Source organism: Nomascus leucogenys, chromosome 10 (genome assembly GCF_006542625.1).
Source record: "Nomascus leucogenys isolate Asia chromosome 10, Asia_NLE_v1, whole genome shotgun sequence".
NCBI classification, from domain to species: Eukaryota; Metazoa; Chordata; class Mammalia; order Primates; family Hylobatidae; genus Nomascus; species Nomascus leucogenys.
The window spans coordinates 527,175-638,787 of record NC_044390.1 but is presented as its reverse complement, the minus strand read 5'-3'; the positions used below and the strand labels follow the sequence as shown (position 1 = coordinate 638,787).

Below are 111,613 nucleotides of genomic sequence, written 5' to 3'. Positions count from 1 at the left end.
TGAGCCTCGGTGCCTGGCCTAGAAATTTTTTCAAGATAATAATCTTAGTAATAAGGTTATAAGTTACCAGGATGCTTGTGGAATATTGCATATGACTTATGAAATCCTTTGGAATCTCTAAATCAGGTAATTTGGATTCACTCTGGCTATTAGAATACAATATCCACATCCTACTGGTAGTGTGATTCTGGATACCTTATGCTGCTTTCTCTAAGCTGAGATAATACTGCTAACTTCATTCTCTCCAAGTGCCTTTGCACAAATCATGTTAAAAAAAAAATCCATCAATAACTAACTTGCCCCTGCCACATTTATCAGGTGACCGCTAATGTGTCAGGCCTTGAAAGGACTGCAATCAAATGCTACACACCTAAGTGAGCCCAAGCTAGAAGAGTCAGAAGGTGAAAACAGCAGCCTCCCCATGACATCACTAGGCCATCATTTCTCAACCACTGGGAAGCCATGGGCCCTTTAAAAATTAGATGAGCTTTATGAGCCCGAGTTCCACTCAATACCCTTGAAGCCTATCCAGGAAGGATCCTTGGCCCCCAGTTTTAGAAATACTGATGAACTGGAGAGAAGCCACCCAAGTCTTCTTATCCATCTTTCCCCTTTTCCCCTGTGAACACTGAGACTTCATTACTCTAGGTGGACTGGCTAGCTCTCTTCCCTTCTGAATCCTGCTCCTTCAAGGAAGCCTTTCATCTGCAGAAGATTTCAAAAAAATAAAACACTGAATTCAAGGTAAACCTTGGGAAATGGTGCTCTGAAGTGCAGTGGTGTCTGGTTATGGAATGGAACAAACACCCTTGCCCTCTGCTCTGTAAGTGGCATTCTAAACCCACCAAGGGACTTGCCCAGTCTTCCAGCAAGTCCTCCAGGTCCTGCTGCCCTGTTATCCTTGGGGTTGCAGGCAGCAAAGTTCTAGGGAACTCAGGTCCCAGAAAATGCAGTGATTCTGAATGTCCAACACAAACTTCATATTCCAAAGGGATATTAGTTCTTATGTTACTATAAATCCTTCAAGACAGAGAAACCAGGTAACTTTATTTCTCATTGTTTAGGATTTTCTTTTTATTATCAAATCTCTGCTATAGCAACACTGAAGAAAATGGGGAAAAAAATCACTGGAGAGGCAGCATAAAATGGTGGCTGAAAACAAGAACTCTGAAGCCAAACAATCTCAGCTCTACTCCCTTACTAGTTGTGCCCCTTAGGTAGGATCCTTCAACATCTCTGCTTCAGCTTAGCCATTTGTAAAACTGGGATAACAGTACCTATTTCAGAGTTAAGGGGACTAAACAAGTTAACACTTGGAAAGCATTTAAAATAAAGCCCAGCACATAAGTGTTACATGTATTTGTAAAACTTTTTAAAAATCTCAAATTAACTGGGTTAATTTTTCCATGGATCTTTCAGGTCCTTATCCATATACATTTTCTTAGATCTGTTACAGTAAGTATGTATATACAATTCTGTATCCTTTTTATTCCTTCATGTTATGTATACTGATGCAGTGTCCATAATTATAATTTATAGTGATTGCCTAAAACAAATTACAAACTAATTGCCCAACAATGCAGTGATGAGTTACAATGGACGCTGACACACTGGGCTAAGGATCACTTTCTGTCCAGCAACATCAGTCTCACACTCCTAGGCAATAACTTTTCTACCATTAGTCATCTCATTCGTTAATTTTCTCTAAGGAGGTTAATCAACAGTAAATACCCCATTCAATACTATTATTTTTCTTACATTCAGATTTAGCATTTCATATTCTCCTCCTGGGCTCCCAGACCCTCCCCTTGTAACAACAAAATCTGTATTTCTACAATTATGCACAAAATGTTATTGTAGAGTTTTCCATCCAGTACTCCAGCTTGATGCAAAACAGTGTATTTCCAGTCAAAAACTTTTCTCTGCATAAGGTTTTTCCCTTAGCAATTCACACCAATCTACAAGTAGGCGAGAGCTCTTGCTAAAAGATGCCTCATTCTCCACAGTCATGGTCCTCAAGTATGAATTACTGGTAGACCATAGGGGAGTTTAGAATTTTCTTCATTGTTAATTATCTGATTTTGAGTAAGGGCTACATAACTGCTGAAAGCTTTTCCCTATTCTTTTCCTTCACAGGGTTTCTTCTAAGACGATATTTTCTAGTAAATAATGCAGGAGAAGTCTTACTGAACTCTTAATGAAAAATGTCCCCTCTTGATTATGTTTATAGGGTTTTCCTCAATGTCTTGTCAAATGTACAAGAAACGAAAAACTCGCATAAATTCAATTCAGTTTCTCTTCACTGTGATTTCTCTGGTGTTGAAGTAGGGCTGAGTGACCACTAAAGGCTTTTCCACATTCACTGCATATAAAGCGTTTCTCTCCACTATGCATTCTCTGATGAATAATAAGGGAAGAATTCTTACAAAATGCTTTCTCACAATGATTACATTTGTAGGGCTTTTCTCCAGTATGGTTTCTTAGGTGTACAATAAGGGATGAACTCTCATTAAATGCTTTCCCACATTCGTTACACCTGTATGGTTTCTCTCCAGTATGAGTTCTCCGGTGTGCAATGAGGTGAGAACTACAGTTAAAGGATCTTTCACACTGATTACATTTATAGGGTTTCTCACCAGTGTGAATTCTCCGATGAGCAACAAGGTGACAGCTCTGACTGAAAGATTTTCCACATTTATTGCATTCATAGGGTTTTTCTCCAGTATGAGTCCTTTGATGTCTAACAAGGTGAGCCATCTGGCTACAGGATTTTCCACATTTATTACATTCATAGGGCTTAATTCCAGAATGAATTATCTCATGTTTAGTGAGGGCTGAGCGTTCTCTGAATGCTTTGCCACATTCCTGACAGTTATACGGTTTCTCTCCCGTGTGAGTTCTCTGATGGGCAATAAGATGGGAGCTCCAGCTGAAGGATTTTCCACATTCAGTACATTTATATGGTTTTGCTCCAGAATGAGTTCTTTCATGTTTACTAAGGGCTGAGTAGTCCCTAAAAGCTTTTTCACATTCATCACATTTAAAGGGCTTCTCTCCAGTATGCATTCTCATATGGGCAATAAGATGGGAGCTCCAGCTGAATGATTTCCCACATTCAGTACATTCAAAAGGTTTCTCTCCTGTATGAGTCCTCTGATGTCCAATAAGATGAGAGTTCCAGTTGAAAGATTTCCCACACTCATTACAAACATAAGGTTTTTCTCCTGTATGAATTCTCTTATGTACAATAAGATGAGAATTCCAGCTGAAGGCTTTTCCACATTTATTACATTCATAGGGTTTTATTCCAGTGTGAGTCCGTTCATGTTTCGTAAGGGCTGAACGATTCCTAAAAACTTTTCCACATTTATCACATTCATAGGGTTTTTCTCCAGTATGAGTTTTCTTATGTTGAATAAGGTAAGAGCTCCAGATGAAAGACGTCCCACATTCATTGTAGTCATAGGGTTTCTCTGCAGTGTAAGTGCTTGTATGTTGAGTAAGGAATGAGTCATACCCAAAGACTTTCTCCCATTCATTGTATTTATACGCTTTATCTACAGTACCAATTTTTTGATGTTCCATAAAGGATGAGAAATAAAAGATATTCTCATATTCTTTGTAATTATACTGGTTTTCTCCAACATGAAGCCTTGAGTGTTCATTAAATGATGGGCTCTGGTTAAAGATTTGATGGCATTCCTTATATTCATAGAGTTTTTCTCCTGTGTGAATTCCTTTATGATCACCAAAATGTATTATATGATTGAAAGATTTAACAGCATCAGTACATCTAAAAAGATTATCTCCAGTTTGTATTCTTGCAGGGTAAATAGGATGAATGGACTGATAAACAGTTTTGTCATAATCATTATTATTTTCACAGGTAACCTTATCTGCATACATTATGGCTGAGTCACATCTCCAACTTTCAGCACGTGTATCAGGCTTATAGAAATGTTCTATCTGAGAAACTCTCTGAGATGGAACAAAGTTTAAGTTCTGGCTAAACTCTGCCCCAAGTTCACAGAATTCAGAGCTTCTCTGGGATAGTACTTGCTTTTGCATGAAGACCATTTGCCTCATAGCTGTACTCTGGTTCATGTGGTACATTTCTAATTGGTCTTTACATCCCAAAACTTCTAACCTGGAGAACCAAGGATCATCCCATATATATCTTTCCAACTTCATGCCATGGGATTGTTCTTCCTCAAAAATGCTCTGGGCTTGGATCAGTGCTTTGCTTTCAAGATTTCTCACCCATTCTGAAACAGACAGAAAAAAAGCTATGAGAGCATAGAGAAAGACATTAGAATAAAGTGGGAATGGTGAGATTTACTGTCTATATTATCAAAAAGACTAGTATAAATTTGTTTTCAAGTCCAGACTTAGAACTCAGAGAAAGATCATAATAGGGAAAAGAATAGTGAAAAGTAAACAACAGTTAACCAGAATACAAAATGTATACTAAAAACTAATGGAACCATTTAAAAGTACTTTCCATGAAAAAGAAGACGAGGATAAGAATGTGCAAGAAAGAGGCCGGATGCGGTGGCTCACGCCTATAATCCTAGCACTTTGGGAGGCTGAGGCGGGCAGATCACGAGGTCAGGAGATCGAGACCATCCTGGCTAACACAGTAAAACCCTGTCTCTACTAAAAATACAAAAAATTAGCCAGGCATGGTGGCGAGTGCCTGTAGTCCCAGCTGCTCAGGAGGCTGAGGCAGGAGAATGGCGTGAACCCGGGAGGCGGAGCTTGCAGTGAGCCAAGATCATGCCACTGCACTTCGGCCTGCGTGACAAAGCAATATTCCGTCTCAAAAAAAAAAAAAAAAAAAAGAATGTGCAAGAGTTAACTCTGCAGGCCTGACATGCTCAAACCTTGCAAAGGTAGCCTGTTTCCTAACTGGCCCTTAGCCAACTCCTAGGAATTAAGACCTTGGAATGTTCTAACTAGTAAGAGTGTTTTGCATGTTCAAGGTATTGAAGCACATTTACCAACTTATTTAGATATGTGTGCAAACAGTGTCATTCATAGTGATCACCTGCTTTCCCTCAGGGTGGTCTGGAGTTTCAGCGATTGCAGTGAGTCACGTAGGCACTGTGTGCCTGGATGAGCAACCTCTCAATAAACACACTGGACTCCTAGACTCACGCAAGTTTCCTAGTAGACATTTCACACGTGTTGTCACAACTCCTTGCTGGAGGAATTATGTGTGCCCCATGTACGCTACTGGAAGCTTGCACCTGGTCTAACCTCATGCACCTTTTTCCTTTGCTGATGTTGCTTTGTATCCTTTCACTGTAATAAACCATAATCCTGAGTATAATGACTTTTGAGTCCTATAAGTCCTCATAGTGAATCAGTGAACCTGGGGGTGGTCTTGAAGACCCCTGACAAAAGGACTCAGTGAATGTTATGAAGGTTAAAAAAGAAAAAAAAAGAATAAAGCCTTTCATCTTAACAAAAGGTAGCTAGATGAGCACACAAGACCTTTACCAAGTAATGTTTACATTATGCGTGCTCTAACTCACTTTTGTATTATAATGTCCTTCTACTCCCATATCTTGACAAATGCAGAAAAAAGGAGGAGAGGGGTGTTTAGAGAGTATCACCACGCGAGGTCAAGCCAGGATGTTATCTATGACAAAATGCTTTGTTTCCTATGTCATAGAATCCAGTCAATCACACAAGATCCACCAACCCAAAGGGCAAACATCACCAGAGTTTATGGATACCCCTAAAGTTACACTTCTATCCACCACAGAATATTTTTAGAGCAATGATAGATGGACTAGGAAGGCAGCATAGTGTGAAAAAACAGACACAGGAGTTACAGTCTGCTAATCTATATTTGAACAATGGCCCTGCTGCTATCCTTCAGAGAACTTTTCTGATGACTAATGAGACTCAGAATCCAGCCAAACTCCTGGCAAGTTTAATACACAGAAGCTGCCTATTATCACTGCTGAAGCATCAGTCCTCTAACAACCAAAGGAGGCTATATTAGTTTCTTTCTGCTATTGTAACAAATTACCACACATTTAGTGACTTAAGGTAATACAAATTTATGATCTTACCGTTCTGGAAGTCAGAAGTCCAGAACGGCTTTCACTGGGCTAAAATGGAGCTATTGGCTGGGTTCTGCTCCCTCCAGAAGCTCTAAGGAATCCATCATATCCTTGCCCTTTCCATCTTCTAGAAGCTGCCCCAATGCCGTGGCTCACAGCTCCTTCCTCCATCTGCAAAGCTCATCACTCCAACCTCTGCTTCTGTCATCACATCCTCCCCGGGTCTCTGACCCTCCCACCACAATCTTATAAAAGGACCCTTGTGAGTACATTTAGAATCCACTCAGACAATCCAGGATAATCTCCCCACAGCAAGATCCTTAATTTACTCTCATCTGAAGGTCCCTTTTGCCATACAAGGTGCCCCATTCACAAATTCTGGAGATTAGGATGCAGATATCTTTGTGGGGGAAGTCATTATCCAGATTGCCACAGGGTCTAAAGCCCCAGGCAGGTCCCAACAAGAACTAGACCATGCCCTCTCTCTGCTTCTTTTTTTCTCTTTACTGTATGTAATTTCCCCCCTTTTACCACCCAAGTCCATTATTTTTTGTTTAATTTTTTTGAGACAGGGTCTCACTCAGGCAGGAGTGCAGTGGTACCGTCATAGCTCACTGTAATCTCAAATTACTGGGCTCAGGCAATCCTCCCACCTCAGCCTTCCAAGTAATAGGACTACAGGCATGAATCCTGTACAAACCATGCCTAGCTAAATGTTTTTAAATTTTTTATAGTGACAGGGTCCCGCCATGTTGCCCAGGATGGTCTCAAATTCCTGGGCTCAAATAATCCTCCCACCTTGGCCTCCCAAAGCACTGGGATTACAAATGTGAGCCCCCATCCCTGGCCCCCACGACCATTATAACAGAGGTTCTACTCTGCACAACAACTGGCATTTATCATCAATTTCAAGCTCAGCTCTTAAAAGTTACTGAATTATCTTCATATAGATTTTTAAATCCTTCCAGTAAAAGCTTTTACAAATGGAAGCTGACCAATTCCCTGATCAAATGAAAGACCAACTGAAAGACCAAATGAACAGTTCTTGTCCAACTTTATACTCACTCAGTACTTGTAGTCTACTGAGTTTCCAGCACCAGAGACAAGGCAAGAAAGTACGGTCTCCGTGGAAGTCAGAATCTATGTGAAGACAGATCCTACCAAACAGTGATGAATATACATGAAATATCACTCTGAGGCTGGGCGCGGTAGCTCACGCCTGTAATCCCAGCACTTTGGGAAGCTGAGGCGGGTGGATTACCCGAGGTCAGGAGTTCAGGACCAGCCTGGCCAGCATGGTAAAACCCTGTCTCTACTAAAAAAATACAAAAAAATTAGCCGGGCGTGGTGGCAGGTGCTTGTAATCCCAGCTACTCGGGAGGCTGAGACAGGAGAATTGCTTGAACCCGGGAGGTGGAGGTTGCAGTGAGCCAAGATCACACCACTGCACTCCTGCCTGGGCAACAAGGGTGAAACTCCGTCTCAAAAAAAAAAAAAAGAAAAGAAAAAGAAATATCACTCTGAGATGGTGGGGTTATAAAACAGATGCTAAGTGGGTGGGAGACCAAAAAACGAGATCAGCACTAACTGAAGTGATCAAGGATGGTTCACACAAGAGAAACAACATGAGCTCAGCCTTGAAGCACGACCTGGGTACAGACTGACTAGTCACTCAGCATAAGCAAAGGCATGCATGGCATGACCAGTGTGTGAGGAGGAAGATAAGGATACCTGCTGAATAAACTCCAGGAGCTATTCAGGAAATGAGAGAAACAATAGGAAAATTAGAAGGTTTTGAAATCCAGTTGTTTTGTTACAAGGCAATTAGAATCACTGTAGGTTTACTGACAGGGATCTTGTAATGAAAGATTTCAGGGATATAAATCTAGAAATAATACCTGAGGTGGCTAATAACAAGTGAGAATTTCCTCATCAACTTGGGCTGGAATTTTATGAGAAAGGGGCCGGACTGTGAGAGTGATGATGGAAGCTGAATGACATAACTAACATTTCAGAGGAAGAAAATCTTGGGAGTTAGAAGAGAGATTACTTCTTGGAGAGGAAAGAGCTCGAAGTCAAGACGACTTCTCAATCTCCAGCTTAGGGGACATGCAGAAATACACCTCAGAAGATGGGAGAACATCTAGAAAGCAGAGACAAGATTCCTGGTTCTATCGGCTGTGATCAAGGAGACAGCTGAGATGCTTTGTAAAACGGGAGAAGTGTCAGGACAGAGGTGCTGGAATTGCAGGGCTCTGGATGGTAACTAAGAATGGGCAGCACTGAAGGTAGAAGAATTAAAGCTCCTGGAATTCATGAGCTCTTAGGTGAAAGTTTCCAATCTGAATAGAAAACAACTGGCGAGATTCTCCACAAAAGTCCCCTCCATTAGAGTGGGTGGAAGATAATCCAACTTCAGGACTCAAGAAGAGGCTGTGGCACATTGCCAAAAATAATAAGATAATGTGTATAATATCCTACTGTTGAAAACGTGAAAAATAACTACAAATTCCTACGTGCTTGTAGTTGCATAAAGAAACTCTGTTATGCATGTAACAGAAATTACTAAAAGTGATTACCTGGGGCAGAATGTCAGTGAAAATGGCCAAGTAAAGACATCTAAAATTTCACCACTCTGTAAAACCAACTAAAAAACTGGCAAAACTGTCAGAAGGCAATTTTTCAAAATTATGTAAATTAACTAAAGCCTAGGGCGGGCGCAGTGGCTCACTCCTATAATCCCAACACTTTGGGATTTGAGGCAGGCGGATCACGAGGTCAGGAAATCGAGACCATCCTGGCTAACACGGTGAAACCCCGACTCAACTAAAAATACAAGAAAATTAGCCAGGCGTGGTGTCGGGTGCCAGTAGTCCCAGCTACATGGGAGGCTGAGGCAGGAGAATGGCGTGAACCTGGGAGGAGGAGCTTGCAGTGAACTGAGATCACACCACTGCACTCCAGCCTGGGCGACAGAGTGAGTCCATCTCAAAACAAAAACAAAAACAACAACAAAAAAAACACAAAAAAACAAAATTAACAAAAGCCTTGGCCGGGCGCGGTGGCTCACGCTTGTAATCCCAGCACTTTGGGAGGCCGAGGCGGGTAGATCACGAGGTCAGGAGATCGAGACCACGGTGAAACCCCATCTCTACTAAAAATACAAAAAATTAGCCGGGCGTGGTGGTGGGCGCCTGTAGTCCCAGCTACTTGGAGAGGCTGAGGCAGGAGAATGGCGTGAACCCGGGAGGCGGAGCTTGCAGTGAGCCGAGATTGCGCCACTGCACTCCAGCCTGGGCGACAGAGCGAGACTCCATCTCAAAAAAAAAAAAAAAAAGCCTTGCAGCAACCAGGAAACATTTATTCTAGAAAAGTAAATTTTAATAAGAACAGTGAACTATGTGGCGTTTTAACTTACCCTGGTCCCATCTCTGGCTCAGTAACAGCCTTGGAAAATGACAGCCCCCACTTCTGGTACTTCAGTGAGCAGAACAAAGCTGGAGCTTTTTCAAAGCCTCATTCCCAAAGAACAGTCATTACTAGACCTGCCTAGTGGCTCCCTGGAAGACTCCACTGGAAAAGCTGGTCTTTATTTTGCCTGACAGAGAACTCTCACAGTGTTAAAAAGCCTCTAGGGAGGAGGTACTTTCCTAACATTTACAGGCAGTGTTTTAAAGTCACCATTGCCTGAGGTGGTGGCAAACAGGTGGGACCCAAAACACAAAAGATAGAATGAAAGAGCTGAGGAATGAGATGTCTATAGGGACTTTGAGAAGCTCCAACCTAGAAGACTATATGCATACCCATAATAATTAAACTAGGGCCGTGGCGGTGGCTCACACCTATAATCCCAGCACTTTGGGAGGCCGAGGTGGGCGGATCACGAGGTCAAGAGATCGAGACCATCCTGGCTAACACGGTGAAACCCTGCCTCTACTAAAAATACAAAAAAAAACAAAAAAACAAAAAAATTAACTGGGCATGGTGGCACGCGCCTGTAGTGCCAGCTACTCGGGAGGCTGAGGCAAGAGAATCGCTTGAACCTGGGAGGCAGAGGTTGCAGTGAGCCAAGATTGCGCCACTGCACTCCAGCCTGGGTGACAGAGCAAGACTCCGTCTCAATAAATAAATAAATAAAATAAAATAAAAGCCAAAGAGAGAATCCTGAAAGCAGAAAGAGAGAAGAAACTCATCACATACAAGGGATCTTCAATAAGATTAACAGCTTGTTTTTCAGAAACGATTCAGGCCAGAAAGAAAGACAAAAAAACACGACAATCAAGAATTCTACACCCAGTAAAATTATCCTTCAAAAATGAAGGAGAAATTAAGAGATTTCCAGATAAACAAAACGCCACAGTTCGCTGTTAGCAAGCCTGTCCTATAGGAAATGCTGGCTGGGGATAGTGACTCATGCCTGTAATCCCAGCACTTTGAGAGGCTGAGGCGGGGGCATCACTTGAGATCAGGAGTTCAAGACCAGCCTAGGCAACATAGTGAGGTGTGGTTGTGTGCACCTATAGTCCCAGCTACTCAGGAGGCTGAGATGGGAGGATCACTCGAGCCTAAAAGGTTGAGACTACAGTGAGCCATGATCATGCCACTGCACTCCAGCCTGGGCAACCGAGTGTCTTTTCTATCTCAAAAATTAAAATGGAAATGCTAAAGTGAGTCCCTCAGGCTGAAATGAAAGAACATTCAACAGTAACTCAAATTAAAAACAGCAATAAAGATAGCTACATAAGTATAAAAAGACAATATAAGCACAATTCTTGTTTCTAGCTCCTTTTTTTCAGTCTGTTAAAAGACAACTGCACAAAGCAATAATTATAAATCTATATTCATGAACACACAATGTATAAAGATGTAATTTGTGACAAAACAGCATAAAAGAAAGAGGGCAGAGCTATACACAAAGTTTTGGTATACTATTAATATTAAACTAGTATTAATCCAAACTACATTGTCATAAATTAAGATGTTAATTGTAGGGCTGGGTGTGGTGGCTCACACCTATAATCTCAGCACTTTGGGAGGCCAAGGCAGGAGGATTACTTGTGCACAGGAGTTCAAGACTAGCCTGGGCAATATGGTGAGATGTCTACAAAAAAAAAAATTTTTTTTTTTTTTTTTTAATTAACTGAGCATGACGATGCATGGCTGTAGTCCCAGCTACCTGGGAGGCTGAGGTGGGAGGACTGCCTAAGCTTGCGATGCAGAGGTTGCATCGCAAGTCAAGATTGTGCTATTGCGCTCCAGCCTGGGCAGAACAGCAAGACCTTGTCTCAAAAGATGTTAATTGTAATCCCCAGGGCAACTACCAAGAAAATAACTCTAGATTTTATAGTAAAAGAAAAGTTGTTACCTGTGTGTATGCCTCTGTGTATCTGTGTTTTGGGGGAATAACAGTAATGTGAGTAAGAGCAGGGAGTATAAATGAGTTATTTTTGGTGTTGTTTTTTTTAGACAGGGTCTTGCTCTGTCACTCAGGCTGGAGTGCAGTGGTGAAATCACAGCTCACTACACTCTCAACATCCCAGGCTGAAGCAATCCTCCCCTCAGCCCCCTGAGTAGCCAGGACCACAGACATGCACCATAAAGCCCAGATAATTTTTTTAATAAAGGAGATTTTTTTTTTTAGCTTACACATTTTAAGTAGCTTTCAGATATTTGAACATTACACATATTTTAAAAATCTATTTTGTTTGGTATCCAAGAAAATCTAAGTAAGAAAGAACAAAAGCCCAAGCCAGGAACGGTGGCTCATGCCTGTAATCCCAGCACTTTGGGAGCCCGAGGTGGGCGGATCACTTGAGGTCAGGAGTTCGAGACCAGCCCGGCCAACATGGTGAAACCCCGTCTCTACTAAAAACACAAAAACTAGCCGGGCGTGGTGACGGGTGCCTGTAATCCCAGCTACTCAGGAGGCTGAGGTGGGAGAATTGCTTGAACCCGGGAGACAGAGGTTGCAGTGAGCCGAGATCCAGCCTGGGTGACAGAGCGAGACTCTGTCTCAAAACAAACCACAAAGCCCAAAAAACCTATTTTTTTGAAATAAGTGTCTATAGCTATAGGTTACAAGTTTGGCAATAGAGGAAATAAGGAAAACATTTTAAGTAGCTACGTGGATAAGAGGTGACCTTAGAGGAAGGGACCGCAGAAAACAGAAGCCATCAAGAGAGCCAACAGCGAGGGAGGGAAACTGCAGCACATGAAAATGGCTACCTTATTAGGATGGTGGTGCTTCTTTGCTCTAAATCAAAAGCAGCAAGAGAAGAAAGCTCCACAGAGGGAATTCTAAATGTATCTGAGGAAGGTAATTCTTCATGGCCTTATCCCATTTCTTAACAAAGAGGGCTTGGGGGGAAGTTCCTTGTTCAGCCTGGGGTCTGCCCTCACCTGGACCAGTGCGTTGAGGACATGCCTGTTCCACTGACCACGGCTCTTCTCCTTGCTCCAACAGGGAGATGACCTCAGGCTTGGCAATCTGATTTCCTATGCGTGGGAGGAAAAGCATGGAACTCATGTCATGAGGCTTCAGGACAGCCAAAGAAAGCTTCTCTTGCCTATTCCTCCCTGTGACTTCTCAACCTGGGCAGAATATGCAAGGTCCTTCCCACTCCATGCTCTGTAAGCATTAGGAGTTTCGTTCCTGAACCTCAAGGCCCAAGATCATCTCAGCTCTTCTGAGCCACCACCCTCGCCCCTGCAATGAGCTTCTAAACATGGAGCAGCTGAAGGCCTTACCACGGGAACAGCTTCATTTACTTGGGCAGCACCTGCCTTACCCACAGAGAGCAGGTGACCATAGGTCTCCAGCATCACATCACGGTACAGGGTCCTCTGAACAAGGTCCAGCTGCCCCCACTCTTCTTGGGTGAAGTCCACAGCCACGTCCTTGAAGGTCACTGGTTCCTAAAAGAACACAAATGTTCCTTCTCAGCCTGTGACCACCCCCCCTCCAATATTTCCAGGGATGGGGTGAGGCTGACAGCCCTGGGGAGAGAAGACAGGATGTAGAGCAACTGTCGTGGTTATTCAAGAGTCTGACTAATGTGAGTCAGGTCTCATTGAGAACCACTCAAGACCCCATATTTGGTATATACTCTTAAGGAATTAGGTACCTGGGTCCACAATAACCACAGCAAAGCTGAGCAGGTCTCTTCGAAGATTCGTGCCAAATTCCAGGGCACTGGCTATGTCCCCCACCTTGGCAATGCCCCTTTTCTGGAAAGGCAGTCATGTCATAAGGCCTGGACCAGTGCAGCAACAGGCTATGAGCACTGGCTGCAAGCCAGAGACCTTGAGGATGGAGTCTTTGCTCCAACACCCAGATCAAGGACCTGAAAGGGTGATCTGTACATTCACAAGTTGTCTTTCTGGCCATGGTGGGGAGGTTTCCATTCTCAGTTCATCTCTGTCCCAAGGACTGAAGCTAAGGGTGAGCAGGACGCCCCAGAGCAGCCCAGGCCAAGGAGAATCGGTTACAGCTGCCATCAAAAGCACTTTAGTTACAAGCAATCTAAACTGATTTTTTTTTTTTTTTTTAATGAAAGCAAGAAAACTAACTGGAAAGTGAGAAGGAAAAAGCAAAGGTAATCTAAGTCTGATTTTTCCAATGAATACATCCCTCAAGTCCTTTTATTATTATTTTTAAATTATTTTATCGAGACAGAGTCTCACTCTGTCGCCCAGGCTGGAATGCCATGGTGTGATCTCAACTCACTACAACCTCTGCCTCCTAGGTTCAAGTGATGCTCCTGCCTCAGCCTCCTGAGTAGCTGGGACAATAGGCATAAACCACCTTGCCTGGCTAATTTTTGTATTTTTAGTAGAGACAGGGTTTTGCCATGTTGGCCAGGCTGGTCTCGAACTCCTGATCTCAACTGATCCATCCACCTTGGCCTCCCAAAGTGCTGGGAGTACAGGCATGAGCCACTACACCCAGCCTCGAGTCCTTTTAACAAACCAACTCACCGGGCACAGTGGCTCACACACCTGTAATCCCAGCCCTTTGAGAGTCCTAGGCGGGTGGATCACGAGCTCAGGAGATGAGACCATCCTGGCCAACATGGTGAAACCCCGTCTGTACTAAAAATACAAAAATTAGCTGGGCGTGGTGGCACACGCCTGTAATCCCAGCTACTTGGGAGGCTGAGGCAGGAGAATCGCTTGAACCAGGGAGGCGGAGCTTGCAGTGAGCCAAGATCGCGCCACTGCACTCCAGCCTGGACGACACAGCGAGACTCCGTCTCAAAAAAAAAAAAAGAGCCGGGCGCAGTGGCTCGGGCCGGTAATCCCAGCACTTTGGGAGGCCAAGGCGGGTGGATCACAAGGTCAGAAGATCGAGACCATCCTGGCCAACACACAGTGAAACCTCATCTCTACTAAAAATACAAAAAAAATTAGCCAGGCATAGTGGCAGGCACTTGTTGTCCCAGCTACTCAGGAGGCTGTGGCAGGAGAATGGCGTGAACCCAGGAGGCGGAGCTGGCAGTGAGCCGAGATCACACCACTGCAATCCAGCCTGGGCGACAGTGCAAGACTCCGTCTCAAAAAGAAAAAAGAAATCAACTCAGGCCAAGTGTGGTGGTGCACACCTGTAGTCCCAGCTACTTGAAAAGCTGAAAAAAGTGGGAGGACAGCTTGGGCCCAGGAGGTGGAGGCTGCAGGGAGCTGAGATCGTAGCACTGCACTCCAACCTGGGCAGTAGAGCAAAACCCAATCTCAAGAAAAAAAAAAAAAAAATCAACCCCAAGACACCCGCTGAACAGACACGCGTGCAGTATACCGCTCCCACTCCAAGGGTCCTCTGGACCTGTGCCCCTCCTCTTCACAGCTACATCATATCACTTCTACCCAAATACAGCATTTCCTGTGGCCCTCTTAGTCACAGCTTATCAACTGAGTTTGCTGTCTCTGATCTGGGCCAGCCCTCCCTGCTGAATTTTCAGTGTGTCCATTTTTACTCTGTCTCAATTGCTTCCCCTCTACCTTCACATGATGGGCTTAAAACAAAGAACTGCTTGTGCTCCAATAAATATCATACCCTGAAAAGCCAACTCCTACTCAAGACCCCCCAGGCTCAGCCTTACTGTGCCCCATGACAAGGACTGTCCATCCTCTTTTCCACGGCTAAACCTCATCTCTGTGTCCCACATCCTCGGAGGCACAGAATCATCCCTCCTGCAGCCTCACACCCCCTGTAGAGACATCTCCTGCACCCTCGTCCCACTGCTTCTGGCAGTCAACCTCCTCCTGCAAGGTACAGTGCACCCCCACCTTCTCTCCTTCCTTGTCTTCCAGCCTTACCCCAGTGCAGTTCCTTCTCTGCCTTTATTATCCGTTTTCCTGTTCCTTGGTATTGGAATTTTTTTCTTTATATTTATCATTTTTGCTGATCTATATTGAAGGATTTTGGAGCAACAATTACATGATTCTTATTTTTACCAAGCTCTCACCAAGATCTCCCCAATGTCTTGTGATTGCCAAGTCCAAAGTTTGATTTCTGCCTTTACCTTCTTGGCCTATGCAGCATTTGGAAGTGCTGGCCACAACCTCCCTCTATGAAATCCTCTCTAACCCCCATGGTCAATGACAACTTCCTGGTTTTCCTCTTACAGACTGCCCAGACCTCCGTATGCTTGACGACTACTGTTTCTACATTTTATGGTAATGTTAGGTTTTTTTATTTAAATGTAACATGGAGTTGGGAGTGGTGGCTCATGCCTGTAATCCCAACACTTTGGAAGGCCAAGGTGGGTGGATCATTTGAGGTCAGGAGTTCGATACCAGCCCGGCCAAGATGATGAAAACCCGTCTCTACTAAAAGTACAAAAATTAGCTGGGCATGGTGGTGCACGCCTGTAATCCCAGCTACTCGGGAGGCTGAGGAACGAGAATCTCTTGAACCCGGGAGGCAAAGGTTGCAGTGAGCCAAGATCGCACTACTGCACTCCAGCCTGGGCGACAGAGTGAAACTCTGTCCCGAAAAATAAATAAATAAATAAATGTAATATGGACAGAGAAGTGCACAAAATCTATGCTTGATGCACTTTCACAGACCAATGGCACCTGGGGAAACAGCTAGGCAGCTGTGCTAATGGCCCAGGGTGCCTCTGACCTTGTGCTTGTCTTACACATCCTAACCTCCCTGAGGTGGCACCTTCCTAGATGGCTTCAGTGTTCACCTACACTTAACAAGGTGCAAACCCACATCCTAATGGCTGACCAGCTGGTAGACTAAGCCACAAATTCACTTCCCACCCCTCCCAAGACCCCAATGGAATCATTTTATGTTTAAAAATAGAGGAATTACATCTAATAAACACGAGAGGAATGAAACCATTAGAGCGGTTCTGCAGTCCCTAATAAAACAGTGGACAGTGGCAATGACCATCAGTGACTGCTCAGCTGCAGGTAAAAGGCAGACAGGGAGCTTTATAATGGAGGGGTCAGTCTGACAATACCTGCACCCACTAACCCATCATACCTGAAGACAGGACAACCAGACACCATGTGCCCACTGATGCAATGCAGTATGAAGAACCCAGCACCACTTAGGAAAGTATTATAAAAAATACTAAATGAATCTACTCAGACCTCTAGTCCAAAAACTAGCTAACAGGAGACGAGGGGATGGAGGAACTTATTAAATGACATCATGAAGGCAAAAATCAGGCAAACCAACAAGACCAGTGACCTAGTTTCTTCAGCATATGAAGCATGTGCAGTGTGTGGGCCTTGTTTGGATCCTGATTTGAACAAACCAACAACTGTAAAAAGATATTTTAGAGACACGTAGAGAAAACAATATGAACTGGGTATCAGGTGACATTGAGGAATTATTGGTAATTTGCTGAGTATGATAAAGGTAGTGTGGTTTCTTTCTTAAGGGTACGTATCTCTTAGATAGATACACAGAAACACTCACAGGTGAAATGATACAATTCTGAGATTTGCTTTCAAATCCTCCAGTTTAAAAAAGGTTGTGCTGGAACAGATGAAAAGAAATGCAGAAAGTGGAAAGCTGACAGCTGCTGAAGCTGGTCAACATGGGTGCTTGCAGCAGGCTGAATAACACCCCCCAAAAGATGCCCATGTCCTAATCCTAGAACCTGTGACTGTTATCTGAATGATAAAAGGAACTTTACAGACATAATTAAGAATCTTTAGAGGGATTACCCTGGACTATCCAGGTGGCCCAATGTAATCACCAAAGTCCTTATCAGTGAGAGAGGGAGGCAGGAGTCAGAGCCACAGGAGATATGACGCAAGCAGGGGTCAGAGTGATGTACTTTGCAGATGGAGGACAGGGCATGAGCCAGGAAGCAGGCTCCCCTTGAGCCTCCAGAAGAAACACAGCCCTGCAGACCCATTTTAGACTTCTGAGCTGCAGAACGGTAGAATAAATTCATGTGGTTCTAAGCCATAAAAGTCTGTGGTAGTCTATTACAATAGCAACATAAAACTAAGACATAAAACTAAACTAATACAGGGTTCATCTCCTACTTTGGGGTTCAAAAATCTCCTGAATAAAAAGTTGGTTTTTTTTTTTTTAAAGAAAGTTAAAGAAATAACCCAGCCAGTGAAAAAAAATGGGGGCGTCAGCACCCTGAATTCCACTCATTCCTCCAAGAGGCAGAAGAGATAGATGAAGGTGAGGCTGACCAACCAGACTAGAGGCGATTCCAGCCCCACACTAGGAGGCACCACGGTGAAGGAGGTGCTTCCTGCAAGAGGACACTAGGAGAGGCAGGAGTGAGTCAGGCTGAAAACAGAGCAGGTGAAAGTCTGCACTGGAATAGCTTTGCAAGTGCCCCACCTCGTGGGTGGTAACGCCAGCAGCCACGTACTTATACCCGGGCAAAAGTCCCAGGAGCCTCCTCAGACTTGAGACTGCGGCTAGGTTCTCAGGCTGCCCAGGTGAGTGGAGACCTCTTCAGTCCCACCAGGTGGGGAAGAGAAGGGAGTCTATGGCCTCACAGCTCTGTATCTATGAAACTGGAAGCACAGCTGACCAGCTGACCCTGGCCCACGCAGGCCCATGAAACCCAGGGCATGCCTCACCAGGAGCACAGAGGGGAGTGGAAGGCACCAATCAGGAATCAGATCTACGCAGCTGCAGTAGAACAAGACTTCCAGCCTCACAGCCCTGCCCTGAGAAACACAGACGGACCAGACGACTGCTGGACATGAGAAACACCTGATGCACAGATAAAGAGACTGAACTAAGTAGCCACGAGGTCAGAGAATCCAGACAACAGCCACATTCAACTTTCAAAGACCTGTTAATTCCTATTCTCAGATTCTCAGACCAGAGTGATTTCAGTATAAAGTGGGACAGGATGCTACAAGAGAGGCTGAGAGAATAGGAAAGCCTTCACAGACTAAGAACAGAACAGAAGACACAGCAACTAGTTCAGGAGGCCCTAGAGAGTTCTGTTGTGGTCATCAGGCCCCCAGCCCGCACCAAAAAAAGGACATGGAATATAAAGAGATCAGAGACACGACAATTTGTTCAGGAGGTCCACCACCTAACAGAAGAGCCCAGAAAGAGAACATAAAGGAAAAGAACAAGAGGGAATTACTACTTTTTAAATAACACAAGACTTCTTAAAATAAGACACACAAAAACACTAGCCATAAACAAAGATAGACACATTTGACAAAAACATACCAACATTCAAACATCTGACTGATAAGACACCACCAGTTAAGACAAGCTACAGACTGGGAGGAGTTAGTTGATATGTGATAAAGAATTAGGATTCAGAATGCGTGTGAAATAGCTACATTAAAGTCAGTCTCTAGAAATCTAGGGATGGGGGAAGAGAAACAGAGAGAAGGAAATACAGATGGCCAATAAAGACATCAAAAGGTGCTTAAGCTCACTAGCAGTCAAGAAGATGCACATTAAAGGAATGCAATATACCTTTCTGGTCCTGAGGTAGGCAAATATTTAAAAGACCTGATAATGTCAAGTGTTGACAAACATACAGGAAAATGGCTATTTTCTCCCAGAGCAGGGAGACTGAGAAGTAGCTTCGCCCCCTTGTAGAGGTATGGGGCAGCACCAGTAACACTGAAAGTACATACCTAGCCGGGCATGATGGCTCATGCCTGTAATCTCAGCACTTTGGGAGGCCGAGGCAGGTGAATCGTGAGGTCAAGAGATGGAGACCATCCTGGCCAACATGGTGAAACCTGCCTCTATTAAAAATACAAAAATTAGCTGGGTGTGGTGGCATGCACCTGTACTCCCAGCTACTCGGGAAGCTGAGGCAGGAGAATCGCTTGAACCCAGGAGGTGGAGGTTGCAGTGAGCTGAGATCGCACCACTGCACTGCAGCCTGGGCAAGAGTGAGACTCCGACTCAAAAAAAAAAAAAAAAACTAGTACATACCTAAAACCAGGTACAATTCTGCTTCTAGAGGTATGCCTAGATAAAAACTACATAAACATTTGCACAAAGTGAAGTTACAGGAATGTTCACACAGCTTTCGCTGGAGCAGCAAAAACAATGGGGGAAACAGGAACTTATAAACCTGTCCATAAAAGAAACTATGAACACAGAGGTGCACTTCTCTAATGGATACACTTGGCAGTGCAAAAGGAACAAGCCTGACTTCTCTGTATCTATCAGCATGGATGGACCTCAAAGTTCAAAAAAAGAAAACTATAGGAAAACTACACATAGAAAAAAATCATTGGGGAAACAAATAGATTGTTGGGCCGGGTGCAGTGGCTCACACCTATAATCCCAGCACTTTGGGAAGCTGAGGCAGGCAGATCACTGAGGCCAGGAGTTCAAGACCAGCCTGCCCAATATGACAAAACCCCACCTCTACTAAAAATACAAAAATTAGCCAGATATGGTGGCACATGCCTGCAATCCTAGCTACTTGGGAGGCTGAAGCACAAGAATCCTTTGAAATCGGGAGGCGGAGACTGCAGTGAGCTGAGATCACGCCACTGCACTCCAGTATGGGCAATGCAGTGAGACTGCCTCAAAAAAAGAAAAAGACTGGCTGGGCGCGGTGGCTCATGCCTGTAATCCCAGCACTTTAGGAGGCTGAGATGGGCGGATCACAAGGTCAGGAGATCGAGACCATCCTGGCTAACACCGTGAAACCCCGTCTCTACTAAAAATACAAAAAATTAGCCGGGCTTGGTGGCGGGTGCCTGTAGTCCCAGCTACTCGGGAGGCTGAGGCAGGAGAATGGCATGAACCTGGGAGGCGGAGCTTGCAGTGAGCCGAGATCGCGCCACTGCACTCTAGCCTGAGCAACGGAACGAGATTCTGTCTCAAAAAAGAAAAAAAAAAAAAAGAAAAAGACCGTCTATGTCCATATAGTTTATCATCTATGTATGCATATGAAAATGAATTAGCTGTGTACAAACTGAATCCATGAGTGGTTGCCTGAGAAATGGTGGAAAGACAGAGTACTATGTAAAAGAAGAAAAACGTAACAAATATGATGAAACAGTAATAATTGTTCACTGACGGTGAACATTTGCTTCCTTTTTATACTTCTCCGTAATTATGAAATTTGTCAAAATTAAAACTAAAATAAATTTCAAAAAATTTAGAAATGAAAAAGGGGACATTTTCAAACTGTAAGCCCCATGGGCTAAAAAGCAGGAAGAAAAAAAGGAGCTGCCCCCAGCTGAATATGTAACCATGTTTGGGCCCACAAATCATGGAGGCCTCATCTCAAGGATGGTAAGGGGACCGGGCACAATGGCTCATGTCTGCAATCCCAGCGTTTTGAGAGGGCAAGGCAGGCAAATCACCTGAGGTCAGAAGTTTGAGGCCAGCCTGACCAACACGGTGAAACCCTGTCTTGATTAAAAATACAAAAATTAGCCAGTGTGGTGGTACACACCTGTAATCTCAGCTACTCGGGAGGTTGAGGCATGAGAATCCCTTGAACCCGGGAGGGGAGGGTGCATCAAGCCGAGATCGTGCCACTGCACTCCAGTATGGATAACGCAATGAGACTCTGCCTCAAAAATAAAAATAAATGGATGGTAAGGGGACACAGTAAACACCTTCAGCCTAGAATTGCAAAGGAAAATGCAAAACCAAAAGGCCAGAAGGAAGAGATGGTGGAAGACAGGAACCTAGTCTCGAGGGCTGTGGAGATGAGAGGGACCCTTCAAGGGTAGGAGAGGAAATGCAGGTTTCACTGTTGCCTGATGCTGAGGGGAAAGGGTGCTAAAGAGAGAAGAGTCCTGCTAGAGGGAGGAGCAAACCCTTCTGGTCCACAGGTCACCCTCATGAGCTGCATTTGCATTTTCCAATTACATCCTAGGATGACTTGCAAAAGTGTTTCACCCAAATTCTCATAAACATTCTTGCACACATCACTTTGTACACACATATAAGCATTTATCTAGGCATTCTAAGCACTTTATGGAATCTGCTAACAAACCAGCCACACATTTAAACCCTTTGAGAGTCTGAAGGAGAGAAGACCAAGGGTGCTGAGCTGGGTCTCAGATGTTTGCTGACAGATCTTGCCCAACTGCTCCCCTTCAAGGAACCTGGGGCAATTCAGATGGCTTCTATGCTAGATTTCATTGCAGAGAAGGAAAACATAACTAGACTGCACATCCTCAAGTCTGACCAAGATGGGTGCAGATTATTGGTGTTTTATGTACATAATGTTTGTTATGCAGATATCATAGGTGGACTGTTACAGAGGGGTTTGAATGCTTCTATATTTGGAGAGGCTGGTTGGGGTTTTTTAGATGGAATGAGATATTATCACTACAATTATTATTTTCCCCTATTCCTAGAAATAACGGGATCTGGGCTTCTGTAGTTAAAACCTCACTATTCAACATACTTCCATAAATGGACTCTTCAGATAATGAGGGATGACAGCATTTGATGTTTTCACCAGATAAATGCTTTATTTCAATAAATACTTAACTTGGAGGGAACAATAAAGGAACACAGGGTTCTTTTGCATTCCTGAAGATTTCACTAGTTAAAAACACACAGCAGTCAAATCCGAGTTTCCCACAGGAAAAAATCCAAAGCGAGTGTGGGGGGGGTGGGAGGGGGGCAGCCAGGAGCATGTTATCAGAAATCACAACTCTTCAGACACTGGAGGGTGTTGTTATTTTTAATTCTGTTTTATTTTTTCAGCATTAACTTGGATAATTCTCAGAAAGCCTAGCATAAATTAACAGCAGAGTGTAGCATAGTGGTTAACAGGGCTTCTTCGCAGTGTTTTATTACAGCTAACTTCTACTCCTCAGAGTCTGATTCAGGGGCCATCTTTCAGGCTAGCCTAGCTTCACTACTGATGATTCTGTTTTAGGATTTAATAATGACTGTACATTGTAACAGCAGCAAACCTCATAGTTGCCCAAGTTCTGATGCCAGGCAACAATCACCTTTCATCATATGGTTCAGGCCCTTCTGCTTCCCATCTCACCTGGACCAGGAATAGCAACGCTGCCACGTGGGGACAGCATACTTATGATGCACTTCACCTACCAGATTTGAAACTGTGGGCGGTTTCAATAATATTTTTTAATTTGAGGGGGAGGCACAAAGTAGACATCATTTTTAAATCTTGTTTTATATCCAAGTATCTCACATCTGCTTGATTCATTATTTTAACTTAAAAATAAAAGACCTAAAAAAAAGTAATGAAACTCTTTATCTTTCATCGCAGAGTTAACACAGTAAATGTAACTTTGATGAATTAGGAAAAACCAATTTAAAAAATCTCCCATTTAGAAATACAGAGACAACTCTAAAAAACTGAAACAGGAAGTTAAAAATGGCTGCCTCCGTCATTTTTTACAATGTAATTACATTGTAATTACATTTATTACATTTCCATTGTAATTACATTACATTAAAAGAAATATTGACACAATGCTACAATATGGGTAACTCTTGAAAATGCAAACATTATGCTAAGTGAAAAAAGCCAGACAAAAAAGCCTGTGCCATATTATGATTCCATTTTTATGAAATGTCCAGACTAGGCAAATTCATAAAGACAGAAAGTACACTAGTGGTTGGGAGGGAGTAGGGGGAACGGGGAGTGACTACTAACAGGTACAGGATTTCTTTTTAGGGTGATGAAAATGTTCTAGAATTAGATACTGGTGATTGTTGCACAATTCTGTGACTATACTGAAAACCACTGAATTACACACTTTAAAAGGATAAACTTTATAGTATGTCAGTACCATCTCAATAAAGCTATTATAAAAATTTTTTTAAGTGGCTGCATCTGGTGAGGAAGCTGGGCAGGAGGAGGGGAGAGACATGACACCTTTCCTAAGTGACTCCATTGTCCTATTTCTCTCAGGAGCCACCCTGTCCCCATCATCACAAAGGCCCCTGCTTTGATTTCCTTATACCTCTCCTCCCTAGCTCCAAGGCCTTGGTCAGACTGAAGCCTGAAACACCAGCCTGCTTCCCACAGCCCTCTTCTTTCCAAACCTATCACCACATTTCGGACCCTGGTGCCGCCTGATCCCAAGACTTCTGAGGCTCTGCAGCAGGCATTCAGGGCCTGGCTGGGTTCATCCTGGCCTCTCCAGCCTAAAATCTTTTTTTTTTTTTTTTTTTTTTTGAGACGGAGTCTCACTCTGTCGCCCAGGCTGGAGTGCAGTGGCACAATCTCGGCTCAATGCAAGCTCCGCCTCCCGGGTTCACACCATTCTCCTGCCTCAGCCTCTCCGAGTAGCTGGGACTACAGGTGCCCGCCACCACGCCCGGCTAATTTTTTTTGTATTTTTAGTAGAGACGGGGTTTCACCGTGGTCTCGATCTCCTGACCTCGTGATCCGCCCGCCTCGGCCTCCCAAAGTGCTGGGATTACAAGCGTGAACCACCGCGCCCGGCCCAGCCTAAAATCTAACTGGAGTCAGTCTCACTCAAACACTGGTCACATAGTGTGCTGCCTGCCACCCCTGACCCCTGGGGTGCTGCAGGAGGCCAGACCCCCACTCACCGGGCTGTGCCCAACTGGCTGACGCATTCTTTTCACCTCTCGGCCCAGGTCTCCCAAGCAGCCTTCCCCTCCACAGTAAAAGCTGACCTCCACACAGACTCTGTCCCATCTCCTGACTCATCAGGTGACTGAACTCCTGCAGGCCTACCCTACCCGTCTCAGGTTTCTCAGGTCCCACACTGCATGTGTGGTTCCAGGTAAGCCATGAGATGTCCTTAGCTGAGTGAATAACCCTGGAAAAGGGTCTGGGAGCTCCTCAGGGTGAAGGCTCACACCTGTCCTTGTTCCCTTCACAGCAGGCACAGCAGGCACTGCACAGCATCAGCCTAAATCGGGTGCTAAAGACATGAGTGAAGGTAGCAAGAGAGAAGAGAAGTGGGGCTGCCAGCCAAAAGGGCTGCCCCTCATGCCCCACAAGAAGCCAGGGACAGTCGGGGCTCAGTACTGGGGACAGACTGGTTGACAGCAAGGCTCTGAGTCACTAAAAACGGCCTGATTCTCCCTACCTGCTCACAGGAAGGATTAACTTCCAGTTGCTTCCTTCCCTACCCAAACTCCAACTGTTGTAAACTGGAGAGCCACATCAACTGGGATGACCAGGGATAACCTGGACATCATCCTTTGGGAACAGGACAGCCCCATCTCACCTGAACCTGGGCTGCTGGGAGCCCAGTGGCCCTCCTCCCCTCCTCAAGGCGCCCCTCCACGTGCCAGGCAGGATCCTGAGGACACAGAGCTAGGAAACAAGAAAAAAGTCATGGAGGCAGCTCTCGCTGCCAGGAGCTCACCTTTCCTTCTGAGGGGCTGACAACCAGCCCCCGCCCCTCCCCCTTGAATGAGGGAAGAGACCCATTTCCTCATTCTATAGATGAAGGAATTTGGGCTCAGAGAAGGTTAGGAAAGTACCTGAACACATGAATCTCTCATTGGCCCCCCTGTGCTATTGGGTACCATCTCTGAGAAGCAGTGTCTGGTCACAACATTCCTGGGCCTGAACCCTAAATGGCCACACATGAATTCTCATGCATCTTGAGATGACACCATCACCTTACTGCTCACTAGTTTTCTTTTTCTTTTTTTTTTGAGATGGAGTCTCGCTCTGTCGCCCAGGCTGGAGTGCAGTGGCACGATCTTGGCTCACTGCATGCTTTGCTTCCCAGCTTCATGCCATTCTCCTGCCTCAGCCTCCCGAGTAGCTGGGACTACGGGCGCCCACCACCACACCCGGCTAATTTTTTGTATTTTGTTTTAGTAGAGACGGGGTTTCACCATTAGCCAGGATGGTCTCGATCTCCTGACCTCATGATCCGCTCACCTCGGCCTCCCAAAGTGCTGAGATTACAGGCGTGAGCCACCGCGCCCGGCCACTAGTTTTCTGATCCCTCCTTGTTCCAAATCTGCACAGAGACAGATCTGGACCACCTGCCCTAAAGCCCCAGCTGGTCCCCATTCTAATCCCCAGCTGTGGCAGAGCACTACAGCGAGAGGCCACAATATGGCAGCCCACAGCTGACTGCGCTCTTGACTCACCCCAGGAGGCCCATGGGTCAACAGCTGTCATCCCCCAAGACTGGTCCGTAAGGGCACCTGCACAGAAGGATCAGGTTAGGACTGTGACACCAAACCTAGTGATTCAAGGTGACAAAATACAAAAGAAGACTGACTCGCTAATGGGCACTATAAAATTCCATAAACAGAGCCCAAGGGCGTGTAAAAAAAATCCAACATAAGCTGGATTCACACAGGCAACGCACAGGTGAGTCACTGTTACTTAACACAGTTTTCAAGTTACCAACCAATGCTACATAAGTAAAAACAATAAAAGGTAAAAATATATATGGGAGCAGTAGAGACAATATTTTATTATATGTATCACTGTTGTTTAGGAAACCCCACAGACCACCAGAAAAATTTCTTAAAACTAACAAAACCTCTCAGGAGATGACTATAAAACACATAAAAGTTAGTGTCTTTTATGCCAACAATTTTCCTCCTTTACCACCAATCAGTTCTAATTTTGTACCAAGATAGACAGATCCCCTTCCATCCTCAAAAGTCCTCAGCCCATCACCAGCTCTGACCCATGACTGCAGCAGCTAATGTTAGGAGAGGCCCAGAAGAAACACAATTTGGACTCACCCCAGGAGGCCCACGGGTTGATGGCTGCCATCCCGAGGACTGATTGACCAGGCACCTGCCCGGGAACACTGCAAATCCCAACCTAGTGACAAATATGAAAAAAGACAAAACTAGTCCTTTCTCAAAAAAGACCAAGTGGGAACAAAGAAGGGAATCCATCCACAGAAGCAACAAAAAAACTTGTAAGGAGCATCGTAAGAAAAGAGAATTTACATGTCAAAAAAGTAACACAATTCCTGGAGCGAAATGAAGGGTAATTTGCATAAGCCGGAAAAAAGAGCGTGATCCTGAATGAGAGGGTACAAATTTGTCAGCTATTCCCAAGAGACAGCCAGTCACAACACAGATGGAACTTCTGGGTTAATTTGACAACAATTATTGTAAAATCAACTTGCAATCCTCATATATTAGTGGTTGCCTAGAGCTGCGGGAAAAATGAAATGGGGAGTGATTGCTTAACGGGAACAAGGGTTTCTTTGTGGGGTGATGAAATGTTCTAAAATTAGATAATGGGGATGGTTGCACAACTTTATTAACATACAATAAAACCAGTGAATTGCACACTTTTAAGTGGTTAAAGTGAACATTGTGTTATGTAAATTTAATCCCACCTCCAAAAAAAATTCACGTCCAAGATTTACTAAGCCTAAGCTTGTGTGTGTGTTGAGGACTTAGAGATGGGCCTGGCGCCCAGACCCCTAACTCCTCAGGTTCCAGATCTTTGTACAAGTCAGCAACCTCTCGAATGGATTCCTGGGTATGTGTGTAAAGCACTAGAACACACAGTGGGCCTCAGGAGCACCGGAATCAGCGCGAAAACGCAGAATGCAAACAGTATTTTGCACCGTTATTTGCAACTTGACAGTGACCGCCGCCGTCACCGCATGTTTAAGGGAACCCGGAGCTGTTTCCAACCCAGGTCTGACGTCCTTCACAGTGCTTTGTGTGAACCGGCGCGGGGAGAAACGACGACTGGGGAATGAACGGGGTTATTCGTCCCATCAATGGCCTCAGAAGCATCCTTATCACCTGCTTCCAGAGCTCCCGACCCAAATTTCCTCCGCAAGACCGACGCGGCCGCGACGCTCCAGAAGCTCGTCCCGGCCTCACCTGGCTCGCGGCCGGCGGTCCCCCTTGAAGGCGTCGCAGCAGGCTCGGGGTCGCCCAGCCTGGGGCGTTTGGCTTTTGTCCCGCGCCGAGGTCCGGCCCAGGAGTGCGCTTGGGAGCTCCAGGCGCGGCCTCGGACACAAAGGCGCGCGGAGCCGACATGCAGCAGAGTTCACCCAGGCCCGTCCGGCCAGAAAAGGAAGAACGCCCGGAGGCGGGAGGCCGGAGGCAGGCTTCTGGCTGGAGAGCCGAGGGCAACGAGGGCGCAAAGCCGGCGCGGAAAGGGAAGGCGCAGGACCCACCCTGGCGCCGCCTCCCCGCGCCAGCTCTCATGACCCCCAAGCCACTACTGCCGCCCCACAGCCCGAGCAAAGGCCTCACCTCAGCCGCGGACAATGGCGGTTGCTTCCCCGGCGTCGACCGGGGCGCGCCGCGGGGTCTGCTGGGAGCTGTAGTTTCAGGCGGGCACTTCCGGCGTCGGGCAGCGGCGCGGCCATGACAGGTGCCTGGGCCGCACCCCATCGCCCTACCTGGGCGGGTTTGGGACCTTTCTGGCACCTGCGGCGAAGCGGGCGGCAGGGTGGACTTTGTTGTCCCGTCCCCAGATCACCCTCCTCCACCGCCGCCTCCCACTGCAAAAGGGCCTGGGTAAGTCCCGCCCCGCGGGCCTCAGTTTGCCCATCCGCAAAATGGCGCCTCCTGGCCCCGGGTTTCCCGGGAGGAGCTCGGCGAGTTCTCAGCGCTCTCAAGGGATCCTTCCATTTGGCGTTCGCAAGATTGTGCGAAAGTGGCTGCTGTTATTCTCTTTAAGATAAGGAACCTAATTCGAGCTACCCCTCTCTGTGAAGCCCCAGGGCTGAGAATGTCAGGGCTCCTTCCCAGGTCTCTTTCCAGAGGACAAGCTTTATGGGAGCATGGGTTACCAGCGACGTATCCTCTGAGTTTTCCTGTATCAATATGTATGAAGCGGTTCGGGAGCGGTGGCTCATTCCTGCAATCCCACCACTTTGGGAAGCTGTGGCGGGAGGATCGATTGAGTTCAGGAGTTCGACACCACCCTGGGCAACATAGCGAAACCACATCTCTAGGAAAAAAACACAAAAATTAGACCGGCGTGATGGCGCGCGCCTGTAGTCTTGGCTACTCAGGAGGCTGCGGTGGAAGGATTGCTTGAGTCCTGAAGGTCAAGGTTGCAGTGAGCTATGATCGCACCACTGCACTTCAGCCTGGGCAACAGAGCAAGACTCGGCCTTAAAACAAACCAAAAAACAGGCCGGGCGGTGGCTCACGGCTGTAATCCCGGCACTTTGGGACGCCAAGGCAGGTGGATCGCCTGAGGTCAGGAGTTCGAGACCAGTCTGGGCAACATGATGAAACCTCATCTCTACTAAAAATACCAAAAAGCCGGGCGTGGTGGTGGGCACCTGTACCCAGCTACTTGGGAAGCTGAGGCAGGAGAATCGCTTGAACCTGGGAGGCAGAGGCTGCAGTAAGCCGAGATCAAGCCATTGCACTCCAGCATTCCAGCCTGGGCAACAAAGCAAGACTCTGTCTCGAAAAAAGAAAAAAAAAAAAGAAGGGACTGAGGGACTGTAGGTGGTGATACCAAAGGCAGCATGGCCATTTAGGAAGGTAGACTTGAGTGAGCAGTGGGCAAGAGATCTTGAAGGTATTTCCACTAGTAATGGAGGATCCTTTTAAAAAGCTGGCCTGTGGGTTGGGCTTTTCTTATTGGGTGGTGTTGGCACTCACTGTGGCTGGGCAAAGGGGAGTAGCCCTTTCAGAGGGAGAGGAAAAGTTCAAGTAGGACAGGCTGAATTCAAGGGAGAGGACCAAGAGAGAGGTAAGGTGGAAGGGGCAAGGTGTTGGAACAGGCCCCAGCTGGCAGGAAGGTGAACCCGAGCAGAGTGGGCACTGAGAGGAAAGCAATCTATGGATGGTACAGCCACAATTTCCATCTCAGGATCAAGCAGAGAAGAGAGGCTGGAGAAGGAAGAGTGACAGAAGTAAGAGGAGAGTGTCTCTCTGCTTCCACTCCAGCCCCCTACAGCTCATCCTCCAGCAGGCAGCCAGGGGCACTTTTAGGATCTCACATCGGGTCCTTGCCTCACATTGTGCACTGGCTTCCCAAGTAGTTAAAGTAAAATCCAAATTCCAGCTCACAGCTTAGAAAACTCAGCAGGACTGGCCTCTGTCCTATTCCACACCCCATCTCAGTCCCTCAAGCTCATCTGTCACTCCTGCCCATTTCTGGACTCCAGCCATTCCTCAAACAGGGTAAGCCCATTCCTGCTTCAGAGCCTTTGTACGTTTTGTTTCCTCTTCCTGGAATCTTCCTTGTACAGCCACAGGGTTTTCTTTTTCTTCATCCAGATCTCAGCACAGATGTCACATCCTGGTAACAGCCAGCTGTGACTCATCCTCTCTAATTCTCAATCGCATTACCCTTTTTATTTTCTTCGTATCAATATCTAAAGTCATAACTGATTGTCTCATACAGTACAGAAGCTAAGTTTTATGATATGCAATCACCTAATACCTGCTACACAAACCTCAATGTTCATGTAAAATAACACTAGAATTCACATTCTAAAGAGAGATGAGGTAGCTCTGTTCACTTTTGAGAGGGAACTCGAATGAGAGAGACACCTTTGACCTAAAGGTGTCAGGAAACCAGATGAAGAAAAACACCCCTGCTATGGTTTGAATGTTTTTATCCCCTCCAAAATTCATGTTGAAACTTAATCCCTACTGCAGTAGTGTTGGGAGGCAGGGTCTAATGGGATTTATGGAGGTCATGAGGCTCTGCCGTCATGAATGGATTAATGGTGTAAACCAAAAAATAAAATTCTAAGGCCCCCCCCCCCCCCCCACCAAACCATATGAATAGACCCCTCCTTTCAGCCAAGGGCATTCCAGAGTTAATCTGAAAAATGAGTTCCGGCATGATGGGAAGCAGAAGCTGGACTCGCCTCATTATACCCTCCTCCCTTCTGGAATTAGTGATAGAACAGTCTTTAAGTCTGACAAGAAACATTCACAGTCTATTATCTCTGGAGGTTTCATATGCATGATAAAACCTTGAGCTCCACAACACCAGACATTCCTTTCTATTGACAATAACTCTTTAAATCAATTGGCAATCAGAAATCTCTAAATCTGCCTATAACCTGGAAACTTTCTGTACTAGTGTACATCTTCCATGTATTGATTGATGTCTAATGTCTCCCTAAAATGTATAAAACCAAGCTGTACCCTAACTACCCTGGGCATGTCCTCAGGATCTCCTGAGAGCTGTGTCAGGGGCTATTGGTCATATTTGGCTCAGAGTAAATCTCTTCAAATATTTTACAGAGTTTGACTCTTTGTCAACAATGCCATTGTAAAAGGCTCATGGAGAGATTCTGCGTGTGCTCGCCTGCTCTTTCTCTCTCTCATTCTCTTTCTCTCTCTCTCTTTCTCTCCCCCACCCCCACCCTCCACCACCCTGCGCTTTACCTTCTGTCATGTGAGGATGCAGTGTCCAAGGCACCATCTTGAAATCGTCATCGCCAAATATGTCAGCACCCTGATGTTGGACTTGCCAGCCTGCAGACCGTAAGGCAGTACATTTCTTGTAAATTACGCAGTCTCAGCTATTCTGTTATAGCAGCACAAATGGACTAAGACAACCCCTGAGATAGGAATGGGTGAGGTAAATGCAATCAGAGTTGGGGTTTTCCATCTTAGTCCAGTAAAGGAGCTGGAACTGTTCTGTATAAACAAAGGGCAAGGTAATTGCTACATAGATTCTTTTATTATTGCTGATTCTTATCCTAAAATAAAGGACGTTGCCACTACACATCCTCTAGAATGGACAAAAATAAAAATGCTGACAGCATCAAATGGGATAACATGGTACCAACTGGAATTCTCCTACCCTGCTGATGGGAGTATAATGTGGTACAGTCACTTTGGAAAAAAGTTTGACAATTTCTTATAAAATTATACATAAACCTGTACTATGATCTAGAGATTCTACTCCTGTTTGTTCAAAAGAAAGGCAAACATCTGTCCACTAAAAGATATGTACAAGAATGCTCACAGTGGCATTATTTATGACAGTCCAAACCAGGAGATAATCCAAATGTCTGTTACCAAGAGAATGCATAAAGAAATTTTGATTTGTCAATTTAATGGATTACTACTTAGCAATAAAAATAATTAGCCATGCTGGGCGCGGTGGCTCATGCCTGTAATCCTAGCACTTTGGGAGGGTGAGGCAGGTGATCACCTGAGGTTGGGAGTTCAAGACCAGCCTGACCAACATGGAGAAACCCCGTCTCTACTAAAATACAAAATTAGCCGGGGTGGTGGCACATGCCTGTAATCCCAGCTACTCGGGAGGCTGAGGCCGGAGAATCGCTTGAACCCGGGAGGCAGAGGTTGCATTGAGCCGAGATTGCGCCATTGCACTCCAGCCTGAGCAAAAAGAGCAAAACTCCGTCTCAAAAATAATAATTAGCCACATATCCACACAACAATATTGCATTATCACAGGTATAGTGATAAATTAAATACTGTATGATTCCATTTATATGAAGTTCAAGAACAGGCTAGTAATCCATGGTGAAAGAAGTATTTACCTCTGGGGGTGGCAGCACTGACTAAAGAGGTACAAGGGAGTCTTCTGGGGCCTAGAAATGTTCTGTATCTTGATCTGGGTGGTGGTTACACAGGTATATGCGTGTTAAGAATTCATCAAGCTGTATACTTAATATTAGTGTACTGTAATGGCATTACACTTTCAATTAATATATGAAAAAAAAAGGGGGTGTCTTTTGATTCCACATTGGTAGCCCCAGCATCTGTATCTCCTGCGTGATAATGGTTGGATGAATTAAAAGGTAGGAGGGATAGAAGAGGAGAAAAGCAATAGGAAGAGGAAGGTTGGAAGAAAAGCCCAGCTCCACTGTCTCACATGGGTGTCATTGGGTACTGGGGAACTTGGAAGCTAGGGGACAAAGAGGAAGGTGCTCCCTTAGGCTTCCACTTCTCAGGCCAAAAGTGAGAGGTTATGAAGCTGTTGGCCCCTAGTGGGGGACAAATGAGACCAGTGAGAGAGGGTTTTTGCCTTAGAATTGCCCCTTTCCTGGAGACAGCAGCAAGATGAAGGCCTCTCAAGAAGTGCTTCATCCCCAGGAAACCAACTGAGGAAATGACTCCCAAGAGAAGGATCATACATCACTCAGTCATCAGCAAACATTTATGAAGCACCTGCTCTGTGCCAGGCCCTAAAGTGAAAAAAAAACAAACACTGCACTTACGGAAGCACGAGATAAACAATAAACATAAGTAAATTAAAGAATAGCTAGAAGGCAACAACTTTGGAACAAAGAAAAAAAACAGAGTAGGTGATAATAGTGCCCAGATGGGAAGGGCAAGTTGCTGTATAAAATTGGGTGCTAAGGGTGAGTCAGAGTCACCTCATTGAGGTGACATCTGAGCAAGGACTGGAAGGAAATAAGGGATGCAGACAGCCAGGCGCTGTGGCTCATGCCTGTAATCCCAGCACTTTGGGGGGCCGAGGCGGGCGGATCACAAGGTCAGGAGATCAAGACCATCCTGGCTAACATGGTGAAACCCCGTCTCTACTAAAAATACAAAAAATCAGCCAGGTGTGGTGGCAGGCACCTGTAGTCCCAGCTACTCGGGAGGCTGAGGCAGGAGAATGGCGTGAACCCGGGAGACAGAACTTGCAGTGAGTCAAGATCACACCACTGCACTCCAGCCTAGGCGACAGAGCAAAACTCCGTCTCAAAAAATAAATAAATAAAAATAAGGGATGCAGACATCCGAGAGAAGAGCTAGAACAAAAGACCTGGTGTGAGGGGCCTGCCTAGTCAGCTGCGGGAACAACGGTGGTCATAGAGGCAATAAGGGGGCCAGATGGTAGAGAAAGTAGCAGGCATCATGAGGGCTCTGGATTTGAGTGAAATGCAGGGCTCTGGCAGGGTTCTGAATAGAGCATTGATGGGCTCTAGCCTGTGTGGAGAGTAAACTAACCAAGGAAAGCAGTGGAGTGATGTGTGAAACCAGTGTAGTAATTAGGTGGGAGATGATAGCCGCTCAGATCAGATTGGTGATCAGTGGCTGGATTGTGGACATGCTGATACTTTAAAGGTAGAGCCAACAGACCGTAGGTTCAAGGTTTTGCATCATAAGGGGCAATATAGCCTGTAATGTCCAGAACGAGTCAGGAAATAAAGGAGGCCTCTCAATACAGTTATTCACCAAGGGCTTTGATGGGTACGAAGTTGCAAGTGTGTGGACTGGCCCAAGCTCCTTCCCGCTCCAGTTACCCAGTGTTCTGAGCAGCACTCTATTCTCTTCTGTGAGGTGGCAGAAGCAGGGCCACATCATCATCTTGGATGCACCTATTGTGGGAGGCTGGCGTGCAATGGTGCCATCTTGGCTCACTGCAACCTCCGCCTCCCAGGTTCAAGCGATTCTGCCTCAGCCTCCTGAGTAACTGGGATTATAGGCGCGCGCTACCACGCCCGGCTAATTTTTCTATTTTTAGTAGAGATGGGGTTTCGCCATGTTGGCCACGCTGGTCTTAAACTCCTGACCTCAAGTGATCCGCCCGCCTTGGTCTCCCAAAGTGCTGGGATTACAGGTGTGAGCCAGCATGCCCAGCCTGGACTTGCCTTTTATCTCATCCGTGGTGTCTTTTGAAGAAAAAAATTATTTAGAAATGTTTTTTCTTTCATAGCTTGTGTTTTATGTATTACTTTCAAGATCCCAACTACATCTAGGTCCTAAAAATGCTATCCTACCTATTCTAAGTTTTTTTTAATCAACTTGTGGTATAATTGCACATTGCAGATGAACTGCACATGTTTGAAGAGAGTAATGTAAGTTTTTTTGTCTTGGAGCTCTGAGGTAAACTTTTATTTCTTAGCTGACAGGACTTCCACACTCATGCTCCTCTCGGCACGTTTCACCCAGCCCAAGCAGCAGCGGCCCAGTGGAAAAGGTGCTGTGGCCAAAGGGATTGAAGACTCACTCCGCATTCTAGGCCGCAGAAGCGGGCGGGCTTGGGATGCTGGCAGGAGCCAATGACTCTCCCCAGGCTCTGCATCCTGGCTCCGGGACACAGGCGCCTTTCCGCCCTGACGCTGATGCTCGTCTGGCTGCCCGTTCTTTGGCATCAAAATACCAGACGATGGTGGCGCACCCTGTGGCCTGGGCTGCCTCACCTCGTGCAGTCCCACCCAGAAAGACCACAGGACCAGAAAACCAGAAGCCTGTCAGAGCGACTAGAGGTTGGCTCCCGCCGGCAGCCGCCCGCCTCAGTGTCCACAAGGGTTACCTGGGTAATGCGCCGCTTGGGCTCCGCGCCCAGCGGATGACGTAACCCGCGCTTGCGCAGTGGCGCCGCCCGGATGTGTGGGCTCCAGGCTGCCATCCCCCAACACCAGCCCAGCGGGTCCTGGACGCCTAGGCCGTGTGGCTACAATGGAATCCAGGCTTGGCCGAATCCAGGACGACCAGGCCAGACCCACCGGCCGTACCTTGCCCGCCCGGTTTAGTCACTTGCTCTAGGTGGATCTAAACCTCTAGGCCTGGGCGCGGTGGCTCACGCTTGTATCCCAGCACTTTGGGAGGCCAAGGCGGCAGAATTGCTTGAGCCCAGGAGTTCGAGACCACCCCCGGCAGCATGAGGAGACACGGCCTTCCCGCCTGATCTCTTTAAAAGACTTTAATTCGTCGGGCGTGTTGGCGCCCACCTGTTGTCCCAGCTACTCCGGAGGCTGCGGTGGAAGGATCACCTGAGCCCAGGAGGTCAAGACTGCAGTGAGCTATGATCCTGCCACTACACTCCAGCCTGGGCGAGAGAGTGAGATCCTGTCTCCAAAATAAATAAAATTATGTACCTATGTATGTATATTTAATTACATATATTTTGTATAGTTTATAACATATACATATGTATAATGTATACACATACATATACATGTGTAAATATATATGTGTATATATATATGTAATAAAATATTAAGAACCCACCCAGCCGAAGCCACGGGCGTGCTTGCCCAGGGCTTTGGGCCCTGGGTTGGCCTCAGCCACTTCAGTCCCGGCCCCAAGGATGTTGGGGGAACCCTGCCAGGCGGCAAGCGCCTCCTCCAGCCTCGGCGTCCTCCAGCTGTGCACCCGCCCTCCCTCCCACGGCGCTCGCCTGCGTGCGTTTTGACAAATATCTAAACCCGCAAAACCATCACTAGCTCTGGTTTCCCAGGACCCTTGAAGCCTGTCTGTTCAGCATTCCACGCCCCTCTGCCCTGCTTTCAAACCACCGCCAATCTGCTGTTATACAGATTAGTTTGGATTTTCTGATAGTTGTATATAAATGCTGTGACACATATGAGTGTACTCTTTTGTGATCTGGCTTATTTTACTCAGCACAATTATTTTGAGATTATCCATTTTGTTGCATATGTAAGTAGCCCATTCCTTCTATTGCTGAGTGCTGTTCCGTCTCATGGATGCACCACAATTGTTTAACCACGCATCTGTCCATGGACATGTGAGCTGTTTCTATTTGGGGCTGTTAAAAATAAATACTGTGAACATTCGTGTACAAGTCTTCCTAAGGACACGCATTTCCTTTCCTGTTGGATAAATGCCTAGGAGTAGAATGGCTGGATCATATAGGAAATGAAACTTCAACTTTTTTTTTTTTTTTTATGAGATGGAGTCTTGCTCTGTCGCCCAGACTGGAGTGCAGTGGCGCGATCTCGGCTCACTGCAACCTCCGCCTCCAGGGTTCACGCCATTCTTCTGCCTCAGCCTCCTGAGTAGCTGGGACTACAGGCGCCCACCACCACACCCAGCTAATTTTTTCGTATTTTTAGTAGAGACGGGGTTTCACCGTGTTGGCCAAGATGGTCTCGATCTCCTGACCTCGTGATCCGCCCACCTCAGCCTCCCAAAGTGCTAGGATTACAGGCGTGAGCCACCATGCCCCACGAAAGTTCAGCATTTTAAAAAACTGTCCATTTGTTTTCCAAAGTGTTTGTACCATTTCACATTCCCACCAGGAATGCACAGATGCTCCTGAACTACGATAGGGTTAGTTCCAAATAAGCCCATTGTAAATTGAAAATACCATGAATCAAATGATTTACAATACCCAAATAAACCCATCAAGTTGAGGAGAGTACTGAATTTGTATAGCTTGTGTACCATCATAATTTGGAAAAATCGTATTCTAAGTCTTGTAGGTCGAGGACTGTATAAGAGTTGTAATTCCTCCATATCCTTGGCAACACGGTATGATATTTATTTTTTGCAATTCTAATAAGTGTGTATTGGTATTGCACTGTAGTTTTATTTTGATTTCTCTAATTACTAACGTTAAACATCTTCTCATATGCTTCCTTGCCATTTGCGTATCTTTTTTGGTGAACTGAGTTCAAACATTTTGCTTGGCTTTAAAAAAAAAGTGGTTGAAATCGGTTGTTTTCTTATTGTTGAATTTTATCTTTTATTCTACTTTTTTTTTTTTTTTTTTGAGATGGAGTCTTGCTTTGTCACCCAGGCTGGAGTGCAATGTCACGATCTGGGTGGCTCACTGCAACCTCTGCCACCCAGGTTCAAGTGATTCTCCTGCCTCAGCCTCCCAAGTTGCTGGGATTACAGGTGCATGCCACAGCTGGCTAATTTTTGTATTTTGAGTAGAGACAGGGTTTCACCATGTTGGCCAGGCTGGTCTTGAACTCCTGACCTCAAGTGATCTGCCCATCTCTGCCTCCCAAAGTGGTAGGATTACAGGCGTGAGCCACCATGCCCATCCTTTAATGCTCTTTTAATCCACACAGAAGCCCAGAGCTCAAATCAGGGGCCCTGGTATCTTCAACAAGGCCTGGCTCACGTGGGTTTATGGCGCAGGTCTGAGGAGCTCCTGGCTCCACCTTTCCCACTGATGCCGGTGTCCCCGCCTCACCTGGTCTGGGGCAGTCCGCTCGGGCTTTAGCAGGATGATGTAGCCCTTGGGGCGAAGATGCCACCCAGCAGCCCTGCCATGGAAGCCAGGATGGAAAAGATCTCCATGGCCACAGTGGACTTGCCCTGCATGCTGTGGTACAGGGTAGGAAGGTTGTCCAGAAGCTGCAGAAAAGCAGCATGCTGAAGGTGAGGAACTTGGACTCGTTGAAGGTGTCTGGCAGACCCATGGCCAGGAAGGCCACAAAGAAGGTGCCCCCAGCCAGGAGGCCCAGGTAGCCCAGCACACAGGAGGAAGCCACAGCAAAGCCCTCTTGGCATTGGATAACAATGTGGCTGGGCTCTGAGGCCATGTCCCCATCTGGGAATGGTGGAGAAGTGCCCAACCAGATGCCACAGAGAACAATCTGCACCAAGGAAGCAGCAAGGACCACCGAGGTGGAAGCGCCAGGTCCCAGGCACACCCAGACCCTGTCACCTGGCCTGGTGACCCTGAAGGCCAGGACCACAGTGAGGGTCTCGGCCAGGACGGAGGAGACAGCCATGATAAACACAACAGCAACTGTGGTCTGGCAGAAGCGGCAGGTGGCAGCTGTGGGACAACCAAGGAAGAGCAAGGGACAGATGGCACAGAGGGCCAAGGAGGTGAGCACGAGGAGCCGAGAGCTCTGTTGTTGGCCCTGACCACAGGTGTGTCTCGGTGCTTCAGGAACAGTCCGAGGACCAGCACCGCCAGGCTGGCCAGCATGAGTGCCACCAAGGCCAGCATGAGTCCCAGGGGGTCGTCAAAGGCCAGGAAGATCTCTGTCCTGGGCAGGCAGCCATCTCTGGTGCAGCTCGAGTACTGCTCCTCTGGGCACGGAAGACATCTCTTCGTATCTGTGGGAGACACATCCCTGCGTCTGCCACAGGATCGTAATGACACCAGCCATGTGAAGGAAGGCTCCCTATGCACTAAACAAGCCTTACCAGCGTTTCACATCTATTCATTACTGATTGAAAGAGGCCTGCCCCTCCACACCTGTGGGTATTTCTCGCAAGGTGGAGAGGAGAGACTGAGAAAAGAAATAAGACACAGTATAAAGGACAAAGTATAGAGGAAGTATAAAGTGACAAAGTACAGAGGAAGCAAAGTGGGCCCAGGGGGCCAGCACTCAGCATATAGAGGACCCACAGCGGCACTGTTCTGAGTTCCCTCAGTATTTATTGATCACTATCTCTACCATTTTGGCAAGGGGGATGTGGCAGGACTATAGGGTAGTGGTGGGGAGAGGGTCAGCAGGAAAACATGTGAGCAAAGGACTCTGTCATAAATAAGTTTAAGGAAAGGTGATGTGACTGTGATGTAACCAAGGGAGTTACAGAGAAACGCCACACTTGGAGTCCTTTATTAGCCGGTGACCGAGAGATGGCTAGTGCTTAACATTCTCTCGGCCCCGAAGAAGGGGCGAGGTTGTCTTTTACACTTTGGTTTCGAGGAGGGGAACCTAGCTGTAGCAATCTTACAGAAGTAAAACAGGCAAAAAAAAAAGTTAAAAAGACAAATGGTTACAGGAAAACAAGCAGTTCCAGGTACAGGGGCTTTAAATTCATCACAAGGTGATAGGTGCGGGGTCTCTGGGTGCTATCTGCCGGACACAAACGCGGGGGCTTTAGGGTACTATCACGCGAGCGAATTCCTGGGAACTGCAGACAGAGCCTGCCACATTACCTTATCAGTTAATTGCACTCTTTGATATGCTGAGAGTCAGCCTGCACAAGTTAAGTCCTTGAGGAAGGGAGTGGGTAAGGAGCCCTTGATGTCTTGCAAATGAAGGAGCCAAATGGAGTCCATCCAGCTTTCTCAGCTAAGGGAGAGTATTCATATTAAAACAAGGTACAGTATCATACCTGGATGTGCACGTAGGCCAGATTTATGTTTGACTTTACACAAACATCTCAGTGTAGTAAAGAGCAGTGTTGCCGCCAGCATGTCTCACCTCCAGCCATAAGGTGGTTTTCTCCTATCTCAGTAAATAGAATGTACGATCAGGTTTTACACCAAGACATTCCATTCCCAGGGACGAGCAGGAGACAGATGCCTTCCTCTTATCTCAACTGCAAAGAGGCCTTCCTCTTTCACGAATCCTCGTCAGCACAGACCCTTTATGGGTGTTGGGCTGGGGGATGGTAAGGTCTTTCCCTTCCCACGAGGCCATATCTCAGGCTGTCTCAGTGGGGGGAAACCTTGGACAATACCCAGGCTTTCTTGGGCAGAGGTCCCTGTGGCCTTCTGCAGTGCACTGTGTCTCTGGGTACTCGAGACTGGAGAATGGCGATGACTTTTACCAAGCATACTGCCTGCAAACACATCTTTAACAAAGCACATCCTGCACAGCCCTAAATTCATTAAACCTTGAGTCAATACAGCACATTTCTGTGAGTACAGGGTTGGGGCTAGGGTTACAGATTAAGAGCATCTCAAGGCAGAAGAACTTTTCTTAGTACAGATCAAAATGGAGTTTCTTATGTCTTCCTTTTTCTACATAGACACAGTAACAGTCCGATCTCTTTCTTTCCCCCACACTGATTTTTAATTTTGAGATACCAGTGATGGGATACGCCATATTAGATCCTGAGGCACAAGGAAAAATACACACCCCATATACATGTTTGCATGTTTTTTTAAATGGTTAATTTTTTCCAAGTAGTAGCAACAACTGCTCTTTTTGTTTTGTTTTTTTTGAGACAGTGTCTCACTCTTGACACCCAGGCTGGAATGCAGTGGCTCGATCACAGCTCACTGCAAACTCCACCTCTCAGGTAAAGCCATCTTCCCATCTCCCCCGCTCAGCGTCCCGAGTAGCTGGGACTACAGGCATGCACTACCAGACCCAGCTAATTTTTTTTTATTGTTTTTGTAAAGACAGGGGTTTCATCCTGTTGCCCAGGCTGGTCTTGAACTCCTGGGCTCAAGCGATCCTCCCACCTTGGCCTCTCAAAGTGCTGGGACTACAGGTCTGAGCCACCACACTCAGCTGCACACAGACTTTTGAACCATAAAAACTGTGACATAAGAAATGTGCTTTGTTTCATACGCTTGTGGTAATTTGTTACTGCAGCAGTAGGAACTAATGCAGGGAGCAACGGGGCATTGCCTACACTCGCAGTGGGAGTGTGAACTGGAACCACCACCAGTGTCTGTTAAAGCCACAGGTATGGCCTGGCATGGTGCCTCATGCCTATAATCCCTGCTCTTTGGGAAGCTGAGGCAGGAGGATTGCTTGAGCTCAGGAGTTCAAGAACAGCCTGGGCAACATAATGAGTCCCTGTCTCCACAAAAATAATTTTTTAAAAAATTAGCCAGGCATGCTGGGGTGGCATGCACGTGTAGTCCTAGCTACTCGGGAGGCTGAGGTGGGAGGATCTCTTGAGTCCAGGAGATCAAGGCTGCAGTGAACCATGTTCACACCACTGCACTCCAGCCTGGGCGACAAGAGTAGAAAAAAAAGAAAAAAGAAAAAAAAAGCTGCAGGTATGTCTACCTGTGGCCCAGCAATGCCACACCCAAGAGAAATTCACCTGTATATCCCCAAAAGACACAACAATGAGACACTGCTCATTGCAGCCCCTGATCCGCAGGCTTCTCAAATCCCCCATCCCTGTTGGTGGATGAAGAAGCCGTGGTGCGTCCACCCAGTGGGATCCCACCAGTCATTAGAACGAGAGCCACAACCACACATAACCACCACTAGGATGAATCTCACAAACAACTGGGAGGAAAAAGCAAGACATAAAAGAACATTCACTGCGTGATTCCACTTATAGGACGTTTAAAAATCAAGCAAAACCCACTGACACCAATAGAAGTCAGGGTGGTGGATGGGTCGCAGGGAGAAGACAATGACTGGGAGGGGTATGAAAGCTTCTTGGGGGGCCAGGTTGTGCTGTTTCTTGATGAGACGACCAGGGACACGGAATGTTTGCCAGGTGAGAACTCATTTGGCTGCACGCTTATGATCTATGCATTTGTCTATATATTTCAATAAAACATTTCCCTAATAATAATGACATTTATTCATTTTTTTCTCTTTCAGCCACTGTTAATAAGTGCTGAGACCAGCTCAGTTGGGGAGACCCTAACCCAGCGGTGCTAGAGGAATTAAAGACACACACACAGAAATATAGAGGTGTGGAGTGGGAAATCAGAGATCTCACAGCCTTCAGAGCTGAGAGCCCCAAACAGAGATTTACCCACAAACCAGTGATAAGCATTGTTTCTATAGATTATAGATTAACTATGTGTTTGGTGGGGTGTATTCCCAGGTAAACTATTGACCTTCACTGGGCAGATCCTGGAATACCAACACACTGAAAAATACTATAGAAGAAACTCCTGATGTAGACTCTAATTCAGCTTGTGTGACTCTAATATTTTCATTTTGGGTGGTGAGTAGATGGCTCCTCTCACTCAGAGAAGGGCTGAGTATCCCTCTGCAGCATAGCTGGGTTATGACTGGCCTAATTTAGAGCTGCACCAACTTCATATACCAAATAGGGACACCACTGGCCTCTGTGCTTCCTTCTGACTCGAATACACCAGAACTGGGGTCATTTCTGCACCCTGGAAACTCACCTGGAGGTCCTCCTTCATCACATGCACTGTCATTCTGTTTCCCAGAGGGGCTCGTGAGTTGATTACGCCTATGTGGACAAAGTGGAATCGGCCCTCAGTGGGCTTCTGTCCATGGACAACGTCAAATTCTGTAATTAAATCTCCGTTGGCATCAAACATGATCTGTCCCATCAGGGGTCTTGAAATGCACGTTCCTGAGAGGACGAAGCAGCTGGGGAAGGAAGGATGACACTGTAGATGGGCAGGGCCAGTCCCAGGGCCTGTGCAAAATGCATCAGGCCCTCAGCCACCGTGGTGAGCAGGGGCTGCCTCAGGAAGGGCCAATGTATCCATTAGGCATGGGAGACCCAGGGCTGTGATATTTGCAGGGGCCCATGAAAATGTTCTAATGTTAACTGCTTGTAAAAGCAAAGAAAAAAATTAAAAAGTAATAATGGGCCACGCACAGTGGCTCAAGCCTGTAGTCCCAGCACTTTGGGAGACCGAGGCAGGCAGATCACGAGGTCAGGAGCTCGAGACCAGCCTGACCAATATGGTGAAACGCCGTCTCTACTAAAAATACAAAAATTAGCCAGGCGTGGTGGCTCACGCCTGTAATCCCAGCACTTTGGGAGGCCGAGGTGGGTGGATCACGATGCCAGGAGATTGAGACCACCCTGGCTAACACGGTGAAACCCCGTCTCTGCTAAAAACACAAAAAATTAGCCGGGTGTGGTGGCAGGCACCTGTGGTCCTGGCTACTCAAGAGGCTGAGGCAGGAGAATGGCATGAATCCAAGAGGTGGAGCTTGCAGTGAGCCAAGATCTTGCCACTGCACTCCAGCCTGGGCAACAGAGCGAGACTCTGTCTCAAAAAAAAATAAATTATATCTCAATAGAGTTATATTAAAAATGTTTTTAAAATGCAGTAGAATAAAATTTGGATTTTAGTTAATAATAATATATCAATATTGGTTTATCAATTTTAACAAAAGGCCGTACTAATATACTTTTTTTTTTTTTTTTTGGAGACGGAGCCTTTGTCATCAGGCTGGTGTGCAGTGGTGCAGTCTGGGCTCACTGCAACCTCCACCTCCCGGGTTCGGATGATTCTTCTGCCTCAGCTTCCAGAGTGGCGGGGATTACAGGTGCACACCACCATGCCTGGCTAATTTCTTTTTGTATTTTTAGTAGAGACGGGATTTTACCGTGTTGGCCAGGCTGATCTCGAACTTCTAACTTCAGGTGATCTGCCCTCCTCGGCCTCCCAAAGTGCTGGGATTACAGGAGTGAGCCACCGTGCCTGGCCTACATTCTTTTTGTTTTATTTTATTATTATTTTTTATTTAGCTAGCTAGGTAGCAAGGATGGGGAGAGTGTCTCACTTTGTTGCCCATGCTGGTCTTGAACTCCTGGCCTCAAGCGATCCTCCTGCCTTGGCCTCCCAAAGTGCTGGGATCTCAGCCCTCTTTTTTAAAATTAACAGAAAAAAGTGTATGTATTTAACACGTACAACACGATGTTTGAAGTATATATACATTTTGGGATGACTAACTCTAGCTAATTAACATATGCATTACCTCACACAACTATCATGTTTGTGTCTGCTTTATTCTTTTTTGCATGGTTTGAGTTTATATATTTTTAGCAATGAACGTGTTGCTTTCTCACCTGAAATAAAATAAAACTATTACCATTTAAAAAAAATAATAATAATAATCCCAGTGCTTTGGGAGGCCAAGGTGGGAGGATTGCTAGAGCCCAGGAGATCGAGACCAGCCTGGGCAACACAGGAAGACCCCTGCTCTAAAGAGATACAGAGAGAGAGACACACAGAGAGAGAGACAGAGAGAGACACACAAAGAGGGAGAGACACAGAGAGAGAGACAGAGAGAGACACACAAAGAGGGACACAGAGAGAGACACAGAGACACAGAGAGACACAGACACACAGAGAGACACAGAGACAGAGAAACACAAAGAGAAATAGAGAGACACAGAGACAGAGAGAGACAGAAAGACAGAGACACAGAACGAGACAGAGAGACACACACACAGAGACAGAGACACACGGAGGCACTCAGAAAGACAGACACAGACAGACACAAAGAGACAGAGACAGAGACACAGACACAGAGAGACACAGAGAGAGAGAGACAGAGAGACAGACAGAGACAGACAGAGAAGGGAGGGAAGGCAGGCAGGAAGGGAAGAAGGGAGGGAGAGAGGGGAGAGAGAGTGAGCCAAGCAGGCGCAGAAAAAAAAAAAAAGGAGAAAAGGAAAGGAAGAAAGAAAAAGGCCAAATGTAGTGGCTCATACCTGTAATCCCAGCACCTTGGGAGGCAGAAGTGGGCAGATCACTTGAGGCCAGGCTGGTCTTGAACTCCTGACCTCAGATGATTGGCCCGCCTGAGCCTCCCAGAGTGCTGGGATTACAATTGTGAGCCGCTGCGCCCAGCCCCAAGAAATAATTGAACTTAATGTTCATTCCTCTCGTTTTGCCCACTTCAAACTTACGTTTCTGCTTCTTTGCCAAGCTGGGTTTTTGTTGTTTTTTTGAGACAGGGTCTCAGTGTCACCCAGGCTAGAGTGCAGTGGCAGGAACACAGCTCACTACATCCTCCACCCACTGGGCTCAAGAGATCTTCCTGCCTCAGGGGACTACAGATGTGCACCACCCACCACCGTCAGTTAAAAAAAGTTACTATTTTGTAGAGATGGGGTCTCACTATGTTTCCCAGCCTGGTCTCCTGGTCACTCCGGGGCTCAAGTGATCCTCTTGCCTCAGCAGGCCTGGGGATCTGATTCTAGTTCCGGTTTGCACAGCGCCGACAACTCTGGGGCTGCAGGCTGGGGCCACCGTGCCGGGCCTGGGGTTCGGATTCTAGTTCCGGTTCGCACAGCGCGGACAGACGATTCTTCACTGGCAGTGGCAATGACTTGGAACCTACTTGTGCTGTCTGGCCACGCTGTGACCTTTGTCAGTTTTTGCCTGCTTGTCGATTTGCCAATGAAAAGACTACTCTTCGTGACCCGGAAGATAAAGTTCTATGAAATCGGGGTCAACGGGGTTTTGTGTCTGCGTTTGCTTCTGACCTGTGGCTGAGGCACAGGATGAAACTGCTCGGTCTCTGGGGTCTGTTGGATCGGAGTCTTTAACACGCTCCCTGTGTGGGTGCAAAACATTCTCCTACTGCCAGAGGGTAGTAAGGACATAGGCTATGCAAAGGTTACGGGGTCTGAACGGAAAGGTGCTCTGGTCTGATTGGTTTACACAGACCCATAAGGCTGACGCAACAGGTAGTGCTGCCAGATTCGAAAATAAAAACACAGGATACCCAATTAAGTTTAAATTTCAGATAAACTCATATAATATTTTAGCTAAGTATATCCTGTGCAATATTTGGAACCAAATTCTACTAAAAAAAACTATTCATTTTTTACCCGAAAACCAAACTTCACTGGGGGTACTGTTTTATCTGGCAACCCTACAGATACAGGAAAACAAGAGCTTCTTGAGCTGCAGTCAAGAAATGAAGTTGCAGCTGCACGCGGTGGCTCACGCCTGTAAACCCAACACTGGGAGGCTGAGGTGGATCAGAAGCCCAGGAGTTGCAGACCAGCCTGGACAACACAGGGAGAGTTTTTTAAAAAAAAAAAAAAAAAAAAAAAGCGGTGGGGGAGGCCAGGCGCAGTGCCTCATGCCTGTAATCCCAGCACTTTGGGAGGCTGAGGCGGGTGGATCACCTAAGGTCAGGAGTTTGAGACCAGACTGGGCAACATAGTGAAACCCCATCTCTACTAAAAATACAAAAATTAGCCAGTCATGGCAGCAGGCACCTGTGGTCCCAGCTACTTGGTAGGCTGAGGCAGGAGAATCGCTTGAACATAGGGGACAGAGGTTGCAGTGAGCCGAGATCGCACCACTGCACTCCAACCTGGGTGACAAGAGTTAGACTCCGTCTCAAAAAAATTAAAAAAGGAAAAAAGAAAAATTGAGTTTCTAATCCTTTAAATGTGCTTGAATTAAAAGGAAAGAAAAGAAAGTCTACATATAGAAACTTCTAGTTCAGAAGCATTTTATGTAAGAATCCAAGTTGGAGGTAATCAAGGTGAATTCTTGGAAAAATCAGCCTGACTTGATACTTTGGGGTTAAAAGCGCCTAGAATAGCTATGTGGTTATTTGCAGAGGTTCTATAGGAATCAACTCTCCTTTTTATCAGGATAGGACTGGACTAATTGTGTGATCAAGCCCATACCTAAAGTGTCAGACGTCTGAATAAACTCCCCAATACATGAGAACCCGCCCTGAAGGAGTAAGGGATGAAGGGGTGAGCTTTCTTTGTGGCCCCAACATTCACAAAGCCCCCCAGGAAGACCCTTCCAACCTGTTCTGTGATTTACAGGGCCCCCGCTGCTTCACAGGTAGGAAGGCAGGCCTCTCCCCCCGCAGGCCAGCAAACTTTGCAAATTTAAGGCGTTCAAGGGCAGAGGAATTCTGTAAACCCAAATTTACAGGTTTCTCAGTCGAAGATGAATCTATTAAATTGGACTCGTCATACAATGCTGGTGGGAATGTAAAATGGTGTGCTGCTTTGGAAAACACTCCAGCAGCTCCTCAGATAGTTAATCATAGCATGAACATTTGGCCCAGAAATTCCACCCATATAACCAAGAGAATTGAAAACATACTGAACATATACACAAAAACAGATACATAGGGTTCATAGCAGCCCTATCACAATAGGCCCAAAATGGAAACAGTTAAAATATCCATCAATTGATAAATGGATACACACAACATGCTCTATTCATAAAACGGATTTTTTTTTTTTTGAGACAGGGTCTTGCACTGTTTGCCCAAGCTGGAGTGTAGTGGTACGGTTATAGCTCAACTGCAGCCTTGACCCACCCCCCCGCCCAACCCCGCCCCGGACTCAAAGTGATTCTCCTGCCTCAGCCTTCTGCGTACCCAGGACCACAGGTGCATGCCACTACACCTAGCTATTTTTTTTTTTTTTTTCTGTAGAGATGGAGTCTCCCTATGTTGCCCAGGCTGGTCTTGAACTCCTGACATCAAGCAATCCTCCCACCTTGGCCTCCCACAGGGCCACTACGCCCAGCCTATGATGGAAAATTAATCAACAGAAAGGAACGACGCTCTGACACAGGCTGCAACGTGGATGAACCTTGAAACTACACATAGTGAGAAAAGCCAGCCACAAAGGACCATACAGCGTATGATTTCATTTATAGAAAGTGTCCAGAAAAAGCAAATCTGTACAGACAGAACATACCTTAGTGGTTGCCGGGGGGGTGGAGCTGATGGGAACTGCTGGCTAAAGGGATTTCCTTGTGGGGTGATGAAAATGTTCTCAAATTGACTGTGGGGATGGCTGCATAACTCAAACATATCAAAGCCATGAGTGAGTTGTGTGGTATGTGGATTGTATCTCAGGCAGGAGGACTGCTTGAGCCCAGAAGTCAGGGCTGCAGTGAGCCGTGATCATGCCACTGCACTCCAGCCTGAGCAACAGGGACCCCATCTCTAAAAAAATTAAAATGGCCGGGCGCAGTGGCTCATGCCTGTGATCCCAGCACTTTGGGAGGCCGAAGTGGACAGATCACCTAAGGACAGAAGTTCCAGACCAGCCTGGCCAACATGGTGAAACACCTTCTCTACTAAAAATACAAAAATTAGCCAGGGGTGGTAGCGGGCGCCTGTAAGTCCAGCTACTCGGGAGGCTGAGGCAGGAGAATCGCTTGAACCTGGGAGGCGGAGGTTGCAGTGAGCTGAGATCGTGCCACTGCACTCCAGCCTGGGCAACAGCAAGACTCCATTTCAATCCACACACATACATACATACATTAAATAAAATAGGCAAAAAAGAAAAGGTGGCCCCTAGACATAGCTTCTATTATGGGAATGACACCGAGGGCCTGAGAGTCAGGAGGCCCCAGCGGGGCGGGGCGGGGCGGGGCGGGGCCGGGCAGAGGCTGGCGGCACAAGCCCTATGGCCTGGATTCAAAACCCAGCTTCAGCGCCCCAGGGCTGGGTAAGCTGCAACGTGTCATTGCTGGTTCCCTAAACCTCAGTGTCCTGGTGAATGCAGCAGCGATTATTCTTACAGGAAGGTCATGGTGAGGGGGAGGATGGCGTCAGGCTGTAGGGCATTGGCGAGGAGCCAGGCCCCTCCGCGGTAGGGCCTCAGCATCACCACCATTGTGGCCAATACAACAGCAAATATTAGGGGAGGGCAAGGTTCTGGGTACTTACCTAGGGAAACTGGTAGCGCCCCAGGAGCCTGGCCATTGACACAGACAACGCCAAGCATGTTTCTCCAAGGCACCTCGGGGAGTGCTGGGCCCACACGTGTAGCTGGGGATGGGCTCCTCCTGCCAGGTGAGAAAGCTCATGGTCTCATGGAGGGCTGCGTGCACGGAGTCCTCCTCTGTCCAGAATTGGCTCCTTCCAGCGGGTTCTTCGTCTAGCGGACTTCAACAATGCAGCTAAGGACCCTCACGGTGAGTGTTACAGTTCTTGTCTGGAGTTGTTCATTCCTCCCGTTGGGTTCATGGTCTTGCTGGCTTCAGAAATGAAGCCCCAGACCTTTGCAGTTAGTGTTACAGCTCACAAAAGTAGTACAGACCCAAAGAGGGAGCATCAGCAACATTTATTGCAAAGATTAAAACAACAAACATCCACAAACCAGAAGGGGACCCAAACAGGCTGCTGCTACTGGTTCCCATGGCCTGCTTTTATTCCTTTATCTGGCCCCACCCACATCCTGCTGATTGGTCCATTTTACAGAGAGCTGATTGGTCCGTTTTGAAAGAGTGCTGATTGGTGCACTTACAATCCTTTACCTAGACAGAAAAGTTCTCCAAGTCCCCACCCTACCCAGAAGCCCAGCCGGCTTTACCTCTCACCCGGAGCTCCGGATGGAGAAGCCCAGCCTGAGACTGGGGAGCAGGTGGGCATCCCTGTTGATCTCCTTCATCTCAAATGTGAATCCTTGCCCAGTAGCCCCAGGTGGAAACGCTGAGGGAAGGAGAAGCCCAGGCTTACCCCATGCTGTAGCTGCAGAGGCTGTGGCTTATGCAGGCTTATGCACACTCAAAGGGGATGAGGACACAAGTCTCCACAAGCACTTGTGCATGATGAGCCTACACATCACACTTGACATAACTACATCTTAGCAAAGGGCTCCGTTTTATATTTCATACGACACTGCCATCAAGGACAGGATGTTCTGTTTAATAAACAAATAATAAAGACTACACCTAACCAGCTAAGGACACAAGAACACTCTTCCACTATCAGTTCTCACCAGAGGACTACTCTATGACTATAAAAGATTAGGCCTTCTCGGGAGCGGTGGCTCATGCCTGTAATCCCAGCACTTTGGGAGGTCGAGGCAGGAGGATCACTTGAGGTCAGCAGTTCGAAATCAGCCTGGCCAATGTAGTGAAACCCCATCTCTAATAAAAATACAAAAAAATTAGCCGGGCATGGTGGTGTGCACCTGTAATCCCAGCTACTGGGGAGGCTGAGGCAGGAGAATCACAAGAACCCGGGAGGCAGAGGTTGCAGTGAGCCAAGATTGTGCCATTGCACACCAGCCCAGGTGACAGAGCAAAACTCTTGTCTTAAAAAAAAAAAAGAAAAGAAAAGAAAAAGAAAATTAGGCCTTCAGGAGCTCAAAATGGCTGTTTTAACTGACACTGTTTTGCAGTCACTCATGCACCACCGACCTCACAGACCACCCACCCACCCACCACCTGGCCCAGACCAGGATGCCTTTTGTCTTCTTCGATGCCTCTGAACTGGTTCCTTAACTCTTTCTCCTGTCTCTTTTTCCTCTTGATGTTAAATGTCACTTTGTTGGTTGTGGAATGTTTAACCTGTAACATTTCTATATTAAGTGACTGACTTGTGGAGTGGCTTGAGCCTCCGTGCCTGTGGCTCTGACTACCAAGTGAATGAGAAGCACAAAGGATAATTGGATCCTTGGGAACTCCACCTAGCTCATGGCTTTTGTGATTGAAATACATCAGTAGGCCGGGCGCGGTGGCTCACACCTGTAATCCCCGCCGAGGCGGGCGGATCACCTGAGGTCAGGAGTTCGAGACAAGCCTGGCCAACGTGGTGAAACTCTATCTCTACTAAAAATTCAAAAATTAGCCAGGTATGGTGGAGGGCATCTGTAATACCAGCTACTCAGGAGGCTGAGGCAAGAGAAATCACTTGAACCCAGGAGGTGGAGGTTGCAGTGAGCCAAGATCGCGCCATCATACTTCAGCCTGGGAGCAAGAGTGAGACTTTGTCTCAAAGAAAAGAAAAGAAAAGAAATAACATCAGTAAACACCTGACATCGCAGAAAGACACAAACGTGTGGACCTGGTTATCTCTGACCTTGCACTGATCATGACATGTGCATAGCTGAATGGGCAGAACAGACAAAAAGGGGTGGGGGGTGGGACATGCTGGTCCAACGGCTCCAAGTTTCAGTTAGACAAGGAGGCATAGGTTTCCAGATCTATTGCACAGCATGGAGACTGTAGTTATCAATAATTAATGTATATTTCAAAACTGCAAAAAGATCATATCTTAAATGTTCACATTGCAAAAAATGATAAGGATGTGAGGAGATGGATATGTTGATTAGCCCAATTTAATCATTCCATAATGTATACATATATCGAGACATCATATTGTACCCCATAAATATATACAATTATTATTCATCGATTAGAAAAAAATAACCTGGCAATATCAAGTGATGGCAAGTGGAGTGACTGGAAGTCTTATGCATGTCTGGTGAGAATGCAAAATGATATGGTTGCTTTGGAAAACATTGTGGCAATGTCTAAATAAAGGTAAACAGGCCAGCCATGGTGGCTCTGACCCATAGTCCCAGCATTTTGGGAGGCTGAGGCGGGAGGACTATTTGAACCCAGGAGTTAGAAACCAGCCTAGGTCACAACGTGAGACTCTGTCTCTACAGAAAATGAAAACTAAATAAAAACTTAAAAAATTAGCCTAGTCTGGTCTCATGAATCTGTGGTGCCAGCTACTCAGAAGCTGAGGTGGATCACTTGAGCTAGGAGGTCAAGGCTGCAGTGAGCTGTGATCAAGCCACTGCACTCCAGCCTGGGCAACAGAGCCAGACCCTGTCTCCAAAAATAAAATAAAGTAAAATGGTAAACATATTCATTTTTTAAAAAAGAAAAAAATCACTGGAGGGACTATGTGAAGAACTGTCTTCAGAGACAGTTTGGGAACCTGGGACAGAAATGGGTGATGGCACACACAGGTAAAGAGGAATTCCCTGGGCTGATCAACTCATGAAGAGATTTGTTCATTCCACAAACACTTGTTCATTCAACAGACACACTTACCTGTGCCTAGCACTGCTCTAAGCACCAAGGGTTGGCGGTGGACAAGAGAGGGGAGAATCTCTGCCTCACCTGTGCAGTCACTGCAGCACAATGAGGAGACAAGCAACCCATGCTTCAGACAGAGACAGAAAGCAAGAAGGAAAAACGGAGTGAGGTGCTAAGGCAGGGCCAGTGAGCCGGGCTGACCAGGATCCAGACAGACAGGATGAGTCCCGGCCATCCAGGTGGGATTCTGAGAATCAGCTGCTGCCTGAGGCTTTAGAGGGACACTCCTGAAGGTGCCCCAGCCTTCAGGGGCTCTCCACCAAATACCCTGGTAGCTGCTTACCTTGAAGACTCCAAGCCAGCTGGTGGAGCAGTGAAATCAAACAGGGTGACATTGTACAGGTGGAAGATGGAGAAGCTGGCCCTGACCACCACGTCCCCTGGACAATCAAAGCGGGGGCTCTTCCCTGGCAACCGCCAGCCTATTGGGCCAGGAACAGCAGCCCCAGAGAGAGAGCCCACAAGGGCAGGAAGCAGGGAGCACAGCAACATGTCTTTGGTGTGCTGACAGCCAGCAACGGCAGCCCCCGTGTGGGCTGCTTCCAACAGTGATGAGGGGCTTTCATCTGGGAGCTCACCCCTCAATCCAGGACCTGGGGGCTGGGGACACAGCTGGAGCCCCAGGCATCCAGGCCCTGGGAGAACAGTGGCCACTCAGTCCCAGGGCCATTAAAACTTGTACTTCCTCCTCCTGTGGTTTCTTTGCCTCTGCCCAGGCCAGAGGTAACAGCCTCCAGGTCTCATCTGTAGACTTCAGGGAGGGAGGTTGATGAGTCCTGACTGTGTCCTCAGGGACTCTGCAAACCCAGGAGCAGCTGCACTCAGGGTCCCCAGGTCAATGGTTTTGGAGAGGCCCCAGGAGGGTACAAGAGGCGAAGAATCTCCTGAGCCCTCCTGCCTCAGTTGGCAGTGTTTGGAGATGGGGACATCCCCAGAGCTTCAGTGGCCCTGGGTTAAAACCTCCTGCCTGGGGGCTCCCAGAGGGTCCCAGGCAAGGGTAAAGCATGTTCAGCCCCCAGAGGGCTGGCCCAGGCTAAGCTGGTGCGTTTCTGTGGTCAGGAAGGCCAGTTCCAGGCGGAGGGTGGAGGGTAAGCTGCAAAGTGACTCCCTAACATAGTGCTCACAACCCCAGGAGATGCGGCTGTGAGGCAGGAAAATAGAGGGAATTGGAGGTTAAATAAACGGCAAACTGAGTAAAAGCAGAAGCAAGGTGAAGGGACGGGTAAGCAAAAAGCAAAATATGGGCAGGTGCAGTGGCTCATGTCATAATCCCAGCACATTGGGAGGCCAGGGCAGGCAGATCACCCAAGGTCAGGAGTTCAAGACCAACCTGGCCGACATGGTGAAACCTCATCTCTACTAAAAATACAAAAACTAGCCAGGCATAGTAGCACACGCCTGTAGTCCCAGCTACTCAGGAGGCTGAGGCAGGAAAATTACTTGAAGCTGGGAGGTGGAGGTTGCTGTGAGCCAAGATCACGCCACTGCACTCTAGCATGGGCAACAGAGCGAGACTCCATCTCAAAAAAGAAAAAAAAAAAAAAGAATTAACTTAGTGGTATATGAATTATTCCAGACCTTATCACTTTGGAGAAAATACCACACTAAAAAGCGAACTGAGGAGGCTGCGCATGATGGCTAACGCCTATAATCCCAGCACTCTGAGAGGCTGAGGTGGGCGGATCATGAGGTCAAGAGATTGAGACCATCCTGGCCAAAATGGTGAAATCCCATCTCTACTAAAAATACAAAAATTAGCTGGGCGTGCTGGCACATGCCTGTAGTCCCAGCTACTTGGGAGGTTGAGGCAGGAGAATCGCTTGAACCTGGGAGGCAGAGGTTGCAGTGAGCCAAGGTCGTGCCACTGCACTCCAGCCTGGGTGACAGAGCAAGACTTTGTCTCCAAAACAAACAAACAAACAAAACAACAACAACAAAAATCCTCACCATGTTCTTGATTTGTGTGTCCCTGATCACTGGTCAGATGGGACTTTTCTTCACATTGGTTAGCCCCATGTATGTAAGAGGGTAGTATCTTTCTAAGCTTGGGGTAGGCTTGGTGAGCTTTTTTTTCCTTTTTTTTTTTTTTTTTCTTTTCAGAGATGAGGTCTCACTCTGTCACCCAGGCTGGCAAACTCCTGGGCTCAAGCAATCCTCCCACCTCAGCCTCCCAAGTAGCTGGGACTACAGGCATGTGCCACCATGCCAGGCTAATGTTTAAATTTTTTGTAGAGGTGGGGCCCAGTTCCGTCTGGAGTTGATTTTTGAGTGTAAGGAGGCCACATGCGGTCCTCCTTGGAAAGGTTCAAAGAGGGGTCCTTTAAACTGGGATTCTAGGTCTTCTCCTATAGCTTCAACGCAAACAGTTCTGCATTTTTTTTTAGACATGAGGTCTCACTCTGTCACCCAGGCTGGAGTGCAGTGGCAGTGCATCATAGCTGACTGCAGCCTTGAACTCCTTGGGCTCAAGTCATCCTCCTGACTCAGCCTCCCGAGGAGCTGAGACTACAAAAATAGCCACCATGCCTGGCTGATTTTTCTATTTTTTTGTAGAGATGGGGTTTCGTCATGTTGCCCAGGCTGGTCTCAAACTCGCGGGCTTAAGGGATCCTCCCACCTCGGCCCCACAAAGTGCTGGCATTACAGGTATAAGCCATTGCACTTGGCCAAAATAACATTTTTATTGAGATATAATTCACACAGCATAAAATTCACCCTTCTTTTTTTTTTTTTGAAATGGAGTCTCACTTTGTCGCCCAGTTTGGAGTGCAATGGCACAATCTCCATCCACTGCAATCTCTGCCTCCCAGGTTCAAGCAATTTGCCTTCCTCAGCCTCCAGAGTAGCTGGGATTACAGGTACCCACCACCATGCTCAGCTAATTTTTAAAATTTTTTAGTAAAGAAGAGGTTTCACCATGTCGGCCAGGCTGGTCTTGAACTCCTGACCTCAAGTGATCTGCCCACCTCAGCCTCCCAAAGTGCTTGGATTACAGGCGTGAGTGACTGTGCCCAGCTGAACCTTTTACAATTCAGTAGTTTTTGGTACATTCTCCGGATTGTGCAATCATCACCAGAATCTAATTCCAGCATCTTTTCATCACCCCCAAAAGAATTCCCCTTGCCCCTTCTTCTAGCCCCTGGCACCCATAACAGTTCTGCTTTTAGCTGATTTACTTTTTTTTAATTGGGATTTTGAGTAAGATTTAATTTGGGATGAAGATTTCTACTGCTTAAAAAAATTTTGGGCCGGGCATGGTGGCTTACGCCGGTAATCCCAGCACTTTAGGAGGCCGAGGCAGGTGGATCACCTGAGGTCAGGAGTTCGAGACCAGCCTGGCCAACTTGGTAAAACCCCGTCTCTACTAAAAATACAAAAAATTAGCTGAGTGTGGTGGTGGGCACCTGTAATCCCAGCTACTCTGGAGGCTTAGGAAGCAGAATCACTTGAACCTGAGAGGCGGAGGTTGCAGTGAGCCAAGATCATGCCTTTGCACTCCAGCCTGGGCAACAAGAGCAAGACTCTTTTTCAAAACAACAACAACAACAACAACAACAACAAAACTGAAACCTCTGCGAGACACCAGGCTGCCTCCCAATGGATCTAGAGTTACCAGGTGGCCTATGATGATGTCTAGATCCAGACTCTAGAGACAGACTAAGTCAGTGTTCTCTCAAGGGAGATTTCCCAAATGGGTGGCAGTTATAAATGCACACATGAGCCTTCATTGCCCCAAAGGGCCACACCAATTTCAGCTACCAAGAAAATGAACCATGTCATTACAAGAGCCTAATTTTCAAGAAGGAGAATAATAAGCCCTTAGCACCCTAATTTGGTTTTTCCCATAGTGGTTTCTGCACAAAGTGGTATTCACACACAACATTCCAGGGACCAGCCGCCAGCAGCAGAAGATGCAGAGGCACGGCTCTGATTATCCAGCTGAGGCAGCCCCTCCCCTCCCTGCCACTCCTGGGACTCTTAATCTCCAGGCCCCGTTTTATTTTCTTCTAGGTATTTATATTTCTATGAAGCATCTGCTTTGTTTACTGGTGTTTGCCCCATGAACATGGGCTTCCAAGGGACTAAAGCCCTATCACTCCCTCTCACTGACATGCTCCCACCCCAGTGTCCAGAACAGTGCCTGGTACACATAGGCCCTCAATAAACAACTGTTCAGCAGATGCATGGTGGTCAGGCCCAGGCCCCTGGAGGTGGGTCCTCCTCTCCCTCCTTAGCTCACACTCTCCTGCTTCTTCTTCAGCAATGAGCAGCTTCAGCTACCCTGAGCTCAGTCCCAGAGCTGAGGACCCTCCTTGCATCATGATCTCACCCCCACCTGATTTTCAGATACAAAATGAGTATGTGTGGAACCCTACTATTCTGGCACATGGTTACATTGTAGACATATTAATATTAAAACTTATTTATATGAAATGTACTTATGTAACGTTTCGTTAAAGTACATGAAATATAGGACACATTGATACTAATTCCTTGTTTTTCTTTTTCTTTTTCTTTTTTTTTTTTTTGAGACAGAGTCTCACTCTGTTGCCCAGGCAAGGCTGGAGTGCGTTGGCAGGTCTCGGCTCACTGCAACCTCGGTTTCCCCGGTTCAAGCGATTCTCCTACCTCAGCCTCACGAGTAGCTGGGATTACAGGCACGCGCCACCATGCCTGGATAATTTTTGTATTTTTAGTAGAGAGGGGGTTTCACCATGTTGGCCAGGCTGGTCTGAAACACGCGACCTCAGGCGATCCGCCTGCCTCGGCCTCCCGAGTTCTGAGATTACAGGCGTGAGCCACCGCGCCCGGTCTCCTTGTTTTTCTTGAGTTTACATATAACTGAGCTTTCTTTTTTCTTTCTTTTTCTTTTGTGGGGGACGGAGTCTCGCTCTGTCACCCAGGCTGGAAAACTGGAGTGCAATGGAGCGATCTCGGCTCACTGCAACCTCCGCCTCCCCGGTTTAAGTGATTCTCTTGCCTCAGCCTCCTGAGTAGCTGGGATTACAGGCATGCGCCACCACGCCCAGGTAATTTTTATACTTTTAGTAGAGATGGGGTTTCACCATATTGGTCAGGCTGGTCTCGAACTCCTCACCTCGTGATCCGCCTGCCTCGGCCTCCCAAAGTGCTGGGATTACAGGCGTGAGTCACCACGCCCGGCAGATGTCCTGTATTTTTATTTGCTAAGTGTGGCGATCCTAGTCTGGGACATACTTGTACTAAGCATATTTATATTAAAAACGTTTTAACATACTACTCTTGGACACTGTATAAAACGGTTGCGTGTCTGGAACCCCCTCGTTTTGCCCCGCGGCCGCATCGTACATGCTCATCCCCGCAACCGCCACCTTCTCCACTTCCCGCCGCAGCGCCCCTGACGCTGCGCGACCCGTTGCCAAGGCGACTGGAACCGCGGCCTGAGGTTACTAGAGGGCACGTCGGGGGCGGGGCGCTCATCCCAGGCGGCTTCTGATTGGCCCCGGCCGCCTCGTGCGTCACAGCCCCGCCCCTGCCCGGGCGTCCCGCGGCGGTGACTTGTCACCGACGCCCGGCGTGATCCAGTGGACCAATGGCGGCCGCCCGCGGCGCGCAGGGTGCCGGGATGGGGTCCGCCCGCGGCGTTGGGCGCGCTCGCCAGCCCAGGGGTCGCCATGACCGAGCGGCTCAGGCCCGAGCGAAGCCCGCGCGCGGTGAGTCCGCCGCGGCCCATCCGTCCCTCCGCCCGCCAGAGCGTCCATGGGGACGCCCACCCGGGAGGGGCTCGGCGCCGCGTCGGCGGGAGATGGCCCGAGATCGCGGTCCAGGGGCGCGCGTCGGGGGAGGCGGGCCCGGGCCCGGGCGGGGGCGGGCCGGGCCAGGGTTCCAGAGCCCATCGGGAGTCCTGAGGTCGCAGTGCGGGAGGGAAGGCGAAGGCTAGAGGCCACGCGGCGCGGGGACTGGGGGGGCTGGGGCCGCCCCTTCCGCAGGGACCCCGACCCCTGTTGGCATCCGCCTGTCAGTTTGAGGCCGAAGCCCCTCTACGTACCCCCATTGCCCGCCCAGACACCGCGCAGCCGCGTCCAAGTTCTCCCTTCCACACCTGATCAGCATCCCGGGACCTATCTCCCTCCTGAACAGCCGCCCCCGGACCCATCTCCCTCCCTACCGGGCCCCCGGGCCCATCCCCCACTGGAACATCAGCCCCCGACCCGTCTCCCTCCCTACAAGCTCCTCCTCCCCGCCCCAGGCCCATCTCCCTTCTGAGCAGCCGCCCCCGACCCATCCCCCACCCGATCACCCCACCATCCTCCACCCAACCAGCCGTCCCCAGCCGTCGTCGCTGCCCCTCCCCCGTATTCCCAGTGCGCTGCCCTTGCACACTTCCCCAGCCCATTTATTATGGAGCTCCTCCGTGTGGCATCCTAAGCTCCCAACGCCCTCCCCACTGTAAACCCCCTTCTCAGAGCCAGAACCATTCACTGACTGGCGCAGTGAACACATCTTCTATGTCACTAAGCATCCGGCATCAGCGGCAAAGCCCTTCTGCCCATCCCCACAATAGAATTTGGGGCTCTGGCTGCAGATCTCAGTGCCCATGCCAGGTGAACCTGGCCCTTCCACAGGCACTGAGCCCTCCAAGTGACACTCTCTCACACACACACATCCCCAACATTAATCCCAGACCCCCACCAAAGTAGACCTCTAGGACCCCAGGGCCATCACAGCATTGCCCATGGGGGGGCCCAGATCCTCCTCACCAGCCATGTAGAACTCAGTCCCCTCCATATCATCCCAGGCCCTCTTCATCTTCCAGAAACAGCCACCCATCAGTCCAGGACTGTCATCAGCTCAGGCACCCCCACATTGGCCCAGGTGTTCCACATCAGCCCCCATATAGACCCCAGACACACCCATGGATCTCTGGTGCCTTCTGCTAAGACCTCCTCTTTACCCTCATGCCCGATAAACTTAGCCTCTCCTCCCGCAGACCTCAGCCCAGGACCCTGAAGGATGCTGAGGGGCTACAGCCCCCCTCCCTAGAGTCTCCAGGGTGAGCTGCCATGAGCACCTGAGAGAGTATAAGGTCTGAGGCCCCAGGGCAAAGGGACTTCTTGAACCTGTGGAGCTTCAAAATGGGCCCTCTTTTCTTATTCAAAACTACATATATAAAAGTGTGAATACAACATAAGAGAGCATTTTTGCCTGTGGCCTCCGCAGGGAAGACCAAGCTGGTAGTTTCCCAATCAGGGTGCAGGTGGCCAGGTACGCTGACTCGAAGATGGCTGGCTGGGCACAGTCCCCGTGAGTTGCCTTTTCTGCCACCCTGCACATCTCCTTTCTCCTGGATTGTAAAACCAGATGCACAAGAACTGCAGAGTGTATGAAAAATGCAGCAGAGGATGAAGAGGGAAAAATTCCATGGAATCCCTCCTTTTCACTTGTCATAAGCATTTGCCATATGGTTAAAAATCCTTCCTAAAGATGTCTTGTTTTGTTTTGTTTTTCCATGTTGATGAAGGTCACATGGGATCCCGACACCATTTGGAGGAGATTCAGAGAAGTATGAACAGCACAAAGCACTTGGCCGCCCCCCGTGGGCGTCTTCCCAGGAGTCACTTTCTATGACACTCATGCATCATCCTGCATCCCACGTTCCCTGTGCCTCATGTCATCTGTACATCATGTGTCTACTCCCCGTGATCATGTCATGGTGTTGTGTACTGGGCACGGTTGAATACTCCCATCACATGATGGAGGAGGTAGTTGATCCCACCACGTTCAACTGTTGGGCACTTTTGTAGTGAATCTTGTTGCCCGAATCTTGCATCTTGCACGCAGTCTACCAAGTGTTCTTGATATATAAATGGCCACAGTGCTTTCCAGAAAGGTCGTGCCAATTTATATTCTCACCAGCGGATCAGTCCAGAGTACAATTGTTAAAGACAAACAACCGAAACCTCCCTGCTTATTTTTATTTTTACAACTTTTAATGTTTTCTTCAGTTATATGTTCACCATAGTGGGCTTGGAAAAATGTATGAAAGGTAACTTCTTTTTTTTTTTTTGAGACAGAGTCTTACTCTGTCGCTCAGGCTGGAGTGCAGTGGCGCAGTCTCAGCTCACTGCAATCTCCGCCTCCTGGGTTCAAGTGGTTCTCCTGTCTCAGCCTCCTGAGTAGCTGGGATTACAGGTGCGTGCCACCACGCCCAACTCATTTTTGGTTATTTGTTTTGAGATGGAATCTCATGCTGTCACCCAGGCTGGAGTATAGGGGTGCGATCTTGGCTCACTGCAACCTCTGTCTCCTGGGTTGGAGCAATTCTCCTGCCTCAGCCTCCCAGGTAGCTGGGATTAGAGGTGTGCACTACCACGCCGGCTACTTTTTGTATTTTTAGTAGACAGGGTTTCGCCATGTTGGTCAGGCTGGTCTCGAACTGCTGACCTCAGGTGATCCACCCATCCCGGCCTCCCAAAGTGCTGGGATTACAGGTGTGAGCCACTGCACCCAGCCACAAAAGGTTATTTTTAAATTACTCTTCCCACTTTCCCTCTCTTTTCAGAGTCTCCAGTCTCCCCTGCCCTCTTCCTGGCCTCCACCCCCAGCTTGGACTTGGTAGGAAAGGCAGGAAGACAGCAAAGATAACACCATGGGCAGAGCTGCTGCTGGTGGTGCTGTCATGCATTATTATGTAGCCCACCTGGCTGCTTCCATTTAAATGTAATTTAAATGTAAAATTCAGTTCCTATTTCAGGTGTTCCCTGTCACATGTAGGTGGCTGCATGGGTAGAGAATGTTTATATCCCTGTAGGAACTTCACTGGGCAGTGATGGCCACACCACAGGGCAGGCATTCTTGTTCCTGCAGCTCGTTGGTCAATGTGTGTTGAATGACTAAATGAGAGGGAGATAGACACTAAGTAAGGGAAAAAGTTGTGTTCAGAAAGTCATGGAGGTTGTGAAGACAGCGCCATGAGGATGATGGCCAGGACATCTGCGAGGGGAGGAGCTGGGGTGGGAGGGGGAGGGGCTGGGGTGGGATGGCAGGTGCAAAGGTCCTGGGGCAGCCAGTGGCTTGAACTCAGTGCAGAGTGGCCTGTGAGAGGCATGTGGAAGATTAGGTCAGGAGGTGGGAAGAGGTCAGGTTAGTTCCTTGGGGTGCTGGAGGTCAGAACAAGGAAGTAAGGAGCCGAGAGGCATCCTGAGAACAGAGGGCCACCATCTGATGTGGCCCCTCTGTCCCTGCCCCTCTCTGCAGGCCCCTGATTGCTGATTCTGCCCGCCTGCCACACCGGCTCTGTCCCGAGCCACTGGGACTCAGGATCCAGTCCACACACACCCCCGCTCAGAGGGGCCCTGTGGCCAGAGAAATGCTCCCACGGCCCAAAGCCCCTGCCTCCCCCAGACGCCCCCAGACCCCAACCCCGAGTGAGCAGGACGCAGACCCTGGGCCAGCAAGCCCCAGGGACACCGAAGCCCAGCGTCTGCGCTTCCGGCAGTTCCAGTACCACGTGGCGGGCGGGCCGCACCTCGCGCTGGGCCAGCTCTGGACTCTGTGCCGCCAGTGGCTGAGGCCCGAGGCGCGCTCCAAGGAGCAGATGCTGGAGCTGCTGGTGCTGGAGCAGTTCCTGGGCGCGCTGCCCAGCAAGATGCGGACCTGGGTGCAGTCACAGGGCCCCCGAAGCTGCAGGGAGGCCGCCAGCCTGGTGGAGGACCTCACACAGATGTGCCAGCAGGAAGGTGAGAGGCGCAGGCTTCGTGCCCCGGGCCGGGCCAGGGGGCCTGACGTCTCCGAGGACCGAACTGCCCTCCTTCCCGCCCACGTCGCTCCCACCCCTGCCCGGCCCCTCCCGACCAGCAAACCTCTCCTGCCCCGCGGCTGTGTTTTTAATTATTTTTACATATAAATGTGCTGCACGCCTCATCTGCCTCGAATTTCTCACTCAGTCGGTGATTAAAGATCCCTCCATTTCCCATGCGTCCATCTGTCCTGTGGCTTTGTGTCCGCTGCTCCTCACCGGCTGCTCTCTGGGAAGGAGGCTGCCTCGCCACTTCCTCCCAGCCACCTGCAGCGCCTCCTGCAACACTCAGGAATCCTAGAGATCCTTAAGCCTTCACAGGGCGCAGGCCCCATGGCTGGCTGATGGTGGGGAGAGACGCTTAGGTCTGCATCCCGACTCTGGGAGCTGGGAAATTGGGGGTTCAAACTGGGCTCCCTCCCCGTCTCCTGTCTCAGCTCTCCTCTCCCCTGAGAGGGCTTTGTCCTCCTGCATCTTTGCCCCTGTGACCCCACGTCGAGATTCCATCCACCCAGGGCCCAGTCCCATGAGTGGGGCTCTTTTTTTCCTAGTGACAAAAGTGCAGGGATTGGACACTGGGTGGCCAAAAGAGGCAGCCACGGATGGTGAGAGCAGTTGTGGCACTGTGGCCTCAGGAGGGCTTCCCCAGCAGGGCCCCAGCAAGGAGGGTGCCAGGCAGCCACGCTGCAGGAGCAAAGGCTGGGAGTGAGAAGGGTTGGATCAGAGCTCAGAGAAAAGAGGGCTGGAGCAAGGGAGAGGAACAGGCCCTCCCTTTGCACCCTCCCACTACAGCATTTCCATAGGCTAACAGTGATGAGCAGTTTGCAGAACACAGGGTCCAGGGTCCCCTTACTGCCCCAGGGGAGCCGGTGCCACGCTTAGGAAAGCTGTGACAGCTGAGCTTTCCAGAGGCGCAAGGGTAGCCCTGTAAGTGGCAAGGCAGAAGCCAGATGAATTGGCCCTTTGAACTCTCTGCTCCTGGGGCAGAGGGGGCCCAAGAGCACTGGCTTCTGGAGCTCCGTGGACCTCACAGCCATCCCAGCCCAGAGCCACCCCTGCTAGGTTTAATGTTCCACGGTCACTCTGGAAATTCATCGTTTTTGAGCAAAGGGCTCTATTTGTCTTCCACAGCGGCGGTCTGCTTTCTACATTCCATATTTTGAGCCTACGAAGCAGTAGAGCAAGTATAATGAACAGCCCTGCACCGGCCACCCAGCCCTATCAAAGCCCAACCTCCAGAAAGGCTGACTTGGGGTTGTTTTAAAAGCAATACCTATGGCCAGGCGCAGTGGCTCACCTCTGTAATCTCAGCACTTTGGGAGGCCAAGGCAGGCGGATCACAAGGCAGGAGTTCAAGACTAGCCTGGGCGACATGGTGAAACTCCGTCTCTACTAAAAATACAAAAATTAGCCAGGCGTGGTGGCGCATGCCTACATTATATCCCAGCTACTCAGGAAGCTGAGGCAGGAGAATCACTTGAACCCAGGAGGCGGAGCTTGCAGTGAGCCAAGATCACGCCACTGCACTGCAGCCTGGGCGACAGAGCAAGACTCCATCTCAAAAAAAAAAAAAAAAAAAAAGGAACAACCAGTGGAATCAGCTGAACCCCCGTGCACGTCTCCTAGTCCTGTTGTCCCCCGCTCTGCCTGACATCCCAGACGTGGCCGCGGTCTTGAATTTTTCTTAATTAAAAAATAAATAGAGGAGGGGTCTTGCTGTGTTTCCCAGGCTGCTCTCAAACTCTTGGGCTCAAGCAATCCTCCTGCCTCAGCCTCCCAAAGTGCTGGGATTACTGGTGTGAGCCACCGCGCCTGGCCTGGTTCCCACGTCTTGACCCTTCTGTCAATGGTGTCCTGAACCCTGCTTCAGCAGTCGTCCTGTGTGCACACAGCCCTGGGGGGCTTGGGGAGCAGAGGGGTCACAGTGTCCAGGCCTCCCAGTTAGTCAGTGCTGCAGTGCGTGTCCTCGTGGGCTTCTGGAGGCGCACAGCGGTGTGGAGTATGAGTGAAGAGGGTACTTGTCCTCAGCGGTCCTCGGTGTCACCACAGGTTCCTGCCCAGCAGCCACGTGGAGGGACAGAATGACAGTCCTGCGGCCGCTCTTGCCTGCGCCTCAGGGGTGCTGCAGGGATGTTCGGGGAAAGTCTGCCCTCCCCAGAAGGTCTGGAGAATTGGGGGCTCTGGGAAGAATAGGCCCCTCTCACGATCCCTTTCTCCCACACAGTTCTGGTATCTCTGGACTCGGTCGAACACCAGGACTGGAGTTTCGGTGAGGAGGAAGATGGGAAGAGTCCAAGGTCCCAGAGAGAACCATCGCAGGTGAGCCCGGGGCCCCCAGCTCCGTGCTCCTGCACCCCAGGGCGTGCGTGCCGCTCCCGGGACGGCCTCAAGGATGCCCCATCCAAGGACTGTGTGAGGTTGTCCCCAGCGCTCCCAGGAAGCCCGGCCTCCAAACTCCCCGCCTGCCTCACGGATTCCCCAAGCTTCCTGGGGCTCAGTGCTGGGCGAGGGTAGTCAGCGCAGGTGTGTGTTTGCTGTGTGCCTCTGGGCCTCACCCTGGCCCCTCCTGTCCTTTCCCAGCCTCGCAGTTAGGACCCACCCTCCTGTGTCACCCACACCAGATGCTGGGTGTGTTGAGAAAGTCCTGCTGCCCCTGATCATCTTCCCTCAGTGAACCCAGGATTCTGGGCGGGGCCAGAAGGAAACGCTGAGGGCTCCCCTGCAGCTAGACCTGCTGTTGCGCAGGCCTCAAGGCGACGGGAGGGGCCCGGCTTGGTTGGGAGCCAAGCGGATCTCCGTGTGGCTGGAGAGATTAAAATCAGGGGTGGGGCCACGCAGACGCGTGAGAGAAATCCAGGAGTAATGGGAAAACCACAAAAGAACAAAAGTAAGAACTGTTAAGTGAGTAGCGTGTGTTCGTGTGATCAGGGCTACTGTGAGTTTGACCACTTTCTGCCCCTGGATCTCGGTATTGGAGCCACAACGGGAAACACAGCACGGTCGAACGATGAATGGAGCAAGGTTTTGCTCACAGAGCAGAGACGGGGCCAGAGCACCGTTGCCCATGTGGCTGTCAGGCGGGGGCCAGCAGGTCCCTCCTAGAGGGGGCCTGACCTAACAGTGGGGCTGTCCAGGTGCCACGTGAAGCACATACCTGAGCAGAACAAAGGGGCACACGTTGGGAAACAGAGACCCCCACACAAGGCACTGCGCCCAGCACAAACTGGGGGGACCCCTTATCTCTTGGTAAGGAAGTGTTCCAGGCCCAAGGCCCACTCTCAGGCAGCCGAGTAACAGGCTGAAAGACTGCACATGTGTCTCTCCCACTGGCTTAGTCCATTCTGGGTGCTACAGCAAAATACGGCTGGGTGTGGTGGCTCATCCCTGTAATCCCAACACTTTGAGTGGGGCCTCACGGGAGGCTGAGGTGGGAGGACCACTTGGTCCCAGGAGTTCAAGAGCAGCCTGGGCAACATAGCAAGACCCCATGTCTAAAAAAAAAATTAGCCAGGTGTAGGGGCGTGCACCTGTAGTCTTAGCAACTCTGGAGGCTGAGGTAGGAGGATCACTTGAGCCCAGGAGTTCAAGGCTGTAGTAAGCTATGATCACGTCTCTACACTCCAGCCTGGATGACAGAGTGAGACCCTAACTCAAAAAACAAAAACAGCAGGGCGCAGTGGCTCACGCTTGTAACCCAGCACTTTGGGAGGCTGAGGCAGGCGGATCACGAGGTCAGGAGTTCAAGACGAGCCTGGCCAACGCAGTGAAACCCCGTCTCTACTAAAAATATAAAAAAATTAGCCAGGCATGGTGGCGGACACCTGTAATCCCAGCTACTCACGAGACTGAGGCAGGAGAATTGCTTGAACCCAGGAGGCGGAGGTTGCAGTGAGCCGAGATCACGCCACTGCACTCCAGCCTGGGTGACAGAGCTAGACTCAGTCTCAAAACAAACAAACAAAAAACCATAGCCCGGATCGTTTATAAACCACAGAAGTGCTGGGCATGGTGGCTCACGCCTGTAGTCCCAGCACTGTGGGAGGCCAAGGCAGGCGGATCATGGAGTCAGGAGTTTGAGACCAGCCTGGCCAACATGGTGAAACCCTGTGTCTACTAAAAATACAAAAATTAGTCAGGCGTTGTGGCACATGCCTGTAATCCCAGCTACTCAGGAGGCTGAGGCAGGAGAATTGCTTGAACTGTGGAGGTGGAGGTTGCAGTGAGCCGAGATCGCGCCACTGCCCCCCATCCTGGGCAACAGAGCAAGACTCCATCTGGAGAAAACAAAACAAAACAAGACCAAAAAACCACAGAAGCTAATTTCTCACAGTTCTGGAGACTGGGAAGTCCCAGGTCAAGGTGCCAGCAGATCCAGTGTCTGCTGAGGGTCGGCTGCCTCATTCACAAATGGTGCCCTCTCCCTGTAACCTCACAGGGTGGAAAGGGCAGGAGAACTCTCTGGGGCTCTGTTAAAAGGGCACTAATCCCAATTTTGAGGGCTTCAACCTCATGACCTGATGACCTGATCCTCTCAGAGGCCCTACCTCCTAATGCCCTCTCCTTGGGGGTTAGGGCTTCAACATATGAACTTTATAGACACAAACTTTCAGACTAGAGCAGCAACAAAATCGAATCGCTTCCCCTTCCCTCTGACACTGGACAGGGCCATGTCCTCATTCTTCTTCAGACCACAGGCCCCTCTCTCTCCTTCTCTGAATGATAACCTTGTCTCTCTTCTTTGTCCTCTTGAACAATAACCTCCAATCCCTGGCTGTGTCGGGACCTCGATCCCTCCAGCACACTGTTGATAGCTTACGTGGCCCCGGGACACCCCCACCTCTCTCTCCGGGCCACCCAGCTTCCCTCATCCTTGACTGAGGTTGCTGGCCTCCCCTCCAAGCCCCCCAAGCCCTCCGCACCTTCCACTCACAGCCTTGCAGCATCTTTGCTTTCCTCCATGTTTTCTGTATTTTGGGGAGGGGGCATCTCACTGTTGCCCAGACTGGAGTGCAGTGGTGCAATCACGGCTCACTGTGGCCTCGAACTCCCAGACTAAGGTGATCCTCTCACCTCAGCATCCTGAGTAGCTAGGACTACAGGTGTGTGCCCCACCACACCCAGATAATTTTTATATTTTTAGTAGAGACAGGGTTTTGCCATGTTTCCCAGGCTGGTCTCGAACTCTTGAACTGAAGTGATCCACCGGCCTCAGCCTCCCAAAGTTCTGGGATTACAGGCGTGAGCCACCATGCCCGACCTTAATTAGCTTTTATAGATAATGAGTTTTAATCCATGAAGGCCTTGTTTTAACTTACATGCGGCCATGTTGTTTGAAATGCTTGTTCCCTGGTGCCATAAAGAAATAGCACTTGAACATAAATTTAATTTCCTCAGCAAGGCCATTTTTACTTTCTGCAGAAAGGGTACACTCGCCAGCAGTTTTGCCACGAGAGTACACTGAACAAAGGAGACATGGTCATTTATAAACTGATGCATCCACCCTACTGCTGTGTCCGGTTTCCACTGGCTGGAACAGGCCCTCACATTCTGTATTTGTCCCGATTGGCTAGCAACTTAGAACTTTTTAAAAGAGGCAGCCAGGCACGGTGGCTTGTGCCTGTAATCCCAGCACTTTGGGAGGTTGAGGCAGGCAGATCACAAGATCAGGAGATTGAGACCATCCTGGCTAACACGACGAAACCCCATCTCTACTAAAAATACAAAAAATTAGCCTGGTGTGGTGGCAGGCGCCTGTAGTCCCAGCTACTCAAGAGGCTGAGGCAGGAGAATCGCTTGAAGCCGGGAGACAGAGGTTGCAGTGAGCTGAGTTCACTCACTGCACTCAGCCTGGGCGACAGAGCAAGACTCCATCTCAAAAAAAAAAAAAAAAAAAGAACTTTTTAAAAGAGGCAAAGGCAGAGGAGAACAAAGGAAGAAGGAAGTAACTTGTGGAATGCTGAGAAAGGTAAAAACACCTTCAAATAAGGAAGAGGAACAGGCTATGACCTAATGCTTGCTTGGACCTGTATAAGCACACCAGGGCAAATATTTAGGCTAAATTATGGGAGCTAAGAACATAAAATACATTGTTTTTTTTTTTTATTATTATGGCTAGCGGATATTTAAGAATGTTAGCACAGGTCTTTGAATAAATTTTGCTTCTAAGAGAAGTTACTATTTATTCCTAATTAGATGGGGAGGAAAGTCTTTGAAGAGGAACTTCTACTTTACTTTTTTTTTTTTTTTTTTTTTTTGAGATGGGGTCTTGCTCTGTAGCCCAGGCTGGAGCGCAGTGGCGTGATCTCGGCTCACTGCAACTCTGCCTCCCAGGTGCTGGCTGAAGCAATTCTCCTGCCTCAGCCTCCTGAGTAGCTGGGATTACAGGCACATGCCACCATGCCTGGCTAATTTTTGTATATTTAGTAGAAACGGGGTTTCACCATGTTAGCTAGGCTGGTCTTGAACTCCTGACCTTGTGATCCACCCGCCTCAGCCTCCCAAAGTGCTGGGATTACAGGTGTAAGCCACTGCGCCTGGCCTTACTTTACTTTTTACAATATGAACTACTTTACTGGGGAGTTCATGAAGTCCCATCATATCTGGCCAATTTTTAAGTGACAAAAACTTACTTTAATTTTTATTTATCATCATTATTATTTTGAGACAAGGTCTGCCTGTGTCGCTCAGGCTGCAGTGCAGTGGCCCAATCATGGCTCACTGCAGCCTCGACCTCCCAGGCTCAAGCGATCCTCCCACCTCAGCCTCCCAAGTAGCTGGGGACTACAGGCACATGCCACCATGCCTGGCTAAATTTTTTACATTTTGTAGAGACAAGGTCTGTGTTGCCCAGACTGGTCTCAAAGTCCTGAGCTTAAGTGATCTGCCCACCTCAGCTTCCCAAAGCATTGAGATTACAGGTATCAGCCACCGCACCTGGCCAAATTTTAATTTATTATTTATTGTGTCAGAATATCTATGCCTGACTGGGCACAGTGGCTCACACCTGTATTCCCAGCACTTTGGGAGGTGGAGGCAGGCGGACCACCTGAGGTCAGGAGTTCGAGACCAGCCTGGCCAACATGCCCAAACCCAATTTCTAGTAAAAATACAAAAATATTAGCCAGGCATGGTGGCTCACACCTGTAATCCCAGCAACCTGGGAGGCTGAGGAAGGAATATCACTGGAATCCGGGAGGTGGAGGCTGCAGTGAGCCAAGATCATGACATTGCACTCCAGCCTGGGTGACACAGCGAGACCCTGTCTCAAAAAAAAATATATATATATATGCCCAATACAGCAATGGAGATGATGACTATGGGAAATATAGGCCAAGCTACAGTGAATGTGAGGCATACCCATTTTTCAGATGCTATATGGTCACCTTCTCAAGAGTATACAGCAGAGAAGGACTCATTTAGGGGGACAGGGATGGTGTCAGAGGTTCCAGAGGGCACCCAAGGGAGGCCGAGACTGCACCATCCACGCCACCTGGGGGAAGCCAGGGCCAGAGGTGAGCACTGCCACTGGGGCTGCCTACTGTGTTCCTGTGTCTGACGCCAGCCTGAGGCAAGTCAGCCTGAGTCCCCAAGTAGGAAGATGTGTTGGCATCAGGCAGTTGGGAGGAGCCCTGGGTACCCAGTGTTGGTAACCTCAGTGTCCTTGGACCGGTCACTCTAGTGTTGTTCCCGGCAGATCTCCGCGACCCCGGAGAGCCTCCCTGCTGTGGGGTAGCTGCACGAGCCACCTAACACTTGCCAGCGTGACCCGCAGCTGGGACACGGGCTCTTCAGGGCAGCTCTGGCCTCAGTGGTCACCTCCCGTGGGACGTGTTTAAGGAAAAACTTATGTTGTGTCTGGGTTGCTTCATGCATGTGACCTCAGAGGAATCTAGGGCACCCATTCCACCTGTGGGCAGTTATCCAGGTTTGCACAGAGATCCAGTCTTTTTTTTTTTTTTGAGATGGAGTCTCGCTCTGTCGCCCAGGCTGGAGTGCAGTGGCACGATCTCGGCTCACTGCAAGCTCTGCACTTCCGGGTTTACACCATTCTCCCACCTCAGCCTCCCAAGTAGCTGGGAGGACTACAGGTGCCCGCCACCACACCCGGCTAATTTTTTCTATTTTTTATTAGGGACATGGTTTCACTGTGTTAGCCAGGATGGTCTCGATCTCCTGACCTCGTGATCCGCCCGCCTCTGCCTCCCAAAGTGCTGGGATTACAGGTGTGAGCCACCGCACCTGGCCAAGAGATCCAGTCTTTACCCTGGAGTGGCTCAGCCCAGTGAGGGGTTCTTCTTTGCCTGCTGGGGCATGAGACCACACCCCAGCAGTGAACTGGGCCTTGCATGGGTGCTGTGCGACAGGCCTAGCCAGGAAAGCATTCTCTGAGGGTGTCTAGGTTCTAGTGGGTAGGATACGAGAGCAGAGGGGAAGGCAGCTGAAGCCCACGGCATGCAAACATATACCAGGAGCACTGGTAAATGGGGCCTGCTGCCCGTCTGTATGAGAAAAACCCCCTTCTGTGATCTCAGCGGCCTTGGGAACCTTCCCAGGAGGGCTATTCTGGGCTTTCTCTCCCAGTGTGGGAGCAGTTGTGGACTCCAGAGTGACGGGGCGGGGTGAAATCCACTGTCCAGTGCCCTCAGTGCCCGTGGGTGTGGGCACCGCCTGCACATGGCCAACACGCCTCCCCAGGCTGCTCATGGAAAAGGAAGCAGTGGGGTGAGGTTCAGGGTGGCAGTGGCCACCTCCTTGGAAAGAAAGGCACCAATCTGGCCAAGGGGTGCTTTCCACCCCAGATCCTTGTCAGGACTCAGCTGAGGCCCAGGCGTTACAGGACAAGGGGAGGGCAAATCAGGGTGTTCCTGATGACAAGGAACTGTTTTCCAACAGGGCATAGCGTTGCTTGGCACCCCTGAGCAGTTGTGATCAGAAGCCAGTGGACATTTATTAGTGACCACTCCCTCTGTCAGACGGCCCAGCCCATTCCTTCCTCAGCCCCAGAAGTGGGTTATCTGGGCAGTCTCCCAGGTGATCGTCTGCAGGGCCTGTGCTTGCATCGCTGAGGCCTTTGCCTGAGTAAACGCTGCTTCTTCTTTAGTGCCCCAGCCCGTGGTGTGCCCCGTTCCTTATCAGGCGGTGCAGTGGCCAAGTGGGGGTGAAGGTTCTCCACTGTCCTGGCCGATCTACAAAGGTTTGTGTTTCGTTAACTCTTTGGGGCCGTGTGGATACCCACATTTGCTGTTGGCAAATCCCCCTTACTTGGGGGGCTAAGGCTTGAGGATCGCTCGAGCCTGTGAGGTCAAGGCTGCCATAAGCCAAAGTCACGCCACTGCATTCCAGCACTCCAGCCTGGGGGACAAAGTGACCCGGGAGGCGGAGAAAAAAAATTTAATTATATATTTTATGACCACACTGGTATAAAGATCAATATATTCTAGGCCGGAGTAGTCTTTATGTTCGTTTTTTCCATTTAACTTTAAAATGAAATTTGTTTTTTTTTTTGAGACAGAGTCTTGCTCTGTTGCCCAGGCTGGAGTGCAGTGGCGCAATCTCGGCTCAATGCAAGCTCCGCCTCCCGGGTTCACGCCATTCTCCTGCCTCAGCCTCCCGAGTAGCTGGGACTTACAGGCGCCCGCCACCGCGCCCGGCTAATTTTTTGTATTTTTAGTAGAGACGGGGTTTCACTGTGTTAACCAGGCTGGTATCAATCAGCTGACCTCGTGATCCACCCGCCTCGGCCTCCCAAAGTGCGTGAGCCACCGCGCCCAACCCTAAAATAATTTTTTTTTTTTTTTTTTTGAGACGGAGTCTTGCTCTGTGCCCAGGCTGGAGTGCAGTGGTGCGATCTCGGCTCACTGCAAGCTCCGCCTCCCGGGTTCACGCCATTCTCCTGCCTCAGCCTCTCGAGTAGCTGGGACTACAGGCGCCCGCCACCACGCCCGGCTAATTTTTTGTATTTTTAGTAGAGACGGGGTTTCACCGTGGTCTCGATCTCCTGACCTCGTGATCCGCCCACCTCGGCCTCCCAAAGTGCTGGGATTACAAGCGTGAGCCACCGCCCCCGGCCCCTAAAATAAATTCAAAGATCATCATGAGAGCCCCTCTCCTGCACCAAAACAAAGTTTCGTGGGCCATGGTTTCTGTTTCTGCATCTAATGGAGGCATCTAACCTGGGTACACCACAGTTGTTGGCCACAGGCTTCCTCAGCCTCCGCCGGCAGATGTGCTAATCTGACTCCCTCTCCCATCCCAGACTCCACGCGGAAACCACAGCCTCGCTCAGAGGCCATCCCCTCACCACACAGCAACTCAAAGGACTGTCTTTTTGGGGGGTCATGGGTGGGGAAGGCTGCTGAGGTCCTCCCACCCCTCTCCCACCAGGGCCGCTGTGGCTGAGAGGATCCTTGTTGGCACTGGTTTTGGCTGTGGGGGGGGGGGGGGCTCACCCACAGCAGGGTGCCCCAACGTCCCTGAGCGAGCCGCACTTGTGGAGGGAGGGGCCTTAGGGCTGAGGCCTGGCGCCCGCGTGGAGCGACGGCAGCTCCAGGATCGGGGCACTGATGGTGCTGGTGAGCGCGGGCCCAGGCATTCCCACTGCCAGGGTGCTAACACTGCATGAGGCACCTCTGCTTTTGAAGTCGCCGGGGATTAGAGAGCGGGAGCATAGGTGAGGGGCAGGTGGAGCTGCTCTGCGCCGGAGCAGCCGGCTCGCCAGGAGGCGCTGTGGAGTGGGCACAACTGGCGATCGCTGAGCGCATACAACCGCCTACCATCGGGACACCTTTTGAGAAATGCTTCCTTAGGCGGTTTCGTCACCGTGCATACATCGCAGAGGGCACTCACACACCTACACGCACAGCCCATGGCTCCTAGGCTACAGACCTGCACAGCACGGGGCTGCACTGAATACTGTAGGCAACGGTAACACAATGTTGTTTGTGGATTTAAACATAGAAAAGGTACAGTAAAAATACAAAATAGAAGATAAAAAATAGTACACTTGTATAAAGCACTTGCCAGGAAGGGAGCTTGTGAGACTGGAAGTTGCTCTGGGTGAGTCTGAATGGTGAGTGGATGTGAAGGCCTAGGAGGTTATTGTGCTGTGGACTTCATAAACGTGGTGCACTTAGGCTACTAAATTGGCAAATATATTTCCTTCTCCAATATAATTTATCTTACTGTAAGTTTTTGCTTTACATTTTTTTTCTTTCTGAGACAGAATCTCACTCGGTCACCCAGGCTGGAGTGCAGTGGCACGATCCAGGCTCACCGCAACCGCAACCTTCTGGGCTCATGCGATCTTCCCGCCTGAGTCTTCTGAGTAGCTGGGAACACAGGCACACATTACCACACCGGCTAATTTTTATATGTTTTAAAATTTTTTTAGTTTTTGTGTACATGGGGTTTCACTATGTTGCCCAGGCTGGTCTCAAACTCCTGGGCTCAAGCGATCCTCCCTCCTCAGCCACCCAAAGTGCTAGAATTACAGGCGTGAGCCACTGTGCCTGGCCTAAAAAACTTTCTGACTCTTGGGGCCGGACACGGTGGCTCACGCCTGTAATCCCAGCATTTTGGGAGGCCGAGGCGGGCGGATCACGAAGTCAGGAGATCAAGACCATCCTGGCTCACATGGTGAAACCCCGTCTCTACTAAAAAAAATACAAAACATTAGACGGGCGAGGTGGCGGGCGCCTGTAGTCCCAGCTACTCAGGAGGCTGAAGCAGGAGAAGGGCGTGAACCCGGGGGGTGGAGCTTGCAGTGAGCCAAGATCGCGCCACTGCACTCCAGCCTGGGTGACAGAGCGAGGCTCCGTTACAAAACAAACAAACAAAAAACCTTTCTATTTTATAACAACATATTAAAACATGAGCAAGCCAGGTGCGGTGGCTCATGCTTGTAATCCCATCTCTTTGGGAGGCTGCGGCGGGCAGATCACTAGAGGTTAGGCATTCGAGACCAGCCTGGCCAACATGGTGAAACCTCGTCTCTACTAAAAATACAGGGCGTGGTGGTGCGCACCTATAATTCCAACTACTTGGGAAGCTGAGGCAGGAGAATCGCTTGAATCCAGGAGGCGGAGGTTGCAGTGAGCCGAGATCACGCCATTGCACTCCAGCCTGAGCAACAGGAGCGAAACTCCGTCTCAAAACAAAACAAAAAACCTGTCATTTTAAAAGAAATAAACAAATGATACATCATTATCCCACAAAAAGGTTATGCTCTGGGGGCAGCAGAAACAAAAGGTTTGTTTGAAAGAAGCGGAAGAAGGATTAAACCTTTATAAAACACAAAAACATCGGAGCTGGGCGCCTCCTGTCCGAGGCCAACCGCCGCCGTCAACTGTCCGCGCGAACCGGGCCTGAGGAGCCGCCAAGATGGCGAAGAGCCGCGGCCGCGGCGGAGGAGGAGAAGGAGCCCGCGCAGGAGGCCGGAGCGGCCACCGCGCCCAGGCACATGGCGTCCACCTTACTGAGGAGCTGCCGCGGCCGGGCGCCCGCCAGCCTCCCGCCGCCGCCTCGAGTCACCGCCCCGCGGGGTAGTCCAGGGGATCCTGCTCATCTCAGCTTGCGAACACCCTGGGGTTGAGGAGATGCCTTAAAGTTTCATTTGGCTGCTGCACGCCCATCCACCCTGTGTAACCGTCCTTCAGAGGCGATCACCTCAGCTGTTGGACTCTGAGGCCCCAGTGCCTTCGCACCGTGTCCAGAGCGCCATGGACCTCCACCTCTGTGGGTTTTGTGGTCCTGGAGCCTCGGTGCCTTCCTGACCGTGGCTGGCACTCTTCGCACCCTGTTGGTGATGACTCGGTAGTAGGGAAGTCCCTCGGGTCCTTGAAGGATAAGAACAAGAAGCTGGAGGAAGGCGGCCGGGTGTACAGCACCCCCGCAGAGATGGTGGTGAGGTCCCGGGGACAGAGGGTGCTGCGCGAGCTGAGGCACTACCATGGCTTCTGCCTGCTACGGATCGACGCCAAGATCGCAGCACGCATGCTCTGGCGCATCCTCAACTGCCACACCCTGACCTGCCGGGCTCGCAGGCAGTTCCTCCGGATCTGCGCCGACCTCTTCCGCCTGGTGCGGTTCCTCGTGTTCATGGTGGTGCCGTTCTTGGAGTTTCTGCTGCCTGTTGCTGTGAAACTCTTCCCCAACATGTTGCCATCCACATCTGAGACTCAGTCTATCAAGGAGGAGAGGCTGAAGAAGGAGCTTCGGGTCAAGCTGGAGCTAGCCAAGTTCCTCCAGGACACCATCGAGGAGATGGCCTTGAAGAACGAGGCAGCCAAGGGCAGCGCCGCCAAAGACTTCTCTGTTTTTCCAGAAGATCCAGGAGACGGGGGAGAGGCCCAGCAATGAGGAAATCATGTGTTTTTCCAAATTATTTGAGGATAAGCTGACCCTGGACAACCTGACACGGCCACAGCTGGTGGCCCTGTGCAAGCTGCTGGAGCTACAGCTTTCTGCATTTCCAGCTCACCATGCGGCTGTGCTCCATAAGGCAGAGGACAAGCTGTTTGCTGAGGAAGGGGTGGACAGCCTGAACGCCAAGGAGCTGCAGGTGGCATGTCGGGCACGAGGCATGCGGACCCTGGGCATCAGGGAAAACCGCCTGAGGGGCCAGCTGAAGCAGTGGCTGGACCTGCACCTGCATCAGGAGATCCCCACATCGCTGCTCATCCTGTTCCGGACCGTGTACCTCCTGGCCACCCTCTCACCAGCTGACCAGCTCAAGTCCACACTGCAGACCCTCCCAGAGATTGTGGCAAAGGAAGCGCAGGTGAAAGTGGCCGAGGTGGAGGGCAAGCACGTGGACAAGGCCAAGCTGGAGGCCACACTGCAGGAGGAGGCGACCATCCAGCAGGAGCACCGCAAGAAGGCGCTGCAGAAGCGTCCGGAGGTGGCGAAGGATGTTGAGCCCGACTGTGTGAAGCCGCTCCCCAAAGGCCAGGGGCCCAGCTGCAGCGAGAAGTGCCTGACACAGTCCTGCAGTCAGAGACCCTGAAGGACACTGCCCCCGTGCTGGACGGCTTGAAGGAGGAAGAGATCACTAAGGAGGAAATCAACATCCTCAGCAATGCCTGCTCTAAGCTGCAGGAACAGAAGTCACTCACCAGGGAGAAGGAGGCGCTGGAGCTGCTGAAGGAGGACATGCAGGACTACAGTGAGGACTTGCAGGAGATCAAGAAGGAACTTTCAAAGACTGGTGAAGAAAAATACGTGGAAGAATCTAAAGCCGGCAAGAGATTGACAAAAAGGGTGCAGCAGATGATCGGGCAGATTGATGGCTTGATCTCGCAGCTGGAGATGGACCAGTGGGCCAGCAAGCTGGCCCTGGCCAAGGGCGTACCCATGGGGGAGAACGTCATCAGTGTCGCCCAGCTCATCAACGCCATGAAGCAAGTCAAGCACATTCCCGAAAGCAAGCTCACCAGCCTGGCTGCAGCACTGGATGAAAATAAGGATGGCAAGGTCAACTTCGACAACGTCGTCAAGGTGATTGAGCTGGTGGACAAACAAAATGTTCACATTTCCACCAGTCAGGTGGCCAAGATTGTAGCAACACTGGAAAAACAGGAGAAGGGGAGGAGAAGGAGAAGGTGGAGAAGGAGGTCGCAGAGGTGAAGAGCTAGAGCCACTGGCCTGGGCACCTGTGCTCCTGCTGCACTGCCACCCTGGCGAGGGCTGTGAGAGCGATTTGTGGTGATTTTTAGTGGCTCATCTAATACTTTGGTTGGAATAAATCAGAGACTTCCATAATCAAGCAAATTGTAATTTTCATCATTCCACGGAAATTCAATCTGTCTGGAATCCCGGAACCCCTCCACAGAATCGTATCTGGAAACACACTGTGGTGTGGCTGCCACAGCCTCCTGGCTCGAGGCGGCCAGGCCAAGGCAGGAAGGCGCCCCGCTGTGTGTGGCCTCACGTCTGAGCGTCTGACTGTGCTGCCCTGTGCCCAGGGAGGAGAATGAGGACCACATGGACTCTGCCCACACAGAGCTGGCTGCAGTGCCCACCCTCAGAGGCATCAGGAGACACAGCCTGGCCTCCTCAGGGCTGAAGATGCCTCCATTCACCTGTGGACCTTGATTTCTAGATTTTAACATCAATAGACCTGTCTTCCTGCACACTTTCAGTTGGATCTGGGTCACTGTGGAGACAGAGGTATCTGCCATCTCTGTGGCCTCTGGAGAGTGACATCTCCCTGCTGGCAGGGCCGGTTCTCACCTGCAGTTTTCCTTGTGTATCGGAGCTCTTTCTTAACTTTCTATTTTCCCCCAATTCTTTAAGCAGTTGATTGGCACAGTTTTCCCACACTGGTCGGCCTGCCCCAAGAGCCATCTCTGACCCAAGCCGCGTGACTCTGATGTAGCCCTGGCTTGGGTGGTGCTTGGGCTGCACGCCACGGGGGCTGCAGTGGATTTGCTGTGTCAGGGATGAGCCTGGCTCAGGGGTTGGTGGGGCTCTGAAGCACATTTGGGGTTCTTTGTAGCTTCTAATGTGAGGTTTGAGTCCAGTGCACCCACAGCAGCATGCCCTTCTCACCCCTTGCAGTGTTGCAGGCTCAGGCCGCTGGGCTCCTTTAACAAGCAGGCTGGTCACCAAGGCACGGAGACGAGGCACAGGGCATCCCCTGGGACTCCAAGGGCAACACCCCAGTGCTTGGGGTTTGCCCTGTGCCCTCTGGGTGGGGTGGCCTCCCCACACTCGGCACTCAGCAGCATGGTCGGGCTGGCCAGGGCATGGGCAGGCGGCGTCCTGTGGCACCTCCACCCTCCTGCCCAGCTGGCCGTGTCACACTCATCTTTTAAAGGTCAGGTTGGTTCCTGGCAAAAATGTCCCTCTGGGGGCCTCCAAGCATAGGATTTGGAAGACAGAGGAATGGCACAGGCAGCCAGGAAAGCAGCTGCGCTCAGACGATGCCTTCTCCATTACTTGAAGCTTCTTTTTGTTCAGCCATTAAAGAAACTTGACAAAATAGGAACAGCAGATATTTCTCAATTGTAAACCTTTGTGCAGCGACAGTTGGCTTCCAAAGGCTTTCAGATTTCAATTATTTGAAAAAGAAGTTTGTTTCAGATCCTTAATATTTATGAATTCTCAAAAAAAAATTGATGAAAAGGCATTTTATAGCTTTAACCCTGCAAGTGTTTCAAGCTGTGTTTCTTAATTAGTATGCTAACTGCCCTGGGGCATGTAGGTAAGTGTAAACGATGTGGTTTGAGCCAAGTTTTCATCTGTAATCCCAGTGCTTGAGGTGGCCAAGGCCGGAAGATAACCCGAGCCCAGGAGTTGGAGACCAGGCTGGACGATGGAGTGAGACCATGTTACTTACTTTCTTTTTCTTTTTTCTGAGATGTAGTCTTGCTCTGTTGCCCAGGCTGGAGTGCAGTGGCATGACCTCAGCTCACTGCAACCTCCACCTCCCGGGTTCAAACGATTCTTCTGCCCCACAGACGAATGCCACCACACCCGGCTAATTTTTGTACTTTTAGTAGAGATGGGGTTTCACTATGTTGGCCAGGCTGGTCTCGAATTCCTGACTTCAAGTGATCCACCTGCCTTGGCCTCCCGAAGTGCCGGGATTATGGCGTCAGCCACCAAGGCCGGCCCTTTTTTCTTTTGAGACGGGGGTCTCACTCTGTCACCCAGACTGGAGTGCAGTGGTGCAGTTATAGCTCACTGCAGCCTTGACCACCCAGGCTCAAGTGATCATCCCATCTCAGCTACAATTATAGGCTTGAGCCACAGTGCCTGGTAATTTTCTAATTTTGGAGAGATGGGACTTAGCTATGTTGCCTACACTGGTCTTAACTCCTGGTCTCAACTCCTGGTCTCAAGCAATTCTCCAGCCTCAGCCTTGGCCTCCCAAAGTGGTGGGATCCTAGGTGTGAGCCACTGTGCCTGGCCTTTAAAATTTTCAATCTCCCCAAAGCCTCCAAAATATTTAGTTAGTTCTTCAGAAGTAGCTGGGCTCAATCCACCCATGAAAACCTTTCGGGGGGTTCTTTCCCTTTTCAAGCTTTGGCTCTTTGCAGCAGGGGTGGGCGGTGATCCTATCAATTTGCCATCCAGCTCCTGTTCTTTCCGTTCCAAGGCCTTAAGAGCACTAGCAGCGTTTTCCAAAAGCACACATACAAATCCCCTTGATCTTCCAGTAACTGTTTTAACTGTGCAATCTGCAACTTCCCTGTCAAGACACATCGTCAGATCTTTTTGCTCGTAACACTGTACCATCATCCTGCAGATCTTGGATCCCTCTGCAATTTCCTCTGTGTTGCTTGTGGTACTCATTCAGGTCTTTGCTGATGGAGGAGTTGTAGGCAGGGGGGTAGTGGTGCACATTCAGGGTCAGGCAGCAGCGTATGCTACGGAGTTGGATTTCAAATGGTGGTGGAAGAAAGTCATTACAATTTTACGGGATCACTGTGGTGTGTGTGGTCCGTTGTTGACTGAAACGCCATTACCCCATGGGGAGGGGCTGCCTGAAGCCTATAAGGGTAGCTGCCCGAAGCCCTTTGAGGGTAGCACTCTAAGGTCCCTGAGATCCCATGGGCATAGCTCCCTGAGGCCCTGGTGGGAATGACTGTTGGAACCTCAGTGGTAAGTGATGCCAGTGTTTCTGTGGAGCACATTGCTGGGGTCCCTGGTGGTTCCCACCGCATAGCTGATACTCGTGGCCCCTGCTTTTCTTCTTTGTTCATAGCGATCTCCTGGCATCTCAGGTATGCATTATCTCACCAGTGAGCTTTTTCAGGTGGACATTGTCGGGTTTTTTTTGTTTTACTCCACTGTGTTGCTGCAGATTTTCAATGGGTCCTTGAGTGTTCTGGGCTATTCTGGCTTGTGAATATCTGTCTGTAGTTGATTTGTGTGTGGGTAGTGGCAGGGGGAAATGAAGGTTGCTGTCTCCTACTCCACCATCTTGGTGATGTCGCTTCACTCTTTCCTTTTTTTTTTTTCCAAAATAACCCAGCACCATTGCCCCAACTAAAGCCATTAAGATAATTCCTGGCTGGGCACAGTGGTTCATGCCTGTAATCCCAGCACTTTGGAAGGCCGAGGTGGGTGGATCACTAGAGGTCAGGAGTTCAAGACCAGGCTGGCCAGCATGGTGAAGCCTCGTCTCTACCAAAAAATACAAAAATTAGCTGGGTGTGGTGGCACGTGCCTATAGTCCCAGCTACTTGGGAGGCTGAGGCACAAGAATCGCTTGAACCCAGGGGGTGGAGGTTGCAGTGAGCCGAGATCGCGCCACTGCACTCCAGCCTGGGCAACAGAGCGAGATCCTGCCTCTAAAATAAATAAAATAGAGCCATTAAGATAATTCCTCAACAGTAAGTTGCCAGGCATTCCCATTTCCTCCTTTATTCTTGTTTTCGTTTTGTTTTGAGACCGCGTATAGCTCTGTCGCCAGGCTGGAGTGCAGTGGTGCAATCTCAGCTCACTGCAACCTCCACCTCCTGGGTTCAAGCGATTCTCCTGCCTCAGCCTCCCGAGTAGCTGGGACTACAGGCGCACGCCATCACACTCAGCTAATTTTTGTATTTTTAGTAAAGATGGGGTTTCACCATGTTGGCCAAGATGGTCTCGATATCCTGACCTCTTCATCCGCCTGCTTCTGCCTCCCAAAGTGCTGAGATTACAGGCGTAAGCCACCGCGCCTGGCCCCTTATTCTTGTTTTCTTTTTCTTGGTTGCTTGTTTTGCATCAGGACTCTCCCAGGGTGTGACTGCTCTCACATGCATCTCCCTCCCCGCTCCAATCTCCCCACCTATCATCCCTGAAACAATAAACCTGGGTCCATCTCTGGAAGGATAGGAGCCCAGATCTGTGGCCAGTGGCTCACTCGGGCTATGGGGATGTGTTTGCATTTGAAGGTACAGATAAGGCCCCGGGAATGTCTTGGTTTCTGTACCCGACCCAAGTGTGTCGATAGCTCCTCAGATGCTCCCCGAGAGTCAGGGGAACTAAGCACGCCCCTCTCTCCACACACACAGGCCACCCACTCTTCTCTCCATGCAGCCCCTCTGCTGCCCTTGATTAGTCACAGACGCCAAGGTGGGTGAAGTAGGGAGGAGCCTGACTGTCCACAGTGGCCCCCAGTAGCCAGGTACCAGGAAGAGGGGTAAAAGGGAGTCCCGCCTTTACTCCTGCAGATGGTGGCTCCTCTGGTTAACGATTTCAGAATTCAACATGTTTTACAATCAAAACTAGCATTTGATAAGAAATAAAAATCAATAACCCAGCCAAACACACCATCCATATACTCCCAACGTGAGAGCAGGAAGAATCTTGTGCCTTAACTCCTTTCCTGCCACCAGCTCCCTCCCTCCCTCCTCCATCTCTAGCCCAGCAATCCCTCTACTCAGGTTTTGCCCAGCTGTTGGGAATCTTGGACAGCTTCCTTAGGCCCCTGTGCATCCAGGTAGGGCTGGGGCAGCAGAAAGCGAAGACCCACTCAAGACAGACCTTGTCAGTGCATGCTTGACTCCTGGTCTTTTCTGATGCTTTGTTTGACTCGACATACCTCCTCCAACAACCTGATTTGCATTAATAAGTGTCACTGTGTTTTCCTTTGACATGACCCCGTTGCAGTTTGCCGAGCCCTTGATGGTACCAGGCTCTGGGCACGTAGCATCCACATCCTCATTGGAAACCCAGAGAGCTAAAGCTCCTCATCCAGGGCCACACAGCGAGCAGGGCTGGAGCCTGGACACCAAGCCAAGCCCCTCTGTTTTGAATTCTTGCTCTTCAACCACAGCTCAGTCTCCTCCCAGGAAGTGGTGATCCCTGCTTTGGGCGGGACAGGGTTAGGTGCATCAGAGGTCATAGGTTGCAGGTGGGATGTGAAGCCTGTGAAGTTGCCCTCCTCTGGGCTTGTGGGCAAGGACAGTGCAGTCTTAGGGGACGGGAGTTAGGAGCCCCAGCAGGTAACAGTGACCAAGCTGTGGCACGGGTCCCCTGGCTCCATCTAATGCTCTGTTGTCACTGTCCTGAAATGATCAACGATTTTTTAACAAGGGGATTTGCATTTCCATTTTGTACAGGGGCCCCTCGAATTCTGTCGCAGGTCCTGGTAAGAGCTCCTTGGGAGTGGTTATTTATTCTTTGTATAAGCAAAGTCTTGCTGTGTTGCCCAGGCTGGTCCCAAACTCCTGGCCTCAAGCAATCCTCCGGCATCAGCATGCCAAAGCACGGGAACAACAGGCGCGCCACCACACGCTGCCCTGGGAGAGAGCCTTTGGGAATGACGCCCGTTCCTTTGTTGTTCGGTGGTGGTGGGGAGGATGGCTCCTGAGGGGCAGCTGCCGAACAGTCCTGTGCTTGCCATTCTAGGCGTCTGAGCTGATTCTGGATGCAGCGGCAGCAGCCCCAGCACTCCCTGAGGAAAGTGAGTGGCTGGAGACTACCCAGCTCCCACAGAGTCTGCACACCAGGGTGGAGGCCGAGGTGCCCCGTGCCCCTGGCTTGCTGGGTGAGTCTGGCTCCTGTGTGGATTAAGGGTTGGAAATGGAGTTTGGGACCTCAACCCAAAGCCACAGACTTTGTTAATGGGTTGAGATGGGGGCTTCAGTGGTGAACGCCATACTTCCCCCAGAAACCATGCACACCTCCTGTGAGGACTGAGATCTGGGGCCCCTAGAACCGCCACGTACATCATTCACCCCACGAGAAGGGCCTCAGCCTCCCCACCTGAACGGCAGCCAAGGCAGACAGTCTGAGAGTGTTGGAGCACGGGGTTACCCAGAGGGCCAGCCAGGTAGGAACAAGGGGCCAGTGCTGTGGGATCTGCTCCCAAAACATGTGCCCCTTTTTTTTTTTTTTTGAGACAGAGTCTTGCTCTGTTGCCCAGGCTGGAGTGCAGTGGCGCGATCTCACTGCAACCTCCGCCTCCTGGGTTCAAGAGATTCTCCTGCCTCAGCCTCCTGAGTAGCTGGGATTACAGGCACACACCACCACGCCTGGCTAATTTTTGTATTTTAGTAGAGACGGGGTTTCACCATGTTGGTCAGGCTGGTCTCAAACTCCTCACCTCATGATCCACCCTCCTCGGCCTCCCAAAGTGCTGGGATTACAGGCGTGAGCCACTGCACCGGCCACATGTGCTCTTGTATCTTAAAGGACAGAACAGAGGGCACAGGAGCCGTATTGAGCAGAGGAAGGGCCTGGACTTGGCTCAGTCACTGGGGTCCTCTGGGGCACAGAAAGGACACAGGGAGCACAGGGAGGGCACAGGGAGATGCCAAGGCCATCCACTCACTACAGGTGACCCATCTCCCTCGCCCTCCACAGGGTCCCGGGCCCGCCTGCCTCTGAAGCCGAGTATCTGGGACGAGCCTGAGGACCTTCTCACAGGGCCCTCCTCAGACCTGCGGGCAGAAGGGACTGTGATCTCAGGCCCCAAGGGTCCGAGTGCTCAGAGAATCAGTCCCCGAAGGAGAAACAGGAACACTGACCAGAGCGGCCGCCACCAGCCATCCCTCAAGCACACCAAAGGTGGTACCCAAGAGGCTGTTGCAGGCATCTCGGCAGCGCCGCGTCTGCCCCGAGGTGGGCGGCCCTTCCAGTGTGCCGACTGCGGGATGGTCTTCACCTGGGTCACCCACTTCATCGAGCACCAGAAGACCCATCGCGAGGAAGGGCCCTTTCCATGCCCCGAGTGTGGCAAGGTCTTCCTGCACAGCTCCGTCCTCACAGAGCATGGCAAGATCCACCTGCTGGAGCCACCCAGGAAGAAAGCCCCCCGGAGCAAGGGCCCCCGGGAGTCCGTCCCACCCAGGGATGGAGCCCAGGGCCCAGTGGCCCCTCGCAGCCCCAAGAGACCCTTCCAGTGTAGCGTCTGCGGGAAGGCCTTCCCCTGGATGGTCCACCTCATTGACCACCAGAAGCTCCACACGGTCCATGGCCACATGTGAATGGCCAGCCTTGGGCCTCGGCCACCCGGCCCTGAGTCCCTTGGGGGAGCTGATGGGCCCCAGAAGATGAGGGACATCCCCCAGCCCCACCAACCCCCGGCCACCTTGGGACTCCTCTTGAAGGACACAGGCTGTTTCTCGGAAGATCCTGGACATCTGCTCTGAAGCCGAGCACGGGATGGGGCTTCCCAGGATCTCAGCTGAGAAGCAGCAGTTCCACAGCATAGCCTGGTCAGTCCTGCACATTGTTGTTTTGCAAGTGGCTTGAAGAGGAGTTTCATTCACGTCTCATCTTTCAGAAGCCTTGTCCAGGTCTCCCTGTGAGCACCTGACTCAGCGGCAGATTCTGCCGCTGGGTTTTCATTTCACTGTGGATATCCCTGAGGCCATGAGGGCGGGAGCCAGCCTGGGCAGCTCCAACTCCAGAGAAGGGTACAGCTGACCCCGGCTGCCCTCCTGCCAGCTCAGCCCCCTTGGAACCTAACAGATAAACAGGGTTTTGTTTTTTTCCTTTTTTGGGTAAAGTACATGCAACATAAAATTTACCATTTCAGTCATTAAAAATGAACAGTTCGGTGGCATTAAGCACATTCACAACACTGTGCAACTACCAGCACTCTCTAGCTCCAAAGACGTCTCACCCAGAAAGAGCCCACAGGCCTCAGCACGCCTTTGCCGTTCCTGCCTGCCCTGACGACCAGAATCTGCTTCCTGTCTCTATTTCAGGCGCAGTCGTTAGGCCTGCCCAAAACTGACCTGCCTATATTTTGTTTGACTTACAGAAGGATTTTTTTTTAGATAGACGCCAACATTTGTTTAAACCATAAAAATCTGGCTTTCTGGTCTGCCAGGAAGAACCAGATGGTTCCCAAAGAGTGGGTCCGCCTCTCCTGCTAGGCTGGAGCAGAGTGTGGGCAGGCGGTGACGTCACAGCGGGGAGCCAGCCTCGGACTCGGCTTCTCACCCGTCCCCAACTCATTGTTGTCGGACACTTGTCCCCTTTCAAGCAAAAGCCTTAAAAGTTTTTGCCTTTTTCTTTTTCTCCTCCCAACTTCACTTGGAAACACAGTGTTGGGCTGACTGTGAATCCGCACAGGCAGAGACATTTTTCCAAGTCGCCTTCTAAATCAAAAGCCTTTGGACTTACCCACGTCACATCCGCCTGCTGCTGCTTCTCAACCAAGCTGCCCCCACTCTCGGCCTCTGTCCCCGACGGCCCTCTCGGGCTGTGCAGCTCCCACGGACCTGCCGCTGCCTTCACTTCATCCTCGCTGCCGCGCTTGCCTTCTCACGCTTGCCTTCTCGGAGCGCCCCCTAACCGGGCCTCCGGACCTTGCTTCCCGGCTCCCTCCAGCATCCCCAGCTTTTCCCTGCAGTCCCCACTGGGGGCTCCTGGCTCTATCCTATGCCTTAATTGCTGGTGGGCTCCAGCTCCCCTCCTGGCACCTTCTCTCTCATCCTGCAAAGGAGGAGCTTCTTCTACCGAGCTCAGGATGGAGAGTGGGGTCTTGGCCCCGCAGTCAGCCCATTACTCTCGGAAGCCCCCCCGAGCCTTCTCTCAGGTACAGATTGATCGTCTCGGACAACGGGATGTGTAGAGATAGCTCTCCCAAGTGCCCCCACTTGTTGGGAGCCAGGGGCTCGTTCCATGCCGTTTCCATCTCAGTCTCCAGCTGCTGGAGGCACAATCACAGCTCAGTTTGTTGGTGCCAGAGTTGCACAAGAAGTGGGTGCCATTCAACACAAGGCATCAGTCGGGCTCCAGCCCACCTGGGCTGGCCCCAGAGACATCTATCTGGTGTCCCTCAGTTCTCCAATTGAGTTTGTCCGAATAACTCATCTTCCTTTGTGCAAAAACAAAAAACAACAACAAAAACACGCAAACTGCCTCCCCTCTGGGGTTCCCACTCCCCTCAGAGGGACCACCACCTTCCAAGGCCCCACAAGGATTTTTGATTGCCCTGGGAACTCAGCTCCCAACCTCTCTCAGTTCTCTTTTCTCCTCTGCACCATCAGCCCCCGGCTCTCTCCCCATTTCTTGAATGCCTGCAGCTGCCTCTAAGCAAACTCTGCCTCCAGCCCGTTCCCTCTGCCCCATCCCCATCCTGCAGCCAACAGGGTCCCTCTAAAATGCAGACACTGAAAAGACAAAGCCCAGCAGGGCAGCTCCAACGTGTCCTTTGCGGCCCCTGCTGCCTCCACAGCCCCCAGCACTGGGATGGTGGAGGCTGGTGTCCTTAACTCACTGTGTCTCCACCTAACTCCACACTGCCTCTCACCCTGGCCTCCTCCTGTGCCTAGAACAGTCTCCACTGCCATACTTGACCACACCCAGATACAACAAGCCCTACAGAGTGAAGGGATGAGTGACTCAATGAGTGAGGGCAAGTCCCGTGGAGACACTGAGACACCATTGTGGGCTGCAGTTTCCAGCAGGGGAAGCCTCCCTCAACCTCTGAGGGGAGGTGGGCCCTCCCTTGAGGGCCACTCTCAACTTGCTACACCTTGGCTGACAGAATCAAGGACTTGGCCCAGGGTCCTGGACCAGTCGTGGCAGCTGCTGCAACTCACGAAAGCCACCATGTGGTGGTCTTCACCTAACTTGCCCAGTCCCAAGACCCTGCCCGAGCTGCAGTGAGACAGAGCACTAGCCCCTCTCTTCTCTTTAGGTTCACCCCAGCTATGGAAGCCCCAACACCTCAGCATGCCTCCCTTGCCCTGTGCCTTCCTCTGCCAGCACCCCCCAAAGACCCCAACACCCCCATTACGATGTGCCCCAGTATCCTGTCCTCCAGCCCTTGTCACAGGAGCTGTGAGCCCAGCCCTGGGCACTTAATGCTCTGGAAGACCGGAGTCTCACAGGCCACCTTTCTCCCTGGCAGCCAGGGTCTCTTGGGTCAGAGGAGGGCTGGACGCTGCTAGGTTTTGAAGCTCTCAAAAAGATTTTTTTTTTTAAAGGGAGAAATATGTCCAGGGAGCTGTAACTGTTACAGTATATTTTAAATGTATGTGTTGAACAGATTAACTTTTTAAACATTAACATACAGCATGACACAGTTCTGCTATCCATGCTGTGATTGCAGGATTGCTTGGAAGCTGCACTGATGTGCAGCCCACCTGCTCATGGTGGGGGGTCCTGTCCCAGGCCACAGAGAGGCAACCAGCAGTGCTCTGCTTGGAGATCCGTACAGGAAGCCAAGAAGGAGCTGGGAGGGGCCCAGCCAGCGGTTACAAGAGAAAGCAGGAGGTTCAGACCACAGCAAGGGCAGCACCAGAGTAGCCTCCAGCTCATCTTATTTGACTGGTAGAGTGTTATTAAAGCCTTTGAAAGCCCTACCAGCTTTTAAAAATCAAGAGATTTCACACAGAAATCCTGATCTCTGGGTTCTCTAGAGAAATCCAGACCTGGGACGCTTGGCTTACCAGTCCACACAACCCCACTTAGCTGGAGCCAAGCAGCACCTGCCCCTGTAGAAAGAGCCCGCCCCTGCAGGCATGTGCGGTTTAGAAACCTGGCTGGGAAAAACCAAGGATCAGAAGGTCTGAGGAAGGAAAGAGAGGGGCAAGTTTGAGGGAGCTGGGCAGGGCCGCCTAGCCACCATCAGGGCTGAGCAGGCTCAGTGTGGCACCACTGACAGCTTCTCACCAGGACTATCAGACTGTTTGGGAAAAAGACTTCACCATGAGTTGTGTTCATACCTTTTGATCCAGTAAAAGGAAACGGTTGGGGGGGGGGGGGGGGACAAAAGAGTATACATTTTGTGAAAGAAAAAAATACACAAAAAAATGTTTTGTGGCATTTGGGTTTGTGAGTGAGAGAACTGAAAAATGGCATTTTATGTATGAAGGAAAGCCTCTTTACTGCAGTAGAGTGAAAAGCAGGCTAGCTTTCAGTGCGACGGTCGCAAATGTGGGGCTTTACAGTTCTTGGAATGTACAGGACACCCTTAAAAGCCAAGAAGCTTGCCTTTGCTTTGTTTACATCAGTGCATTATGATTTTGAGCCATTATATCTCTTCATAATTGCCACTGTTTTAGGGCTTATGAAATTTAAAGTCTTAACTTATGTGTTAACCAGCCAAATCTTTTCAAGCATCTGTGTGTGGTATGAGAATTCGTATTGTGTTCTCTGCTGTTTTCAGTTGTTTCAGTCAAAGAAAAAATGCCCGTCTTAAAACTTTTCCTCTGCTTCAAATACAGCTCCCAAGCCCAGGCTGATTGGAATTAATCAGTCCTCCCTTAAAAGGGCAAAAGCACAAGGCTCGGCCCTGGCTTTCCCAGCTCCTCTGGCCTCGCTGCTCCATGGACCTATGACCTACGCTGGTGAAACGAAGCCGGCTTGAATGGGGGCTTCACTATTGTGTGCTGCTGAACCTGGGCCTAGCGCCTGGCAGGCTTTGGTGAATGTTCAGAAAATGACAATTCATTTCGCGTCAGCGAGGGCACACCAGCTTTGAATATTATGCTGCTGTTCAAATGCACAATTTTGACAATTACCTAGCAATGCCCAAAGTCGTCATAATTGTTAGTGTCTTGCACGTGACGTTCCTTGTAACCATTTAATAAATACAGTGGGAAGTCTCCACGGCTGCCTCAGTGTGGAAAACGCAAAGACTCCCGTGTGTGCGATCTTGTTGAATGTTTTGGTTGAAAGTATGTGTTTTGAAAAATCATTGCTTTGTTTGCAGCAGTAAAGCTGACGGTAGAGTTTCCAACACAAAAGCCTGTGTGGTCACGCCGGGAGCTCACGGCCTTCCAAGCGGCCCTTATCCCGCGTTGGTGCCCAGGCACCCAGTGCCCTGTTTCACCAGGCCCAGTCACTCCAGCTCCAGCAGCACTGAGAGCCCACGAACGCAGACGGCGAGAGCGAGGTGGGGGAGGGCAGCCGGAAATGCGCGCGCGGCTCTCTGGGAAATGGAGTTAGGCGCGCGCAGGCGCAGTGTCGGCTGCCGGTGCTGCGGCCTTTGTCTCGCAGTCAGGAGGGTGAGCTAGGCCGGCGAGGCGGGGGAGGGGAGGCCAGGCCGGGCCGGGCCGGGTGCGGGGGGTCCGGGGATCTTCCTGGGGCCCTGGCGGGGCGAGTTGCCAGCAGCGCGCGTCCGTGTGGAGTCCGTTATGCTGCCGGGGGCCTGGGGAAGGCCGTTTCGGGGCTGTCAGGGGCAGACTTTGGGGGGCATCCCTAGTCTGAGAGGAGGGCGGGGCCCAATGCCCAGCTGGCCTGGAGCTGCTCCGACGGCCCCTGAGGGAACGCGCGCCCCGCCCCTGGCCCCACCTCTGCCCCACACCGGGCACTGGGCCGCCACCTTTGTTAATGAAGAGAGAAACTGAGGCATAGTGTCCAGGGCCAGGGGACCGCAACCACCAGGCCCTTATCACTGTAGCATTAAGGCCCAGAGTCTGCGCAGCAGACGTGTGTCGGCACCCGCCAGGCCCTCAGCTTCCCTCAGGCAGGAAAACCCTAGGCTGCCCTTCCCCGAGCGGACGGCCGCCCCATACACAGCAGGCGCTTAAACGGGTACGCGGGGCCCTGGACGGCTCTCCGCGGAGCTCCCCAGGCTCTGGCGCAGTTCCGCGGCTTGGGGACCTGAGCACCGACTCTGCCTGCCCCGCTGCTCACCTCCCCTTTCCCACAGAGCAGGGCCAGCCGTTCCTGCCAGAAGCCAGGGCATGACCCCTGGGCTGCGCGTCTCCACAGACCCGGTGAGAATCTCGGCCTCCTTGCGCGTGTCCTCCACCTCGTGCCCGGCCTCGTCCTCGCGTGCGGCCTTCTCACGCCCGGCCTCCTCTTTGCACCCCGTCCCTACTCGCGCGCAGCCTCCTCCTTGTGCCCGGCCCCTACTTGCGTGTCCGGCCCCTACTCGTGCCCGGCCTCCTGTTCCGCGCCAAGCTCCCCAACCATAGCCTGCCTCTGAAAGGACCGCCCACGCTGCGCTGGAGGTCAGCGGGCACGGGTCCCTGTCTGAGTGGGCTTTATGTTTGTGCGGCCGTCACTGCATACCTGAGGCTGGGTGATGTCAGACAATTGTAGGTGCCCCGGCTCTGCAGTCTGAAGTTGAAGGCCTTAGCATGCTCTGCGCTCCAAGATGGCGCATGGAGTGCCGCTTCCTCAGACATCATGGAGGCCAAGGGGGCGGAACTTGCCTTTTTATGATGACATTAACCCCACCCATAAGCCACCAGAAGAAACCAGCCTCCTGTAGGAATGTCAGAAAACCCGTACAAGGGGACTGGTGCGGTGGCTTGTAGCTGTAATCCCAGCTACGGGGGAGGATTGCTTGAGCCCAGGAGTTGGAGGCTGCAGTGAGCCATGATGTGCCACTGCACTCCAGCCTGAATGACAGTGAGACCCTGTCTCTAAAAAATTAAAAAACAAACCCAGATTTGGCCGGGCGCGGTGGCTCACGCCTGTAATCCCAGCACTTTGGGAGGCCGAGGCGGGCGGATCACGAGGTCAGGAGATCAAGACCATCCTGGTGAACACGGTGAAACCCCGTCTCTACTAAAAATACAAAAAAAAAAAATTAGCCGGGCGTGGTGGTGGGCGCCTGTAGTCCCAGCTACTCAGGAGGCTGAGGCAGGAGAATGGCGTGAACCTGGGAGGCGGAGCTTGCAGTGAGCCAAGATCATGCCACTGCACTCCAGCCTGGGCGACAGAGCGAGACTCCCTATCGGGAAAAAAAAAAAAAAAACCACCCAGATTGAGTCTTTAGACTTCTACTACTAGCTTTATAACTTTGTTTATCCCCTAGGCTGAAGTGCAGTGATGCAATCATGGCTCACTGTGCTTCAAACTTAGGTGCTCAGGTGATCCTCCCACCTCAGCCTGTTGAGCAGCTGGGACCACGGGCATGCGACACCATGCCGGGCTGGTCCACTCCTTTATTGTTGGCTCCCTCCATTTCTTATTTCAAGAGACGAATTATTGGAAACGGGCATGACGCCTTAGATTCTAAGATCCTCCTCCTCATCAGCAGGGCCCCCCTCCAGGCCCCACAGAAAAACCTGACCCAAAACCCCAGACCAAAGAGAACTCCATCTGACCCAGGCTGGCGGGCATTTACCAGCTACCCCACCAGCAGCCAGTGCCAGGGTTGGCTTGGCTGAGAACACTCGTGTGATGTTTCAGGAGCAAGTGACCTTTGAGGACGTGGTAGTGGAATTCAGCCAGGAGGAGTGGGGGCAGCTGAAGCCTGCCCAGAGGACCCTGTACCGTGATGTAATGCTAGACACCTTCAGGCTTCTGGTCTCTGTGGGTAAGGCCACACCCATGTCTTATCTGATGATCTGTCCCTGACATGGATTCTGATTCTACTAGGTTAAATATTTATAGGACTGAGCTTTAAAAGCAAATGCCTGGGGCTGTATGTCTTGGGCTTTAAGAACCTGACTGTTTTAATGTAGGAAATATCAATTAAGACCAATATTAGCAAGTCTGACTCAACCTGAAATCAACAGAAGCAGAGAAGCATGAGGTGAGGGAAACACACTGGGTCTGAAGACTACAGAATCCCAGGGTAGACCAGGGTCTTCTGTAGAGCTGTCAGGAGCCCCTCCTTCTTCAACACCTCCCTCTGCACTTCTGTCTTAGTCTGTTAGGGCTGCTAAAATACCTTAGACTGGGTAATTTTAAACAATAGATATTTGTTGCTCACAGTTCTGGAGGCTGGGAAGCCTAAGATCAAGGTGTCAGCAAATTCAGTGTTTGGTGAGGGCTTGCTCCTCACTGATGGCACTTTCGTCCTGTGTCCTGACATGCCATAAGGGGCAAAGGAGCTCTCTCAAGCTTCTTTTATAAGGGCACTGATCCCATTCATGAGTGGAGCCCTCATGAATTAATCACTTCCCCAAGGCCCCACCTCAACACTATCACAGTAGGTATTATGTTCTAACGTTTGAACCTTTTTTATTTATTTTTTAATTTTTTATTTTTGAGACAGAGTCTCGCTGTGTTGCCCAGGCTGGAGTGCAGTGGTGCGATCTCGGCTCACTGCAAGCTCTGCCTCCCGGGTTCACACCATTCTCCTGCCTCAGCCTCCTGAGTAGCTGGGACTATAGGTGCCCGCCACCACGCCTGGCTAATTTTTTTTTTTTTTTGTATATTTAGTAGAGACGGGGTTTCTCCGTGTCAGCCAGGATGGTCTCGATCTCCTGACCTCGTGATCCACCCGCCTCAGCCTCCCAAAGTGCTGGGATTACAGGCGTGAGCCATTGCGTCCGGCCTGAACCTTTTTTATTTTTAAGAAACAGGGTCTTGTTCTCTTGCCCAGGGTGGAGTGCTGTGGCACAGTCATACTTACTGCACACTCAACCTCCTGGCTCAAGTAAACCTCCCATTTCAGTCTCCCAAGTAGCTGGGACTATAGGTGCATACCACCACACCTAGCTAATTTTTAAAATTTTTGTAGAGACGGGACCTTACTGTGTTGCCCAGGCTGCCCTCAAGCTTCTAGGCTAAAGTGATCCTCCCACCTCAGCCTCCCAAAGTGCTGGAATTACAGACATAAGCCACTACGCATAGTCTGAATTTTAGGGGGACACCGACATTCATACCATAGCAATCTCTTTCTGGCTTCATTTCCAGAGAGGCTCCTCTGGAGGTGACAAGACAACTGCCTGGGGTGCCTTTCCTGCGACCAAGACTAGCAGAAAAGACAGGGTTTGTGTCCCAGGGTTGTCCTGGTTTGGCTGCCAGGTCTTCTTCACAGTGATCATTGATGCCAGCGGGCAGGGGAGGAACCAGAGTTCTGATTGTCCAGGCTTGGGTCACATGTCCACCCCAGAACTAGGGGTAGGGTCAGGGACTGAGAGTAGGGGAATGAGTCCCTGAGGAACATCCAGGGCTGTGGGTATGACAGCTGAAGTTACTTGGGGGGCCCCAGCCATCTGGGATCTGGAAGACCAAAGGTGGAATGGGCTGAGGCTCAGGAAGGGTCATGGGATACAAATGCTCACTCTATGGGTCTCTCCCTGAGCAGCACATTGGTTACTGAAGCTGAATGTCATCTCCCTGCTGGAGCAAGAGGCAGAGCTGCAGGCGGTGGACTCTGGACTTCCCCAAGGCGTGTACCCAGGTGAGATGGGAGCCCTTCGGGGCTGAGAGAAGCCTGTCCATGCTTGCTTCCTGGTTTCTCCCTCTGCATCTGCTCTCTAATTCTTCACAGCAAATTTACTACTCAGTCTTAGTGAGGATTTACCAAGCACCCATTTTGCTGTGAGTGATGACACCAAGTCCTCATCTCCACTGAATTTATATTCTTGGTGAGGGAGTGGGGGAAACAAACAATAAATCGGTAAAATAATAATAATAGAACAAGTTGGACGATTACAGATTGTGATGAATGCCGAGAAAATGAGCAATGAGGTAGAGGAGACTAGCAGAGAGATGAGGGGGTGAGGAGACTAGCAGAGAGATGAGGGATAGCCTCTCCAAGGAGGTGACATGTGACCTGAAGCCTGAGCCATGAGGCAGTCTGAGCGAACAGTAGTATTTCAGGCAGAGGAAACAGCAGGTGCAAAGGCCTGAAGTCATGCATCAGTCAGCTCTTGCGTAGGAAAAGCACTCTGACCTCAGTGGTTTAAACCAAATAATTGTTTATAACTCATGTGTCTGTGGGTCAGTGGATCCAGGCTGGGCCCTGCCATGTGCCTGTAGGGTGATTGGTAGGTAGCAGAGGTATCCCAGCCCGCTGACAGACAATTTCCCATTGGCATCAGGTGGGAAGAGTGACCTGTAACCAGAGTCCAGGAGGGATGGCCAGTGTGGGAACGGGTCACAGTAGGGTCCCTCCACATCGATACCAGTCAGCCCTTACCCAATATATTAGTTTCCTATTGCTCCTCCTGCAACAAGTTACAACTGACCCTTGAATAACATGGGTTTGAACTGTGTGGGTCCATTTATACATGGAACTTCTTCTGCCTGTGCCGCCCCTGAGACAGCAAGACCAACCCCTCCTCCTACTCCTCAGCCTACTCACTGTGAAGACAACGAGGATGAAGATCTTTATGGTGGTCCACTTCCATTTAATGCATAGTAAATATATTTTCTCTTCCTTATGATTTTTTTAAATAGCATTTTCTTTAGCTTACTTTAAGAACACATTATATAATACATATACAAAATCTATGTTAACTAAGGGCTGGGAGCAGTGGCTCACACCTATAATCCCAGCACTTTTAGAGGCCAAGGCAGGTGGCATTTGAGGTCAGGAGTTCAAGACCAGCCTGGCCAACATGGTGAAACCCCGTCTCTACAACAAAAACCACACACACACACAAAAATTGGCTGGCCATGGTGGCACGCTCCTGTAGTCCCAGCTACTCAGGAGGCTGAGGCAGGAGAACTACTTGAACCTAGGAGGCGGCGGTTGCAGTGAGCCAAGATCACGCCACTGTGCTCCAGCCTGGGTGACAGAGCAAGACCACGTCTCAAAAAAAACAAAGTGTTAACTATTTATTTTATCAGTATGGTCAACAGTAAGCTATTAGTTAAGTTTTTGGGGAGTCAAAAGCTATACACAGATTTTCGATTGTACTGGGGTCAGTGGCCCTAGCCCCCTCATTGTTCAAGGGTCAACAATACTACACTTCGTAGCATAAAGCAAAGCAAATTATCTTAAAGTTCAGGAGATCAGAAGTCCAAAATGGGTCTACCTGGGATATAATAAAGATGTCAGCAGGGCATCATTCCTACTGGAGGCTCTAGGGAAGGGAAGAATCCATTTCTTTCTTTCTCTCCTTTTTGTTTTTTTAAGAGATGGGGTCTTGCTATCTTGCCCAGGATGGAGTCCAGTGGTATGATCATGGCTCACAACAACCTTGACCTTCTGGGCTCAGGTGATCCTCCTGCCTCAGCCTCCTGAGTAGCTGAGACTACAGGTGTGTCACCATGCCCGGCTAATTTTTTTTTATTTTTTGTAGAAACAAGGTCTCGTCATTTTGCCCAGGTATGTCTTGAACTCTTGGGCTCAAGGAGTCCTCCCGCCTCAGCTGCCCAAAGTGTTGAGATTACAGGCACGAGGCCCTGTGTCTGGCTAACAATTCATTTCTTTGCATTTTTCAGTTTCTAGAGGCACCCACATTCCTTGGCTATGGCCTTGTCCATCTTCACAGCCAGCAAGGCCTGGTCAAGTCACACATCATATTCACTCTGACTCTGACCCTTCTGCCTTTTTTCCCCATTTAAGGACCCTCGTGATTACACAGGTCCACCCGGATAATCCAGTGTAATTTCTCTATCTTAATGTTAGCTGATTAGCAACCTTAATTCCTCCCTCCCATGTAATTGGAAACATACAGGTTCTAGGGTTAGGATGTGGGCATCTTGGGAAGCCACTATTCTGCCATTCACTCCTGGCTTAACTTTTTTTTTTTAATTGAACTTTTCACTGAAACATAACAATATGGGGAAAGTGCCCACATCACACCTCTAGGCCACTGTGGGGTCAGGGTAGGGGCAGCACGCACCCAGGTCATGGCTGTGCAGAGAGGGCTGGGTACCAGGGCAAAAAGAGAGTCCTGCCACGAAGGAAGAGGAGGGAATGCATTTGTTCATTCATTAAGCATGTATATTGAGCTCTTGCTGTGGGCTATAGATACAGTGGTAAGCAAGGTGAACAGAAACCCCTACCCTCAAGGGGTTCCCAGTTAGTGAAACGGACAAAATAAGGCAGACCAAAGTACTCTAATACGCCACAGGTCATTTTTCTTCCTCTTAGTGATGCACATTGCAGCTATTCCTGTTTGTGGGGAGCAGATAGTTTCCTTTACATCTAGAGTGAGGTGGCACAACAGCATATGCTGCCAGGAAGAAGCTGGGTGTCAGCCAACTTTCCCCATGCAGCACCTTTTTCTCTGTTGCCACCTGGCATTGTGGAGGCCACTGTAGCTGGGGCCAGGGTGCCACACTGTTCTTTCCAAGTCCAGTGCCTCTGTGCATCTGAGTGCTCTCTCCTGGGCATCCCCTCTGCATCCTCCTCTGTGCTCCCCTCACAGACTGCATTCATACTCCTTGTGCCAACTGTTTTTTCCTCCCTCTTCTCTTCCTTTCCTTATTCTGTTCTTTCCTCTTCCTTTCCTTATTTCTTATTTTCCTCTTCCTTATTCTGTGTTTCCCTCTCTTCCTTTCCTGGTTTGCAAAACTATATTTTTAAATGGTCAAAGCTACTCGAACCTTGAACATTTCAAAATCATTAGTTTTATCCTTCCTCTTCCCATCTCACCACAAACTCTTTTGCCGTGGAACAGAGATTAAGGGACATTTCCAGTTTTTGCTTCTTTCAGACTTGGAAACTAGACCCAAAGTCAAACTGTCGGTTCTAAAGCAAGGCATCTCTGAAGAAATATCCAACAATGTCATCTTGGTAGAAAGATTCCTGTGGGATGGTCTGTGGTACTGCAGGGGTGAGGACACTGAGGGCCACTGGGAATGGAGTTGTGAGAGCCTAGAGAGCCTGGCAGCACCGGTGGCCTTCACGCCTGTGAAGACGCCTGTTCAGGAGCAGTGGCAGAGGAATGGGTTTGGGGAAAATGTAAGTCTGAACCCTGATCTCCCACATCAACCAATGACTCCTCAAAGACAAGGCCCCCACATGTGGGGAACAAGTGGAAAAAGGGAGAAGCCAGACCCAAATGCTCTACAGAAAACCTGTGTGAAAGAGAAACCCTACAAATGTCAGGAATGCGGAAAGGCCTTTAGTCACAGCTCAGCACTTATCGAACACCACCGGACGCACACAGGAGAGAGACCTTACGAATGTCACGAATGTGGAAAAGGCTTCCGGAACAGCTCGGCACTTACCAAACACCAGAGAATCCACACTGGGGAGAAACCCTATAAATGCACTCAGTGTGGGAGGACCTTCAACCAAATTGCCCCACTGATCCAGCACCAGAGAACTCACACAGGCGAGAAGCCCTATGAGTGCAGTGAATGTGGGAAATCCTTCAGCTTTAGGTCCTCCTTCAGCCAGCACGAGCGAACTCACACAGGCGAGAAGCCCTACGAGTGCAGTGAGTGCGGGAAAGCCTTCCGGCAAAGCATCCACCTCACCCAGCATCTGCGAATCCACACTGGGGAGAAACCCTATCAGTGTGGTGAGTGTGGCAAGGCCTTCAGCCACAGCTCGTCCTTGACCAAACACCAGCGAATCCACACAGGGGAGAAGCCCTACGAGTGCCATGAGTGTGGAAAAGCCTTCACCCAGATCACACCACTGATTCAGCACCAGAGGACCCACACAGGAGAAAAGCCCTATGAGTGCAGTGAGTGTGGGAAAGCTTTCAGTCAGAGCACACTCCTGACCGAGCATCGGAGGATTCACACGGGAGAGAAGCCCTATGGATGCAACGAGTGTGGGAAAACCTTCAGCCACAGCTCCTCACTCAGCCAGCATGAGCGGACACACACAGGAGAGAAGCCCTATGAGTGCAGTCAGTGTGGGAAGGCCTTCCGGCAGAGCACGCACCTCACCCAACACCAGCGAATACACACAGGGGAGAAGCCCTATGAATGCAATGACTGCGGCAAGGCGTTCAGCCACAGCTCGTCCCTCACCAAACATCAGCGAATCCACACTGGGGAGAAGCCCTACGAATGCAACCAGTGTGGCAGAGCCTTCAGCCAGCTTGCTCCCCTCATTCAGCATCAGAGGATCCACACAGGAGAGAAACCCTATGAATGTAACCAGTGTGGCAGAGCCTTCAGCCAGAGCTCCCTTCTCATCGAACACCAGAGGATTCACACCAAGGAAAAGCCCTATGGGTGCAATGAGTGTGGGAAATCCTTCAGCCACAGCTCCTCGCTCAGCCAGCACGAAAGGACGCACACTGGGGAAAAGCCCTATGAGTGTCACGATTGCGGAAAGTCCTTTAGACAGAGCACCCACCTCACTCAGCACCGGAGGATCCACACAGGAGAGAAGCCATATGCATGCAGGGACTGTGGAAAGGCCTTTACACACAGCTCCTCCCTTACCAAGCACCAGAGAACTCACACTGGATAAACCCACTCCACATGTGCTGGGGACATAGGAAGCCCTTAAGCCATAGCTCATCCCTTTCTAGATTTGACCCAATCATACACACGAGAAATACATATTCATACACAAGCCTTTTCACACAGCACTCCCCTCAGACACCCTCAGAGAGTTCACACTGATGGGAAATGACCATGGGAGTCCACCAAGCTCTAGGTCATCCATCCCTGCATCCAAATAGTAGGGAAATGTGGAGATAATCAATACTCAGGACCTTCAGCCTCAAACGCCCATTAGTGCTACGTTATAGAACCTACAAAAAAGAAGGCCGGGCGCGGTGGCTCACGCTTGTAATCCCAGCACTTTGGGAGGCCGAGGCGGGCAGATCACGAGGTCAGCAGATCGAGACCACAGTGAAACCCGGTCTCTACTAAAAATACAAAAAAAAAAATTAGCCGGGCGTGGTGGCGGGCGCCTGTAGTCCCAGCTACTCGAAGAGGCTGAGGCAGGAGAATGGCGGGAACCCGGGAGGTGGAGCTTGCAGTGAGCCGAGATCGCGCCACTGCACTCCAGCCTGGGAGACAGAGCAAGACTCCGTCTCAAAAAATAAAAATAAAAATAAAAATAGAACCTACAAAAAAGAAATGGAACAAGTGTAGTGGATCCAGGGAAAGCTTTTGTCCAAGGATTCACCGTATTCCAAACCAGAGATGTTCAAATTGGTGAGAAACCCAACAAATGCCTTTCATATATACAAGAACCAAATGAAGTCAGAATTTGCCATTATTGCACATTACATTTTTTGGGGGGAAAGTGCTTATGAATGGTACAGGTTGACTCTGATATTCATTCCCAAATGACAATATGGCAGAGTGTTCCAGAAATGAGAGTGGCATCTTTATGGAATCACTGTGGATACTGACTGTCTCAGTAAAAAGCTGTCTGGTTTGTGTGTATATTGTTTGATCAGGGTACGTGGCAGCCAGTCACAGATTGGAATTCCATATGACAAAGTATCAGTGTACTATAAACAGGTTTTTAGTTATCCCTGCATTATTTTTGTAATTAATCTTTATATGCAATGAGATTGAAAAGCTTTGTATGGGAAGACTCAAAATGTAAAGCTGCTTCCATAGAGTCTCACTGATTCTGAGATGGCTTTTGCTGCTCTGTTCTCCCTCTACATTTCTCTGCAGAACTCGCTTAGAAACACAGATATTTGTTTTACAAAAAGGGAGATTTTTCCTTTGATAAACCATCATCTTATAAGCAATAGCAAATTCATGTTAGAAACTTCTGTTTTGCAAGATTCATCTTTTTTGGGAAATGTTCAAGTTAATCCTCTCAAACTGCTTTTTCATTGTTTTCATACAATTTAACATTTTGTTAAACCCTAAGTCCACAAATAGCAGTCTTTCTGACAACTATAACCTTTAAATGGTGACTTGCTGCCCTCATTAGAAATTGGATTGGCTGGCCAGGCGCAGTGGCTCATGCCTGTAATCCCAGCACTTTGGGAGGCCAAGGTGGAAGGATCACCTGAGGTCAGGAGTTCAAGACCAGCCTGACCAACATGGAGAAACCCCATCTCTACTAAAAGTACAAAATTAGCCAGGCGTGGTGGCGCATGCCTGTAATCCTAGCTAATTGGGAGGCTGAGGCAAGAGAATCACTTGAACCTGGGAGATGGAGGTTGCGGTGAGCTGAGATCATACCATTGCACTCCAGCCTGGGCAACAAGAGTGAAACTCTGTCTCAAAAAAAAAAAAAAAGAAATTGATTGCATTGGCTGTTTTTTGTTATCAGCTGTTAGTTGTGGTTACATCCATCAATTTGATTTTTCTAATCCCAATGCTGGGATGTAAATTTCCAGTTACTTGAAATTTCTCTTGGGGAAACCATGTTGCAGATAGTCTTCCAATATTGCTTCTCAGTATGATTGTGGAGTGCCTCTTGGGATAAATGCCTTTGTTATTTACAAGCCACTGGAGAGCCAGGCATGGCTGCACCTGCCTCTAGTCCCAGCTGCTTGGGAGGTTGAGGCAGGAGGATCACTTGAACCCAGGAGTTCTGGGCTGTAGTGTGCTCTGCTGATTGGGTGTCCACACTAAGTTTGGCGTCAATATGACCTCCTGGGAGCAGATGACCACCAGCTTGCCTATGTAGGGGGGAACCAGAGCAGGTCAAAACTCCCATGCTGGTAGGGCTCACATCTGTAATCCCAGCACTTTGGGAGGCCAAGGCGGGCAGATCACCTGAGGTCAGGAGTCCAGGACCAGCCTGGCCAACATGGTGAAACCCCGTCTCTACTGAAAATACAAAATTAGCTGGGCACGGTGGTGCGTGCTTGTAATCTCAGCAATTTGGGAGGCTGAGGCAGGAGAATCACTTGAGCCTGGGAGGCAGAGGTTACAGTGAACCTAGATTGTGCCAGTGTACTCCAGCCTATGTGATAAGAGTGAAACTCAACCTCAAAAAAAAAAAAAAAAAAAAAAACTCCCATGCTGATCATTAGTGGGATGGTGCCTATGAATAGCCACTGTGCTCCAGCCTGGGCAACACGGCGAGACACCATCTCTAAAAAAATAAAAGCCACTGGAGAAAGCCAGGGTACACAGTGCATAGCAGCACTGTCTCATTGAAACCGTGCAAGTCATATAAATAACTTTAAATATTCTTGTAGCCCCATTTAAAAAGCAAGAAGAGAGCCAGGCACAGTGGCTCATGCCTGTAATCCCAGCACTTTGGGAGGCTGAGGTGGGCAGATCAGTTGAGGCCAGCCTGCCCAACATGGCGAAACCATGTCTCTGCTAAAAATACAAAAGTTAGCCAGGTGCAGTGGCATGCACCTGTAATCCCAGCTACTTGGGAGGCTGAGGCACGAGAATTGCTTGAGCCTGGGAGGCAGCAGTCAGCCAAGATTGCACCATTGCACTCTAGCCTGGATGACAGAGCAAGACTGTCTCAAAAAGAAAAAATGCAAGAAGAAACAGGTGAAACTAACGTTTACCCCTATATATCTCAAATGTTAGCAGTTTAACATGTCAATACGAAAAATTACTGAGATATTTGCATTCTTTCTGTTATGTGACATCTTCAGAATCTAGTGTGCATCTTTTTTTTTTTTTTTTTTTTGAGACAGAGCCTTGCCCTGTCACCCAGACTGGAGTGCAATAGCACAATCTTGGCTCACTGCAACCTCCACCTCCCAGGTTCAAGTGATTCTCCTACCTCAGCCTCCTGAGTACCTGGGACTACAGGCATGTGCCACCACGCCTGGCTAATTTTGTAGTTTTAGTAGAGATGGGGTTTCTCCATGTTGGTCAGGCTGGTCTCGAACTCCTGACCTCATGTGATCCGCCCGCCTCGGCCTCCCAAAGTGCTGGGATTACAGGCATGAGCCACCACTCCCGGCCTAGTGTGCATCTTATACTTTCATCACATCTCAGAGTTCACCATAGCGACATTTCAAGTGCCCATTTGACACGTGTAGCCAGCTGGTGTCTGTACTGGTGCAGCTCAACAGCCTGGTCTTTGGTCAGCTGTTTTGTCCTCCTTCCTTTACTACCTGTGTCCTCCTGCCTTTCCCTGTGTTCCTATCCTTGTGTAGCATCTTGTGCTCAAGGAAACCAAATGTGCTAGGAAGATCTGCTGCTTTAGGTAATTGGAATGACAGGTGCCTACTCATTTCAGGCTCCCTAGGATATTATTCTTATCACAGAACATTACATTCAGGAAAGAGATTATGGCCAGTCTATTCCAGTTCGGTTCAGTAAAAATGGAATCTAGCACATGCACTTTTGCAGTCCTTTGAAAGTGCTAGATTGGCATAATCACCAAGAAACAGTAATGTGAGTTCCTTCCTCTCCACTCAGCCCCTCTTCATCAGACCTCCTTCAGTGACACAGGGGAAATACAGCAAGGATTGGGTACTACAGAGAGGTGCCCACAGTATCACTTCTCTCCCAAGCCAGGGAAAGAGATGAGATTCCTCTCCCTGATGGTGCCAAGCCAGTGGAAGGGCACTGTGGGGGTTACACCCTCCTGAGTCTAGAGGACCTTGCTTACTACACCTCAGTTACTGGCACACAAGTAGATCAAATGGGAAAACAGATGAATGCAGGTGAAATAAGAATGAGGGAGAGTTCTGAGGCTAGTTCAGGAAAGGCCATACAGCGTCTGTCTTTTTTTGCTGGAACACTTGTGCTTGGAGCCCTGAGACACCACTTGAGAAACCCACGGGCCCAAGGCCACCATGAATGCTGTGGGGATGAAGCCACACAGGCTCTGCTCAGGGTGTCAGTTCACTCCTAATCTGAATCTCCCCAGCCTCATCAGGCCTGTGACAGAACAGTCTTCAGATGATTCCAGCCTCCCAGCTTTCAAGGTACCTAAGCCTTCAAGTTCCCAGCTGAGGCCCCAAACATGGTGGAGCCGACCAAAGTCATCCCTGAATGTGCCTTTTTTTTTTTTTTTTTTTGAGAGAGAGTCTAGCTCTGTTGCCCAGGCTGGAGTGCAATGGCATGATCAAGGCTCACTGCAGCCTCCACCTCCTGGGCTCAAGCAATTCTCCTGCCTCAGCCTCCCAAGTAGCTGAGATTACAGTGTGTGCCACCATGCCTGGCTAATTTTTGTATTTTTAGTAGAGACAAGGTTTCACCATGTTGGCCAGGCTGGTCTCAAACTCCCGACCTCAGGTGATCCACCCGCCTCAGTCTCCCAAAGTGCTGGGATTATAGGAGCAAGTCACTGCACCCAGCCTGAGGTCTGTTTTTTTAACTGTGCAGGCACCCCCTCCACGCCACACTGCCTCTTGCACCTCCTCTGGCCATGTGATATGTCTGCTCCTACTTCCCCTTCCACCATGAGTAAAAGCTTCCTGACGCCTCCCCAGAAGCTGAGCAGATGCCAGTGCCCTGCTTCCTGTACAGCCTGCAGAACTATGAGCCAGTTAAACCTCTTTTCTTTATAAGTTACTCAATCTCAGGCATTTCTTTATAGCAATGCAAGAATGGCCTAACACAATGACCACAGTTTCTGGGTGTGCAGCCATGAGACTGAGAGGAAGCTCTGGTTCTTTGGCAAGGAAAGGTTCTGTCTCTTTCTGGATGTAAAGGGAGAAATATGCTGCCTACCACCTGCAAGCACAGAGAGGACCATCCTGGACAGAGTCAGCTCAGAGAAGACAGCAAAGCCCAAGCTCATCTACAATTCAAGCAGGGGCCCCACCCTGGAACTTGCATCCTGGCCTTTCACAGCAAATAAATAATAACCTCAGCTGGGCGTGGTGGCTCATGCCTGTAATCCCAGCACTTTGGGAGGCTTGCTCGAACCCAGGAGTTCAAGACCAGCCTGGGCAACATAGTGAGACCCCATCTCTACAACAGATAAAAAATTAGCCAGGCATGGTAGCGTGTGCCTGTAGTCCCAGCTACGCAGTAGGCTAAGGCAGGACTATCACTTGAACCCAGGTATTTGAGGCTGCAGTGAGCTATGGTTTCACCACTGCACTCCAGACCATGTTTCTAAAAAAATAAGTAAATAATATCCTAAAGTGTATACAATTTTGAGTTGGATTTCTGGTGACTGGCAGCCAAAAATGCATCTTGGGTGGAAGAATCACAGAAAGTAGAGAATTAAGTAAGCTTTGGCTTCCCATTGTGTTTCTGAAAAAAAGTCAGGGAAGCTGGTGCGATGGTTTGGATATTTGTCCCCTCCAAATCTCATGTTGAAATGTGATCCCCAGTGTTGGAGGTGGGGCCTGGTGGAGGTATGTGGGCTCTGGGGTGGATCCCACATGAATGGCTTGGTGCTGTCCTCACGGGAATGAGTGAGTTCTCACTTTATGAGTTCATCCAAGAGATGGTTTTTTAAAGGAGCCTGGCACGTCCTCCCCTCTCTCTTGTTTTCTCTCTCACTATGTGATGCGCCACCTCCCCTTTGCCTTCCGCCATGATTGGAAGCTTCCTGAGGCCTCCCCATAGTGCAGATGTCAGCACTATGCTTCCTATACAGCCTGCAGAACCGTGAGCCAAGTAAACCTCTTTTCTTTTAAATTACCCGTCCTCAGGTATTCCTTTATAGCAGTGTAAACAAACTAACACAACCAGGGCCCTTGGAAGTTTTGTGGAAGCACTGGGTAGGACTGACATGTGGTAGCCACTGTCCCTCCTGAGCCTCCGCTTATACTGTATGTGAGAGGGAGATTCTTTCAGGCAGCAAGTATTTTCCAAGCACCAACTGTAGCTCAGGCACAATTCCAGACTCTGGCAACCAAACTGATGAAACTCATGGTCTCAGGAGCTTATATTTTGGTGGGGAAATGGAAAATAGAGAAATTAGGATGTTATGGGCACCTTACACAGTAAGTGTTATGTAGAAACAAAATGGTCCAGGAAGGGAAACCCCAGGCTGGGCACAGTGGCTCAAGCCTGTAATCCCAGCACTTTGTGAGGCCAAGGCAGGCAGATTGCCTGAGGTGGGGAGTTCAAGACCAGCCTGGCCAACATGGAGTAAACCCCGTCTCTACTAAAAACACAAAATTAGCTGGGCATGGTGGCACGTGCCTGTAATCCCAGCTACTAGGGAGGCTGAGGCAGGAGAATCTCTTGAACCCGGAAGGCAGAGGTTGCAGTGAGCCGAGTTTGCACAATTGCATTCCAGCCTGGGCAACAAGAGCGAAACTCCGCCTCAAAAAAAAAAAAAAAAAAAAAAAGGGAAACCCCAAGTCCTCTGGACGTTTTTTTTTTTTTTGAGGTAGGGTTTTGCTTTGTCACGAAGGCTGTAGTTTCAACCTCCTGGGCTGAAATGATCTGTCCCACCTCAGCCTCCTGAGTAGGTGGGACTACAGGCATGTGCCACCATGCCTGGTTAACTTTTAAATGTTTTTAGGGATGAGGTCTTGGTATGTTGCCCAGGCTGGTCTCAAACTCCTGGGCCCAAGCGATCCTCTTGTCTCAGCCTCGCAAATGCTGGGATTACAGGCATCAGCCACTGCGCCCAGCCTCTCTGGACTTCTCAGTTACCTGAGCCAATTCATTCCTTTTTGGCTTAGCCCCATGGCAAGTAATACAAATTCAATCCAATTAAAGAAACACAACTGGTAAGCTGGGTGTGGTGGCTCATGCCTGTAATCCCAGCACTTTGGGAAGCCAAGATGGATGGATCATTTGAGGTCAGCAGTTTGAGACCAGCCTGGCCAACATGGTGAAATCCTGTCTCTACTAAATATACAAAAAAAAAAAAAAAAAAAAAAAAAAAATTAGCCGTGCGTGGTGGCACGTGCCTTTACTGCCAGCTACTTGGGAGGCTGAGGCAGGAGAGTTGCTTGAACCCGGGAGGCGGAGCTTGCAGTAAACCAGGATTGCGCCACTACACTCTAGCTTGGGCGACAGAGAAAGGCTCTGTCTCAAAAAAAAAAAAGAGAAAAAAAAAAAACACACACACACACAACTGGTAAATTACCTGCCCCTCAAAGTGCAGTGATGATTAAATGAGCTCCTAGAATCCCAAAGCATGTGGCAAAATATAAAGCGAATGTAAAACATCCGTTCATTTGTGTCACTTGTAAAACTGTCATGCCCATTAAATGCCCAAAAAAAGAGGCTGTTTCTGAAGACAGTCTCTTTGTTATAGTACACACATACTTTATATAGCAGCACATAGACGTATATATTTAGATACTGTACACATTCATATAGAGAGGAGGAGGTTAAAGCTTTAGCTGTCCTTAGGAGAAGCCAAGAGTGATATCATGAAACCACACGTCGCTGACTCTAGCCCACATCTGAACTCAGTGATTTAGATTTCTGCTGGGAGGCTTTCCTGCCTTCAAAGGCCGCTCCATGCCATTTCTTTTTCTTTCTTTCTTTTTTTTTTTTTTTAAATCCTTAGGGTCTTACTCTGTCACCCAGGCTGGAGGGCAGTGGTGTGATCATAGTTCACTGTAGCCTGGAGCTCCTAGGCTTAAGCAATCCTGCCTTAGCCTCCTTAGTAGCTGAGACTACAGGCATGCACCACCATGCCCAGCTAATTTTTTATTTTTTGTTAAGACAGGGGCCCACTATGTTGTCCAGGCTGGTCTCGAACTCCCAGACTCAAGCAATCCTCCCACCTTGGCCTCCCAAAGCACTTGGATTATAGTCATGAGCCACCACTCCACCATGGTCCACACGTTTCTGTCACACACTCACCCCCAAGTTCTGTTTCTTTTAGGAGAGGGAGGGCTTTAAAGGAAGGCCTCAGGGTTTACTGCCAAAGGAATTGATTCATTTATTCTTCTCTTTGAGCCCAGAGTAAACAAGTATAAACCACACAGAAAATGCCCCTGGCCCTATGTGGGTTGCAAGTTAGTGGGCAAGATAGGCAAAGCAGATCATCAGAAGAAAAGCAAGGTAAGTCATAGCGGAGAAAACACAGTAAGATGGGCCAGACGCAGTGGCTCACACCTGTAATTTCAACACTTTGTGAGGCTGAGGCGGGTGGATCACCTGAGGTCAGGAGTTCGAAACCAGCCTGGACAACATGGTGAAACCCGTCTTTACTAAAAAATACAGAAATTACCCAGGCATGGTGGCAGGCGCCTGTAATCCCAGCTACTTGGAAGGCTGGGGCAGAAGAATCGCTTGAACATGGGAGGCGAAGGTTGCAGTGAGCCGAGATTGTGCCACTGCACTCCAGCCTGGGCGACAAGAGCAAGACTTCGTCTCAAAAAAAAAAAGAAAAGAAAAAGTGATAAGATGAATACCAGCCAGAGATGATAACCACTTGGGGATTATTGTGTTTGGTGAATGGGGTGAGGGACGTCACATTAAAACCATGGCATCAGGGCAAACCTCTGTGAAAAGACAGGCAGAGCCACAGCTGGAGAGACCTCTCCAGTCCCGGGGCCTTGGTGAGGAGCTGGGGAGCTTAGATTTACCATGTCCCAGAAGCCACCCTCTCACTGAGCGGATTTCCCTGGCAGTTGCCCCCATCGCATGTGGCTGGTCCCTCAGGAGCCCGTCTCTCAAGAGCTACCTGGTCAGCCAGAGGCTGGATTTTGGAAAGCTGTTCATTTCATTGAGACATCTGGGAACCTTTCTACGAGTTCAGGTTCTCTCGGGTTGAGGGAAGGCTGGGCTGCACTATGTTTTGAGGCTCTGGCTTCGTGGATTTGCCATGAAAGTAAGCTGAAACTCTAGGTCCCTCACTTTCAGGGATCCCTTCAAGACCAAGCACCTAATTTTATCTTTGTAATTTTGAATTATTCTTCTGAAGAGGGACCCCTCAGTTGTGTGAGCCTTAGGCAAAACAAATCTGGATTGACCCCTGGTTCCAGCAACCCTCGTCTTGGAGACTTCTGCATGGACACTGGGAAGACAGAACCCAGCACTGCCAAGGGTAATGGATCTCGCATTTTGATGTGAGTGAAAACCACCTCAAGGTGGAAGGTGTTAAACCTGGGACCTTGCTTTGGTTGGTCCGAGGGGGTTTGGTAATCTGCACACCAAGGCACTGGGTGATTCTGAAACAGACCTGGAACCCTCAAGTGAGAACTGTGCCCAAACTTCCTGAAGCGGTTCCTCTGTGAAGCCCATAGTTCCCAAGTGTGGCCCCATCCCAGGAGCCTCTCAGGTTGAAGGAACGGCTACTAATAAATCACTGACTTTTCACTGGACTCAGGGTAGGCAGAATGGAGTATCTGCCTTGCTTTGCATCAAAAGCACATCACCCTATCCTGTTCTGTATCTGCCTGAAGGAAGTCCACAGGGTATTCCCAAGACCCATCAGACACCTCACTCATTTTTTCATGATACCCAAGAGACACACTTAGAATGTGCCAGGATACATATATACCAAACACATTATACTCACATCTCATACCCTGAAAAATGACTGGGAGACATAAATACACTGAGATGTCAAAAGGAATAGTCTGTTGCCCAGGCTGGAGTGCAGTGGCACAATCTCGGCTCACTGCAGCCTCTGCCTCCGGGTTCAAGTGATTCTCGTGCCTCAGCCTGTTGAGTAGCTGGGACTACAGGCACGCACCACCATGCCCGGGTAATTTTTTTGTATTTGTACTAGAGTCAAGGTTTCACCATGTTGGCCAAGCTGGTCTTGAACTCCTGACTTCAGGTGATCCTCCCACCTTGGCCTGTCAAAGTGCTGGGATTACAGGCGTGAGCCACAGTGCCCAGTCAAAGCTGTGTGTTTTTAACTTTTACATAATTGGGAGAGTTCTTTTTAAAATGGTGAAAAATGAACTTTATTATAAAAGCCCATGGCCAGGCGCGGTGGCTCACACCTGTGATCCTAGCACTTTGGGAGGTCGAGGTGGGCCGATCATTTGAGGCCAGGGGTTCGAGACCAGTCTGGCCAACATGGTGAAACCCCGTCTCTACTAAAAATACAAAAATTAGCCAGGCATGGTGGCAGGTGCCTGTAATCCCAGCTATTCACTACACCACGGCAAAGAGAATCGCTTGAACCTGGGAGGCAGAGGTTCCAGTGAGCTGAAATTGTGCCACTGCACTCCAGGCCGGGTGACAGAACGAGGCTCTGTCTCAAAAAAAAAAAACTTTCAAAGGAATTAAAAAAACTGAAATAAATGTCTCATAATTTCATGACCCTAACACAACTACTATTTGCATTTCTATACTTTCTCTGCTAGGATTTGACAACTAATGCCCACTGTTTATACAGTTGCAACAGAATCAACAGTTACATTCTACTCCTTTTTTTTTTTTTTTTTTTTTTTTTTTTTGAGACGGAGTCTTGCTCTGTCGCCCAGGCTGTAGTGCAGTGGCGCATTCTCGGCTCACTGCAAGCTCCGCCTCCCGGGTTCACGCCATTCTCCTGCCTCAGCCTCTCTGAGTAGCTGGGACTACAGGCGCCCGCCACCACACCCGGCTAATTTTTTGTATTTTTAGTAGAGACGGGGTTTCACCGTGGTCTGGATCTCCTGACCTCGTGATCCGCCCACCTCAGCCTCCCAAAGTGCTGGGATTACAAGCGTGAGCCACCGTGCCTGGCCTATATTCTACTTCTTGAACTACACTTAGAAATTACTCTTCCAGCACCAGGCACGGTGGCTCATGCTTATAATCCCCAGCACTTTGGGAGGCCGAGGCGGGTGGATCATGAGGACATGAGTTTGAGACCAGCCTGACCAATATGATGAAACCCCATCTCTACTAAAAATACAAAAATTAGCCGGGTGTGGTGGTGCGTGCCTGTAATCCCAGCTACTCAGGAGGCTGAGGCAGGAGAATTGCTTGGAGCCGGGAGATGGAGGTTGTAGTGATCTGAGATCACGCCATTGCACTGTAACCTGGGCAACAGAGCGAGAGCAAGACTCTGTCTAAAAAAAAAAAAAAAAATTCTTCCATTTTGCTAGTCTTAGTTATCATTTATGCCTTTTTACTATTGCTTTGAATGGCTCTACCATTCATATTTAAGTCATAGTATTTAACTTCATGCAAACCAGCATCCTTGTGTGTATTTTTTTGGTCCTTTTTTTTCCTTTTTGTGGAGAATGGGGTCTCACTATGTTGCCCAGGCAGGTCTTGAACTCCTGGGCTCAAGGGATCCTCCCATCTTGGCCTCCCAAAATGTTGGGATTATAGGTGTCAACCACTGTGCCTGGCCTCATATTGTTACTGAATACAGTTGGACTGTTAGCTTTCCAAAATGATTGCACTAGTTGACACTGATTCATAAAACTCTCCTCAACTCAAATAGTGATGGCAGACATGTATTTGTCTGCTTGGGCTGTGATCACAAAATACCACAGGCTGGGAGGCTGAATCAACAGGAATTTATTAATATTTTCTCCCTGTTCTGGAGGCTGGAAGTCAGAGTGGGTTCCACGTGAAGCCTCTCTTCCAAGCTTGTAGATGGTTGCCATCCTGCTGTGTCTGCACCTGCCTATGGCCTTTCCTCTGTGTGTGCACAGAGAGGGAGCAATCTCTGGCGTCTCTTGCTGTCTCTCTTTTTTTTTTTTTGAGATGGAGTCTCACTCCGTCGCCCAGGCTGGAGTGCGGTGGTGTGATCTCGGTTCACCACAACCTTCACCTCCCAGGTTCAAGTTATTCTCTTGCCTCAGCCTCCCAAGTAGCTGGGATTACAGCTGCCTGCCACCACGCCTGGCTAATTTTTCGTATTTTTAGTAGAGACAGGGTTTTGCCATATTGGCCAGACTGGTCTCGAACTCCTGACCTCAGGTAATCCACCTGCCTCGGCCTCCCAAAGTGCTGGTACAGGCGAGAGCCACTGTGCGTGGTCCTCCCTCTCTTTGAGACAGCGTCTTGCTCTGTCACCCAGGTTGGAGTGTATGGTGTATCATAGCTCACTGCAGCTTTGACCTCCAGGGCTCATGTCATCCTCCCACCTCGGCCCCCCACACAGCTGGGACTACCAGCCCATGCCACGACCAGCTAATTTTTAAGTTTTTTGTAGAGACGAGGTCTAGCTATGTTGCCCAGGCTGGCTCCTGGGCTCAAGGGATCCCCCTGCCTCAGCCTCCTAAAGTGCTGGGGTTACAAGTGTGAGTCACCTCGCCCAGCCTCTTGCTTTTCTTATAAGGACACTAGTCCTATTGGATGCAGGCGCAACTCTAACAACCTCATTTAGCCTATTTACCTCCCTAAAGGCCTTGTCTCCACATATCATCAGATTGTGGGTTAATGCTTCAACATATGACATTTAATTCAGCTCATACCAGAGGGTGTTTAAGCATTTTCCCATTGAAATGTATTCCCACCTTTCCAGGTGTCCATCTCTCATTTGCTTTTCCTACTGACTTAGAACACAGCTACCTTCCGACACCCTATATAAACCCACCCTGAACTCTACCCCTCTTCACTGCCAGCCTGCCTGGGGTTTTCCCTTGCCCCCCAGAGAGTCTGTGTCCTTTTGCACACATCCTATCCCTGCCAACTCCACTGGACAGACATGAGCCACCCTCTCCTGCCTCACCCCACCCGTCTTTCTTGCTGTTCCACGTTGCTGCACTGTTGTATGGGAGCTGAGACCCACTGCCTCAAATGCCTGAACCAGCCCAGCTGCCCCTGAGGTTAACAAGTGGGAATATCTAGCTTAATAAAACATCCATTTGTGCTCCTTACATCCTGGGCAGGGTGGCAGTGGTAGGAGAACAGCAAACAAATCCCGAAATCTCAATCAGTTCACTTTTGGCAGTGGTTTAGGAAAGGAAATTCTGAAACTATATTAGAGTTATTTTAAGATTCATCAAATTAGTAAAATGCTGAATTTTGGGGTGTCAGGTTCTCAGTGTTAAAGAAGACACAAATATGGGCTGGAGGGAGTCATGAATTGAGTTGGAGGTCTTACTGGATATGTACGTGTATGTGCACAGACACACCTTTGTGTGTGACCTGTGTGCAATCATATCCACATATATTTCGTAGCTCAGCAGAAGACACCTCAACTGGCACCCTATCTTGGTCTCTAATGCCATTACCCACTAAAAGGAACCAGTTCTTCAAAGACATGGCCAATTTCAGGGCTGAGGAAGGGTAGAAAGGAGATGTGCTTGGAACATCCTACTACACCAAAAAGCAAGTAAGTGCTAAGAAAAAAAAAAATGGAGGCATGTCACAAGGATGCAGGAGTCAACTGAAGGGAGTCTCACTGGCCTCATCTAGGACAACTTGAGCACCAAAATAAGATCAGCAGCTAGTTATAAACCACTGAATAAACAGAAATCCTTGAGTCCATTCCAATAATAAAGACAAATTATTGGGGAGAAGGAAGAGTGCTGGCTGGCAGCAGGATGCTGAGGGCCAGCTGGTCAGCATGGAGGGAGGGCTGGTGTTGGAAAATCACCACCCTGGTAATGATGGATTCAGGCCAGAATCATAAATGAAAGCCAAATTTAGGGGGAAGTTTTGATGAGGAGCAGGATATTTGCATTATCTTTCATCTTTTTGTGACAACTGAAGATCATTGATATTTGCATGATCTTAAAGTATCTTCCCACCGATTCTTATTCATTAAAAGGAGAAAAAGTTAACTATATTCTTTCTTTGAGACAGGGTCTTGCTCTGTCACCCAGTCTGGAGTGCAGTGGCTCGATCTTGGCTCAATGCAACCTTGACCTCCCAGGTTCAAGCCATCCTCCCACCTCAGCCCCCCAAGTAACTGGGACTGCAGGTGTGCACCACCACACCCAGCTTCAGCCTTGCAAGTGCTGAGATTACAGGTGTAAGCCTCTGCATCTGGCCCAGTTAGCCATACAGTGGAAAAACTGCACTCTAACCAGGTGAGCAAAGAGAACATCACTGACAGGAGGAATGTGGACACCATGCACCCTGGATGGGGTGGGGGAAGGTGCACACATGCAGGCCATAGGTAAGCAGGGTCAAATGTTAATAGGTGGGTCTGGGTGAGGGTTTGTGGATGATCTGTGCACTATTGTATTTTATTTATTGATTTTTTTTGACACAGAGTCTCGCTCTGTCACCCAGGCTGGAGTGCAGTGGCGCGATCTCAGCTCACTGCAAGCTCCGCCTCCCAGGTTCATGCCATTCTCCTGCCTCAGCCTCCCGAGTACCTGGGACTACAGGTGCCCTCCACCACGCCCGGCTAATTTTATTTTGTA

At 49.5% G+C, this 111,613-nt stretch overlaps 3 protein-coding genes and 2 pseudogenes across 12 annotated transcripts; 3 read left to right on the top strand and 2 right to left on the bottom strand.

Moving 5' to 3' along the window:
• Positions 1-1,045: 1,045 nt before the first annotated feature.
• On the bottom strand, positions 1,046-28,385 carry ZNF606 (zinc finger protein 606). Of its 2 annotated transcripts, none has more exons than XM_004089103.3 (7): positions 27,313-28,385; positions 26,203-26,284; positions 25,594-25,650; positions 24,711-24,799; positions 12,863-12,989; positions 12,474-12,569; positions 1,046-4,265 (listed from the first exon to the last, which is right to left on the bottom strand). In XM_004089103.3, the coding sequence occupies exons 1-7, from the start codon at positions 27,829-27,831 to the stop codon at positions 2,284-2,286; spliced, it is 2,952 nt and encodes a 983-aa protein (XP_004089151.2). In that variant the 5' UTR covers positions 27,832-28,385; the 3' UTR covers positions 1,046-2,283. The 2 variants fall into 2 exon arrangements, with proteins under 2 accessions (XP_004089151.2, XP_030675336.1); XM_030819476.1 differs by having other exon boundaries at positions 27,691-28,385.
• An 8,733-nt stretch (positions 28,386-37,118) lies between these two features.
• LOC101177989 lies at positions 37,119-49,315 on the bottom strand (annotated as a pseudogene).
• A 7,549-nt stretch (positions 49,316-56,864) lies between these two features.
• ZSCAN1 (zinc finger and SCAN domain containing 1) lies at positions 56,865-86,626 on the top strand. 4 transcript variants are annotated; one of them, XM_030819471.1, is made up of 6 exons: positions 56,865-57,030; positions 58,839-59,079; positions 60,575-61,056; positions 63,340-63,434; positions 81,456-81,594; positions 82,413-86,626. In XM_030819471.1, exons 3-6 carry the CDS (start codon positions 60,687-60,689, stop codon positions 83,033-83,035), a joined length of 1,227 nt encoding a protein of 408 aa, XP_030675331.1. In that variant the 5' UTR covers positions 56,865-57,030; positions 58,839-59,079; positions 60,575-60,686; the 3' UTR covers positions 83,036-86,626. The 4 variants fall into 4 exon arrangements, with proteins under 4 accessions (XP_030675331.1, XP_030675333.1, XP_030675334.1 ...); XM_030819473.1 differs by having other exon boundaries at positions 56,885-57,030; positions 58,839-58,880; XM_030819474.1 differs by lacking the exon at positions 56,865-57,030 and having other exon boundaries at positions 57,580-58,880.
• LOC100595115 lies at positions 73,264-77,218 on the top strand (annotated as a pseudogene). The gene has a single exon (XR_004031891.1). The product of XR_004031891.1 is annotated as a mitochondrial proton/calcium exchanger protein pseudogene (transcript).
• A 1,323-nt stretch (positions 86,627-87,949) lies between the features above and the next one.
• ZNF135 (zinc finger protein 135) lies at positions 87,950-97,061 on the top strand. Of its 5 annotated transcripts, none has more exons than XM_012500133.2 (5): positions 87,967-88,018; positions 88,666-88,732; positions 90,159-90,285; positions 92,008-92,103; positions 95,315-97,061. In XM_012500133.2, exons 2-5 carry the CDS (start codon positions 88,700-88,702, stop codon positions 97,033-97,035), a joined length of 1,977 nt encoding a protein of 658 aa, XP_012355587.2. In that variant the 5' UTR covers positions 87,967-88,018; positions 88,666-88,699; the 3' UTR covers positions 97,036-97,061. The 5 variants fall into 5 exon arrangements, with proteins under 5 accessions (XP_004089149.2, XP_004089148.2, XP_004089150.1 ...); XM_030819467.1 differs by having other exon boundaries at positions 87,978-88,018; positions 88,671-88,732; XM_004089101.3 differs by lacking the exon at positions 88,666-88,732 and having other exon boundaries at positions 87,950-88,018.
• Positions 97,062-111,613: the final 14,552 nt, after the last annotated feature.

Coding starts and splice junctions, on each gene's coding strand:
- ZNF135 (XM_004089100.3), top strand. CDS start 87,950: ATGGAGTTAGGCGCGCGCAGGCGCAGTGTCGGCTGCCGGTGCTGCGGC. Junction 90,286..92,007: donor CAGGCTTCTGGTCTCTGTGG/GTAAGGCCACAC, acceptor CTCCCTGAGCAG/CACATTGGTTACTGAAGCTG. Junction 92,104..95,278: donor TCCCCAAGGCGTGTACCCAG/GTGAGATGGGAG, acceptor GCCGTGGAACAG/AGATTAAGGGACATTTCCAG.
- ZNF606 (XM_004089103.3), bottom strand. CDS start 27,831: ATGGGGTGCGGCCCAGGCACCTGTCATGGCCGCGCCGCTGCCCGACGC. Junction 12,990..24,710: donor TCCCAGCAGCCCAGGTTCAG/GTGAGATGGGGC, acceptor GTGTTCTTTTAG/GAACCAGTGACCTTCAAGGA. Junction 12,570..12,862: donor TGGTCACCTGCTCTCTGTGG/GTAAGGCAGGTG, acceptor TCCCACGCATAG/GAAATCAGATTGCCAAGCCT.
- ZSCAN1 (XM_030819471.1), top strand. CDS start 60,687: ATGCTCCCACGGCCCAAAGCCCCTGCCTCCCCCAGACGCCCCCAGACC. Junction 61,057..63,339: donor ACAGATGTGCCAGCAGGAAG/GTGAGAGGCGCA, acceptor TCTCCCACACAG/TTCTGGTATCTCTGGACTCG. Junction 81,595..82,412: donor CCGTGCCCCTGGCTTGCTGG/GTGAGTCTGGCT, acceptor CGCCCTCCACAG/GGTCCCGGGCCCGCCTGCCT.